The following is a 144,179-nucleotide window of genomic DNA, read 5'->3' on the forward strand; positions in this document are numbered from 1 at the left end:
TTTATTTAAGCCAAAAAGGAATGCCTGTTCAACTACTTGCACATGTATTGATAGATGTTATTTCTTTACAATAAAATGTCCAATAATTATTTGAAGTTTCCTTATTTATCTGTTCTCCCCAGGAATTTGAATAAATGCCTGCAGTACCTGTTTGTTAAATGAAACCACTGCTGCCTGTTAGCTTGGCCTGTAAGGAAGCTGGCCTCCTCAGTCTTAACAGGCAAATAAGACAACTTGTAAAATCCTCCAAGAGCTCCTTTGAGGGAAATCTAGCAAGTACTGTCAAGGATAACCATAAAACCTTTTACAGCTATGTATGTAACCTAAAGGGTAGGATCCAAGCATGTGCAGAACTGGTGGCTAACAGTATCACACGCACTGATCCCACAGAGACAGTGAACCTGCTAGTGGATAGGTTTGGTGAAAATTTCACTCCCTTAACCCCTCTTAACTTACAACAAACCCTCCCCCAAACTCTCCCCCACTTTATATATCTGAAGAGCAGGTCCTGAAAGAACATGGCCTCTGTGGGAACAGATGACATCCCAGGCTGTCTTCTAAGCAGGCTAAAACATGAACTAGCATCACCACTAAGTACCTTTTTCAATCACAGCCTAACCACAGGCTTTGTTCCTGCGGAATGAACAGCTATAGTTATTCCCCTCCACAAAGGTGGCCTAGCAATAGACCCGGAGAATTACAGACCCATAAGCCTGACCAGCCTCATCTGTAAGGCCATGTAATGTATCATTATGGACCTCATAAATAAAGACATAGGTGATCTTCAAACCATGGGTCCTACCCAATTTGGCTTCATGAAGGGCAGATCCTGCCTTTTAAATCTGGTGGATTTGTTTGAAAGTGTGACCAAGGCCACTGATGAGAGTAAATCTGTGCACACAGCATACCTCAACTTAGCAAAGGCTTTCAACACAGTCCCACATTCAGGTATTACTGATAAACTTAGAAACCTGAATGTAAACTCCTTCATTGTAAGATGGGTTGTCAACTGGCTCACAAACTAGACACACACAAACAGTGTGACTTCACATCAACCAGCAGACCTGTTACCAGTGAGGTGCCACAGGGGTCAGTGCTGGGCCCCCTACTGCTTGGTAAATACTTCTCAGAACTTCAGGTCAAAACTAAAGAGTTGTAGCTAACCAAGTTTGCAGACAACTGCAAACTAGGTGCAATCATTGAATCTCCAAGTGATGTCAGTATACTCCAGGATGGTGTCACACAGACCAACGACTGGTGTATTAGTCACAGTCTCAAACTGAATGCAAAGAAATGCATCATCATTCTCTTTGGCACAAACAATGTCCATTCACACTATCAAATCAATAACAATACCCTAAGTACCCATGAAGAGGTAAGGGACCTGGGATCACAGGTTGACCGTGACCTTAACTTCAACCACCATGTGTCTACCATTGTAAGGAAGATGTTCCATGTAGCTCACTTGATTAGCAATGACATCACCTTGAGAGCAAAAGAAGTTATAACCCTCCTATATTCGGCACTTCTCCAGCCCATAATTGAGTATAATGTCCCATTCGGTATGCACCATACTAAGCACCTACAGCAATTAGACAGACCTCAGAGGTTTCTAACAAAGAAGATCAAGGGACTCCAGCAATTGTCTTACACGGACTGACTAAAATCCCTGTCGCTATACTCCTTATTGTATAGACTTCTTAGGGGAGACTTATCCCTGGCCTACAGAGCAACCCAAGACCCAAACCTAATGAACTTACTGCATATCTGTAAATCAAATAGGTCTAGGGCTACCCATTCCAAGGACTTAAATATGGCCTGCAACTTAAATAGGACATGCTGGAGGGACAGATGTATCTCCCAGTGACTGCCACGTCTTTGGAACAGGCTACCAATTCATGTGAAACAGAGCACTTCTATGACATTGTTCAAGAGGAACCTAGATGAGTGGATGGGCCACTATAAATTCTTCCCTGGGATAGTACCCACAACCCTCCTGGACATGGGCAGTCATCACTAAATGCAATCTTGAGTATTGACTAGTACCTCTACAGTACTACATTGGGTTGAAATAGCTAGGCTTAAAATGACCTCTGGTTCGATAGCCTAATAATCTTCTATGATCCTATGACCCTATGTCTATGTTTTGGCATTCTGTGGGTTCCAATCCACATAGTAGAAACAAACATGTAATTGTTATCTTGGTTTATTTTACCCATAGTATTTCTTTGGAGAAGCATATACCAAAAATTGATATTAATGTTTATGCTTAACCGAGTTAGTCATCAAATTCCTATGAATATGCCCATAATGTGTAATGCTCTGCTAACATTAGTTGTTTTAACAGCAGATTTTGTAGAGCAGTACCTGTTTGTTTAATAAGAATGTGTGCTGGCGATTTTGGCAGCCACTTTAATTAGAGAGAGCAAGGCCTTACCATGTCTAGATAATTCTGATTTTGTATCATAGCTCAGAAAAATCATCTCCCATACCAATCTGCCCTCCCAGTATCTCTGACAGTGCATCCCACAAGGAATCCTTAAAGTAAACCAACTCACTGCACTCCCAGAAAATATGTCCCAATTACCTCTTTATTCCCCATCATACCTCCAACATTTGCTATCTGCCTGAGGAGAAATTCTCTGGAGTCTGTTTGGGCTAAAAAATATCTATGTAAACATTTCCAAGCAAAAATCCTAAATCTTCTAGATTTTGTGGCATATTTGGGAGACATACATATATCCTTCCATTATTTCGTTGTGAATTGCGTATCCAATCTCTCTTCCCAATCCTTTCTAACCTCCTTTGATTGATTGCCAAAAAAGCAATTTCTAGAAAATGGAAATCAAAATCTAAACCAACTATATTAGAAGTAGTGAGTATAGTAACAGAGATAAAACAACTGGAATTGAGATCTTTAGAAAAAACGTAAGAGCAAACTACATAGGAAAAAAAAAAGAATTGTGGGAACAATACATACGGGGGAGGAATGAGGTTTACAAGAAGACAGAACTTAAATGAGCTATGTAATGTATGATTGAAAATGATTGGGTAGATTATAAGTGATGTTTGCAACTAGGAGTGTATCAGTATGGTTTGTGATGCAAAATGCTTACAACTAGAATTATGTTAGTGTAGTTTGATTTCATTTATATAAATGTATGATTGCTTATATTGTAAGCGATGGTTATATTTTTCTTGTTTAAAAAAGGGGGCAGGAATTGAATAATTTATGTAATGTGCTTAGGCTATATGATATATAGCAATATATGTGAAGCAAAATTTTTGTTAATTTTAACTTGTTAATATAGTTTGATTACTTTTGCATAAATGTAAATGTGCCTATGTCACAAGTGATAATTCAATAAAGGTGTTAAAAAAAATGTGTGCCAGCTGTTAGCTTGTCTTGTAAAGAAACAGGGCAGCATGTTTATGTTTTGGCATGCTGTGGGTTCCAATCCACATAGGGGACATTTATCTGAAACTGTTATTTTGGTTTACTTCACACATAACATTTCTTTAGAGAAGCATATTCGACTCATTGATATTATCATACATTTTGAATATGGTTGTGAATAACTTGGTTATTTGTCAAATTTCTGTGAACATATCTGTAATCTGTAATGGTCTGTACACATCAGTTTTTTAACAGCTGGGTCAGTACAGCTTTCTATAGACTGTTATATGTCTGACCGATGCTTCTGTTAATATTGTATACTTTGTAAAAGTGGTATCACGTTCAGTTTTATCACTAAATATTGCATTCAATTTAAGAACACCATCGTTTGTTGGAGTGGGATGAGCAGACTAACATTTGAAATGCAGGGAAGTTGTATGTATTTGCTTAGTGAAATGCACTTTGCCAAGGAATATCATGGCTCATACCTTACTGTGTCCCTGATGTATGGTTATGTTCACAGAAACTCTATGATACATGACACTGCCCAATGTCTGAGAAAGTAATGATTTCCATTACTGATAATGTTTCTCAACACAGTGTTGACATAAGTTTTCAAATTCTTTACCTACACGATCAGTAGTTCATACTTTGAAAACCTAATACAGGATCCATGTTAGTAAGCTATCTCCCATCCAGGTGATGTCATAAACCAAGTCTTTTCAATGCAGGCAGAACATATGTTTTCATTAAAGATGGTATAGTTAGGCAGGTAGCTCTCAAGGTTAATGTTTGGAAATGCAGTGTGGTTGCAGGTCTGACTCATCTCCTCCAATCTGTGTTTAAAGATGTTAAAGTTTATATATAATGCTGAAGGATATGTATGGTGATTGTCTAACATTCTTCATAAGCAAATTGTCTAGAAACTGTTATGAGCAATATAGATCACTGTTATTTGAAGAATACATCATTTGCAATTTCTCTTTTCAGAAGATCAGTCCATGAATCGAGCAGATGCAGACTTGAACAACAGAGGAGGGAGAGAGTTATGTTCATTAATGTTTCTGTTTTATAAAAGGAAATGCATCTGATCCTGTTTACATGTCTGAAATTTTCACAATAACATGTATATTGATTAGAATACAGGCATACCCATCATGCATCAGTAAGGGTAAGTGAGATTATCACACCATAGCTGTGCTTAAAACTGATTTAAATCCAAAAAATGTTGAATCAACATGTAGGATTAAGTTATTGTTTCAGCACACAGTTTTTGAATTGTAACAGTTGGGTTGGTATCTGCCACGCATATTGTGAGGTTGTTAATTTTAATACAGGGCTTAGTGCTTCAATTATTGCTTGTAATGCATATTTTGGTATATTTGTATGCGTGGCTGTGTTTTCTAATGACTGATCTGTTAAATCCTATTCACAGACTGAATGGATGCCTGCTGTGTTACTGTTTGTAGACTGCATGGCATGCTTTTTCAGTTCAACATTGGTATTGCATATGCCTACAACACCCTGGGTTCCTCCAGTCCCCCGAGTTTGAAGTTACCAGCCTCCACTGTATACATGTGTGTATGGTATGTATATATAATATACAGAGAAATAGAGGGAAAGAGATATTTGTATATTTTTGTATGTGTGTGTGTGTGTGTGTGTGTGTGTGTGTGTGTGTGTGTGTGTGTGTGTGTGTGTGTGTGTGTGTGTGTGTGTGTGATAAAGGTTTTCATACAGTGTTTGTGCATGAACATCTATATTATATATAATATACACACACAGACTGTCCTTAACCTTACTGGACAGACTGTTTTATATATGTCTGTATAACTGTCAGGATGCTTGAAATGTGATCATCTTTCCTTAACTTTGTTAATGTAAAGTGTGCGTTGAAAATCATTTCTCATTAGTTATGGATTACTTGCGGAGTTGTTTAGTGCACCATTGCTACTGTGATACGTGTTTGTGTGTTGAGCTATTCTGAATTTCTTCTAGTACATTTACATATTACAACATTATCCGCAAGTTTAATACTGATAGTGGTGAAATACACCAGATTCCACATGCTTTAAGGAATCCAACCCCAAGTCTAAGCCAACTGTACTTGCAGTAGTGACTATTGTAACAACAGATAAAAGAACAGAAAGTGGGAGCTTTTGAAAAGTGCAGGAGTGAATTGCATAGGAAAAAATGGAAACTGTGGGAACAATACATGAAGAAAAATCTTTGGAGAAGGAATGGGGTTTAAGAAAAGACAGGAATTCAGTAATTTATGCAATGTCAGATTAATCATATTGTGTAGAGTAATACATGAAACATATAGTGTTTGTAAATGTGAACTTATTAATATAATGTGTTTACTTTTATATAAATGTAAGTTTGCTTGTGTCACAAGTGATAATTCAATAAAGGTGTTTTTTTTTCTTAAATGAGAAATTAGCTAGGCTTAAAATGGCCTGCAAGGACAGCTAGGCTAGTACTTTCTTATGAACTAACAGACCTATATATCTATATCTATCTATATATAATATATATATTATATGTATATTTTATATACATATAGGTATACAGATATACTTTGAAATGTAAAAAGCCCAGATAACTGAACTGCATTTTCGTGAGACGGAAATCGCGAAACATTACATATCCGAATGGCAAATTTCTCCCAGGGCAAGTAAACACTTGCCCAAACTGCAACGAAATACACAACAAAGTAAATAAAACCCACCTAGGTGGGGGGGTGGGGCTACACCACCCACCCACCCAACTATATTTATATAAGCTAACCCTAATTTAGTCAACTGTGATTAATACTGGCATTTGTTAGTCAACATAATTTGGTCTACTAAACAGGTAGTCAGCAGGTGTGTATGGATGGAACTAAATGGAATGGGAATGTTTGTATTTGAACAGAGTCAACCTCAGCTATGGTTACCATTTTACATATTTGGTCAGACTGTCAACAGTAGTCTTTCACACACACCAGAGCTTGTTTGAAAAAGTACATTTCAGAGATAAAGAGATTGTTGAGTAGATTTCAATCAACATTTCCATGCAAAAAAAGAAAAAAAACACATGGCTAGCCTTGATTGACCAAAACTACTTACTCCAAGTCCAGTACATGAGACATTATGACACACACATTTCTATTAAGTAAAATGCATTTTGCAGAATAACAAATGAAAATATCCCCTGAACCCCATTCATTTATTATTCTCAAACCAAAGTAATGCCAGCTCTGAAAAACAGTGATGAAGAATTCTGACAGAGCCAAAAATAATGGGGGTAGGGGGTGGGTTCAAAAATCAAAAATTGGGTACATTTTTTTACTATTACTCCAGTTCACTTAAAACATAAACAGAACAACAGGTTTTACATCAACATACATATTCAGAACAGTAAGAAATTGAGAGGTATACCCCTACTAAATGTTACATTAGAAAAAACCCAGTGAACAGTGCATCTACTTTTGTAGCAGCATCCATTTTCAGGATAATAAGAAATTAAGAAGTATGTCCATACCAGCTGATGGATTAAGAAAAAGTAAATGCAACAACAAGTTCTACAACAGGTTTTATGTCAACAACCATTTTCAGTACAATAAGCAGTTGAGATGTATGCCCGTACAGACTGTTAGTAAACAGTATAGCAGATTTTGAAGCAACAAACATTTTTAGAACAATAACGAGTTGAAGCGGTATGCTCCTACCAATTTTTACATTAAAAAAAGTAAATGCACCACCACATTTTTCAGCAACATGCATTTTCTGAATACGAATGCTGAAAATATAATATCTAGCATTTTGGACTTATAATCCTTAGTGATTTACCAGAAAATCAGAAATGTTATCAGGTACTGGGCAAAAATAAGAAGCAAAATCAGAATAATTTCCTTTATTTGTATAAAAGTTTAGAGTGCCTTTTTTCTGCCATAAATCTGCACTCTCGAATCCTGCTTTCCACTGCCCATGTACCTAGCATTATTACGTGCCACTGATTAAAAGGTCTGCCTTGCATTATATCCTAGAATGTTCTTGTTTGCCTTTACAAGAACTGCCTTGCACTATATCCTAGAATGTTCTTGTTTGCCTCTGATTACAAGAACTGCCTTACACTATATCCGAGAGTGTTCTTGAGTGCCTCTGATTAGAAGAACTGCTTTGCACTATATCCTAGAATGTTCTTGTTTGCCTCTAATTACAAGAACTTCCTTGCACTCTTTTTTTTGTCTCTTATTATAGGAACTGCCTTGTATTATATCCTAGAGTGTTCTTGTGTGCCTCTGTTTGCCCTTCTTCTATGCCCTGGACTGCTAGTTTCCTCTGAAGGGTACTTAGTGCTCTTGTAACCTGTGGGCACCAAGACTTTCCTTGATGTGTACCTGAAACTTCTGTTCTGATGCTCAGCTGCCTAGTACCCTTTGTGCGGGTGAACACAAATATGCAACCTGCAGTCATTGCTTTTTATTCCATCAGGCTCAGAGAACATGGCAAACCTGTGTTAAGCAAAAACAGAGCTGAACAATACAATGGTCAGCTGGTGTCCATAACTTCCACTGGAGTAATGGATGTGTCATTCTGCCTGTGAATCACTCATCTGTTCTCACTGACGTAACTCATAGGGCAAGTATATATCTGACTGCAAATATATGTAATTAACACGCTGTCTATGTATAGGCACCTTACTGGTACAGTGCATAACTAAGAGGCTATTACTAGAACAGGCAAATAATGTACAAGCCAGTCTATGCAAATATAGATGTAGTAAGAAAGGCCTTGTGACATGACATGTGATGCAATAAGAGAGGCCTTGTTCTATATGATGCAGTAAGGAAGGCCTTATGACATGGGATGTAAGACAGACCTTGTGACATATGATGTAGTAAGGAAGGCCTTGTGATGTGATGTAGTAAGGAAGGCCTTGTGACATATGATGTAGTAAGGAAGACCCTGTGACATATGATGTAGTAAGGAAGGCCTTGTGACATATGATGTCGTAAGAAAGACCGTGTGACATATGATGTAGTAAGGAAGGCCTTGTGACATATGATGTAGTAAGGAAGAATCTGTGACATATGATGTAGTAAGGAAGGCCTTGTGACATATGATGTAGTAAGGAAGACCCTGTGACATGTGATGTAGTAAGAAAGGCCTTGTAGCATATGTCAGCACTATTTTCTGGACAGTGTAACAAGAGAATAGATAGCTAACTTCAAGAGGAGGTAATATTTTAGATATCATTAATGTCTTTAGTTATTTATTTTAAAAAGTATTAGTAAAAAATGAAATATCTCATGTTTGAAAGCAACAACTGGTCCACATAATGAATGAGACACATTATATATTGAAAGACTACAGACAATATTTCTGAATAATGTATGAGGCCTGACAATGGACATTTGCAATGTGAGTCACAGAAAAATCAAGATGGACTTGATTCTGACATGTCAGATCTCTAAGGATGATTACTGTTTGACATTGTGGGGTTGGTTATTTTAGCAAATAACAGTGATCTTAACGGAATGTATAGTTGTCAAAAGACATCAAAACATAATATAAGCACACAAAAAGTAGTACATTGAAGAATGAAAGAACTGCTGAACAGTGAAAGAAAAATACCTGAAGGAAAAAAAAAAAAACCTTGCTGTACAGGTTTTAAAAACAGCTGTGTAAACAAAGAGGGAACCTAAAATATGTTGTTTGATGACTGACAGGTTTAAGAACAAGGAACCTTTCTGGTTTCTGTTTTTCATACTTGCAATGTCTGTACATGTGTGGGTATGTTTCTGTGTGTATATGAGTGATATTTGCATATATCTGTGTGCATATATGTGTTTGCATATGTGTGTGTGTGAGTGTGTGTGTGTGTGTGTGTGTGTGTGTGTGTGTGTGTGTGTGTGTGTGTGTGTGTGTGTGTGTGTGTGTGTGTGTGTGTGTGTGTGTGTGTGTGTGTGTGTGTATGTGTGTGTGAGTCTAGGACATATGCTCGACTAGCATATGTCCGAATCACAAAACATTGAACACACATACACGAAAGTGCTTAACATCGAAAAGTGCTTCCGTGTATGTGTAGTTCAAAAAAAAAAATCTACGTTCCCCCTGCACCCCCCTACTTTATTATTCTCACTCTGAGATCGCACTACAAAGGGGAAAAGGGAATTTTCCCTTACCTGCACTGTAGTCCGATCTGTGAAACAGGCACATGTACATGGAAGCGCTTGTCGATGTTAAGCACTTTTGTGTATGTTTGTTCGATGTTTTGTGATTCAGACATATGCTAGTCGAGCATGTGTCTGGATCCCATATATATATATATATATATATATATATATATATATATATATATATATATATCTTCTTCTGGCTTTTCCCGGTTAGGGGTTGCCACAGCGGATCACTTATCCGCTCATGATTGGCAGTGGAGTTTTACAGTGTCGAGTTGCCAGCCCGGCGCCCAACCTTCCACAGAAGGCACACACATGCTCACACTCACACCTAGGGCCAATTTAGAGTGTCCAATCCACCTACTGCATGTCTTTGGGATGTGGGAGGAAACCAGAGCACCCGGAGGAAACCCACGTGACCACAGGGAGGACATGTAGAATCCACACAGAAGGCACCCCAGTTGAGGATCGAACCGGAGAACCTCTTCCTGTGAGGCGACAATGCTAACCACTGCACCTCCATGGCCGCCATATATATATATATATATATATATATATAGATATATATATATATATATATATATATATATATATATATATATATATATATATAACACACACACACATTTCTGTTTTTCCTGCTTGCAATGTGTGTGTATGTTTCTGTGTGTATATGAGTGATATTTGTATATATCTGTGTGCGTATATGTATTTGCATATATGTGTGTTAAAATGCCAGGTTTTTGTGATATAAAAATAAGACCACAATAAATCATTTCAAAACTTTTCCCACCTTTAATGTGACCTATAACCTTTACAATTCAATTGAAAAACAAACAAATCTGATAGGGAAAAAAGTATAAAAAAAAAAAATACAATAAGCTGGTTGCATAGGTGTGTACACCCTTAAACTAATATTTTGTTGAAGCACCTTTTGATTTAATTACAGCATTCACTCTTCATGGGTATACACCTGCCATCAATTAAATAGACTCTGATTAACCCCAAATAAAGTTCAGCTCCCTAGTAGGATTTTCCTGACATTTACTCAATTGCCTGCTACAACAAAAGTCATGGTTCGGAGACAGCTTACAAAGCATCAAAGGGATCTAATTGTTGAAAGGTATCAGTCAGGAGAAGGGTACAAAAAAATTCCACAGCATTGGATATACCATGGAACACAGTGAAGACAGTCACCAAAAAGTAGAGAAAATATGAGACAACAGTGACGTCGCAAAGAACTGGATGTCCCTCCAAAATTGATGAAAAAACAAGACGAAAACTGGTCCGGGTGGCTGCCAAGAGACCTTCAGCAACATTGAAGGAGCTGCAGGAATTTCTGGTAAGTACTGGTTGTGTACTACATGTGACTACAATCTCCCGTATTCTCCATATGTCTGAACTGATGGATAGGTTTGCAAGATGGAAGCCTTTTCTTACACAGAAAAACATCCAGGCCCAGCTAAAATTTGTAAAACAATATATCGTCTCCCAACAGTATGTGGGAAAATGTGTTATGGTCTGATGAGACCAAGACTGAAGTTTTTGGCCACAATTCCAAAAGGTATGTTTGGTGCAAAAACAACACTTTGCATTGCATTACCTAAAGAACACCATCCCCATGGTGAAGCATGGTGGTGGCAGAATCATGCTTTGGGATTGCTTTTCTTCAGCTGGAACTGGGGCTTTAGTCAAGGTGGAGGGAATTATGAACAGTCCCAAATGCCAGTCACTTTTGGCCCAAAACCTTTAGGCATCTGTTAGAAAGATGAAGATGAAAAGGAATTTCATCTTTCAACATGACAATGACTCCATGCATACATCCAAAACAACAAAAGAATGGCTTCACCAGAAAAAAATCAAAGTTTTGGAATGGCCCAGCCAGAGTCCAGACCTAAATCCAATAGAAAATCTGTGGGGTGAACTGAAGAGGGCTGTGCACAAGAGATGCCCTCACAATCTGACAGATTTGGAGCACTTTTGCATGGAAGAGTGGGCAAATATTGCCAAGTCAAAATGTGCCATGTTGATAGACTCCTACCCAAGAAAACTGAATGCTGTAATTAAATCTAAAGGTGCTTCAACAAAGAATTAGTTTAAGGGTGTGCACACATATGCAACCAGCTGATTGTATGTTTTTTATTTTTTATATTTTCCCCTAACCAATTTGTTTTTCAATTGAATTGTACAGGTTCTAGATCACATTAAAGGTGGGAAAAGTTTTAAAATGATTTATTGTGGTCTCATTTTTTTTATATCACATAAACCTGATATTTTAACATGGGTGTGTACACTTTTTATATGCACTGTGTATATATAAATATATATATATATATATATATATATATATATATATATATATACACACACACACACACACACACACACACACACACACACAGAGCGGAATGATGCATCCCACTTATACATAAAGAGAAAATGAAATATTTATCCCAGATATTTTTATAAAAATACAAACATGCTAAAACTAAAGTTAAATAAAAATTCACAAGCCCAGCACTAATGAAATTAACATAAATGCGTTATTCTTTAGGAGAGCATGTCTCACAAAAATGTGTTAACTTTACTCCAAACATAATATGCCACTTATTCAGACTTTCAATTTTTAACTTTTCCTTAAATTGTTAAAATTTGGAAGCCTGAAGAAGTCACAATTGGTAAAACTCGAAATTCTGAAGTTCTGTTTTAATTTTTTGATGAAAACATTCAGATTTTATGATAAATTCTCTCCTAAAGAAAAAAAAATACATTTACATTCCAAACTATCAAGGAAGTTCATAAAAAAACTAGGACTCCTCTATAGGAACAGGCTGTTTCTCACTAGCCACACTAAAGCCACAATAGCCAAGACTCATCTGTTATCCACCCTTCTTTATGCATCCCCTGTACTAACCAACCTCTGCAAAACCGACCTAAACAAATTAGAAACTTGATATAACAAAATTGTCAAGTTTACTACTGTGACCCCACATAGGACCCATCATTATGTAGGTCTCAAATAATTAAACTGGTTAGAGCTACCTTAACTACTAAAATTAAATTAATTGACAATAGCACACAAACTATACTACTACCCAACCAAAACTCTGGCATCCCAAAACGTAAGTACACTTTATTCTTCTACTACAGGGGTCTGCAACCTCCACTATCAAAAGAGCCATTTTTGGCCCCTCTCCCACCAAATAAAATTCATCAAGAGCCACAAAACCTATATGATACCTAAAATGAAGATAACACAGTGTATAAAGTTTTATATATAGTTATTATTCTAAATATAAAAGAACTAAGTTTATAAGAGCAATATTTAAAGTCTGCCCCTATTTTTGTTCCTTTTTTCCCCTTTATTTGTGGCTCTGTCCAAATTTCTTGTGGTAAGACTTTGAGAGGTATGAGAGGTATGGAAACCTTTCAGGAGATGCTGCTGCTGCCAGGGGGTCGCTCAATCTCTCTGTGTGTATGAAATGCATGGCAATGGAAATTGTGTTATTCTAGCAAGTTTGTAAGTTTATAAGAGCAAATTTTTAAGTGTGTGTGTGTGTGTGTGTGTGTGTGTGTGTGTGTGTGTGTGTGTGTGTGTGTGTGTGTGTGTGTGTGTGTGTATTGTGTTGTGCGGTAGAGTCACCATTATTTTTCAAAGCTACAGGGAGCCACTGCACAGGGGTGGAAGAGACACATTTGGCTCCAGAGCCACAGGTTGCAGACCCCTTTTCTACTAGAACCTTAAGATCTAGTTCCCAGAACCACCTAGAAGTCACCAAACATAACAACATACAGTAAATCTCTCCTCAGTTACTCCATCTCAAAATCATTGAATACCCTACCTAGTCAATTAACTTCCAACCCCCCTACCACTCAGTTTAAAAAAAACTACTGAAGGAACACTACACGAATACCTGGCTATGCTCATGTGACTACCCAGGTTAAACTACCACACAGCGGCCTATTTACTATCTTAACTCATTATGTCTTACTACAGTGACGCATGTCACATTCAAGTGTAATTTTGATTGCCTCTTCAGCATGAACCAAAGGAATTCTTAACAGCTACGACCATATGTTATATGTAGTAGGTTCTAAACTGTCTTGTCAGTTATTGCTATGTACTGTCTGACATTTATCATGTTAAACTAGATAACCAATGTCACTACGTTCACTTAATGCAACCTGATTGTTCTTTGTACTTGATCTTCTTCTTCTTTCGGCTTTTCCCGGTTAGGGGAGTTTCTGCAGATCTGTGCAGTGGCACAGTAATTGGTTGTCAAGTTGTCAGCCAGTAGCCCACCCTTCCACGGCACAGCACACACACACACACACACACTCAGGCCAAGGGCAGTGTGTGAGTGTCCCAGTCTTGTCTTTGGGATGGGAGGAAAGGGAGGAACAGGAAGGAAACCCACAGGACCACAGGAGGACATGCAGACACAGCGCAGAAGGCACCCCAGCCAAGGAGCCGAGGGAGGACCTTGCTGTGAGGCGGCAATGCTAACCACTGCACCACCGTGGCCGCCCTGTTCTTTGTACTTGATACACATTTTTATTTACTTTATGGATTTTATGTAAATATATTTCTGTATAAATTTACACTTTCTAGCTGGAGCTTTTCTTCCTGCGCCTCCACTGAAAATAGACCGGTGTCTAATCGGACTTTCCTGGTCAAAAAATTTAAAATAAAATAAATAAAATAAATCCATTCCACTATTGCCAAGTCTGAGTTTTGAATTTGTGTGTATATCAGTGTGTTAGATAGCTAGATAGATAGATAGATAGATAGATGTATAATAAATAGATAGATAGATATATAATAGATAGATAAATAGATAGATAGATGGATAGATAGATATGTTTATACATGTATATACGTGTGTGTGTGTGTGTGTGTGTGTGTGTGTGTGTGTGTGTGTGTGTGTGTGTGTGTGTGTGTGTGTGTGTGTGTGTGTGTGTGTGTGTGTGTGTGTGTGTGTGTGTGTGTGTGTGTGTGTGTGTGTGCGTGTGCATGTGTGCATGTGTGTGTGTGTGTGTGTGTGTGCAAAGGAGGGAATACCTTTTCTACAAAGACATGTCACTTGAAAGCACTGGGCATTTTTTGTCTTTTTTTCTCTTTTCCATGTTCAAAATAAGATAACTTGTAACATTAGAAATCAGGAACATGCAAACAAACTGGCTGTCAAAGTAAACATCAATTTCATTTCAAAAGAAGCCAAAGAAATGTCAGATGAACAGTAAACCAGCTCCCTCTGTTTCCTTGGTGATTTCATATGTGCTATGTTGAGATAACAGTACCCACTTATTAACCAGGTAGTCCCTCTTGAAACCCAATCTCATTTCAGTGATGATAAAAAAGCAATATCTGCTCAAGGATACAGAGTAGGCAAATGAGGGCTGGGGGTATCAAGCCTTGTACCGCAGAAACTTGAGCAAAGAGCCTTAACCCCCTATATCAGCTGCAAACATAAAGTGTGAGCACCTATATGATGGAGCCATTTAGTTTTTTTTTTCCTCTCTCTTTGAATACATTATATGGTGATAGATAATACTTATGCTGAGATTTCTTCACTACATATGGTAATGATCTACGAATGGGGTAATTTAAAGAGATATATGGAGTTATATATTCATTGCCAGATTAAGGACTTCATGTCCCTGGAGCTATAACTTAAAACTGGGTTACAACAGGCATTGTATTTTACATATATATGATTATAGCAACTTTATCGAATGACTTCTGACCGAAGATCAAAGGTCACCGAAAATCAAATCAACAAACCTCCAAGGGGGCAAGTCCATGTTTCTTTGCAATTTTTATGTTTGGTAAGTTGTGAATGAGGTTTCATCCATGGGTCATAATCTGTTGTAGAATAAAGACTGCTGTTATTATGTTGACTGTGATATTTGTTCAAAACAAAACAAAAAATAAGATTCATTAACTGTTCTTGCATGGTGATAAAATAATACTTATTTCAGAGACTACAGTTAGTGGGTTATTTTACCTGCTACTTGATGATAGCCAATAGAATAACAAAACAGGAAAATAAGATAATTACAAGTTATACAAATAATTCCATGTTGTTAACTTAAGCAGGCCAGCCCATATCCCCAAAATCTGATACTGTCTACCCACAGATTGGAAAGAACTTAGCTGTCATTCACCTGTAAATAATTATCCAGTCACTTGTGTTTTAGCAGCACTCTCCCAGCCTGCCTTCATAGCTGTTTGTCTTCATAAAGATCAACAGATTTTCTTGTGTATGTGTGCACCCTTCTCTTAAATAACAAAACTGGTAATGCAATGCACTGGAGACTGGCTGAGAAAGAAGAGAAAACAGTAAAATACCCTACTGGGAGTGTACATAAAGTGTAAGCCACCCACCACCTAATGTGTAATGATCACTGTCAGTATGTATATTTAAATTATTTTGTAACAGCACTGAGTCAGAGCCAGATGAGTACATGTTAGTTGTGTACAAAATCAATCAGAAAGAAGTGAGTATATATAGGCACATCATCTCTTTCACTGTAAGATAAGGGTACTCCTCACAGACTGGGCCAAATGATGGTCCAATGTACTTCTTCAGTATTAAAAAACAAATTATTAAATCTTAAATAAAGAAAGAGACAGTGACCTGAGAGAAGCAACCTGTCAAGTTGTATGGTGAATTATGAGCTTCCAAAAGTGTGACTACAAGATGGGCCTTCTTCTAAGCACCACATGCACAAATGGCTAGAGGTGTAGTTCTCTGCATAGCCTTGTTAATCCAAAATGAACTGCATAGACTTTTCTTAATAACAAAAATAGTAAATGTATGTATGTGTATCTACCTATATATAAACACACACACACACACACACACACACACACATATATATATATATATATATATATATATATATATATATATATATATGGATTCACTTCATAACATTGAAATATCAAAATACTGAAACTCAAAACACTGAAACCAAAATACTGAAAGCTCAAAATACTGAATACTCAAAATACTGAAACTCAAAATACTGAAAACACATATTATGCGTAAACTCAGCTTAAACAACAGAAATCATAACAATTTCTACCAAATATATGCAGGGGGACAAGCCCCTATTCTATGTGGGGCTGCGCCACACCCCTGCTAATTAAATATATCAACTCCAAGATTGCACATAGTGTAGTTAAGTGCAATCTTGGAGTAGATATATATAATTAGCAGACACCAGCCAGTAGCTTATTGACCTAAGGCTGGCGGGCTTTATAGCAGGCACACACTGGCCAATAGGGGCACATATACCCCTCCCACCATTAGCAAGGGTCACTGGCATAGGTCAGAGTAGGCTGAGACCTCAACCTACTTATCACCAGTAACTGCCCATGCCCATTTTGGTGACATTAGTCAATGTGACCTAATCTCCTTGAGCCATATTTTACGCCGTCAAGTGGCTAGCTGTGCCACAGTGTGCAGTCTGTGATCTGTGTTCTCCTGTCTTGAGGATACTGCACACCACAGTAGATGCCCAAAGTGGTTGGTCTGTACAACCTTTCCCCCTATAGGGGAGGACTACAGCTCCATTCATTGGTGAGTTTGAGATAGAAACACTCAGCATGGTTTTCAGACGTGGGAGAAACCCCACAGAGAAACAGGGAAAATATGCAAACTCCAAACAGGCATTGGTTGGAAGTCAGGATTGAACCTTGTATCTTGTGCATGAGAGGTGAAGACCTTAACCATTATGCCAACTGGTCTCTAAATCTAATCCATGACAATGGGCCACTTAATTCTTTGCAACTCATTACTGTCACTGAAATTACTTGAGAGAGTGCTTGATAATGAGACCACCTCCTTATTCATTGTACAATTAGCAATAGTCATCTTCTTTAAAATGTATTTTTACAGGGGGCAAGTTCTTCTACCTCCTGCATGCAGGATACCATCCCCCACACACCATTTTATATATATATATATATATATATATATATATATATATATATACATGTGTGTGTGTGTGTATGTGTGTGAATATCTCTCTCTCTCTGTATGTATATATATATATATATATATATATATATATATAAATATATATAAATAAATATATATATATATATATATATATATATATATATATTTTTTTTTTTTTTTTTTTTTTTTTACTTTCATCAGCTCTTTATTTAGCAGCATTGAGTTCCTTAAATTTGAAATTTCAGCCTGTGGAGATAGTGTGTCTTTTCTAGACACTTCTATTACACTAGATAAAACCAACAACAGATTTGTCTCGAACATCCACCATAAAAACACTTACAGAACCAATTTCTTGGACTTCATGAGCCAACACTCCTTCTTTATGAAGATCAATGTTGTTAAAAGCCAGTTTATCCGTTTGTCCTGTTTAGTAAGCGATGATGTTGTTTTCTTCAAGAAGCTGCTTTCCTTAAGCAACTTTTCCTGCAAAGACATTAACCTGCTGACGTGATTGATCGTATTGCAACTAAAGTCACATTGGATAAGAATTCCAGATTCCAACCTATTTTACAGGTCGGTTTCCCTCCAAATCCACATATGAACACACTCTACAGACAGATGTGGCAGTTTCCCTATCCCCATCTGTAGAGACATAACGGGAATTAGGGATGTTTTGCAAAAGAATCGGAACATTATTTCCTCTAACAGAGACTTGCATGGTGTACTGGGCAATTGACCCGTGTTTTCCTAGAAAAGAACAAGGACATTACGAATGATGTTTGAAAACAGAGACCAACATTTTCTGTTATCCGATGTTTTTGCTGATGCACCTGCTGACATGTTTAAGTGCAATAACTGAGTAGTTTGTGAATACATCCTCACTGGTTCTTCTTAGTTATTTGCACACTGTAATTACACTATTACATTTTCCAATCACTATACATGCCACAGCACAGTAGTAGTATATGCAGATGTTTGTGTTTCCTGCTCCGCTTTCTATATAGGAAAAACTAGCCACAGATTATTAGGCAGAGTTAAAGAGCACTGTGTGGCTATTAGATTTCATGATGTTGGCAATGCTTTGGGCAAACACAGCGGGCTATCCCCTAATTTTGTAAAATTTCGTTTTTTTGTCCTTGAACAAGTGCAACCTTTCATAGGTGATTACACTACTTTACTCAAAGTAAAAGAGTTACATTGGCAGCTTCTGTTGGGGGCAGAGTCTCCACCTGGTATCAATGACAACCTTAATTTAAAATGTGCATTACGGTGGAATGTGTGACCACTTGTATTTTTTCTTAATGTTTTTTCCACATGCCTGTTGAGTTTCACTACTATTACATGTTTTATGACACTGAATACTGCTCGTTTTATTGGTTGACACAAGTTAATCAGTTCCTAGATGTGTTATTAAAACCTTTGTATTTCTTAACTTTTGATAGTATTCTGAAGAAGTTCTTTATGATGAAAGAACGAAAGCGCCAAATAAACTACGGGTTCTTGCAACTTTATTTCTTCTCCAAGCTGTTTTTATTTTATTTTGTTTTGAAGTGTTTTCTTTAATTTTTACTATTCTTCTCGGAGTTTAATGGTTATTTTAGCATATTTATATATCTATATATCTATCTATATACATATATATATATATATATATATATATATATATATATATATATATATGTGTGTGTGTGTGTGTGTGTGTGTGTGTGTGTGTGTAGGATCATAGGATCTTAAGAAGTTACCAGGCTAATGGCCCAATGGCCCTAGGGTCCTTACAAGCCCTATCCTTGCAGCCACCTACAACCTAGTCAAGTTCTACCCTTATTTCCACGATCAGCACCTAATGCCCCTGTCCAGAAGGGACACAGGTGGAACCCCCAGGGTGAATTTACAGTCACCCATCCAACTGTCCAGACTGTGTTTGAAGACGGCCAAAGAGGTACTCTGTTCGACATGAAGTGGGAGTCTGTTCCAAAGGTCTGGTAACCTCTGGGAGACAAAGCGCTCCCTCTAGCAAGTTTTATTAATGTCACATACCAGGTTAAGATCTTTAGAGTGAGTAACCCATGTACCATTTGACTTAAGGATATGCAGCACTTCCAGTAAAGCAGGGTTAGAGATTGCCTTGTATACAAGGCAGAGATCACCTCTGAGTAATCTGTATGAAACAGACTAAAGTGACAGTGATTTCAAATGTTTCCCATAGGACAGATGCTGAAGACCTTGAAGAAACTTCGTGGTATATATATATATATATGTGTGTGCGTGTGTATATGTATATATATATATATATATATATATATATATATATATATATATATATATATATATATATATATATATATAGACACACACATGCACACACACATATTTTGACTTTCAAAGTTAAGCTGATGTTATGTAAAACTTCCTGTGATTGTATGGAGCTTTTCTCCCAGGGCCTCCACTGAAAATGGGTCATTGGCCCAGTGGACTTTCCCGGTTAACAAATGTCAATAAATAAATAAATAAATTTTATATATATATATATATATATATATATATATATATATATATATATATATATGTGTATATATATATATATATATATATATATATATATATATATATATATATATATATATATATATATATATATATATATATGTATATATATATATATATGTGTGTGTGTATAGCGAGAGAGATTTTTTATATACATACACACACACACACACACACACACACATATATATATATATATATATATATATATATATATATATATATATATATATATATATCTCCATCCATCCATTCATCCCGAACCCCTTTTCCCATTTTGCATATGGGATTGGGGTGTCACTTCAGCAGTAATAATCATCTCGGCCAAGGTTTTACACCGCCGGGTGGCTCCAGAAAAATTACAAATTACAGATTTAACATAAGAGTAAGTTATTAGAGAAATGTAATGTGCACAAAGGAAGCAACATTAAACAAATAGAAAAACACATATTAGTAGAATGCACATATTAGTACAATGCAATAAGGGTAATATTTACAAACAATTAAAGTTTTTAACAGTTTAACATATTAGCACAATGCAATAACAGAAACAGTCTAAATTTTTTAACAGTTATGCTAATTCATGCAGTTAATTTCTAGGCTACTGAATTGCACCATTCTAGGAGCTATGCTAATTCCTAGAGTTTATTAGGGTACAAAACAATGGGAGGCTCTTGTTAATTATAGCTTCTAGAGAGTAGCTATAGTGTAGGGAGATTATGTGGGGTGGGAGCAGGAGCATTCCCATAGTGACGTTAGGTGTGTATGAAGTAAAGTTTTGAATGAAGAGAGGCTGCTGGTGGTGCAGATGAGAGGTGGGAGCGAATTCCAATGGTGTGCTAGAGAGAAGGACAGTAGATGTTTGCCTGGTGGACGAGCAGGTTTATGCAGTTCAGTTAGATTTTGGGAATTAGATCTCAAATGTCTATTTGGTTGGTGTATTTTAAAGGTGGTGGCAAAAAATGGACAGAGAGAGGGTGTGAAAATAACTTTGTGTGCTTGGACAAATTGAATATAGATGCGGTAATTGGAGAGGTCAAACCAATTCAGTTGGTGTAGGGCAGTGCAGTGATGGGAAGTGGATCTATGGCCGGTTGCAAATTTTGTTATTTTATTATAGCAGGAGGAGAGTTTAGTCTTGAGGGAGGATTGCAGGTTAGTAAGGATAGAGGCACCATATAGGAGAGATGGGATAAGGTAAGTGTTGGTGAGGATGAGCCTAGTGGAGGGAGAGATTTTATTTATTTATTTATTTATTTTACATTTGTTAACTGGGAGAGTCCAACTGGATAAAAGTCCATTTTCAGTGGAGGCCCGGGGAGAAAAGCTCCATGAACAACATTACAGTAAAAGATAAAACAATAAGAGTTGCATTAAAGACATACATGTAATTCATTTAGACATAGGTGACAATCCAGGCATTTGTTTTATATTCATAATACAGTTTTTATAGATAGTAAATAACTATAACCATACATTTAGTAACAAAATGTACAGTTATCCTGGGGTATTACAAGAGTATAGTCTGTTATTGGAGAAATATGTTTTGAGCAGTTTCTTAAATTGGGTTAGTAAGTTTGTAACTGTAATTTGGGCAGTGAGAGAGTTCCAGGATTTGGAGATGCAATGACTATAGATGGATTTTCCTGCCTCATTGTTAATCCTGGTTACCTTAAGGAGGTGTTCGGTACGTGACCATAAGGATCTGGTGGGGTTATAGGGCTGAATAAGTTGTTGAAGGGATGTTTTTTTTTCTGAGTGGTAGAGCAATTTATGGGTGAGTGTTAGCTGGTTGTACTGAAGTAGTAGTGGGAATTCTAGCCATTGTAGTTTAATAAGGCTGTCACAATGGTGTGTTCCTGGGGAGGATTCTGTGGCAAATCTAGCTATCTTGTTATAACAGTTGACAAGTTTGTTTAGGTCTGCTTTGCAGTGTTTGGTCAGCATGGGGGATGCATAAAGTAATGTGGATAATAGGTGTGTCCTGGCTATAGTGATTTTGGAGTGGTAGAGAGGAATTGTTTGTTCTGATAAAGTAGCCCTAATGTTTTATGTACTTTTTTTATGGTTTGGGAGATGTGTATGTCAAATCTTAGGTGACTGTCAATTTCCACACCTAATAGTTTGGCTTGATTGGTGGTGGAGATGATGGTGTTGTTTTTTGAAGATATTGTGAGGTTATATGAGGGCGGTGCGTTTCTGTGGGGGCTAAAGGTTAGAAGTTTGGTTTTAGCGGGATTGAGAATGAGGTTGTGGTTAGTGATCCAGACTTCAGCTAAAAAGAAACATTCTTGTGTTTGGGAGTGGAGAAGGATAAGGCTGTTGGCAGCACATATTATGGTGGTATCGTCTGCGTATTGGACTACTGATGCATTGGGAATATTGGCTGGGAGTTGGTTAGTAAATAGATTAAAGAGAAAAGGCCCAAGAATGGAGCCTTGAGGAACTCCTAAAGTTACAGTAGTAAGGGAGAGAGTTGGTTTTGCCATTTTACTGCTTGCTGTCTGCCATCTAGATAGCTCTTGAACCATGAGATAGCTGGGGGTTGAGGTCTAGGGTGGGCAGAGAGTTAATCAATTTTTGGTGATTAACCATGTCAAAGGCTTTAGAAAGCTCTAAGAGTGAAGCAGACATGAGTAATCCATTGTTTCTATGGTTATTAACGATGTTAGTGAATGATGTAAGGTGGTGGATGTGCTGTGGAAGGGTCTAAAACCATGCTGTGGGGCTAGAAGTTGGTTATCTAGGAGGTACTTCATTAATTGCATGTGGACATCTCTTTCTAGGATTTTTGCTATGGGTGGTAGTATGCCTATCGGTCGGTAGTTATTGAGTTTGAGAGAGCTGCCCCCTTTGTGTAATGGTGTTACATGTGATATTTTCCAAAGCTGGGGTACTTTGCTCTCAGAGATAGATCTGTTTATTAGGATGGACACTGGGTAGGCTATAGCTTCAGCAGCTACTTGAAGATATTCAGATGGTAAGTTGTCAGCTACTGTGGATGTTGGTTTCAGTTTCGAGAGTAGTTTTTCTATGACTTTGGTTGGGACTGGGTTAACGCTAAAGTTGTGGGTTTTGCTATTTATTTTAGTTGGAAAAGGTAATGTTGTTCGAGTGGGGATATTATGGTTTGGTTGGTTGCTAGCTAAGGTTTGTATAGTTTATGTGAAAAATTTGTTGAACAGTGTGGGTATATTGTCTTGGCTATTCCCTGTTTTGGGAGTGGTAGTGGTTGTCTTCCCTGGTTGTAAGACAGAGTTGATTGCAGCCCAGAATTTCTTTGGGTGGTTTATATGTTTATTCTGGATCTTTTGGTAGTAGGAGATTTTGTTAGTTTTAATATGCTGTTTGGCTTTGTTCTGTAGTTCTAGGTACTTTTGTTTATCTAAATGGCTTCTGGTTTTTGTGATAGTTTGTCCAAGCTTTGTTTCTATTTTTGAGTAGTGTTTTAGTTTCTATGGTTAGCCATGGGGCAGGTTTGGTCTTGATTATAGTGATTCTGGGGGGGGGGGCGTGTTGGTTTAGTATATTTATAAAGGTGGTATTAAAGTGATGGACTGCTTCATCAAGGGGTAATGTTTTTAGGGGGAACCAGTTGCATTTCTTATACCAGTGTTAAATTTAGTTGGGTTAAACTGTTTTTTGTTCCTAATGTCTTGGACAGTTACTTGGGACAGTTGGGAAGTTTTGCTTCTAAGTAGGAATGTTGCTTGGTAGTCACTGAGGTCATCTGGCAGACATCCTGATTGGGTTATTCAGGAGGGGTGAGATACAAGTATCCAGTCTAGTATGGATTGGTGTTTGGTTCTCTTGTCTGTTCTGGTGGGGGAAGAAATGAGTTGGGTTAGGCCATGAAGGTTGATGTGAGATAGAGGGTTTTGACTGGAGCAGTTGAGCCAGTCAGTATTCAGGTCTCCTAATATTATATTTTCTTGGGGGAGTAAACTAGATGTCCAGTCAAGTAGTTTTTCAGTGGTGGGGATATTGTTCCCTGGGGGGATATAGCATCATATGATGTTTAAATGTTTGTTTGGGCTAAGCTTTAGTTTGGTTGGGATGAATTCCATATTTCTTAGTTCAGGGGATGTGATGTCTAGCTTTTCTAAGACGAGGTGATTTTTATGTAGTATGGCAACACTCCCTCCCTTCTTTCCTATTATGTCATTGCGAATTATATTATAGCCAGGTGCAGTAATTTTGTTATCATGGATTTCTGGCTTTAGCCAGGTTTCAGTTAATATTACTATGTCTGGCTGATAAAAGCCTAGTAGGGCATGGAGGTCATGCACTTTGTTTAAGATACTTCTAATATTAAAGTTGATGATTAGAAGTGAGTTATTGGGTCTGTGGGGGAGGGTAAAAGTTGTATTGGAGGTTGGTGGGCTTGGGATTGATGGACCTGGGTTGGGGTGTATGTCCCCACAACATAAGAGTGTTGTTTGCAGTTGTAACTGAAGTTTAAGTAACTTGTGTATGATTCTTATATATCTTAAATTAGTGGGGGGTGTGTCTATAAGTTGGGAGCTCCTTGGGTAAGTGGTACATAGGGGTGGATTGGCAGTGGTATGGGTATAAGTGAGTATGTTGTTTGTGGTTGGGTGTGCGGAGGGATGTTCCTTTATTTGGGATAATTGTAATGAGTGATAGTAGTATTAGGGTAGGTATATAAATGGAGTATAGTAGGAGCTTTGTTTTAGAGGGTTTTGATAGTGTAGGCATGTTTGAGTTTTATTAGTTTGGTAGGAGGTATAATATTAAAAAGAGTGGAGTATATTGAAGAGTGTTAATAGCAGTTGTTGGTATGAATGATTGGTTAGATTAGGTGCTAGGTTGAGGTGGTGAGTTCAGGAGGGGTGTGGTTAATTGTTGGTGTGGTGTATAGGTATAAAGGTAATTGATATGGGGGTGGGTGGGAATGAGGGTAGGGTAGGGGAGTGGAGAGAGCCTGAATGTAGCGAGGGCGAACGGAGCAGGAACCACCTGAGCCGAACCACCTGAGCCTCCTGTGCTTGCCACAGTTGCTTGTAACGGTTGTGACGGTAAAGCATGCCTATATTTTGTGTCGTTTTTTTTTTTTTTGCTTAAATAATTTTATTAATTTCCAACAATATTTATATAGAACTTATAAATCCAATGAATAAATTTATAATAAGCTATTTACAGTATATAAATTGGCCTACAGTAAGGAAACCAACTGTTGTGAGAAATAGTTACACAATGTTAGAAAAAGCCTTGCATTTTCATCATTACACAGATAGAGATGCATTTGAATTAAGAGTCTCAATGAGAGAAAGTACTTTCACCCAAGGGTTATTAGACCAGTTCTTAGGATATATTCTTGACTCCTTAGTTTTTACTTCCAGCAGCACAGTTTCATTCAGAAGAGATAAAAAGTCTTCCATAGTTGGTATAGAGGAGGAGTTCCACTTCCTAGTGATGCATTTCCTGGCTACCGCTAGCATGGTCCAAAGAAGATAAAGATCTTTTTTATTCACTACAATATTTTCATTATGTAGTTTTTTGATATTTACTTGTAGATGATTATCAAACTTTAGCTGGTCATCGATCAGGACTCCTAGTTGTTTAGCATTAGAGATTATTTCAAGAGGAGTATTATTTTGACTGGTGACTGAGAATAAGGTTTTATCTAGGGTAGTGGTTTTGGAAGCTATAAATATCATGAGTTTAGTTTTAGTAGCATTGAGTGCTAGATGGTTGTTCATCATTCATTGCTCAGTGAAGGAGAAGGCATCTTGGGTTAATTTAACTAGGGTAAGTATAGAAGAGGCAGAGCAGATTATTGTTGAATCATTGGCATATTGGACAAGGTTGGCATTTGGGATGGCTTGGTAGAAATCGTTTATGAATATATTGAATAGAAGGGGGGCTAAAACTGAACCCTGGGGGACACCTGTGGGAGTATTGAGAAAAGGGGAGGTGGCTTTTTTCCATCTGACTGCTTGTTGCCTGTTTGAGAGGTAACTGGTAAACTAGTTAATAGAGGAGTGGGATAGATTTAGTTTGAAGGGTTTAGTGAAAAGAAGGTTATGAGAGATAGTGTTTAATGCCTTAGAGAGGTCAAGGAGAAGAATGGACACAATGTGGTCAGTGTCACAGGCCTTATTAACTGTTTCTAGGAAAGAAAGGAGAGCTGTGGTAGTGCTGTGGCCAGGTCTGAAACCATGTTGAGTAGGGGTTAGAAGTTGGTTCTTTATGAGGTAAGGTAGAAGTTGTAGATGGATGCATTTTTCGAGAAGTTTAGAAATGGGGGATAAGATAGCAATAGGTCAAAAGTTTGTGATATTATTGTTATTACCACCTTTATAGAGTGGAATAATAAAGGCCTTTTTCCAAAGCTGGGGAACTTGACATTCAGCAATAGATTGATTTATAAGAATGCAGATGGGAAGAGATATGCCTTCTGCGGCATTTTTTAAGAAATATAAGGGTATATCATCAGGGGCATTGGAACTGGGTTTCAATGTTAGTAGAAGTTGTTTTATGGTGGCTGTAGGGATGAGGTTGAAGGAGAAAGGAGGAGATTAGGAGCAGGAGATGCTAAGGGTGGGAGGGATAGGTGGAAATAAGGGTGGGGAAGCTGATTGGGAAGTGAAGGATGATGTAAGTTTACTTAATGAATCAATAAAGAAAGTGTTAAATTGTCCAAGTCAGAGGCATCTGGATCAGGGCAGGGGTTTTCTTTTTTGTCAGGGTTGAGAAAGGAGGAGATTCCATGCATGAATTTTTGGGGTTAGTGTTATGGTTGGTTTGGAGTGTAGAGAAGTAGGCTTTGCGGTCTGAGATAATAAGTTGTTTTACTTTGTTACGAAGTGTTTTAAATTCATTAAGGGTGGTGATAGTTTTATTTTTGGAGTAGCGTTTCCAGGCTTTATCCCAGAACTGCATGGTTAGAAAGGTATTGTTGGTTAGCCAAGGTATAGGATTGCTTCTTATGCATTTTGTTTTCAGAGGGGCAAAGGAGTCAAGCAAGTTGAGGAAAGTTGAGTTAAAGTAGGTAACAGCATTTTCTAAGAGAAGGGTTTTTAATGGGTTCCAGTTCATTTTTTAGTGCATTTGACAATGTGCTAGGATTAAAGTTTTTTAGACAGCGAGTGAAGGTGTAGATATGAGTTAGTTGTATGGAGGAGGGAAGATGGTGGGCAAAAGTGGGGAAGTGGTCACCTAATGAGTAGGGCAGAGTGCCACTATCAGGAATGCAATATGGATGAGAAACTAGAATCCAGTCCAGGGTGCTTCCAGTAAGGAAGTTCTTGGAAGGCATAACTGTTGAGTTAATAAGCTGGGTGAAGTTGAACAAGTTTATATTAAGTGAGTTTGTAGGAGATTGAATTGTTGGCCAGTTAATATTAACATCACCCAGGATTATAGTTTCATTAGTGATGTTGTTAAAGAACTAGGAGAGAATATCTTCAAGGGTTGAGATATTGTCTCCAGGAGGGATATAAAGGGAAACTATGCATATAAGTTTATGTTTGTTTATATGAAGCAGGGCTGGAATTAGTTCTGCCTTGCCAAATTTGGGAATAGACTTGGTATAGGGGGGTAACTAAGTGGGATGATGAGTAGAGGAGAGCAACTTCCCCTCCTTTTTTATATGTTCTATCTTTCCTAATTATGGAGTACTTGGGTGGTGTTAGTTCAGAGTCTTTTATATGGGGTTTGAGCCAGGTTTATGAGATGGCCAGAATATCGGGTTGGTTATGGAGAAGCCAGGCATGGAGGTTAGGAATTTCGTAGCATATGCTCTGAGCATATAGAGCAGAGAAATGGAGGGGATTACCAGTTGTGAGAGGAGAATGGGATTGGGAGGTTGAGATGTGTGGGGGAGAAGGGCCAGGGTTTGGGTGAATGTCACCAGAGAGAAGGATAGAGATGAGATAGCAGAAGAGGTATTTAAGTTGCTTGGTATATAATCTATGGGGTGGAAGTTTTATGGGGATGTGGCTAATATAGATGTGAGTAGAGTTTTTGGGGTTAGGGAAGAGTTTGTAGGTGAAGAGCATACTATTATTGAAGGGGTAGAGACTGGGTGATATGCAGGTTGAGGAATATGTGTGCATCATGGAAATTGGGTTATGAAATGAGGGTGGGTGATTTGCACTGAGAGGTTGGGAGAGATAGGTTAGGTAAGAAATGGTAATAAGTAGTAGTATTTGAGTTAGAAGTGAAAAAGGTTTGGTAGACATGATGACTATTCAGGATATAATGGGGAGTGAGCTTGGGATTAAGTAGATATTAGTAAAAATTTAAAGTGTGTATATATATATATATATATATATATAGATATATAGATATATATATATAGATAGATACAGATATATAGATTAGAAACATAGATGTAGATAGATATATGTAGGAGTGTATGACACCATCATATACTTATATATATATATATATATATATCCTGTAGCATAGTTTTCCAGGGTGGGTCATGATATAAGCCCTACCCCAAAAATAAGTCCCAGTTAAGATCGTCAACAACACACAACGGATGTGTTGAATTATAAAATAATATTATTGACACCCATTGAATGAGGTTATCATACTCTGCTCGCCATTTCTGAACCATTCGGACACCCAACTTCTTCTCTTTGCAGAAAATCGTAAGATTCTTTCCCTGGGAGTCCTCCACGATTCTTACTGTAACCCTAATCATCAAACACACTTGATGGTTGAGATTCTTGGCCCATAAATACTACCAAGTGTACTTTGATCGGTCAAAGTACATACAACACACGTAAAGCATCCACACTTGATAATGAATGGCTGTGGTTGTGTCATTTTAACCGTTGCCATTTTGTGTTGCCACTCTGTCTCGTAATTCTTCAATTAACCCCCCCCAGATAAGATGAGTGCAAAAAGAAAGAGCTATTCCGTCGAGTACAAGAAAGGAATCGTGGAGGACTCCTGGGAAAAGCATCTGATGGCTTTCTGCAAAGAGAAGAAGTTAGATCTCCGAATGGTCTGAAAATGGCATGCAGCATACGATAACCTCAGTCAACAGACTGACAAGGGAAATGCTAAGAAGTGCAAGTGTGGATCAGGTCGGCAGCCATTATTTCCTGAGCTGGAAGACATCATCTGTGAATGGATTGCTAACAGGAGAGCAAAGGCCAGGGCTGATATTCAAGCATTTGCCCTTGCAATGGCATCACAGTTAAAACTATCCCCAGAAGAATTTAAAGCATCACAACATTGGCTGGATGGCTTCCTTCAGTGATATGAACTGTCTCTAAGAAGATCAACAACACTGTTCAAGCTGGAAGATACTGAAGTTATTAAACATGCACTTGTGTTCAAGTCCTTTATTGATGGCACCGACTTTTTTAAATACCAACTCTCCAACATGATTGCTATGGATGAAACTGCAGTTTTTATTGGCCAAGGATCTCAAACAACAATTGATCACTGGGGTGCTTCGTCAATCTACATTCCCTCCACTGGTTACGACAGTGCACTTGTTACCTGTATTTTTGGCAATTCGTCTAGATGGAAAGAAAACTCCACCTCTAATCATTAGTAAGGGCAAGAAAAATAAGCTTGAATGTGTTTCAGACATTTATATTCTTGAAACCAAAAAAGCCTGGTGCACACAAGCAGTTATAAGGAAGTGGGTCGATGTAATGCTGCCACTTGTTTTGCGAGGTGGCAAAAGATATCTGCTAATCTGCGATTCAGCCAGCAGTCACCGCGCTAAAGAAATGAAGAAATTTCTTGCACGGAGAAGACTAGATCAAATAATGATTCCCGCAGGAATGAGTGCCTATCTCCAGACTCTTGATATTGCAATAAACAAGCCATTCAAGGACCATTTGTGCTTGGAACTCAATGACTACTTTGAAAATAGAATGGAGAGAAATCAGCGTGGAAACTTTGTGAAGCCTAGCCTGCAAGACGTCGTGACTTGGGTGAAAAATTCATGGGATAAAATCACTGACAGCTGTGTTGCCAATGCACTACGAGCAGGCTACTTGGACAAGCAGTGCTCATTTAAGGAGAGCTCTGTTGCTAAGCATGACAGATTGGGGCCAATGGTTCTACAGGAAATGCAGTCACAAGAAATTCAGGCCAGAATTTGGGAGTTGGCGACTTATGACAATGTTCCAGAAGAAGATGACATGACTGTATTTGAATAACTTTTCCATTATCGGGGCAACAGAATGGATTGCTTCTGCTTTCAGTTTTCTTTCCCTCCTCCAATACACATGTATTGAGATTTTTCTGCACTTTCTGTTAAGCATGAAATATTGCACTGTGAAAGCCAAGGTATAGATATTCCGAAGATGAAATGTTTTTTGCACTGTTTATGTAGAATTCTCACACAACTGTTAACGTGTTACTTAGAACTGTTGTCCAATAACAGAAAAGTACCAAATAAATGTCAGTTTGTGTACATGAATAAATGTCGATTTGTGTGCATGAATAAATGTCGATTTTTGTACATGAATAAATGAATAAATGTAGTATTTCGGTGGCGGAAAGAGTATAAGACCTGTCTTATATGTGTATATATATATATATATATATATATATATATATATATATATATATATTTATATATATATATATATATATATGTGTGTGTGTGTGTGTGTGTGTGTGTGTATATATATATATATATATATATATATATGTATATATATATATATATATATATATATATATATAAAATGCAGAAGATTGATTAAAACTGCTCAGTCTTCAAAACATGGAAAAATGAATAAAAAAGCATATTAACAGTAATTTTTATTTATTTATTTTATTTATTTTATTTTATTTTACATTTGTTGACCGGGCGAGCAAGGTCAAGAAGAGTAAGCTTCAGGTTAGATTTATATAGGATAGCTACTCCACCTCCTTTCTTGGAGGTGCAATCAAGTCTAACAATGTTATATCCAGGTGGGGTAATTTCAATATCTTTAATAGATGGTTTTAGCCAGGTTTCTGATAAGCATAGAATGTCAAAGTTGTGTACTTCTAGTAGGGTGTATTTGACTAACTTTATTACAGATACATTATATTTAGGTGGGCCAAGGATAGTATGTTTGTAGTTATAGTTGATGGAGGAAGGAGAGCTTTTATATGGTGACTGTGTGTTTCAGTAGTTGTAGGTTGAGGGCCTGGGGTGGGGTGTATGTGACCGGGGGGAAGTAGATGGAGTAGTAGACCATAGTTTTTGGATATGTGTTTTAGAGATGTGTCAAATACTTTCTTTGATTTAGTTTTTAGTAGTTTACAATGAAATAGTCTATGGTATTTGGGAAGTAGATATATGGTTTGTGATGAGGTAGGTAAATAGGATGAAGGTAGGTATGTTGTAGGTGTACTAGTATGTTTTGAGGGAAGTGAGAGAAATAGTTAAGGAGTGTTCATAGGAGGTTAAGAAGTAGGTAGTAATGAGAAGGAATAATAGTAAGAAGGTGATAGGTAGTTTAAGTTGTGAGTGGAGGATAGTTGTAGACATGATAAGGTAGTTGTATGTGAAGTAGGGTTTCCTGATATGTTGTAGAGGGGTGTGTGGTGGGAGTTGGGGGTAGAGTGGAAGGGGCTGTAATGGTATAGGACTTTAGTGAGATAGTGGTGGGTTGGTTAAAGTGGTATGTAGGTGTGACTAAGTGAAGGAAGTTACACAATCTGTGAGACTGTGAAAGACTTGTTTGTAGGTGGATCAGCCCTCCCCGCAACCCCCACTCACTGCTAGTTATATACTGTATACCAACTTCGAGATCCCACTAATGATAGGAAATGGCAAATTCCCCACTCCCTACTGTTCATGTTCTTGAATAGAGAAAAGCTGGCAATTCATGATAAGCTGATTTTCAGTCAGCTTTACCGACTTTTTGTGCACATTTAATGCACAGTGTGACCCCATCAGTGGTACTTATATACACTGATGGATTCATGACGCTTCACTGAAGGTAATTTCACTGAGTAAAAAAAAAACGAAAACCATTTGTCGAAACTACCTTTGAAGAACAACTCAATGCTTTTATTTTTGCAGGGGAGCAAGCCTTTCTGCACCCCCCCGGACTTATATTCCAGCCCCAAGGTTGGACAACAGTTGAGAAAAAAGCAAACTCCACTGTCAAAGTATGTTCAGTGAACAGCACTTGCTGCTTTTGCATTTACCGAAATTAAAGTCGATGAGGTGTCCTGCTCCCCATTGTGACATGTGCATGCACACAAACACACACACACACACACACACACACACACACACACACACACACACACACACACACACACACACACACACACACACACACATACATGTTCATATATACATAGATAAACTAACCCTGGGATTGCACTGTCAAAAAGAAACAGAGAAAAGGAAAGTGGCAAGTACTATATAAGTCACTGTTTCTCAGAGTGCTTTACTGGAAGATCATGATTTTGAACTGTGACTCTCATAAATTCAGAAAATTAAAGGCAATTTAAAGGGGAAAAAAACAGTGAAGTTTGAAACTTGCATTTACACATTATTTCTGCATCCCCAAATATAAATGAATTCAACATGCATGCATATATGTATATTTATGCTATCTCAGTGTACCTCGGAGGAGGGGTGTTTGCTGGTTTATAGCAGATTTACATTTAGTATATATTTCTTCATATACCTACATTTCAATTTTTGCTGTTCTAAGGTACACACTGACTCTTCTTGAAGTTACAGTGTGAACTTGTTTCCCAGAGACCATGACTTTACACTATTTCTGTACAGGAAGTTAGCTAAATAGAATGGTCAGGGAGAGTGCTTCAATGAAATGACTTTTGTTGTGCTGACCCTTAATTAAAGGATCTGCTCCTGTGTTCAAGCCTATAACAAACAAATTTACAGATTCATGAACAAAGTAGGAAACATTGTAAGCTTGCAATTCATCAGTGATGTCCATGTTCTGAGGTGTAGCAGACTCCCCCAGTGGTCTGTTCTGCATGATTTATGGAGTATATGAAATAAGAATCTACTCTGTTACAATTGTCCAGCTGGAGATCATTGAGGTCATGATAGCAGCCATGGGTATAATGCCAGTGGGCATTGTGTACAGTATTTGCCAGCATTCATGCTTGTGTACTGCTTTTACTTTACATATGTCTTACTGGTTTCATTGTCGATATCTACCTGTGTGGTGTTGTAAATTTGCATTGCAGTTGGCCTGGCGATGTATGAGAATATTTTTCCTACTAGTCAACTCGTCTTGTTTTATTACCACTGGTGTCTGAACTACTGAAGTCTGGGCAATGGTTTCTACCTGTTTAGTAGCTCCTGGTGTCTGTGCTGCAGCACAGCATTCAGTGATGGCGCTAATGCTTCGTATGCATATTTCTGAATGCATGGGTGTATCAGGCAGGCTCTATTGCATATGTACATAATGCATACACAACATTCGCTTGGTTGATGTGTGACAGAATATGTGCTCCACAACATGTTGTTTTGCTGTCTGTGAACTATATTTGGTATTTGGTATTCCTTATTTATGAACTGTAGCTCTTTGCACTGTTTACCACATTTATAAATTCTGCCTCTAATTCATTTCTCTTGTTTTAAATGTTTCTACTGTTTTGGCAGTTGGTATGATTTAGGTATTTCACCTGCATTTAAAAGAGTGTTAAATAGCAGTGGATCTGATAAGAGGATGCCTGTTCTCCATCACAGTAGGACCAAAGATGATGGCATTAAGAGCAATCAGAAGATAAAACTGTTATGTGCTACTGTGAATCCTCCCCTATCCCATAATGCCTGCAGTGACAAGTCACTCCATAACTTCTTTCTTAACCATTTTATATTGAACCAAGACAATAACAATATTGTTAACAGAAAGCCAAATATGTATAATGAAATAAACAGTGGTTCAAACTCTGAACAGAAGTTAAAAAATAGACCAGACCAGAGCACATGCAGAATTATATACAGAGTCCCTACACAAACATGTGAATGGCTGCATAGAGGCTGCTGTACCTACCAAAAAATAAACCTAAAATAAACACTAAAAGCAAACCACACTGGAGAAATCATTACCTAAACAGGGTATATAATAAACAAAGAAAATACATGATCAAAATCAGTTGATAAGCTCTCTGAGCTAGGCTTAAATCCCTAACATAACTTGTTAGATTGCTGGCTGGCTCACAGACAGGACCCAAGAAGTCAGGATTGGTGAGACTACTTCCACCAAAGACTGGTCACCGGTGGAGAACCCCAGTGCTCTATTCTCTCCCTCTCCTGTTTGGCATTTACTTTTTGGAAGTCAAAGCTAATGTTCAAGGTCTCTGGCTCACCAAGTTCACGGATGACTGTAAATTGGGAGGTATTATACATTCCCCCAAGACCCTAACATTTTGCAGTTGGGTTTAACACAGACAAATGACTGGTGCCAAAGCCATGGCCTAAAGCCTATTGCCAAAAAATGCATTATAGTGCCCTTTGGGAAGCTATCAACTCAAGTTAATTACTCTATCTATAAAATATGCGTAAGTGTCAACCCAGTAGTAAGGGATCTGGGAACATACGAAAACAGAGATCTGGCCTTTGACCAACATGTAGCTAAGATAGTTAGAAAATCATTCTATGTTGCCTATCTTGTAGATAAGGACTTGGCATCCAGGTCTAAGGAAGCTATAGTAGCACTCTATTTGGCCTTATCACACCTGTCATTAAGTACAATGCTCCCTTTGGCATGTACCTAAACAGATATTTGCAATACTTGGAATGCCTACAAAGATTTCTCACCAGGAGAATTCAGGACATAAATAGCCTGTCCTACACTGACTGCCTAAAGGCTCTGCCTCTGTTTTCAGTCTCCAGGCTTGATAAATCTGTCACCCCTATGCAGAAACAAACAGCATCATAAACACTAGATTCAAGGATCTGAACTTCACTTGTGACATAACCAGGACATGTTAGAGAGACAAATATGTGTGTCCTAAAGGATCCCTGTGCTGTAGAATAAGCTTCCTCTCCATGTAAATCAGAGTTAATCTCTGACCGTATTCAAATGAAACCTTAGCAATTTAATGGGAAATCGTAAATTCACCCCTCACTCTGGCCCCCGTGTCCCTTATGGAAAGGGGCTGTCGATAAGAAAACTACTCCCCCCTTCCCTTCTTAACATTCCCTCTACATATTCCCTTAGTTACCTCCCTACTGACATACCCCCCCAGTATAGACACCCATAATATTCAGGACCCAAATGTTTTGGGGTGTGTTACTCGGCTTGTAGGGGCCATAGTGGTTAGCCTAGTAACAACCTATGAACCTATGAGCTCCCCATGAAAATTACCCCTTTTAGCATTCAAAAAACATAATTTTTATTCTTTTGGGTAGCAATGCAAGTCCTTATTGATGTCTTCTGGCATTGTCCTCTAGTGTTAGTGATTGCTGCAGTCAAGTTCTACAGAAAAAAAAAAACACCTACTCTTTAAGGATGTAATGGCAAGCCTAGTGCTCAGGTACTTAGAATGTTCACATTTGGATAAGTTCTACCTGTTCCCCAGGACATTAAGATATTCTGACCATACCATCTTTTCCCAGTTCTGCCAACCATTTACTCCCTTTGAATTCCCATAGTGAGTCCCGTAAAAGTTTATTCCCAAAAACCCAGTGAGGAATTCCCCATAATAGAATGGAAGAACCACATACCTGAGAGTAGAAACCAATTAAGCCTTAAGAGATTTAATGGTGGCCCTTAAAGAATTTCACTTCTTTAGCTGACTTGTTTGTTTAGTGGTGTACCAACTGATAGTTTACAGTACATGTCCTCCCAAGGTCACCATTTCTAAAGCAGTCCGAACTGGAGGGGGTTTGTGAAAAATGTATTCACGGCTGCAGCTCATCACAGTTTTTGCAAATGTAACATTGTCTAGCTACAAATTCATGTAAAGACTTTCTGCATCACACGTTTTAAATAGGCATCCATCATCACCAAATAAGTAGGGTGCAGAGTGATAAGCAAATATTTGGTGTAGGGGTTCCCCACATATTAAATATGGAATCTGTCTCAGTGTATGCATGCTCTACTACATTAAAAGGAAGCAATGAAGATTTCCCAGGGTTATACTTCAAACTGGAATATTATTTAAATCTGTCAAGAAGTGCCACTGCTATCCTATGGAAGGACTTTGAGTCATGGTTAGACAATCATCTGCAAACATTAGTACCTGCTGTTTCTGGGTGGGGGGGGTGAGTTCAGTGTCCACACCCAGAAGATCTTCTCTGGTACCATCTGGGATGTCAGAGATGAGGACTCTGAATGGACTCTGTTCACATCATCAGTAGATGAGATGACAGTAAAAGTTATGGTGGAAGGTGGCTGGTACTTGTCATGACAGTAATCCTAGGGCCAGCTGTAGACACCAGTGGTGAAGAAAGCTGTCAAGTTAAAGAAAAAGGTATTTGATACACAATTAATTAGAGGGTGTTCTGTAAGACAGCTATTAACAAGGCAGGATGGCAGCAGCTGTGACACTCACTGAAGCAAAGGCCTTTGTACGGGAAGAATATTACAAGTCCATGGAGACTGACTTTGAGAATGTATAGTGAAAGATGTAGCATGCTATGCAATGTATCCTAATTTCTGGTTACTTAAGACTAAGTATGATGTGCACAACTTCTTAATTTCTGGTTGGTTAAGATTAAGTATGGTGTGTACAGCATCTTAATGTCTGGTTGGTTAAAACTAAGTATGCTGTTCACAGCATCCTGTTTCTGTTTGGCCATGTCTAACACTTTTTATGGCACTGTGTTTTCTCATTCTGTCACTGTGTGGTGTTTAGGTATCACTGCCACTGCCTACCTGGCCTGTACAAGATTTTAGTATCCACTACACCAGTGCAAAATGTACACCTGAAACACACAGTCCTACCACTCGCTAATCTACTCACTCACAAAGCCTTCTCTCTCACACTAACATTGCAACCACTGCAGTGCCTTGTCTGTGTCCCAAGGCCTCTCCTACAAACTGTATGTTTTAAAATGTACCCTTATAAAGTGTATTGTATTATCACTATTATAAAAAAGAAAGCGTACCATTAACAGCATTACCGCTACCATAGTAGAATAACACTATTCAGTACTGAGATACCATTATTATAGAATACAACCTATATTACACATTTCGATGAGTACTGTTAACATTTTTTGTAACAACAATAACTACATTCCTAGTGTGGCTTTTTGGTCTAAACTGAAACAAGCAGTCGAGACAGAATAGAAGATCCTGTCAAAAGCTGACCTCTAAGACCATGCATCATGGACTCTGGACTGAGTAACACCTGAGTTACTGTATTCTAACACATCAACTGAACTCTACACTTATGGAACATACTTTTATTCATAACATAATTATATTCATTTGTAATTCTGTTTAAGTGATTTATAATAAAACATAAATGAAAATGTTAACATTTACTTATATTAAGCTATCATACAGTAACTACTACCATTCCATTAATTACCACTTATATCTTACTAAACTATTATTTACCGCCGTTAAATACTCTAGCCACTAATGATTCATATTCACTTAAATTCCTATGGAAAATGCATTTCAGGATGTTCTGCTACACACCCACTGCCAATACTTTCAAGTACAAAATTTCTAATCCCCCACAAGTCGACATTAAATACTGGCAAATGCCATTCTTGTACTTCCTCTGCAAAAGATGCTATCTACCTGAAACTTACATCAGGATCATCTTTATGGGGCCTCTGTCAAGAATATCCAAATGCAATATCTGGTGACCACACCAAGGTATTATTTTTCATGCTTACAGAGTCTAAGCTAACAACCACAGAGGTGCCCACAAGCATTTACTGGTTCTCCCTGCCCTCAGAAAAATTAACTGCTTCTCTTCTGCTTAAACAACAGATTATCAGTGTAACAATTACCTTTCTTTCCTCAATTACATGTAGATAGTACCCCACAGAAGACATGTTTTCTGCTACTTTACACATAGCTTGATTTTTGTTTTCTGGCCACCAAGGCGTGACTTAGCCCTTCCAACATTCTCCTTTGCATTTTATCAGAAAGTTCTTATTTAAAGAGATGAGATACTGGGTCTTACCTAAAAACAGACAATAGGCCTACTGAGATAAACACAAATGCCAAAAGTAAACAAACAAAAAAAAAATAAGCAACAATAAATACAGTATATGTATAACTGGTATTCATACTAGATAAACTGCTGCAATTGTGTTTATTTAATTTATTGACATTTTATTACCAGGAAAGTCTGACTGTGTAGAATTCCAATTTCAGTAGAGGCCCAGGGAGAAAAGCTCCAAACTATTATAAAACATTTTAAGAACAATAATTATACAATCTTCAAAGATAAAACAAAAACACCTGCAGTTTAAATAATTATAACAAATTACACATAATATTAAAACATTGGTTAAGAATTGATACAAGGTATATAACAATAATTTAATATTTAAAGAAATTTTAGACAGTTTATAGAGAAATTAAAGGTAAATTAATCTAATACAAACAGGGATTACAATATGAAGTGAAAGGAAAACAGGCTTATGGCATATTTAGAGAGAAAGTCAGGGAAGAGAATTAGATAGCAGTAAGTAAGTAAATGAGAAAGGGAGGTATAAGGAATAAAAAGGTACTTGTTCACATTTAAGGATATAGTTTATTCTGGTTTTGAGCAAGCACAGAGCCAGATTTTAGCTAGGAAGTATTTCAAAGAGGTTTTGAAAGTTGGCAGGGAGGGTATAGACCTGTTGGATACAGATAAGGAGTTCTAGGCTTTAGCAACCTTGTAAAAGTACAGACAATGCCCAGCAGATTTGCTAGGTTTTAGACAGAGAGGAGTTTTTGGTCACTGGATCTCAATAACCGACTTGTTACATAGTTGTAGAGAATGTTTTTTAGTGTTGGACAGGCAGATGGATGCTGGATAATTGTATAGGTGATAAGAAGTTGTGTATATGTTAGTTGATGTGACAGTTCTAACCAGTTTAGGTATTTCAGTGCTATATAGTTGTGGGTTCTGAAAGGGCTATGTGCTGCAAATTTAACAACTTTGTTATAGCATCATTCAAGTTTTAATTTTTGTGAATCCTGGAGATTAGTATGGATGGGAGTACCGTAATGAAGTGTGGGGAGGAGATTAGTGGCAAGTGTAGTTTTAGTTGCATCAGTGAGAACGTTTTGGGCTCTGTAAAGCATCCCTTGAGTTTTCCTTAGGAAATGTTGTATATGCAGGTGAAATGTTAGATTATTATCCACTATCACCACTAATAGTTTGCTATAAGAAGTGACTTCAGTGGTTGTATTATCAAGAGAGAGGACTTTAAATTTTGTTATTCTGTGAGAGATGGATTTGGGTGAAAACTGCCAGTTTGGTCTTTTTTGGGATGAGCATGAGTTGTGAGTTACGAAGCTATGTTTCAGCATCTGTTAAAGTTTCCTGAGTAATTTTTTGGAGGTGTACCATGTTGTTAGATGTGCAAATGAGAGTAGAATCATCTAAGCATTGTATTAGGATGGCTTTTTGTGTGGAAGTATAGAGGGTGTTGTTGAAAATGTTAAAGAGGAAGAGACCAAGGATAGAGCCTTATGGTACACTGGTGGTGACTGGGAGCTAAGGAGAGAGTGTGGAGTGCCATTTTACTGACTGATACCTTCTGGACAGGTAGCTTTTGAACCACAGAAGGGTGGACTGAGAGAGACCTAGTGAGGACATTTGAAGTAGAAGTTTGCTTTGACAAACTGTGTTGAAAGCTTTAGACAAGTCTAGAAATAAGGAAGAGACTAGTTAGCCATTATCTCTAGCTTTATTGACAGTATCTATATAGGTCGAAAGGGCAGTGCTACTACTATGGGAAGGATGGAAGCCATGTTGTGTAGGGGATAGGAGTTCTTCCTGCAGGAAATAGTCTAGTAATTGTTTTTGAATACATTTTTTTCAAGTATTTTGGTGAGAGGAGATGAGATTGCTATAGGCCTAAAGTTAAGATAATGTGTGACTTTTTCCAGTGAGAGGGAATGTGGGATTCCTCGATAGACCTATTTATTTATAAGGATTGAGATGGGACAGGCAATGCTGTTTTCTACTATTTTTAGGTACTCACTTGGAAGGTCATTAGCTGAAGAAGAATGCGGCTTAAGTTTGTTTAAGAGTAGTTTTATATAGGATGTGGGCACATGTTTAAAGGTGAAAGCGGATGTGGTGATGTGTTTATATATGCAATTACTAAACTGCTATATAATAATATAGTATATTTGTAAGGTATTTTAGATTTTATGCATCTGTGCTTAACCTTCATTTCTGATGATTTAATTATCCCACCTGACTGTGACAACCTGCATTATAATGAACGCACCCTTGAATTACTATCTTGACACTCACTGTACTTTGGAGCTTTTTTCCTTAGTCCAATTGGACTGTTCTGGTTAAAAAATAAATACGTAAGTAAATAAATAAATACAAATGGTATCTACCTCTCTTAGAACTGCTCTACTATGTCTGTGTTGCCTTAAGAAAAGGCCTTCAAACCTGTAGAAAAAAATGACACATGAAGTCTTATCTCTGAGCAGGGCAGCAGAACTACAAAGTTGTAGGAAGGTTGGGGTGATAGAACTGTATGCCTGAGAGCCAGTATGGATATGGTGCTGGCAACAGGCATTTATGCCTTTTTAACATACTGACGCTAGTAGCAATGAATATATATCTTTGCTCAGATTATGTAATGGGCACTTAGAATATGCTCGTACTGAACCGGTCTGAACCATGAGAACTCCATGATTCCAAAACAGAACCAGACTTAAAATATACTTTTTGTTAACAAAATATTTCCATTTCCAGACTCCTACCTAATAACATTGAGTTAGGAATGTCTGACTGGTGTGATGTTGTTTACATCAACTACCTATGCCCTACACAAAAAGAATCAAGAAAGATCTGTGATCACCTCTTGTATAAAAAAACACGTGCATTGAGTGAGCAGTGTTTGGTATTACTAGAGACTGCAAACTGTCAGATAAATGATTAAAATAGAAGTGAAGTTCAAGGGAAACGGAATGCTAGCTTACCCACCACAGTATTATTCCATCACATTTTCAGTTCACCAGAAGCACTCCCGTATCACTCACATGATCTGTCTTATTTTTGTTGCTGAAACCTATATTTAGCACACCCACATCCCTCAGTTCTGTGTCCCAGGAAGGAGCTGCTGAGCCATTCTGCTGTCATGAATAATGGTTCCAAAGTACCCCCCCCAAAAAATAATAATAATCTAAATGAACACCTAGCAAGTCATAGTAACATACCTTTGATATGACCTTATGTAGCTTGATTTCATTCTAATGAATATGTAATAATATCGATGCTGCAAAACTGTTCCATGTGACAGGACAGTGTTATGGCGAGGACGTGCTGTAACTAGAAGAGGTGCAACATTCAGGAAGTAGGTGCACAGTTCAATGCTCCTGGGTATAATCCTAAATAAGTGTTGGAAAACAGTCCTCGTGAATGTAGTGGGTAGTTGCCACAAACATGAAACAATATAACAGTTTTCAGGTTGTTTAATCTCTACATTTGGTTGTACTGTTAAGGAGGAATAAAAAGATTTGGGTAAAATCCAGTTTAAATCTTTCAAACCTTCCTCCTGAGTTATGACAATGTACAATGATAACACATTAATGGAAACTAAAAGGAATAGAGTAGATCATCTTGTAATAAATGAAGTAAATATAAAACATCCCTTAAATGAATCACACTATCCATTTAGGAATACAAGCATCGAGAAAATGTCTCTGACAGATATCCATCTCTTGCAAAAAAACTAATCTCACAGGGGATTTAGCAAATCGTATGAATGTATAAACTCTAGGTCTCAGCAGATCAAATGGACTTTTCGAAAGTTCCCTAGTTCAGGAGCAATCCAAGAATTCAGTACCATCCTGTCTATGGCAGTATCTATCTCTTTCTTGAAATCATAGCTTCATAGTTTCATTTGTAAGAACTAGGCTAATTGCCCTTATGGGCCATTTTAGCCTAGCAAGTTTCTCCTTTTTGTGCTTAAAATAACCTACCCCATTTGGTTATAGACTGGCTGTACTGATCCCATGGCCAATAATTATTTACTACCCCTAATGAAAATAACTGGGATGATACCATAGATAATTTGAGAAGACCATGCATGGGATAACACATTTAGAAGCTGCTTCTGTCCATTAGCAGTACATGGTGCAGTCCTTGGGTAAATGTTCTGTTTCCCATTTACAGATCTAAGTTGCACTTAAATATGGATAATAAAAGCAATTTTGACCTAATACATATTCTAATCCATATCGGTCAGTAATATATCCTATATGAACTGGAGATCCACATTTATTATCATTCTGCAAAACGATGACTTTAGTCTTCCTTGAGTTCTTTACATATTCACTTTTCTTAACATTTAAAATATAAAATTGTGTTATATATTCTGTGAAAACATCTCCCTGACATCATTTTCATACACTGTTTCAAATACTTGTACAAACAAATTTTCTGGAGGGATGAAGGTAAAACATTTACATGGTCTGTAAAATAATTGCATAAATCATCAGAATTAAAAACAATTACAAACTCATTTTGCAAGTGAATCTGTAAGCAACTATCTTAATGTATTGACTCAAATGTCATTACTCTGGTATCTTGTTTTTTGAATATGAAAATGTGACTCATTTCAGAGAAGTTCTTTTGGCCTCATGAAATTTCAAAGGGCACAAGCTTACGGCAGCATCAATAAGACAGATCTTTATATATCTATCTATCTATATATATATATATATATATATATATATATATATATATATATATATATATATATATATATCTAGGTCTACATATAGATATATAGATAAATACATGATTCCCCTGCATTTTGTGGAACATCCATTTGCTTGACAAACGCAAGGAGAGTTTCTTATTTTCAGTGGTACAGCTGGCAGACTTGTGCAAATGTCAAAGTTATGTTTCGTTGTGATAGATGAGTTAAGTTGGAGGGGGTGAGAGTGTTGTTGCATGTGTTTGTGAGTTCAGGTTAGGGTCAGGGATAGATTAAGGATAGGTGTTATATGTTTGTGTGCAAATGTGTTTATTTTAGGGTTAATGTCAGAGTTGGGTAAGGTGGAAAGATAGTGTTGTTAGTGTGTGTTTGTGTATGTGAATTTGTCTTGTGTAGTGGCACTGTGTTACAGGAAGGTTTTTAGTACAGTAAGATGTAGAGTCAGGGTTGGGGGAAGGGGCATGGTTTGGGTTAAGGGTAACACCCATTACTAAGGAGGACAAGGGGCTTCTTCATCCAACCCTAACCCTACACCTTACCATAATAAAAACCTTCCTGTGACACTGATACTATTCCGATGAATCTGAAACTAGAGTTATGAGAGCTTTACTGTTAATATCAAGACAGGAAATCATTTTCCTTTTTCAATATTTTTAGTTCTGAATTTCTTGTGTTTGATATTCTTTGTGTTCAAACATTTTTTATTGGTGTTTTTAGTTTGACATTAAGAATGTTCAATCATGCAGTATAATTATTTATTTATTTATCAACATTTGATTACTGAGACAGTCTGATGGGATAGTAGCCCATTTTCAGTAGATGTCCGTGGAGGAATACTCCAAAGCTTCAAAGTATTACAAAACATTTGAACAACAATAATTGTATAGTCTTTAAAAATAATACAAAAAACAACTACAGATTAAATAATTATACCAAACTAGACTTAGGGCCAGTTCATTAACGCCTATACTAAGTGTACATGATATGTATTCAAGAATATCCCTACCATATTTTTGTACTATCTAGTCACTCAGAAAGGTTACACTAAGTGTAGACGTAGTCTACACTTTGTGGTAACCTTTATGAATCCCTGTTGATATTTAAAGTTGCAAGAAAATCAGTAGGAAAATTAAAATTAGGAGGAAGAAGGTGAGAGTTATGCCTGTGTTGTCTGTTTCACTCAGAATGGTGTACACATAGTGTACACTTAGTGTACATGTTATTAAATCCCAGGGTTAATATTAAAATATTGATTAATAAGAGATACAAGTTATATGGTAATTATTTAATAGAGAAATTTTAGCCAGTTTATTGAGAAATTAAAGGTAAACTAATATAATACAAACAGGAATTGCAATACTATGTGAGAGAAAAGCAGGCTTATGGCATATTTAGAGAGAAAGCCAGGGGAGAGGAATCGATAAAAGTAAGGAAGTGAGTGAAGAAGGGAGATTAAGGAGATGAAAGGTATGAATAGGCATTTATTCACATTTAAGGATAGAGTTTATCCTGATGTTGAGCAAGAACAGGGCCAGCATTTGACTAGGAAGTCTTTTAAAATGGTTTTGAATGATAGGGTAGGGGAGTATTGACCTGATGGATCGAGATAAGGAGTTCCGGGCCATAGCATCATGGTACAAGTACAGAAAACAGAATATTTGATAGTTTTCGGGACAGACACTGACCAACTGGGATCATAGTTGTGTACAATGTTATTTAGCACTGGACAAGCAGATACATTCTGGATAATTTTATAGGTGGTAAGAAGTTGTGTATATGTTAGTTGATGGGGTAGTTCTAACTAGTTTAGGTTTTTTACTGCTATACAGTGATGGGTTAAAGAGGTATTTGCTGCAAATTTAGCAATGTTGTTCTAACATTGTTCAAGCTTTGATTTTTGTGATGCCTGAAGGTCAGTATGGATAGGGGCACCATAAAGAAGTGTAGGGAGGAGATAAGTAGTGGCAAGTGTGGCTTTGGTAGTGTTTGAGAGAAAGGTTTTGGCTCTGTAAAGCATCCCTAATTTTTGATGAGTCTTCCTTATGCAATTTTATATATGGAGGTCGAATTTAAGATTATCATCCACTATCATCCCTAATAATTTGCTATGAGAAGTGACTTCAGTGGCTGTATTATCAATAGCAAGGACTTTAAGTTTTGTTTCTCCACAGGAGTGGGATGTGGAGAAAAAGTATTATTATTTTTTTATTTTTAAGGTTAAGCATGAGTTGTAAGTTACATAGTCATGTTTCAATTGCTGTTAACAATTTCTGAGTAATTTTTTGGAGGTGTGCCATGTTGTTAGATGTGAAAATGAGTGTGAAATCATCTGTGTACTGTATTATGGAGACCTGTTGTGTGGATGTGTGGAGGGTGCTGATGAGAATGTCAAAGAGGAGGGGATAAGGATAGAGCCTTGAACCACAGAAGGGAGGGCTGAGAGAGACGTGCTGAGGACATTGGAAGTAGGAGTTTGTTGTGACAAACTATGTTGAAAGCGTTAGTGAAGTCTAGAAATAATGAAGAGACTAGTTTGCCATTATCTCTAGGTTTATTGACAGGATCTATATAGGTTAGAAGTGCCATGTTAGTACTATGGGAAGGATGGAAGCCATGTTTCATGGGGAATAGGAGTTCTTCCTGCAGGAGATAGTTTAGCACTTGTTTTTGAATACATTTTTTTAATACATTTTTCAAGTATTTTGGTGAGGGAAAAATAAGATTGCTATAGGTCTGAAGTTAGTAATGTTTGTTGAATTCCCTCCTTTGTGCAGAGTGATAATGTGTGACTTTTTCCAGAGAGAGGAAACATGGGATTGCTGAATTGTCTTATTTATAAGGATCGAGACAGGGTAGGCAGTGCTATCGGCTGCTATTTTAAGGTATTCACTTGGGAGGTCATCAGCTGAAGTAGAGCACGGTTGGAGTTTGTTTAAGAGTAGGTTTGTATAGGATGTGGGCAGAGGTTTGAAGATGAAAGTGGATGTAGTAATATGTGATTGCTGGGTAGGGTTAGGAATAAATGTTGGGGGATCCTTGGTTAGAGATGTTATGCTATCTATGAAATAAGAGTTAAATTGTATTGCAGTTTTGAGTAATGAGTTATCAGGAGAGGGGTTACGGTTGACTTATGGCTGGGATGCAAGATTTCTTTAATGGCTGCCCGAATTTTTTAGGGTTGTGCTTACTATTATTCTGAATGCTATTATAGTGTACTTTTTGTCTTCATTATTTTGCTTTTAGCATGATTATGAAGCATTCTGAAGTTTTCAAAATATCGTGTTGTTTTATATTTTTGCCATTCTTTTAATGCTTTTTCTCTAGCCTGTATTGGCATTCTACTCTTTTTGGACAGCCAAATTGCATTCTTTGTTTTTTAGTCTCTTCCTTCTAGGAGGTGGAAGGCTTTTTAAGATAATTAGGAAAGTTCTATGGAATTCATTTATAGCATCATCTAACGGGAGGATTTTTAGGAAGCTCCAGTTAATAGATGATAAGGTATTAATGAACATTTCTGGGTTAAATTTGGAAAGGTTGCATGTTATTTTATAAACTTGCTGTTTAAGTGGATGTGTGAGATGTCTGGTTATATAGATTAGGAGAGGATCATTAAAAGTCAGACATTGTACCAGAGGTGGTTTACTTGCTGGGGTCTGATACTAGGATCCAGTTTAATAGTGAATTTGAAGTCTTACTGTAATGTGTGGAGCTATTAATTAGCTGTGTGAAACCGAATAAGTTCACAGACAGGACCCAGGAGGTTAGAATTGGGGAGTCCACCTCTACAAAGAGGCCAGTCACAAGTGGAGTCCCTCAGGGATCAATCCTTAGACTGCTCCTTTTTGGCATTTACTTCTCAGAAGTCAAGGCCAATGTCTGTGGTCTCTGGCTGACTAAATTTGTAGATGATTGCAAATAAGGAGCTGTCATTGAATCTCACATTGCCACAAGTGTTCTACAGGAGGGTCTGACACAGACAAACAACTGGTGTCAGAGCCATGGACTAAAACTAAATGCCAAGAAATGCATAATAGTATCCTTTGGGAAATCATCCAATCTCTGATAACTATCATATTGATAACACACCCTTTAGAGCTGACCCAGTAGTTAGGAACTTAGGGACACACATAGATAGTTATCTAACCTTTGATCATCCCATGTCTAGAGTGGGGAGGAAATCATTCTATGTTGTGCAACTTATAAACAAATGTATGCATCTAAGACCAATGAAGTAATTGTTCCACTGTATTCAGCATTCATCAGCCCTATCATTGAGTACGATGCCTTCTTTGGTATGTACCTAACCAGGCATATCCAACAATTGGAACATCCACAGAGGTTCCTCACTAAAAGAACACAGGGCATAAGTAATATGCCCTATGCAGACGGCCTTAAGGCCCTATCCCTGTATTCTGTCTACTACCAGCTTTTGAGAGGAGATCTATGTCTGGCATACAGGGCATTGTCAGACCCCACTCTGATGGACCTCCTGCATATCCACAAAGCAAACACACCAGAATTACCTGTTCTAAAGATTTAAACCTTGCCTGTGATATAAATAGGACCTGCTGGAGAGACAGATATGTATCCCAGAGACTACCCCGTCTATGGAACAGGCTCCCCATCCATGTGAAGCAGAGTTCCTCCCTAACTCAATTCAAGTGCAACTTGGACAATTGGATGAAATTCATCCCTGGTTTGACATCTATGTCTCTAATGGACACAGGTAACCTGCAAATGGTTCATCCCCCAGGCCCATGCTTACACTTATCAAGGGTAGCAGAACTTGTTAGAGATTTGGGATGCATGGCTAGGCTTAAAAAGGCCCTAGTAGTCATTAAACTAGTAAACACCTATGAACCTATAAACCTATGAACTAGATGTAGGGGAGTTAGAGTTGATGTCCAACCAACTGCCATTCACATCACCTAGTAGCATTTTTTTGTGGAATTGTTATGGATCTCCAGTATATGATATCTTCCAGTATAGCTGTATTGTTACCAGGAGGGATGTAAATAACAATAATACATATTTGTTTATAATTGTTTAATTTGAAGAAAGTAATAAGAAACTCTGCTGAATTGAATTTTAGTATTCGTTTGTTGCACTGGGAAAAGTGGTAATTGTTCGGGAAATATTAAACAATACCACCACCTTTCCTCTATATATGGTCATTATAGATGATATTATAGCTGGGAGGTGTAATTTCAGAGTTGTTCATATTGAGTTTAAGTCACGTTTCAGTTACAGCGAGAATATCAGACATATGTTTGGTAATTTAGGCATGTAGTTCAACAATTTGATTTCCTCTGCTTCTAAAATTTATGGCAGCAAAAGTTAGATTACTGTTGCTGGGGGCTGACTATTGTAGGGTAGAGTAGTGTCTGTAGTAGAATTGTCTTGATAAACATTGCTATAGGTGGGGCCAGGGTTAGGGCGAATGTGTCCTCCTAGAAGGATTTTAGTATACTGGGGAATTAGTGATACTTTTTTTTTTTTTTTTTTTTTTGAGAATATTTTTCCACTTAATTTTGTTTTGGTTGGAGTTGAAATTAAGTTGATTAGTCTATATTTTGGGTAAAGATGAGGGGCATCTCAGCAAAAATACTTAAAGCTACCATCAGCAAGAGCAAAGTTAAGTACAAACTGGAACTAACATCTGAAGTAAACGCAATTATAAATTCTTCTTCTTTAATCAAATCAAAAAATTAAGAAACAACATCTAGCAGTGTTTTGAACTAATCTAAAATTGTATTACCCATTCAGACCCACTGTAAATAGCAAATGTCCTAACTGATGGCTTTAGTACAAACTTTACCCTGGAAACAGTTCTTAATGTGCCTTCAGAAAATCAAACCTACCACTTAAATTGGTCCACACAGCCAACCTGGATGCCAAATAAAGATTTCTAAGCATTCCATCATGGAACACCTCTTAAAATTATGTAACTTAAACTTAATCACAGGGTAGGTCCCTGAAGCATGTTAAACTGCTCTCAGAGTGCCCCATCATAAATGGGGTCTATATTATAACATCAAAGTTCTCTAACATCGAATGTTATAATATCGATCTGTAATGTCGAAAGCTGAAAACAACGAAGGTGCAGGACATCGAATTCTTTTCCAGGGAAAGAATTTGGTGGGCCGTTGCTGTGGCTTCGTTGTTTTCAGCGTTCGATATGTTGGAGCGTTATGGGTTGGGTTCAGGTAAGTGTGTGATTGTGTGTAGGTTGGGGTTAGGGGGCAGGTTAGGTGAGTTAAGGTTAGGGCGTGGGTGAGGTGAGTGTGCGATAGTGATGGACCTTAGGGTTAGGGTTGGGTTAAGGTAAGCAACAATTATGCCTCAGTAGTTCTTCATAGACTATGATACTGCAACTTTGCAGAGCTGTGATATTAAAAGTATAATATTCCTTGACCATCAACAGTTTGGTTTCCTCAAAAGGAGATCTTTTCAATTTTAAAATTTCTTTGAGTGTGTCACAGAAGCTGTTGACAGTGGTTAGTCAGTTCAGACAGCCTGTCTGGATTTGGCAAAGACATTTCAAACCATCCCCAATTCCAGCATTGTAAATAAACTAAGACACCTTAATGTAGACCCTTTCTTGATGAGATGGATAGCGAACTGGCTAAAAGATAGATACCCACTTAGTTAAGGTAGCGGGTGTACCTCAGACAGCAGGAAAGTAACATGCAGTACAAAAACAAACATTTGCTGATGACTGGAAGTTGGGTGCGACTGTCTGGTCACCAGGTGACATGGTGTGACTACAGCAAGAACTAGTCCTTACTAACCAATGGTGTACTGCTAAAGGGCTAACATTAAATGCAAAAAGTGTAGCATTGTTCAATTTGGCAAAAAAAAAATCACATCTCCAGTGTTCTCCACTGCAGACTGACATAATAATCATGGATCTTGGCACCTGGGTTGACAATTCCATCTCTCTTGACCATTATGTAGGAATATCAATCAGGAACTCCTTCTGTTTAGCACAACTGGTATCTAAAGGCACCTCATCCAGGTAGATACTAATTATTGTCCTACTATACTCTGCTCTAGTTAGACCACTTTCAGAGTACAAGCCCCTCATTGGTATGTACCTTTCCAGGTACATCACACAGCTAGAAAGGCCTCCGTATTTCCTAATTAGAAAGATTACTGATATAAAAATCATGAGCTACCAAGACAAGCTTGAAGCTCTATCTCTATACTTAGTTTCTTATAGACTCTTTCATGAAGGTCTCTGTTTTGGAATCTGTTACATCTCTGATCTTTTACATCTCTGCAAGACAGATAGCTTCACTAATATTAGATCTAAGATTCTGAATCTGCACCAGAATATAAACAAAACATGCTGGTAGGATAGCTTTATTATCTGATATTTACTCTACCTTTGAAATAAGCTCTCCTTACATGTTAAACAGAGCAGCACCCTCATATGCTTCAAGACTAATCCCGATGAGTGGATGTGCATCTGCAAGCTCATTCTGGGCCTGATATGCTTTGTCCTTTTAGAGAAACAGAAGGTAAATCATGATGGTGAGTTTCAGCATAGTAAAAATAGTCTTATGACTTACTAGTCTTGAAATTCTTATAATCCTATGATCCTATAAACTGATTCATATCTGTAATCGGGGCAGCCGCACATTTTTCTGTAAAATCACCGCCACACAGCAGGTATGCCAAACTCTGAATCAGCAAAATACTGCTGCTTTGTCTGCCTGTCTTCAGTAATTCTTGTCATAGTGTCCAGCTTCGTAACTCTGTCCGTAGTTCCTGCATTTTATCAGCCTGCTGGACTGCAATGACCAGACTGAACAATTTGTGGAATCATAAAAGGTGTCATTTTGTTTTACTAACATGACTGCTTCGGTATCAGTATAAGGACAAAAGAGTTGCTCCATTTGTCACTTGTCTCATGCATTCAAATGAGACAATGAGTCTGGGTATGTGTTCAATTTGTTTATTGTACACAGACACATCAGAAGTTGTAAATGAAACATTTACTTAAGCTAACTGACTTATTACTTCAAACACTCTCACATTCATACATGCTTTCACTCTGGCTGACTACACAAAATGGCACTGCTCTTGCACGTGCCCATGAGCTACAGTGGCTGACTGGGATCAACATACACACTCTGATCTACATCTTCCCTCTTTAACTTGTTTGGCATGCAATTTAGAGGAATAGAGAAAAAAATTGCATAAGTCATGAAAACATATTGACAAATAACATTCAAGTCCAGTTCACTGTGTATTTTGAATTTGGTCTTGATATTTGACCTGACCTAGTGATATAAAACTTTGAACTGGATTTAGCAACCTCTGGGGAATCTTCTTCAATTGGATCTTCAGGGAATTTTACAGGATTGTTCAAAGGAAGTACACTGTTGTCTGGAACTGGAACATGTATTGGAATGTGATGAGAACTGGAGTCTTTATCACAAGCAAGTTGCTGCATCACTGGTTTGGAGACGGAAAGTGTTTCCAATTCCTTCTGAAATCCATTCCTTCCGATTGTACAATATAGGATCTCAGTTCGGTTCTTCACAAAGATATTTCACAAGTCCCACTCAGACAAATCCTTTAAATGTCTGCATTGTCACAATTTCTCCTTCTCTCAATGGGCTAAGAGGTTTACTGGTTTTATCGTAATAAAACTTTTGTGACAGACATTTTTTCAAAAGTTGAGCTTTGACCAGTTTGTTGTTTTTAGCATTTGGTGTTAACAACTGCTTACTGATTGGAAGAATTGTTCTACTTTGTCTGGACATTAATCTCTGAGCAGGTGAACCAAGAAAGTTATCTCAGGGAATGTTTCTGAGATCATGTAAGTTAAGAAAAACATCAGCATTATCTCTTTTGCATTTCTCCAACAAATGTTTCACACTTTAAACTGCACGTTCAGCCAAGCCACTGCACTGTGGATACTCAGGACTACTAGTAACATGAACAGTGTCCCATGTCTCAGTAAATCTTTTGAACTGCTGACTTGTAAACTGCGCACCATTGTCAGAGATGACTGTGCGGACTACCATGGACAAAAAATGTCTCTTCATTTTTGTAATGACAGTACTGGATATCAGTTTAGGAAGTAGGTCAATCTCAAACCAATTTGTATAAGAGTCTACTAACACCAAGTAATGTTGACCATTCCATTCGAAAATATCTGTAGCAGCTTTTGACCATGGTAATTCGGGAATCTGGTTTAGCTGAAGTGGTTATTTTTGTTGATGCAGTTTAGTACTATTACAGATTGAACAAGCTAGCATTTCTTCTCTATATCTTTTGACAGAGAAGGCCAAAATAATATGCCTCTTGCCCTTCTTTTGGTAGAATCAGCTCCTGGGTGACCAGAATGCAAGATTTTGATATTCTTGTTGTAAGGATTTTGGAAGTACTACTTTTGGACCTTTCTTGATGATTCCATCTTCCATCAGAAACTCGTCTCTTTTCTGTGCATATAGTGGTAAACACGTTTATCTTGCTGGCTATCCTTGACTAATAACAGTACTCAGCTTCTGGAGAATTGGGTCTGAAGCTGTGTGGTTTCTGAGTTCATGAAGATGTGACAATGAAACATTTCTGGCTTCTATGACTTCAAAGTCTGCTTTCTCATTTTCATGCTGTTCGGTTGTTTCTCTGGGTATTTGAGACAAAGCATCAGCAAGGTAAAGATATTTGCCTTTTGTGTCGATAATATTGAAATTGTACTTTTGCAAATTTAACATTATGCATTGCAATAATGCTGGGGCTGTGTGCATTGTTTTTTTTCAAAATAGTTACTAGAGGTTGGTGATCAGTCTCTATTTGGATAGGTCTTCCACAGATATAATCAATTAACTTCACACATGCGAACACAACTGTTGCTCGTCCAGTCAGGATAAAACAGACAAGCATTCAAGGGTTCTGTTCAAGCAGCTTTATTATGTACACACACATCAGGATTGAGGCTTAATAACTTTAACTTAGATAAACTTACAAACAAACTAGCTATTACACTCATACATGCTCACTCTCAAAAGGCACTCAAGCTAGCACGTGCTTGCAATTTATTTGCACGTGCTGTCCTTGAAAGACTTTTTAAAGGTACAACACACACACATAGACACACACACACACACACACACACACACACACACACACACACACACACACACACACACACACACACACACACACTATTCTACAACAACTGCCAAAAGCTCTTTTTCAATTTGTGCATACTGCATTTCAGTTTGGATTAAAGTTCTGGATGTATAGGCTACTGGTATACCTTCTTGAAGAACTGTTGCACTGAGACCATACTTTGAAGTGTCACAAGAAAGAGTTACAGGTTTGTGAACATTATAATATCTCAATGTGGGTGGACTGGCAAATTTCTGCTTCAAAATATCAAATGCCCTTTGGTGTTGGTCCAACTAGGACCAGTTTCCATTTTTGCGTGTCAGCTCATGTAACGTTGCAGAAAGCTCACTCAAAGGTTTGATAAACTTTCCTAAATAGTTGACCATACCACGAAAACGTTGTAAACATGTAACATTTTCTGGAACTGGCATCTCAAGAACTGCAGTTTGCCGAGACAGATCTGGTTGTAAGCCAGAACTGGTAAACAAATGATCCACATAAGTAACTTCTTTCAGCCTGAATTTACATTTCTGAAGATTCAGTTTAAGATTTACTTCACATGCGTGGTCTAGAACTTTCCTGAGGTTTCTATCATGTTCGGCTTCACCACTGCTCCCAACAACAATGTTATTTACTATAACAGCACATGGATAACCAAGTAATACATTTGTTCCGTTACATGTTGAAAGACTTCACTATTTGGATTCCAAATGGCATTCTCAAAAATCTGTATCTACCAAATGGTGTACTGAAAATGGTTAACAATAAAGATTCATAGTCCAGCAAAATTTGCCAAAAGGAGCTTTTTGCATCTAAGACAGAAAAAAATAGCGGCATTTGGCACAAGAGTGGCTACCTCTTCTATTGTACGCATTGGCTGATTAGGTTGCTTAAGTGTTTTAAGTCTTTTGGATCAATGCATAATCGAATATCATCTGAGCTTTTCTTATGAGCTACGACTATGGAGGATACCCATTCAGTTGTTTTTTTTTACTGGAGTAATTACAGCTAAATGCACCATTTTGTCTAGTTCTGTTTTACTTTGCTCTGCATTGCTACTGGAATCTTCCATGCTTGGCTGACAATTGGGCTTACTTTATGGTTTAACGTCATAAAATATATGACTGGGAGTTTACCAAGCTCATCTTTGAAAATATTAGCATATTCACTAAAAATATTTTGTGTAAAACTATCGTTGTTGTTCAGACTTGTATGGTGGACCTCCTTAAATTAAATTAGTCCCATTTTCAAACTGCCTTTGAGACCTAACAGTGACTGCATGTGTCTTTTGACTATTTAAAACTGCAAGTCTTGGGTGTTTCCAGCAGAATAGCATGAAAGAACTACTGAGCCTTCAGTTTGAATCTCTCCACCACAAGCAACTAATTTTGCACACTTTGCTGAATCAAGTTTCTCACCAGCTTTTACTCTAGCAAACATTTCTGCTAACATAATGTTGCACTTTGATTCGGTGTCTACTTTAAGCTCTACAGGTTTCCCATTAGTTAGTACAGTACAAAATATTTCACTCTTTACCAACAACTGATAGTCTACTGTATTAACTGCTTCATCAATCACAGAGACACCATCAACATAGAAAGTTGGTTCACAGGTCTGTATTTGAACTGCTTACTTCTTTGGATACTCTCTTTTAATAAAAGATTGTGCCACTTTAGACTTGCAAAGCCTTTTGAAATTATTCCACTTTTTACATTTGTGACATTGCTGACCAAAAGCTAAGCACTTTTCTCATTTAGGTTCATGACTGCCTCCACAATTACGACAGTTAACAATGAGGTTTGCTATCGGTTTTACTGTAGTACCCCTTGGTTTATATCTGTTTTTCATTTTAATCTCATATTGCATTCTATCAATGCTCACACTGCCAGACACTGCAAGCATGCTTTTCTCATTTGTAAGCATATTTGTATGCTTTTCTGTAAGGTCATGTATTTGACATATCTCTATGGCTTTGCTCAAAGTTAAATCACTATCTCAAAGGAAAATCTTTCTCACTGCATCTTTATTAACACCACACACAAGATGGTCTTTTATCATCTCATCTGTTAGGTCACCAAATCTGCACATGTTTTGCTTTATTACTCAAGTTAGTTATATATGCTGCATAAGTTTCACCAGGCTTTTGATTTCTTGAATAAAATTTGTGTCTTTCCATTGTAATATTCATTTGAGAGTTGCACATTTCTCTAAATTTACATTTTAAGCACTCATGGTCTTCCCGTGTTTCAGTCTATATCACAATATAGCGTTCTACCCCCCCCTCGCGCATACACGTCAGGTGCATGCACAAATGAACAATCTCGCTCAATGGCTGAGGATTATAAATGCTTTTCTACATGCATCTTTATCAGAAAATTCAGCCTGTTTGAAAATATCATATTCTTGCTCGCACACTCGCCAGTTCTCAGGAATATTATTATCAAACACCAACGGACCAGGTCTGCAAAATCCCTCTGCCATAACAACAAAATATGTTTAAACTTAAGCATAGACCAGGTACTTGTAATTATGTTCAGCTGTACAAGAATCTCCCTGAAATGACTGAATTTTAACACTGCAAACAATGCAAACACTCTGGCACTTTGGATCCTTCGAAAAGACTTAGTGAATATGAAAAAGTAGTACATTGTGATAAAATCTGGTCATTTTATCTTTTTCGCACATTTTAAACAGTTCGTAAATTGTTTCAAACACTTTTTTATCAATATGCCACAATTTTGGACATTTCATTTATCTTGGTAATTCATTTTGAATGCTTCGCCACACATTCGTCTACTGAAAAATCATTTAAATGAGTTCAGGTGCCTTTGAATAATTGCTGACCTGTTTGCAAGTTGTTTGACAGCTGTTTGTAAATACACTCTTGTGTATTTCTCCTCTTATAACCTTCCAGCTTGAGGGTTTAAATAGTCTCAACTTCGGATCCCATTCTGACACCATGTCGCTTGTCTCGTGGATTCAAATGAGACAATGAGGCTGGGTATGCATTCATGTCATTTACTGTACACAAACACATCAGCAGTTGTGACTGGAACATTTAGTTAAGCTAACTGACTTATTACATCAAACACTTTCACATGTGCATCTCCATTCATACATGCTTTCACTCTGGCTGACTACACAAAATAGCACTGGTCTTGCACGCGCTTAGTGCTTATATACACGTACCCATGAGCTACAGTGGCGGACTGAGATCAACATACACATTCTAATTTACACCACTTTTCCATGACTTCACTGAATCAGTCTGTCTCCATCTGGATCAGAAAAAAAAAATCATATACCTTGACCTTCAACAGAAATAGATACCCTGTTACTTTCTCCTAAATTAAAATTTGAAACGTCTTGAAATTATTGAGATTAACAAAATTAGTTCAAATCAACAACAGATTGTTTCCCTGTGTATAAAAATGTATCAGCATACATCTCACAACAGGAGCTCTGACTGTCTTAAATGTGTTGCAGGTGTGCAGGAATCCAAGTTAAACACAAATTATCAAAAGAAAACTTCTGTGGCTTTTTTTCACAGTTATGAGAGATATAATTTAGTGAACTAATTTTTACGAGGGACACTAATAACATTATTTTATTTTATGAATTTATATGGAGAAAACTGCTCTTAGATTTAGTGGGAGATCATCCAGCTGATGGACATTAAGAAGTGTTTAAGTCTAAACATGCTCCAGATCAGTTCATTTTTTAAAATATAATAATATAAAAGCTACTAATGACTAGAGCATTTTTGATTTTGTTGCTGTAAAGTGGCCTGCTCTAAGGTTTCTCCCTGTCAGCTCAGTGCACAGAGAAGTAAAGGACTGACAGAAGTGTTGCCACCTTTTCAATGCCCAAAGCGGACATTTTTTATGGAACTGTGAGAGTTTACAGGACAAGCCATACCTATAATAATTGCAAAATACCAGACTTCATGTTTTTGCCAAAATAAATGCTCACTCTTGTAGAATTTGACTTGTTTCCATTGTTTCATATAATATACAGGTGTTTCAGATGAAAAATGATTGCTTTATTCAACTTTTAGAAGGCACTTAGGAAACACTTTTGTCCTGCTATCTCAGGACATTTGCCAGTTTTCATGTTTAGTTGTAGGATACATCTCCCAAAATAGGGACTGTTGTGAAATAGGACAGGTGGTAATCCTACCTGACAGTGACTTAAACATCCTCAGGTCAATAAGCAAGCTGGGTGTTGGATAATCCAATGAGATATGATGAGTGTGAGCAGCCAACACCAGCCCACCCATCCTTTGAGAGGGAGCAGTCCAGCCTACTGCAATACTGACACCTACTGGAGGGAGAGGTGCATGACATGTAGTGACTTTGCCATGCTGTGTCCATGCAGTTCCCTCCATGGGACATTTGTGGAAAAGCACACACACTCAGATGGAAACCACAGCAGGCCCTCATGTTAGAAATAGTGTTGGATTAAGTCATCAAATCCAGCTTTCAAAAGCAGCCTGTCAACTTTTAGCATGGAGTACTAACAGAGCTGCCCCCCCCCCCCCACCAGTACCCATGTTCGCAATCACTTCTAGGTATTATGTATGTGAGTTTCATTGCATATACAATGGTTTGTGTTTCAATGAGATGCAGCTCAGGGTGCAGCTGCATCTTTACTGAATGAAATGGACCTAGAGTTACCACCTGTCCCACTTTGAGAGGGACAGTCCCTCTTTGGGCAGTTGTGTCCTGCAAAAAAATCATAAACATGGCAAATGTCCTGAGATTTTAGGGCAAACATTTTTCCTATATTTTATGTAATAGTTTCATAAAACAGTTATTCTGTATCTGAAACACCTAAATGTTGTAAAAAACATTTTTCCTATATTTTATGTAATAGTTTCATAAAACAGTTATTCTGTATCTGAAACACCTAAATGTTGTAAAAAACAGAATAAGCAACTAAAATGCTACAAGAATAAGCTTTTATTTAGGCAAAAAGTGAAGTTCTGTCCTTTGTACTGGCTGTGGGTATGTTTTGGCCTGCAAAATCTGTTGTTTGTACTACAATTGTCCCACTTTGGGCATTTGAAAAGCTGGCAACCCTAAATGGACCTGATTCTGCAAGCAGTTCTTTGCCTCCTCTTTAGCTCTGATTTTCAGAGACAGACACATCTGAAGTTTGGAGAGTATCCAATCTAGGAATATGAGGGTTGAATCATTGTCATTTGCAAATGCTCTTCTATTCTTGGTCTTACATAACTGTGATCTTTATTATCCACTGTACTGATTGACTGGTTAAGTGTGATGTGGGTAAAATTAAAAAAAAAACGAAAAACAAAACAAAAAAAAACAAACTTCCAAATCAGAGGTCAGTGTTCATCTCTGCAAGTCAGCAGGGATAAGTTACCTGAAGTGGAGTAGTGTAAGTAGCTTGAGATCTAGTTTAATGAGTGAGGATGGGGAGGATTGGACGACTGACCCAGGATGGGCAGGCGGTCAGTACAGTAAGGCTTGTGATGAGGCAAGCAATGAGTCCTAAAATGAACTTCTCAGTTTACTAGTAAATTTGTATCTCACTCTTACTTATAGCCATGAGTTTTGGGTACTAACTAAAAGGATGAGATTGTATATATGAGATGGTGAAATAATGTTCCTTCACAAGTTATTTGGGTACATTTTTAATGACAAATTGAGGAACCCAGCAATCTGAGTAAATCATGGATTGAAACAGGTACTCTAAGCTGATAGGAGGAGAAAGAGGCTGAGGTAACTTGGGCATCCCAATATAATGGCCTCTAGGCACTTCCTATGGGGGAAGTACCATACATGTTCCTGTGTTACAAAGCCTGGGATATACCCAGCACATACTGGAGAGACTGTATGCCTCAATTTACCCGGAAATCTGGCAATTAGTATAGACGATTAAGACAGCAAGCTGTTAAAAAGGCTGTTTCCTGGAGTTTGATTCCCTTCATTTCCTTACTGAGTGAGTCTGAGCAAGCTGTATAACCAGACAGTGCTCATGATTTACCCTTAGAAATGGACATCTGTGTCCAGCAGGCTTACATGGTTGAAACTAAATAAAATTAAAGCTCCCACAAGATGAGCTAGAGATTGTTGCTGATGATAAGGTCTTCCATGTTCATCTTACTTCCACCATGATCATCCACAGTAGAAGTGGATTAAAAAGTATTTGCCAGGAAGTATAATTTTGCAAAGCATCACATTTGCATGCTGAAATATTTGCACAGGGCTTGTGCTGAGGGGATAGTAGAAATTCTAGGTTGTGATGAATTCTTCACCATATGAGTTATCTCACTTACTGAACCCATTACATTTTCTTAAATGTAAAGGGATGTGCTTGTTCCAAAAATGTGTTCTCATTGTAGGGTAGGGGGCCATTTGAAACAAAACTGTAATATAATGCAGTGTTATTTGTGCAATCAGATTACATTTAATAGGAGAAATGTGGTACGTAAGTATGTGAATTATACAGTGCTAGGATGAGGCATTTGTATGAATTTTGTCATTTATCCAAGTTATTGAAAACCCAGATATTCTGGAACCACTGCTTAAATGACTTCACAAAAGCAGCTCAAATTCTGAAGGTTTAGCATTGTGGAGAAGATTAAAAGCTGCTGGAAGGGGTCTAAAATGGAATACATGAGAGAAAAAAGAAGATGAGACCGACAGTCTTCTTATCATTGCTAAGACAGAAGACGACCTCTACGGTATGTAAGAAAAAGAAAGGCCCAAAGTCAGTGTGAACTGTAGTCGTGGAGAAAATGTTGGAGTCTGAGAGGAAAATTTCTACAGATCACAGATTGCAAAGCTTAAGATGGAAAGGAGATAGGTTAGACCGTGATGATAAAAACATGGATTTGTCCGAGAATCTGAAGGGGGAAACAAGAGCCAGAAAAAATGAAGGCATAAGGAAAAGAATTATAAAAAGTAAGGCTGATTCCAGAAGAACACATTTTTGGAACAAGCATCTCCTTGATCATATAAGGTTTGTTTGGATTTTCTTCTGCAAGATACATGGTTGGGAAAATCTTGATTCCTGGCTTTTGAAACATAATGTGGATGGATTTATTTTGCATCTTTGAGGAGGGAATGTGGTCTAGTGTGTCAACAGGTGTAAAGAAAGGGGTAAGAATAGTATAACATGAGAATTTGTTAATGGATAATGATTAACTGTGGATACTTTTAATTAAGGGATTTTGTTGGAGGTTAATTAGGGTGTATGCATCATGCAATAAAGTGGAAAACAGACTTTTATTTTTAAAGGTGGAATATTCTGTAGGTGATGTAAATAGTGAGTAGAAAGGAAATTCTAGTGGAATTAAAATGGTGACTGATATGCATGGAATAGTGGACGTAAGGTACAGAGGACTAAATTGAAGTGTTAGACATAACAAGTAATGTAATAGCACAAATACTGATTTTGTTAGGCACTTAATTGGTGAAGATAAATAAGGTAGAAAGTACACAGAATGGTAATTTGCATTGTAACTTTAGTTTAGTTTCTAGGGTAACTTATGTATGCTAATATTGTAAAGGATTTTAGAAAGAACTGTAAGTGTGCTTAATGATATGAAGCTGGTAGATTAAAAATAAAGTCAGTACTTACTCTTTATTTTCACAAATGGGAATGGCAGAAAACACTGAAATAGCATATTGATGCGTTTTTGGGTGAGAGCAAAACTCCGAAAAAGAATTATGAGGGAAAGCAGTTAAAGGTTAAACAGTGCAGGTGTCAATGGATAAAAGTAAGACAAAACGTTGTAGGGATAAAATCAGATAATTTAATATGAATGTGTTTAGTACAGAAGGCAATAAACATATAGCATGCATTTTTTAGTCATGAAAAGATTTAATATTTTATGTGTGTTGTTAACCATATTAGTCATACTGGGTAGTACACATTTTAGAGGTATTCCAATAAGAAGAGTTTCTGTAATATACAAAAAAAAAAGAATGCAACAAAAATGCAGCACAAAAATTACAGTATTATGTGAAATAGCAGACAATTGTATAGTAATTACATTTGTTCCGTTTTGTAAGATAGCTTTTAGCATACAGCAGTTAATGAGAAGTATAACGTTAAGTCATTCAGACAGTACACTCTGTGCAAGTAATAGTGAAGGCTGCTTAGACAATCTGTGGCGGATGAATGTAGACATCTGAGTACATAACTGCCAATCAGATAAACAAAAATGATGTACTGATGCCTGGAGTGTTTCTCAGTGTCAGTGTTTGCATAGTTTAGACAAGAAATTAAAGATATAAAGCAAAAACAGAAGTGTTGTTTCTGATGGAGAGGTGTGATAGAGTAACAGAAACTGACAAATCATGTAATTTGATTATATATTCATGGCTGAGTGTGGGAAATTGTATCTGAATGATGGAAATGGGGTGGCTTGGAGCTTTCAAATACGAAGACATTTTATGAGGTACATGGAATAAAACAATGGAATTATGAAATTGATATGGAGGGTAGTATGTGTATGGATTGTCTTGATATTCCTTTGTAAATATACTATTACTGTCTAAATGTTTTTTCACCAATTATACCATTACGCCGTTCGTAATATGTGATATACATTGAAGTTTTTGAGATATGTAATAAATTTCTTTTACTTTGGGAGCTTTTCTCCCCGGGCCTCCGCTGAAAATGGACATGCATCCAGTCGGACTATCCCGGTTAACAAATGTAAAATAAAAAATAAATAAATAAATAAAATAGTATCATTAATAATACAACTCCACCTATGAAGTCACAGATGCTTTTCTGCTTTTATTGAAAATAAAGGCATGAAACAATCTTGAAAACAGAAAATTGGGAACAGGAATAGGTGATTTGTGGTTATACCATCTGGGAATGTGGACTTTATATAAATTTGTGGGTGTTTTACTGTTTTTCCATGGATATGTTTTATACGGGTATGTAACTTTGGTAGAGTTTATATTTATTGGATATGTATTATACAGGCATGTTTTGTGGAAATGTATAGTTTTTGTGTGTGTTTATTGTGTTTTTTTATTTTTATCCATAAATGATATTGATGTTATGCTGTTTTGATTCATCTCCCTTACTCTTGTGAAAAGAGGTGGAGTTTTGGTGCAATAGTGTTTAGGAAGAGGAGAGAGAGAGAGAGAGAGATGCAGAACTATATGATGTCATGTCCTCCATTTCAGGAAGTCTGAAAGAGGATGCTGCCATTCAGGAAAATGTGGACTTGCTATAATGGAGGTCGTACTGCAGGTCCTGGGTTGCTAAGTGTGTAATATTGCTAAAGGAGAAGATAGGGAAAAAAATCCTGTTTCTATAATTTTCTCTGCAATGGCTCAGAAGTTGATTTGGTTAATGAAAAAGAGGACAGTGTTACTGAATCAAAGATCTGGTCTTCTGAATGATCAGTGCTGAAAGCTGTATAGGCTGAAACACAGATGGTAGATGGGCTGAAGTATGTAGTAAAAATGAACAAAGAACATGGAACAGTATCAAATGATGTACAGGTCCCTCAGTAGGCTAGCTCCAAACAGAGGGAGTATAATGCACCTCAGCTGCATTATAGGCCTGCATGAGACCCTAGAGGAAAAAGCTCATCATAAGGGAAGGTTTTGGAGATTCTGATTTTTGAAACATGCTACATGCTTTCATTTACTTGCATTGTGAGCATGCATACAAGATTAGTTGTAACTTTTATAAAAGCTGTATATGTCTTTGCAATGGTATGAAGTTAAAACTAAAGAGCCAAATGCCTCTTGTTCTTACATTGCCAATGTTACAGCCTTTGCATAAGAAAATATTGATTCAGTCAGAAAGGAGGACATCAGTATCAGCAATGCTTGCTATGTATGGCGTAAGACATGATCTGTGCTATCAGAACCCAAACTTGTCTTTAATAAATTTGGCACTGATTTCTGAGATTAAATTTTGGTTACAATAAGTCTTCTTTTTTTTTAGCATGGTGAAAAGAGGGAGAGACATAGACCAGTGCAGTTAAACTTCTTTCAATTGTGGAGAATTTAGAAATTTAAATAGAGAATGTAACAGAATAATATGTATACTGCGGGCATGTGAGTCAAAATTCTAATGATACGAAGTATAACTTTTAGAGACACGAACATGACCTTTTCAAAATGTTGCATGACTTTTGCTTGAAGGAAAAAATTTGAAGAAAATAGTGAAAAACAGGGACAGTTTTTTTTAACTAGAAAAATGAAGTCTAAAATAAAAATGTTTCACTCTAGAGATAATGGCAGTGAAACATTAAATATGTCTGATGTTTTCATGAAAGGTGTAACGTTAAAGATGAAGTAAATATTGTGGGAAGAAATATCCAGGGAAGTGTTATGGCTAGGCTTGCATAGGCCCTAGGGCCGATAGCCTAGTACCAACCTATGAACCTATGAACCTATGATGGAACATTGGAAGGCGAACAGATATGGGAAGGGAACAAGAAAGTTAAAAGAGCAGATACTAGGAAATTTCATATCTTTAAATGCCGGGGGGTTTACAAGATGAAGTGAAATAATATCATGTTTCAGGATGCTGAAATGAAAAATGGAGGCATTATTTTCTTTCAAGAGAAACATGTCTGAAAAAAAGTAAGAAAACAGAAAGATCCCGAATGAAATAAAAAGATATGGAATGATAGATTTTATTTCTGGTCTATATGCTAGAAAGAAAAAAAAAGAAAAATAATTGTTGCTGTTTTGCTCAGTGGCAGTAAAATGCAGATAGAGAAAATGCTGGTACTATAAGAAGGCAGAAAGCAGTTATTAGCTAACCATTATGATACTTAGATGTTTGAAGTCCACTCTGTAAAAGGGTGGTTGCTTCTGAGGAACTTAAATTTAGTTATACCCTGCTTATTGGGGGACTTACATAGTGATATTGTTGAATCTAAGAATAAGCTGAGAGAGAGGTAGGCAGAGCTGGGGTAGTAAGGGATTTAATCACGCAAATTATAATGGTTAACTTAAGTCACAAAAAATGGAAATTTGCTTAGACTTTTGGAAATCGTATAAAAGAAGAGGACTATTTTTAGTTTCTAAGTAGTCCACTTTTTACCCAAAAACTTATCATGGCATGAATATTTGGACCATGCTGTATGACAATGCAAATGGAAGGAAAAGATGCAGAAGGAGAAAAATAAAGGTTTGCAAAGAATATTAAGTGAGATGTCCCTGGTTTTCATTTGGAGAAGTTTATAAAAGTAAAATGTATTGTAGTGGATTTTTATAATTACTTATTATGGTGAGCTGATGTAATGAAGAATACAGTTCAGCACACAGAGAAATATACGAGGAAATAAGCTTTCATAACACCGGTATCAAAAGAACAAACACATAGATTACAAAAGCTGAAAATTAAAGTGGTAGATGACTTTTGAGATTGAGCTCTTGCAGAATAGGATAAACAAATGAACTAAATAATGAATGAATACTGGAGATATGTGAATTTTGGTCTAAAATTAAGAAGTGCTAGAATGGAAAAGTCTTGCAAAAAGAATTAGCTTAAGCATACAGATTCAAAACTGCAAACTGTACGATGGATCAATTTTCTATAAATGTAAATGGTTTTAAACAAAATCCTGCTGAAAGATGATCCCCTTGAAATGTATTAAACACCTACTTCATAGTATGTACAGGCATAGGGATAAGCACTTTCATTCAGCCAGTGTAAAAAATATATATCTAGGTGCATGTAAAGAAAAAAGAAATTAACCAGTCAAATAATCCTAGATAATTTATAGAAAAAAAACAAACAAACCACAAACATATGGTTAGTACAAATGGTGGATCTGTGGCATAAAATAGTGTTCTTACTTTTTTGTGGTTGGTGGGAGGTATGTATTGATACATTTCTTTGAAAAAACAAGTGATTGCTGATTTGAGCTTGTGTAAATACAAGTAAAGTTAACAGTAACAGTACTACTAGAAGGGACTGGATTTCATCCGACGTGCATGAATACTGACTGATGAGTTATAAGGTATGTAATACAATTTCATTTTAAAAATTTGCTTATGTTGAGATATGGGATATGCAAATAGTGCTATTACTTTTTAACTGATTAAGGATCCATGTAATGGGGAATAACTATGCGATGTTGGAGGATGTGATAAAGTTCAGATAACTAATATGTTGTCATATTAAAATAAAGGTTATTTCACAGATTGTTTTATGATTGGTAAGGGAGCTGTGTAAGAGTTATGATGAAGGCTAGGTGGTAGGCTGTGTTACAGCCACTAATCAACAGAAAGCCTTTGATAAAGACTACCTTTGGGTAATATTTCAAACAGTGGAAAATTGTGCCTTTAAGAATTGCATGGGGAGAAATGAGGAAATCAGTAAGAATGGGAGGTTTACAAAAAGTCTGTTCTTTGAGTACCTTACAGTTTATATACTGATGTTGGATTGCATAATGCTGAGATTAATAATAAATCAGATATGTGATCATGGTTGGGGAGTAGAGCAAATGTCTGGTTATGCAGATATTTATGGTTTTGATAAAACAAGCAATCTTTTAGGGAAATGCGGGAGGAAAAACATAAGGAAGTTAAGGCTAAAGCAGAAGTGAATATGGACAAAAGTTATGTGCAGTATATGCATATACATCAGAGAGAGTGAGCACACTTCAGAAGTTCTGAGGAAGTAGATAACTGTGCAGAGGGTGGCATTTTTGAAGGGGGGCATGGATGTGTGGAGTTAGGGAACTGTTTCATAGAAGAATGACTAAGTACAATAGGATGAAAATGGTCATAAACGGGTAATTTGATTAAAGTAACAAAAAATAGTTTTGCCTTTGTTTTTATATGTCGGGTAATGTTTATTTATTTTCTGATTCTTTCTTTATTTATTTATTTCTGCCTAGAAATTTGGACGTTAGGCCTTCAAGATTGCTTTTTATGTTACTTTAGAAGTAAGGACAAAATGTTATTAGTAAGGTTATTGTTTCTCACATATGAAGCAAAAGGAGCTAGAGTATAGGCAGCAAGGTTGCTATGGTTGTATGCATTATTAGTACTATTATTATTATTATTATTATTATTATTATTATTATTATTATTATTATTATTATTATTGTTATATTTATGGACTGTATTATTTGGATTGGCATTAGGTTTAGTAGTACTGGAGGTATGTGGGAGATGGCTGGGGGTGATGGAATAAAGATGAGTCCCTGAAGTATACTATTAGGACTTTTTTACAATATGGCATAAAGCCGGAAAAGAAGAAGGGTGGAACTAAAGAAAAATGTATGTGATGGTAAATCAGAAACAAATGCTAGGGTTAAGAAAAATAGGTGAAAGCGAAAATTTCTGGACATGTTAAACAATAAACATGTTCCAAAAGAAACACAGTATTGTATGTGGCTGTCTGCTTATGAGAAATGTAGTGACCAAGATAATCGTATGCTTAAAGGTTTTGGATAAAAAACTTACCTTACCTTAGATGAAGTGTGACAATATACCTGAAACACAGAAAACTTTTTTAATGTAGGTTGGTTTGGAAAAAAAAATCTGGTTGGTTAGGGAAACTATGGAACAGTGAATGGGATAAGATTTTATATGATAAAGTCATCTAGGGAACTAAGAAAGCTAAAAACATGGAGGATTCGCAAGATGTATTAGATGATGCATATCTCAGAGCCATTGTTTAAGAAATTATTGATGACAATTTGGAATTAGCCAAGAGGCAGCTGGTACTATAGTGCATGGCTGCTGTCTTCTTCTGTGGCCATTACAGGACAGCCTGGCCGTAAAAGAAAGCTAATCATGGACGTACATAAAGTAGTCATAACCAAACAGCAACAACTAAGTGTACCATACAAAGTAATAAGGCAAGCAGTGAAAACAGAAATGGGATATTTCAAATTCACGCACATGGTACAAAAAAGATAAGATTACAAAAGGGTAGATATGAGGGGTTAGCTTGTGAAAAGAGTCTATTCAGCCTGGCACCGATGTGTGAACGATCAGGGGATTGGGAGCCCAATTTATTGAACAGCTGCAAGATAGCAGTTCCTTATTCTAGGAGTACATCTTCTGGTAGTTGGCCCACCTCACGATTTCTACACTTAGACAATAGTCATGACAATAATCATGTAGGATTGACAGTGGCAATGATTTTGCTGCTGAGGGGGACATAATTCCTTTTCATACTAAGCAGTATTTGTGTAGAAAAAATAGTTGCAAAGTATTTTCCTATAGCAGTGAAAACATCATTAAACGGAGCAGAGTGAGCAAGCATGTAATTTGTTAGGTGATCCCAGGTAAACAGTGTCTTTAAAGTGCAGAGTATTACTTGTAACTACTTAAAATACAGCAAGACACTGCAAGAAGTCAGCTAAACCTGCAGATATATTTCCACAACAAGATATAACTCACACCTGGTTTCTTAATTGACAGAAGTACTATGATACATAATCTGGAAAATTTCAGGGGGCACAGGACTAAACAACTGAAACACAGCAGACATACACAGTTTCACACCTGTTTCATTTTTAAACATTGTTTTAGGGTAAACCTAAAAATACTGCCTAGGTATCTATTGCTTTTGCCTTGACTTTGCAGCATTGCAGCCTGAAGAAAACTTTGCTATCCTTCCAAATGTATCAAGTAAGATAAAGAATAGCTATAAAGACTGAGAGTGCAGACAAGCATGCAAAAATGCAACACTGCAGTCTTAGGAGATGGATGGCATTAGAACATAAGTACTGATGGGGAATACAAGAACAATTATTATTCTAGACCGGATTATTAGTTCCCTCTGGTGAAATATTACTATATTATTATTATTACATTATGACAACTGTCCTATCTTTGTATAATTGTCATGCTGCATTGTTTGGTATTAGAAATAAATAATTTGGAGATGTGAAATATTGCATTCTAATTTTATGTTAAATGTTATTGTTGTCTTTTGGCTTTTCCTGGTTAGGGGTTGCCACAGCAGAAATCTGGTCCACTAATGAATGGCAGTAGATTTTCACAAACGCCGAGGTGCCAGCTCGACATTCAACCTTCAACAAAGGCACGCCAATTTACGCATGTCTTTCGAACGCCCACCCAACCACGGGGAGGATATGCAGACTCCACACAGAAGGCACTCCCCGAACTCCAGCCGAGAATCGAACGGGAGAACCTCTTGCTGTGACGCAACAATGCTACTGCTGCACCACTGCGGAATATAATTCTAATTTTATGTTAAATGCTGACATAAATTACTATGTTACCTTTTCTGGTAAATGTATATGCTAAAGACAATAAAACGAGTAAAGTAAAAAATTCAGCATGGAGAGAAAAAAATGTAGCACTGTAATTTGGTTTCATAAAAAGTCAGTCTCTGAAAAGATACTTTATCAGCAGCTAACCATGAAACAAGTTGCTACAATTCTCATAGATGACTGATAATTACAGAGGTTTCCCAGGTAAAGAGCATATAATGTCACATTGTCTGAAAAACACATGAGAGCAGGAAAGAAGAGGCCTGTAACGATTTAGCCTGTTTGCCTAAGGGATATGTAGAGAGACATTTCCAAGCAAGAAAGACTCTGGTATTGTATGCAGATAGACTTTTCCAAGCTGGAATTAAGAAGTATCCTACATTTGCCAAGCATGATGCCAAGGTACAAGGAAAGATGTCTGATTTCAGCAATTGTCTGAGTAACTGGTACCACTCAAGAGGGATGCAGTATGTGTCAGCATGGGATAAACTGCTGCACAGCCCTACCTGCTTTACCAAGGACAGCTTGTGTCACTCGTCCGGTCATTATAAAACAGACAAGCAGTTGTGGGATCAGTTCAAGCAGCTTTATTACACGCAACCACATCAGGAATGAGGCTTTGTAACTTAAACTTAAATAAACTTATAAATAGACTGACTACCATACTCATACATGTTAACACTCTGGCTGTTCTCTCAGAATGGCACTGCTGCCTGCATGTGCTCACTATTTATATGCATGTGCTTACATCTGGAAATGCTTCTTAAAGGTACAGAAACAAGTTCTGTTGTACAGCTTGCATCTATCATTCCAGAACTTCTGCATTCTCACTAAAACCTTTGTTGTCCCCATCTAATGGACTTTCCAAACTAAAAAACAAAAAAAAATAAATAAAACACCAGGCAATATCAGTGTGGTGCTGCTCTGTGCTAGGAACCTAACAAAGAAACTGCCTGACTTTAAAGCTTTCCTGCATTTGGAACACATTCATTTGTGTATTATTAATGAAACCTGCTTTACAAGTGCTGAACGTATCCCATCTATATCAGGGTTTAGTGCCTACAACACCCAATGATGATCTTGATAGAGGCCTGTTGTGTAGGCTGGAAGTTTTGTTTGTGTTTCTGGCAGCCATTTTCTGTTGATTGTCTTCATTATTATTGAAACTAACAAGGCTGAGTAGTAATCTGATCTTCCAACTCTTCCATTCTTACTGCTATATAAACCCTGTGTCTTATAAAGGTTCTGCTTGTATTGTCAGGCTCTGGATTGCATTGTATAAGTGGAAATTCCTTAAGATTCCAAGAGCAGGCTAAGTTATTTCTTACACTTATTTCACTGAATTGCACTTCTGAAACGCTTATAATTGTGCTATACAGTTGATCTACTATATTTTTGCACTGTCATAAAGCTATTTTTTATTGTTTCACTGCATTTATGTACTGTTTTAAACTGTTTTAACATTACTTAACTGTAAACTGCTTTTTCATACTGAGAGTTGTATTTTCCGTTTGTGAGTGCTCTATCCAAACTTTTCTGTGCATTTTTGTCTGTTAAAAGCATTCTCGAGTCTGCTCCTTGATCTGCTTAAAACTTTCATTTAGTGGCTACAGCTAGGAACTGTAATTTTTTCCTACCCACCGACCCTAGTGTTGTGTGTTCTTATACTTGGTGGCCTTGCAGTTGCCCGCCCATACTGTATATTTGATCTGCGACACTCCTCCCAGTCTAGTGTCATTAGTTCACTCAATCTAATAGAGAATATTTGTGAAGGCCAACCCACTCAGATTCTTAACACTGAATTAACTTCTGTTCCAGCTTTCTCCATTTCCACTTTACTGGAAAAAAAAATCTAAGCTTGCTTCCCCCCTTTCCTGTGGCAGGTCAGATACGGATTTGCTGTGTCCAGGACTGTTTGTGAGCTCCTAAGCCCCCACACTTAACTGGGGTTAAACTATTCCTGGCGCCATAAAGTCTGTTTTTCAGAATTTCCCTTGCAACTTGCCAGCTTTTTAGTTTTAGCACTCATCTGTTTCTTTGATCTCAGCACTTGTTCAGAACTCATTGTAAGCACTAAATAGGTTACAAATTACTACAACACTCAACTTTCCTCACTTGTCTAGAGGAAAACAGCTTTTAGTACTTAATAAATAAGCACCTATTCAGGCATGTCTAAAGGTCAGCTCCCGGTGTTTTCTCCTGTCTACCTAATGAATCTGGGCATCTTGGGACAATGCAGCAATTGCCTCATGTACACAGACAACCCTCTCCTCCTACCACCCAACACTACGACCTGTGAGAGATGCACTTATATAGCCAAACTGGAAGCAAAGCTCTCTTTACCAAAGACTGGCCTAGACAGTCAAGAGGAGAAGGTAAACACTTGCACCGCACCACACTCTTCACATAGTCCCTCAAAACCTACACCACCAAAACACACACACAGAACCACAAAACACACACCTACATTCGCGGAGGCTCTCAGTACTAATCTGCCCAAACAACAGAGACCTCCAAAGCAGAAATGCAAGCAACCTCCACCCCCCAACACAACCCAAATGACACATAGCCCACATACTCAGTGTGCCACTCAACCACAGCCCATAAGTCATAACGTACCCAACACTCTAGTCATAGGTGACTCTATAGTCAGGCACACTGATGTTCCACTCACCAGGCTAAACAAGGAGAAAGTTACTGTCAGCTGCCTGTCAGGTGCCAGGATCCTCCACATAATGCACGCACTCAGGTCACTCCACAACAAGTACAAATATGACTTTGTCATTGTCCATGTTTGTGTGAATGACCTGAGACGTACCTCCCTGGACTACATGAAAAGAGACATGGAGGAGGTCTCTGATCTTGTAGCCCATGCCGGTATGACCCTAGCCCTGAGTAGCATCCTGCCATCACCCAGAATGACACCACAGTACAAGGACAAAATGATTGACTTTAACAATTGGCTAAGCTTCTGGTGTCATTCTAAGGGAATCCAGTATCTGTCTGCCTGGGATGACATGTTCGACAGACCACGCTGCTTTGCCAGAGATGGCCTGCACCTGTCGCCCTTGGGATTCCAGATACTGGCAAAGGCTCTTGCCACCCCTGTAGTGCCTTTTTAGGCAAGGTTCAAATGACAAATTCACCACTGTAACAGGTACAAGCAAGCAAAATCTGAGGGTAATGCTACTCAATGCTAGAAGTCTAAACCTCAAAATGCACTCACTCGAGGCACTCCTTAAAATGGAGAACATTGACATCTGTGTAGTGACAGAGACCTGGTTCAAAGCTCCAGAGAGCACCCTACATTACCAGGCTATAATTCATACCACACCTTTCAGCCACCAAACCCGGACCGAAACACTAAAGGTGGAGGCGTGTCCATATTCATTAAGGATATCCACACCTCCAAGCTAGTTGCTCAGCATAATGCATCCGAGATTATCCAAGTTCAACTAACTCTGGGCAAAACCGCAATCCAGATTATAGCTTGCTACAGACCCCCCACCATGCCCCAGGATTCCCACTCCTCTTTTCTTGATACACTGGAAAATATTAAGGTAGAACCCAACACTCTAATAATGGGTGATTTCAACTACCCTACCATTAACTAGGAAAACTACTCATGTACCAACCCTTTTGATCAACGTTTTCTGGAAATCATCAATTCCAACGCTTTGGATCAACTTATCCACACCCCCAACCAGAGGCAGCAATATCCTAGACCTGGTCATCACCAACATGGGTGACCAGTGTTCCACAGAGCACACCAGAGGTCAGCTCCTCATTGGTCAGATCCGACCACAAGCTAATCACCCTAGACATCCACATCCCGCTCCCACCCCCCATTAGGAAAAAAACGTAAAAAATGTCTCCAAAGCCAACTTCACGCTTCTTAAGACAGAAGTGGCAAACTTCATGACACCCATGCAGATGGACAATAGAGGTACGACTGCTGCATCCTACACAAATGCACTTTATAAGCACTTACACGAGTGCATGGATCGTGCTATCCCTAACAGAACCAAGATGCTATCCTCCAAAAAAGGAAGCCAATCTGTTGGTCTTCTGCCATAAACAAACTCTACAACAGAAGAAAGAAACTGTTGCAAAAAAAGAGTAAAATCCCACGATTGGAGGAACTCCCTGGTCAGCCTCAGTAAGAAGCTGAGATCCCTCATAAAATCCTCCAAAGCTAGTTTTGAAAACAAAATTGCCACTGATTTTAAAGACAACCACAAAGCATTCTATAGCTATGTCAAAAATCTCAATGGCAACACTCAGATCTGCTCTGAGTTACAGCACAATAACACTAAATATACAGAACCAACTGATATTGCCAACATCCTGGCAGATAGGTTCAGTGCTAACTTTACCCCCCTCTCACTCCCTAAAGGGCCTATCTTTATACTGGAAGAATGCAAAGTTCCTGTAATCACGGCTGCACAGGTAAAAACGTCACTCTCCAAAGCCAAGAACATAGCATCCATGGGACCTGACAACATCCCAGGTCGCCTTCTACATGAACTACAGAATGAACTGGCACCCCACCTAAGTACCATGTTCAATCATAGCCTCACCTCAGGCTTTGTGCCCATTGAATGGCGCACCACAACAGTTATCCCACTCCACAAAGGGGGGGCCACAACAGACCCCGGGAACTACCGCCCCATTAGCCTGATGAGCCTCGTCTGCAAGGCCATGGAACGTTTCCTCATGGAACTCATAAACAAAGACATTGAAGATCTCCGAACCCTGGACCCCACACAGTTTGGGTTTGTAAAAGGCAGATCATGTCTCCTAAACCTGATAGACTTCTTTGAAGTAGTCACCAAAGCCACAGATGAGGGTAAGGTGGTTCACACAGCCTATTTAGATCTTGCCAAGGCGTTCAACACCATCCCCCACTCTGGAATTATAGATAAATTCACTAAACTAGGTATAAATCCCTATGTCACAAGATGGGTTGCCAACTGGCTTACTGAAAGAACCCACACTGTGAAAGTAGCAGACTCCAAATCAGACTTCAGACCAGTGACAAGTGGAGTACCACAGAGTTCAGTCCTGGGTCCTCTCCTGTTTGGTATCTACTTCTCTGAAGTACAAGCTAACACAGAAGGTCTTTGGCTAACTAAATTTGCAGATGTCTGCAAACTAGGAGCCATAACTGAAACTCCTAATGATGTGGACATCCTACAAAAGGGCCTCACTGAGACAGATGTCTGGTGTCAAAGACATGGTCTCAAGCTCAATGCCAAAAAGTGCATTGTCATCCCCTTTGGTAAAAATTCTGTACCCATGAACTACCACATAGGCGGTAGTCTACTTAACACTGAAAGTGTGATAAGAGACCTTGGGACACAGGTGGACAGTAGACTCTCCTTTGATAATCACATCGCCAAAGTGGTTAGGAAATCCTTCTACGTGGCACACCTCATCACAAAAGGTTTCTCATCCAGAAAAAAAGAGGTCATTGTTCCCCTCTACTCATCACTCATTAGACCCATTATAGAGTACAATGCCCCTTTTGGTATGTACCTCACAAGACATCTGCAACAACTGGAAAGGCCGCAAAAATACCTCACAAAGAGGATTACTGGCCTCAAACAGATGCCTTACACAGACCGTCTCAAAAAACTCCAGCTTTACTCCGTCGCATATCGCCTACTCAGAGGCACTCTCTGCCTAACATACAAAGCTATGTCAAACCCAGAGCTGTTGGACATGCTCCACTTAAAGAAATCCCAATCCCTACAAGCTACACGCTCTAGGGACCTAAACCTTGTCACCACAATAAACAGAACATGCTGGAGGGATAGATTCCTGTCCCAGAGACTTCCCATACTCTGGAACAGACTACCTATCTATGTCAAACAGAGCTCCTCATTAGCACTCTTTAAGAAAAATCTTGATGATTGGATGGGTAATAGGAAATTCACCCTGGGGATCACTTCTGTGGTTCTGCTTGACAGGGGCACAGGAAAATAATTTTCTTGGGTGGTGAAAGCCAGGGTACATTTTTGGCTATGCTTGTATAGGCCCTAGGGCCAATAGCCTAGTACCTACCTGTGAACATATGAACCTATGTGTCTAAGTTCAAGCATAGCTGTAGCCCCCATAATGGTGACTCAGCTAGTAGCTAAGCAAATAAATTGTATACTCACATTGAGAACTTTATTAACTGTCAGTTCTGACAAAGCTAAACAAAATGGGAAAGGCAAGAACAAACAAGTCTACTGGTCCACATACAGAAATAAACAATATAATAAATGGTTTAATCTCATTAGAATATATAGCAAAACTAATGACCCACTAATCAAAGTCAACATCGAACAGTTGTCCAAGATACTGAAAAAAATCATCAGGAAAAACAAGTGCTTCGCAAGACCTTAGGCTGGTTTTGATAGCTAAGGATAATCACACAACCTTCTTTCCTTACCTCAGGACCTTTACTTGCTACTTGTTTAGTAAAGAAATAACACCCAGCATCTGAACTTATTCATAACAGCAGTACCTATGCCAATCCAGTGGATATCACAAATATAGTCACAAACAAATTCGGTTCAAATTTCACTCCAAAGACATCTATACAAAACCCATATATACCTAAGGATCTTAAACCCCTTATCATCACAAAATAACACTTGTCAAAAGCCCTGTCAAAAAGAAAAAAAAACGCATCCTGTGTGGGACCTCATAACATAGCAGCCTATTTGCTGAACAGCACTAAATGTGCTGGTGCACCTGCTCCTCCAACTAATTAGCCTGCGATTATCCAGAAACTTTGCCCCCAAGGATTAATGCGCTACTGATGTCAGTTCACAGGGACAGCCCCAACTTGGGCTCTGAGAATTACAGACCTGTTAGTCTGACGAGCTTCACCTTTAAAGCCATGGAGTGGGTCATAACAGACCCAATAAACTATGCTATAAAAAATCTTATAAGACTTGACCACAGCAGATTGCCTTTGTTAAATGTACATCATATCTAATGAATCGCGTGATTTTTTTTTTTTATAATGCAAACCATGGACAATGGTCACACTGTGCATACAGCATACCTTGACCTTGCCAAAGCATTTGATAACCTACCACATGTCAATAATATCAAAAAGCTAAATGCACTCCAAATTGATCCATGTGTAGCAAGATGGATAGCTAATTGACTGAGGGAAAGAATGCACACTGTGAGGGTACAGGCGTGTTCCTCAGAGACCATGAAGGTAACCAGTAGGGTACTACAGGGATCTGTGCTTGGAACTGTGCTGTTCAACATATATTTCTCTGATCTGCAATTCAAAAATGGGGAACTTTGGTGAAGCAAGTTTGGAGAGGATTGTAAAGTGGGTGTTATGCTCAAATTCCTTTCTGATATTCATAAACTACAGAGTGAACTTATAGGTTCATAGGTTCATAGGTTCATACTAGGCTATCTGCCCTGGGGCAATTATAAGCCTAGCCCGATTCTGTATAGCTTACGCCACCCCTTGATTTGAGTATACTGTGCCCTTTTTAAGGTTTAGTTTACTGTGCCTCTGTCTAATAGTGACACGGGAGTAATCCCTGGGACAAACCTACGATCCCCCATCCACCTATCGAGATTCTTCTTGAAGAGATTCAGTGAGGTGCTCTGCCTCACATGAACTGGAATTCTATTCCAGAAGGAAGGGAGCCACTGGGTTATGAACCTGTCCCTCCAGCAAGTTCTATTTATTAACTTAAGCATATTAATCCCTGATGCTCTGAAAATAGGCTAAAACTAAATGTTAAAAATCGCAATATTGTTGCATTTGGTAAACAAACCCACCACTCACCTTATTGTGTAGAAAGCAGCCCACTGCAAAATGATGATATAATAAGATATTTTGGAACATGGGTAGATAACTCCCTTTCCTTTGATCCTCATGTTGCAACAGTGATCAGATAATCCTTCTGTTGGGTATAGCTGATCACAAAGAGTATTTCCACTTGATTCATAGTAGTCCTTACTGCTGTATATTCTGCTCTAATCAGGCCCATCATCAAATACAGTTCCCCATTGGGCTATATCATACTAAATATATCAAGCAGTTGAAGGGATCCCAAAGGTTCCTAAGAAAAAAAAAGATCATGGACCTAATGGATCTGAGTTACCAGGGGAGGCTGGAGGCCTTGCCCCTGCATTCAGTATGTTGTAGATTCCATAGAATTATCTGTGCTATGCTTTCTGGGCCAGTAAAGATCCAACAGTCCAAAGCCTCTTATTTCTACACAAATGAAACACCATAGCGAACTCTAGAACCACAGACATGAACCTGCTAATAAACAAATCATGGTGGAGAGACAGAATTGTCAAGCAATGACTATCCCTGTGTAGAACAAACTTCCTGTTCATATCAAGCAATGTGACACACTATTTTCTTAATTATACACACACACACACACACACACACACACACACACACACACACACACACACACACACACACACACACACACACACACACACACATACACACATATATATAAATATATGTCATCATATTCCTTTACATCACCAATGAACTTTTCATCAATATGAAAAATGTAATGAATCTTCATCAGTGATGTCTTTCATCAAAACACAAAAACAACTGAATAAGCTGATCACAAATGAAACAACTGCATTTCATTTCCAATCACCTAAAGAACCAGAAATATTGCTTTTATTCCATACACCCACCAATATGGGAGGTATTGCCCCACACCACTGGAAATTAAATATACTAACTCCACAGTCACACAAGCATGAAGAAAGAGGATGACTCCAGAAATTATATTACAGTCAAATGAATGCAGTTAGACCATAATATAAGTCGACCACTGCAGCCACTGACACAGTTTACCAGCAACTGCAGCACACGATGAATGTGTGCTGCGCAGATATATATATATATATATATATATATATATATATATATATATATATATATATATATATGTATGTGTGTGTGTGTGTGTGTGTGTGTGTGTATAGGTATGGAGTGGATAATGTGTTTAACAAAAAAAAAATAATAAAATATCTTAAATCACATGGTGTCAGAGTAGCTTTAGGATGAATTAAACATTCATCATATTCTTTAGCACCCAAAACTTTATTATATAAGCTAGGTAATAGAGCAAAGATGAGTTCTAAACTTAACCAAACTGAGAAGACAACAGACTAGTTTCTTATACAGAGGATATTATTCATGCCTTTAGGGCTTATTATGAAGATATTAATAAGAGTCAGACTTTCGGTATTAGATAAGGCTAAACTAGAGACATTTATAAACCATGATGTTAATAAACGCTCAAGAGAATATTGATCTTAATGATGAAACCAATGAATATTATTGAGATATCAAGTCAAATTAAAATGCCAAAAGAAAACAATGCTTCAAAGTCATAATATGTAATGATATCACATATACCCTTTATTATTTAGAAGATTTTCATTTTCTAATATTCATTTTTCTTTCTCTTTTATGAATTGAGCATTTTATGAACTATCTTTTTTTTACTTCCCTTTCTCTTCATTTTCCTGTTGAAACACATCAGAAGTGCTTACTAGGTCTATACCTACCTTATTCCCAATAATTTTCTTTCCAACAATATGAGTTTTTGCAAAGATTTTTGGAATATTCTTAGACTCGTGGTTTTTATTATCACCCATTTGATTCCAAAATGTGAGTTTCTGTGCACAACATTTATTGATCGTTCTGTGTCTACACCTCTAATGGGTAAGTTACTCAGAAGTGCCCTTTTTTCTCATCTTTATATATAGTGTTTCACACAGTTAGATTTTGAATGCCCTTCTTCACCATTATGTTGATCTGAGTGAAACATGGGCTTTCTTATAATTGATGCATGTGTAGTCCTACACTTTTGAGGCTGGATACATTTCTTTTCACATTTCTAGATGCAAACAAGGAGCAAGTTTTGAATCACAAAGAAAATTACTCAATGATATCTCTTCCTGGATTAATTGGGAAATTAAGGTAGAAGAGGACAAGAAAGAAATTAAGATAGAAGAAGACAAGAGATCAACAGCAAAAAAAAAAAACAAAAACAAAACAAAACAAACAGAGGCAAAAGAAGGAATACAAGGCTGAGATTATTATAAAGAAAATTGAAAGGTTAAAAAAAAACAATTGAAAGGCCCCAAGGACTTCTTGACAGACATATAATGTCCAAAATTTTACACTTAGATGGTAAAATAAAGGTGTACTTAAACTAAATGGAGAAATGCTGAGAAAAGCAACACAAAATTATTTACATTCAAATGGTTCATGAAATCTGTAGTACAATTAAATTTATAGACAGATGCAGGTTATGTAATACAGAAATAGAAACCATTCTTTAGAGTTGTGGGTTGTATACTGAAAGACATAGGGTAGGATTTACGAAACCTCCGTGTAAGAGTTAGCAAGTCTTACATGGAGGCTGCAGTTAAACGGTGTGATGTCAGCATGCCATGCATATTCATGAGGGCATGCTGAATCACACCCTAGGCTAACACGGTCCATGTAGGAAAGTAGGGGGCGTGTCCACATGGTGAGTCCTGCAAAGGGACATGCCCCCAGAAGAATCACAGTCCCGAAAGGAAACTCCCACAAGCGAGTCCGCGGAAATGTGAAGAAACACAACAGCACACATGCCCCCACAGACTATAAACCTAACTGTAATGTAAAATGTAAAAATCAACAGTTTAATATTTTTTTTTATAATTTCAAAAATGTTTGCCCGTAATTGCGCTCATTTGCGCGGGTGTGCCCTTCGCTCAGCCACAGTTAGCACTCATTGGAAAAGCATATAAAGATCTAAATATGTAAATTAAGCCAAGTAGCAATAGTGTAGCGGTAGAGACGTCGGCCAAAGAGGAGGTAGTCATGGTTCGAGCCCCAACAACATAATTTTCTATTTTTAGTGAAATAAGCATGAAACAATCCCCTGACATATATGTATGTATATATATATATATATATATATATATATATATATATATATAAAAACTATAATTTAAGTAAAATGTAATGAAATGGGCCATGTATTTTTGAAGAAATCTGACACAATAAAAAAAAAAATTTATAAGTGCCCATAGCTGAGTAGTGCTCTAACAAGCTGAGTATGACTGCCCGCAAATGAGCAGTGGTTTAACAGGTGTAATATGAGTGCCCGGAGTTGAGCAGTGCTTTAACACGCTGAAACTGTGTGCCTGTAGTTGAGCAACATTTCTCAGAGCGTAATATGCGTGCTCATAGCCAAATAACACGTTAACCAGCATAACCCATTTGCGCGGAGCTGCGCAGCGTGCCAACCGGCTTACCGGCGGGCAATGTTGAGCAACCTGTATCAAAGCCACCTTTACACAGACACACCTCCTAGCCTGTCTAGACAGTAGAAAAATAAAAAGCAATGCCCAGGCTCGAACCCAGGATACTGTGCATCATAGTCAAAGTACTGAACCACTAAGCCATGACAGCTGTACTGAAAAATGCAGTATTAGCATATATATAGGAATGAATGGAAATAGAAGCATGACAAAGCAGGTTTTTTTTAAGCTGATAAAATTCCAAAATGGCAAATCACAGATAAGTGTGGGAAAAATGGCATATATAAGCCCCATAGGTGGGAATACACAGCATAACTGATTGTGGAACCTATTTGCAGTCAGGATGGCAGGTGTAGGAGAGGGCAGTCGCTTCCGAGCACAGAGGTGGGGTGTTGAGGAGTCCAAGTATATGGTATGGTTCCTAGTCCACGATCATGAGGCTCAACTCATGCAGGGCCAGGTTCTGTGGGGAGCGTACAAGGCAGAGGTGTGGAACCGGTTGGCACATGATCTCACCAGTGCCACAGGCATACCAAGGACTGGTGCACAGGTCCATCACCACCATGCGGACCTGAAGAGATGAAAGCAGGACCAACTGAACCGTTGGATCCAGGAGGCCTGGCAAATGCCCATTGCCCCACTACTGAGTAAGTATCCATGTAATTATGTATGTAAGAAATTATCCTAGCTGATATTATGTAGATGTATGTTACAATATTACTTCATTTATATTACAGCTGCAGGTGTGCGTTCCGTGAATCGGCAAGCCTATGGTGATAGGCTGGAGCGGTTGCGCCACCAGGCAAGTTAGTAATTATTTTTCTGTAATTGTTATACAATATAAGTGAGACAGCTTGTAAAAGAGTTCAGTGTAGTTACATATTAATAAAGTTCAAATAACACTAGAATAAAGATTCTGCTAGTACTGTATGATTAGATAAGTGATGCAGCCTGTAATCCAGAAATAAAAATTAAACAAGTCTGAAATAGAGATTTTCTACCTGTATTGTAATATCAGATAACCTGCTGCAGCCTGAAAATTAGTGGTAAACAAGCTAAAGACAATAGACATGTGTCAAATACATCCCCTTTTAAAATCTGCCCTATGAAACAAGTGAGTCTGTTGGAAAGGATTGTTGTAACCAAGTAAGACATGTTAATAACGCCTAGAATTAAGTACCATCTTGAATTGTAAAAATAAAACTAGTGAGAGTGTGAGAAAGAGGTATGAATCGACCAAGAAAGCTGTAATAACTCTTGAATAAAGTATACTGCAGTCAGTACATAATGAAATGAATGAGACAGCCACAACCAAACAGTGAAATGTTTGTAATAAAGTACTGAAGCTGGAATGTGTCTGTCCCACAATTTGGATATGTTGCTGTACCCTTGCAATATGGAGATAGTATGATTGTATGAAATAATGAACATCCACAGTTGTCTAGAGCCATATAAATCAAATGTAGCAGGATGATGTACCTGAACACAGCCAGATATGAACGTGTATGAATAAAAATGCAATGTATATTAATGTAGCAGTAACAGTCCCATCACCAACATTCCTAAGGTTACATATAGGAAACTGTACTAAGATCTGTAGGGTATATATATCTGCAGCTACTAGAGATGTACAGCATATGTATAGGTAGTTGAAGTTGTTAATGAAATATTTCTTCACCCTATCCTATATTCACAAATAATGCCATTCCACAACAAACTGGGTATGTGTATTCACAATTAATTCCTATGGACATTTGTCCTGTTGGTTCAAACATATTTGCACGTACGTTGATGCATGTGCCCTGTCCACATGTCCAAACCTGATGGCCTGTTGCCATCAATCAACCCTGCATGCTGTTGGATTGTGTACTGTTGTTCAAAATATGCATGTGTTATGCTTGCTGTTCAATGTTTGGAATTCATGGGTGTTTGGTTAATGGGAATACTGATGCATGCTGTTACAACTAATTTTGAATGGTATTGTTTGTTACTAACCCAAAATGTAATAAAATATTGCTAAACATAGGATAACAGGGAAGGCGAGTTCCAGCGGACCCACCTCTCCCACCTCAGCTGGCGAGTGCACCTGGCACTAGTGCCCAGGCCGGAACCTCCTCCGGTGGACCTGTGCTAACTTCGAGTGGAAGCGCTGCAGGGGATGGGGCTCGTCCCCCTTCTGCAAGCGTGGACGGAGGAGACCGTCCACTCACCCTTCAAAGTGTCCTGTCTGTGGTGCGTAGCGAAATCAGGCATTCTGTGCTTGAACCCCTATGCCAGCTTGAGGCACGGGTGGCGCAACTCACGGGTGTGCCTGCTGCCCGTCCTACACAGCCCCCAGCACAGCCCCGTCCTGGGCAGTGAAGGCGCAGTGGCAACTGCCCATGGGTGGGGATCTCAGTTCCACTGTTGCCATCTGTGGGCTCATGGGCTCACAATATCCAAACATCCGTCCCCGTCAATTGTGTTTCCCCCCACATGTGTCATACTCCGCCCCTGTATGCGTCTTGTTTGTCTTGTCTGTTAACCTCACCTACCTACCTCCCCAAATATACCTACTTCCTGTACCTCACATTCCACTCTCACCTGAAAAAAAATAAAAAAGGGCACTCTGTTCCCACAAAAAAATTACGCCCCATACATAGCTGCCCATTTTGCAGACATGTCTGCTGGACATGTGAACTGGTAATTACAATTGGCTGTACAACATATTTTGTTGTCCTCACCCCTCTCTCAGGGGTGGAAGGTTTCAAATTTCACACCAAATTACACACATATGCACAGCTGTTGCTGATAAAGAAATGGGCAGCTATGGGCCTTTCCTACATCCTTCCTGCAAATCCCGAGCTTGTTTTCCTACTGTCCTACCCTCTTTGTGCTCCCTTTTTCACCACTTTCCTATCTCCCCATTTTCTTTTCTTTCAAAGAAATTAGCACGGGTGTGCACGAGAGTAAGCACTTTTAAGCAGTTGTAAGCAGGTGTGCGCTTGTGTGCGCTTAGCTAAGCGAGTGTGCGCAAAGCTGAGGGACAGTGCGCATGTGTGAGCACCACGCAAACCAGCGCTAACCCGCTTACAACTGCTTAAAAGTGCCTTAGTCACTCTGAATGACAAGGCCTGTAGTCTGCTCAGCAGCAAAATAAAATTCTTTTGTCAGTCTCGAACCCAGAACCTTGGAAACACTAGTCTGCATGACTTACCACTAAGCCATGACTGATATACAAGAACTTTGTGCTGAAAGCAATATATCATAAAATAGTAGGCCTGAATGTAAAGGGAATATAGGAAGGCTATTACACAAAGATTTTATTGTATCTTTACTGGCAATTCTTGTGGATTTGCATTACATTAGTGTGAGAAGACAAACAGCCATGCTAGTAGGTAGCTAGTAGGTAATAATGTGACAGTAGCACCTTGCAAACCACACACACTATCAGAGCAGGATAAACACTGCCATATTTGAATAGGTAAGAGGCCAGACCTCGCAACTGTGACTGATTTACAGGGATGTTCCTGATTTGAAAACAAATGTTAACTGTGCCCCAGTGACTCCCTGTGAAATGTACTAACAGTAGGCAGAAAGGTGTGGAATCCCATGTAATGGTAACTGTCAATTACTTAAAGTATGCACTACTTGCATGTCAGAAATGGTGTAGTAATACATATGCTCAAAATACCCCACAGTCACAACTGCAGAATATCTGAAATATATCACGGGTGTATCCCACTGATATGTACCATTCCCTGAGGCTGATAAAAGATACACCTGAGAGTATCTGAGGCCTGCAAGTGTCACAAACTCACAGGCATATCATTCTGTCTGCTGTCACACACTCTGTGAATAACTGTAGAATTGCTTCCACAAGCACACCCTCATGTAGGAGTACAACCCAGAAATATCAAAGGATGTAGCCAACTAATAAAATAAGGACAGTATAGCAGTTTACAAGCGCTGCATGTGCCTGCTATCCATAACTGTTAGTACAAAGTACAAGGCCCCACTACTGCTCAGCAGCAAAATAAAATACCCTTGTAGGTGTCAAGCCCCACACCTTGGCCAGACCAGACTGCATGCAGTACCACCAAACCACACCAAACATATAAGGAATAGCTGCTGAAAGTAATATAGCAAGCATTACAAGGAGTAAATGTAAATGGAAAATAGGAAAGCCATAGCAACACATTCCAGTAAAGACACCTAGCAGTCCTTCAAGGAGTGAATGTAAAGGTTAAATAGTGAAGCCATAGCAACAAATTGCAAGAGCCACTGCTGTATATCAGTTAATCCACAAGTCCCACAGGAAAGCACATACTCCCATTTTAAACAGTATTAGTATTATTAGGTGTCAGTTAACATACACACTGAGAAGAATGAACTGGAGGAAGCAATAGTCAGGTTTCAGTACAACATGCATTTCAGTGCCTACAACACAGCCTTAAATATGAGAGACATACCAACCTTTACACTCACAGAACAGTGTCCACAGCATACCAGCATGGTCCCCACCTTGAAAATCTGAAAGGGCTACGCCTACCTAACCTAACATTTTATAGCACTGTCCTGAAATCACAGTGAGAACTGCAATTACCACACAGCAGGCTGCATGTAATTAGTAAATGCTGGCTAACAATTGGTGCAGAGGCCATCACATGCACATGTGCAGATACCTACAAAAGCAGCCTGTACTCCCAGTCCATACATGCAATAGTTTCATTGCAACAACCGGAGGGAGAGACAGAGAGAGAGAGAGAGAGAGAGAGAGAGAGAGAGAGAGAGACAGAGACCGAGACACAGAGAGAGACACCAAAAAAAAAATTAAAAACCATCAAGCTAACCATCAGCAGGCCACCAAGCAGCAAGCCATCACAAACAGCAGTGAGAAACAAAGGTAATGTAAACTACGTAATCTAATAATCTGCACACTGTGAACCCTCCATATGTGTTAGCAGTTTGCATATATATATATATATATATATATATATATATATGAAGATGTGCATAGGGCAGGGGACATACTGCAACTGTTAGTGAAGGCTGGACATACATATGTATTTGAAGGTTGCTATGTGCACATATCAATGTAGATTGTGGTGCAACGTACAATGTAGGTTGTACAGTAATGGATGTTTAGCAGTATGTTAGTGCGTGTATTCGTATGTGTAAATAAAAAAAAAAAAATATATATATATATATATATGTATATGTATATTTATATATGTATATATATATATATATAAAATATGCATATATGTGTACATAGATAGAGAGGGATGTATAAATAGATAGACATATATAGATAGATAGATAAAATATGTATGTACATATATATGTAATAGACACATGCATATATAGATATATATAGATACATACACATATACAGACAGATATGAATGTCTAGAGATATGTATATATATGAATATCTCTCTCTCTCTCTCTCTATATATATATATATATATATATATATATATATATATATATATATATTATATATATATATATACTGAGAGAGGCACATGTGTGCAGATGTATTGCAACAGGTGCCTTGTGACAAAGGCATGGACTGAACACCAGTGTGGATACTGGAGTACCATACCCCATTCCAAAACACTTTCACCACTAACCACCACATAGGTGGTTGCCTGCCTACTACTGGATGTGTCAGAAGGGAACATGGGAAACAAGTGTACAATAGCCTCCCCTTTGATATTCACAGTGGCACACTAGTCTTGTAATCCCTGTACATGGTATGTGTCAGCACAAATGGTGTGTCAGCTAGGGAAATGTAGGTCACTGTACCCCTCTACACCTCACAATGTCCTACACGGTATGTACCTCCCATGACAACTACAGAAAGGGAGAAGGACACAGTCATACCTAGCAAACAGTGATACTGCCCTCAAACACATTACCTATGCAGAGTGACTGACAAAACCACAGATGGAGTGCCTTTCATACTACCTACACAGACGGTACCACTGCTGGATATACATAGTTAAGTCACACCCATAACAGTTGTCCAACAACCATGGTAACACCTCACAATATCCCCAGCCTAAATGACCTATGTCTGTCATCCTTGGCACTGCAGTAAAGAGCACATGGTGGAGGTACAGGTTCCTACCCACAAATAAGCCATACCCTGGAGTAAACCACCCAGCATTAAGAAGCAAGGCTCCTAATTAGTAGATGTCAGACATACCCCTGTTGAATGTTATGCAGATAGGTAATATGCCATATGAGTCACCCTGTGTAACTGTTTGACAGGAGCAAGTACAATCACATTACATGTGTCCCAAGGGGCAGGGTAGCATAACAGTATGCTGCTGTAGGCCCAGGGCCAATAGCATACTACCTACCTATGACACAATGCACACACACATGTACTCATTGCAATACCAACTATGTGAGGTGGAATGAGTGTGCCACTGACTGTGTGCAAGGTCTGTAATGGTGTGATTGCTCAGCATGACTTTGTGTCTGTCATGGTAGTGTGTGTCCTTGGTGTAAGGCCAGAGAAAGATGTGTCAGGTATTGGGATACAAACATACTACATTGCCATATGTTGTGCTGTGGTTCACTGTATGTGACTGTGGTGTAGGTAGGGGTATGGCCACAAAGACTAGGGTGCATTACCATTGAAATTTTAACTATGCATTGCATGCATTACATGGGTTGACAATGTTCCCCATCCATTACCTTGATACAAACCCCCAGTGTGAGGTTGTGCATTGGACCTCAAACAGTGTGCCGACTGCAGGTGTATACTAGTTTGTTGTTTGGAGTGTGTCAGGCACTGTCACACAGTTGTTGGCTGAGCACTGATATGTGGTCATTTACATGTGTATCCCCCAATAGACAGACAGATGCTATATATGGCAGTTCAGTGATATCACTACAGTAGAGTATTATGTGTGCGACATTACTTGCTCACATATTTTTCTTTTCCTTCCAGGGTGATGGTGCACCAGCTCAACCCCTCATACTCGGCTGCAGAGGAAGAGGAGATACACCAGAGCCTGGTGCGGGATTTTGCCACACTCTTTTTCCGCACCAGCCAGAACCAGCAGGAGAGGGCTGCACTGTGGCAAGACCTTGTCCGTCGGGTAAATGACATAGGCATGCATAACCGGACATATGAGCAGGTACGCCATCACTGCAGTGATTTAATTAGAAATGTCCATCAGCGTGCGTCTGATATCCACAGGCAACAGCTTGCCACAGGTGATGGGGCAGCTATACACCCCCCCTCACCAGACTGGAGGGTCTCCTCCTAAGTGTTGTGGCTCCAGCCCAACAACAACAACATCTGCAGACATGTGTAATGATGGAGGCTGGAGCCACCCAGCATGTGGACATGGAGCGTGCAGGTAACATGCCATATCTATAGTTGACTGTTTTCTACACTGGTAGTTTATGCATGTGTGAGATATGTACTGTGTTTGTAGCTGTTATCCTGGAAATTATTGTGCAAGATTGATATTCTCAATATCAGCAGTAGACCTGTGAAAGCCAACTGTTGTACTACTGAACTGTATCATACTCACAGTATCAATGGCACAGTTGTGCTCACTGACAATAAATGTCTTATTTGTGCAGGTCCCTCTGGTGTAACAGCAAGGCAGCCAATCCATGCTGGTGAATGTATAATAACAATACTTTTAATACTAATGATAATAATAGTAATAATACCCTCAAACAGTATTGCTATGTGTTGGATTGCAGGTGTGTTTGTGTCTGTGTGTTTGTATCTCATGTACTATGGAGTGTGCATGTGCCCATGTGTGCATGTGCCCATGTGTGCATGTGTGCATGTGTGCATGTGTGCATGTGCGCATGTGTGCATGTGTGCATTTGCGCATGTGTACATGTACCCATGTGTGCATGTGCCCATGTGTGCATGTGTGCATGTGTGCATGTGCGCATGTGTGCATGTGTGCATGTGTACATGTACCCATGTGTGCATGTGCCCATGTGTGCATGTGTGCATGTGTGCATGTGTGCATGTGCCCATGTGCCCATGTGTGCATGTGCCCATGTGTGCATGTGCACATGTGTGCATGTGCCCATGTGTGCATGTGTGCATGTGTCCATGTGTGCATGTGTGCATGTACGCATGTGTGCATGTGCCCGTGTGCATCTTTGGTAACATTGTGTACACATTGTAAACTGTGTTTCCTGTCTTCCTCTCACAGGTTCTGGTGTTGCTCTGGTGGTGTGTAGCAGGGAACCTGAATCCACTGCTGGGGATAGTGATAATGATGATACATGTGTAATGGCACAGGGAGGTGTGACAGGGTCTGTTGTTGGTCAGCCAATCGACAGTACACAGCAGTCAACTCCATCAATGCGCACAGTCATCCTGCCAATACATCCATTGTCATCAATGTCCTTAGGTGAGGGACAGCATACAGTGGGCATTGACCAGGGTAATGTGGTATCAGTGGCACATGCATCCCCTCACAGCAGCCACGGCCAGAGTCCTGACATGGTACAACACAGGCAGATGTCCAGGGGTTCTCGTGGGAGCATCCATGGTCGTACTGCCCCTGTCAGATGTGCCCACAGAGGTTTTTCAACCTCAGCTATGTTCCGGGCTGTAATGCAGGCACAGGCACGTATGGAACAGTACACCAGACAGAGTCTGAGGGAGCTTAGAGCACATTGCACTGCTATGAATGACACTATGCGTGACGTTACGGCTGCCATCCGTAATTTCACCGAGGTCATTGACAGACATTGGGGGGACACATTAGATCTGTTCCACAACTACATGTCCATGAGCCAGGGCAATGCAGGATGGTTGAGGCATCGATGTCAACATATGCCAGCAACATCAGCAGCTGGCAGTCGTCGTGGACGACAACAAACCCGCAGCCGCTCCCATAGTGCCAGTACCAGCCCCAGCAATGCTGGGTCTGTGCTGTCATCAGACCGCCCTAGGAGACCACATGCACATGGCTCTGGACAGTCCCAGCAGGGACATGTGTCCAGTCATCAACCAACTGCTTCTGATGACAGTACCCAGTCTGGCTTAGTACCTGATACTGTCCGTAGCACCCCTGCCAGGCACAGGTACCATGTCCGTGGCCAGAGACAGTGATCTGTATGACCTGGCAGGTACAGTCTGTGGCTGTCCACAAACACCTGTATATGGCAGCCACGAGGAGAAACTGTGTGCATGCATACACACATGCATAATGCTAACACCTAGGGCTAACACATACACACACACACCGCATCAACATTGCCCCATCTTGTACTGTTTTCCCTCACTAACACACACACACATACATGTCGATTGGTTGTATCAGTGGCAGACTCAGGCATACCAAGTACACACCCTGTGCATATGATGAAACTGTGCCACCTCCTGCAATCTGTAACATCGATGCAGGAACAGGTTAACATGGTGCTGATGCACAGGGTGACTACATAGAAGTGTAGTAATATTATCATGTTGTCAACAGTACAGTGTAGTGATATCATTGTGGGTATATCCCAGCATGCCTGATGCATTAACAGTATGATTGTCATTGTATTGTTTTGTACACCACTATTAATTACCATAGTGTAATGTCTGCACATCTTTGCATTCTGGTGGTAAGGCTGAAAATAGAAGGCCACCTAGATAGGTAGCACAGGGGATAAGAAAATGGAAGTAATGATACTCAGTGACGGACATGTAAACCGCAAGATGCATGCAGTCCAAACTCTACTCTGCATGGAGAATGTTGATATCTGTGCAGTAATAGACAACAGGTTCAAGACTCCCAAGAGCACCCTAGCACTACCAGGTTACACCTCATACCATGCTTGACAGCCCCAAAACACGGAACTAACTATGACAGGAGGGTGAGTCTCATTAAATGTCAAGGATACTGTGGTGGCAGGACAGGTAGCTTACATCCTTCTAAGTTGGGAACTGCTGATTGAGGGCTCAGTGTCTCTTATTCTAAAAGTGTATTAGTTCTGGTTTAAGCACTTAGGCTTCAGGCCAGTTATTTTACATTAAGAAGGTTCATGGTCTGCACTCTTGTGGGAGGAGAGGCTGGACTCTGCCTGTCTGAGCTGGAAATTTCTGGTTAAAGGCTTATAGTGCCTGCATATTTGAACTGTTTCTTACTGAAATTGGTACACCTTGTTTGCTGTAGCATAGACTAGATCCAGGCCTGCTGAATGTAGCTTTGTTTGTATGCTTGTTTGCTTGTTATTTCCCTAAAACGCTAATTCCACCTAAAACGCGGCTTTTCAGCGCTTCTGTGGATCCCTAGTGACATCTGCATTGCTTACTGTACTTATTTCATTGTTTCACTTGAAAGAAAGTTACTGTTTGTCATTTTTGCATTTAAGTTACCTGTAACACATTGCATTTAAGTTACTTGGCACTTGCTCACTAAAGCAATTATATACGTCAGCACTAACAAATTAAAAGCACTACACCCTCACAAACTCCCCTTGAGTACCTTGTTCCCCATTGGCCCTTTTTGTTGTCAATTATAAAGGAATTCCCAATACTATTCTAGCATGTCCAAAGGTCAGTTGTCAATCTCCTCTCCGGTCCAGCTGGTGAATCTGGGAATCATGAGGCAATGTTACAACTGCCTCATGTACACAGGCAACCCTCTCCTCCTCCCAACAAATTCCAACACATGTGAGAGATGCAACCATATAGCCAAACTGGAGGCTAAGCTCTCTCAACTCAGTACTGGCGAAACCTGTCAGGAGGAGAAGGAAACCACACTCACTACAATTCCAGTCTCACATACACCTACCACGACAGCAAACCAAACACATAAACACACAAAAACATACTCGGAGGCTCTAAATAAAAATCTGCCTAAGCAGCAGAGACCTCCAAAGCAGACAGCCAAGCAACTGCTACCCCAAAACAAAACACGTGCAACACATAGCTCACAAAGCCAGTGTGCCCAACAGTCACAGCCTTTAAGTCTAAACAACACACCTGATACACTTGTAATAGGTGACTCTATCGTCAGGCACACTGACGTCCCGCTCACCAGGCTGAACAAGGAGAAGATCATGATGAGCTGCCTGTCGGGTGCTAGGATCCGCCACATAACACAAGCACTCAGGTCACTCCAAGGCAAGTACAAATATGACTCAGTCATTGTCCATGCTGGTGTGAATGACCTGAGACGTACCTCCCTGGACTACATGAAAAGAGACATAGAGGAGCTCTCTGAGCATGTGGCCCAGGCCAGTATGACCCTGACCTTGAGTAGCATCTTACCCTCACCAAGAATGATGCCACAATATGAAGACAAGATGATCAATTTCAACAATTGGCTTAAGTATCGGTGTCATTCAAAGGGGATCCAATGCCTGTCTGCCTGGGATGACATGCTCGACAAGCCACGATGCTTTGCTAGGGATGGCTTGCACCTGTCACCCCTGGGCTTTCGGATATTGGAAAATGCTGTTGCTACCCCCATAGTGCCGTTTTTAGGCAAGGCTCAAAAGACAAACCCACCTCCATAGGTATCACAAGGGATAAGAAACTAATAGTAATGCTACTCAACGCCAGCAGTGTAAACCTCAAGATGCATGCACTGGAAACTGTCCTTAGCATGGAGAACATCAATATCTGTGCAGTAACAGAATCCTGGTTCAAGGCTCCCGAGAGCACCCCAGCACTGCCAGGTTATACCTCATACCATGCTTGTAGGCCCCAAAACTTGCACCGAACCAGAACAGGAGGGGGAGTATCAATATTCGTCAAAGATACACACACCTCCAGGTTGGTGGCACAGCATGAAGCATCAGAGACTATCCATGTGCCACTAACAGTGGGTAAAACTGCCTTCCAGTTTATAGCCTGCTACAGACCACCCTCCCAAACCCAGGAACCCCACTTGGCCTTCCTGAGAACACTGGAAAATATGAAGGTCTCTCCAAACACCATTATATTGGTGGACTTCAACTACCCAAACATAGACTGGGAGCATTACTCTAGCTCCAACACCCTAGTTCAAAGGTTCCTAGCATTTATAAACTCAAATGCTATGGAACAACTTGTTTCCACTCCCACAAGAGGGGAAAACATGCTGCACCTGCTCATCACCAACATGTGGACTATATGCTCCAGACCGGAAGTGTATCCCTCACTGGTAAGATGACACCATAGACTACTCTCACTGTATATTCACATACCAACCGCAGCCCCTGCACAGAAAACCACAGTCAAAAAGTTGTGTAATGCAAATTCCATGCATTCACATGAGGCAGGCTTCACACATGGGAACTATTTAAGGTCACAGGTACATATGTCTATGTGGCACACACATACCTCATGTGTGCATTGACATTACTGATATAATATATGTCATACAATATTAAGAGCAACACCCAACACACATGGACAAACTGTGTGACAAAAACACACATGGTATTTGTAGGATTCAAACCCCTACCTAACTATGTTATGACACTTGAGAGACATGCATTAGCGGAGCACGCTATTCACATTACTGGGAGGTTTCCCTTCTCCTGCTATACTTATAGGGTGCTGACATCATCAGTGTTTAGAAAGAAGAATGTACATCATGTAGTGTGTTCTTCTAGTTGCCAAAAGGGACATTTCTTTCAAACAGAATTACACACACACTAACCCCCCACCAAACACACACTGAGCATTTGCAGGATTCAAACCCCTACTTAACTATGTTATGACACTTGAGAGAGACGCATTAGCAGAGCGCACTATTTGCATTACTGGGAGGTTTCTCTTCTCCTGCTATACTTATAGGGTGCTGACATCATCAGTGTTTAGAAAGAGGAATGTACATCATGTAGTGTGTTCTTCTAGCTGCCAAAAGGGACATTTCTTTCAAACAGAATTGCACACACACACAACCCCCCCCCTCCCCAATCACACACAGTGCATTTGCAGGATTCAGACCCCTACCTAACTATATTATGACACTTGAGAGAGATGCATTAGCTGAGCACGCTATTCAAATGACTGGGTATCTTTTCTTCTCCTGCAGTATTTATAGGGTGCTGACATCATTATTTATAAAGAGGTATGTACATCTATTACTATCTGTCAGTAAGGGGGATAGCATATATATGCATTAACAGACGCCTACTTCAGGGTCACATATGCACATCAGCACTGCCAGGTTATGTTTTATACCATGCTTTGTGACCACAGGACCTGTAACACACAACACAACCAGTTCAGACCACCCCTCCCATATCCAGGAACCACACTTTGCTTCCCTGGGAACAGTGTAGGATATGAAGGTGTTCACATACACCATTACAGTGGTTAACTTCAGGTACAGGTATATTGAGTGGGGGAACTACTCAGGCCTCAACAACATCACCCTACAGCCACTACAATTTGTGAATCCATGTGCTATGGCAGGACCAATCACCACAGCCACAAGGGGAATACATATTGGACCTGACCATCTGCAACATGGGGACTCTATGTTCCACACCAGAGGTAGACCACCATTGTTAATATCTGACCATAACCAACTTTCCCTGGACATCCATATCCCATCCCCACCCCTAGGCAAGGAAGTCACTGCAAACAAAGTATTTATCAAAAGCAGACTTTGCACTTGTGAAGACTGGGGTGGAAGACTTCAAAGGACCCATGCTGGGGGATTATACAGGACACTCTGCATAATCCTTGACAATTGCATTCTATGAGCATCCGGAAGGTTTGCATTGATCATGCTATCCCAAATAAACCCAAGACTCCTCCACAACAGGAGACCTGTCTGGTGTACACCAGCCATATATAAGCAGTACAACAGAAGGAGGGAGCTAATACATTACAGAGCAATATCCCACAGAGGGAGGACGTCTCCAAACAGTATTGGCAAGACACTTCAATCCCTCAAAATCATCACTTCAAAGTGTTGATAGTGAAATTGTCCAGACACTGCAGATAAGGCTCCCCTCAGTCTGTAATTGACGCCCAATTACTGTTATAAGTCCTCGCCAACCCTCTTCCAGCAAACACCAGCCACATGGATGTGACATTGCATATTCAACCCCTGGGATCTCCACTGTGTCCCTGCTTGATGGAGGCACAGCACACTAGCCTTAAACGGTGCCTTCTGTGACCTACTTTACAGAGGCACAGTAGCCTACTGTACTGGGGAGGCAGACGCCAAACACACTCTGGCAAAGCTTATGTATTCCCTAGGGCAAACAGCCTAGTATTGACCTCTACACCCATATGTTTAATTTTCAGATGCACAATATTTGTTGCTGATAAACTGTTTGCAGGTCTTTATTGCCATAGCTTTCCCTGTTTCTATGAACAACTTGGGTATCTGTGGAAGATGTTTGAATATGAGAGGGATCCACTATTTTACTTATGTCTCTGTTGTCATTTAACTGTGTGCACTGGGCAGATTGCTGTATTGTGGGAGGTTCCTGGCTTAACACATACAAATGCCAGATATGTGTGGCCAACTGCTAAACTGAGACATGGCCTAAGTGTGTGAGCATGCCCAGTTCAGGCTTTCCATGGCTTGTTGCCTGACATATGTCTCATTTATCAAAGTGTGCGAGCATGCCCAGTGTGAGCTTTCCATATGTTGAAATCTGAGGTCCACCACATTTGTGGTTGTGTGTGAACTTCAACAATATTTCACATTTATAGTTGTGTGTTGGAAGTCAGGTTGTGTACTTACTGCCCAACTGCTTTGTGCCTGAACCCAACATGGATTATACTGTGCCTGCAGGGTTTCCATGGGATAGTTTGTATACAGTTGTCAACATCCTTTCATACTGACCAAACACTGTAATATCGTATAGTGTACTGGTTCAGTACTTTCACTGTGGTGGACAGTATCCTGGGTTTCAGTCCTATCACTGCTTTAAATATTCATAGTGAGCACACCAGACTGGTTAAGGGCCAGTTGTGAAAATATGACCATGTTGCATTTTGTTCAGATATGGACTACTTAAACCAGGCTTGTCCAACATTGGTAGTGTATTCTGCAACTTGGGTGGACATTGACAAACAGTAGCTATGTGCCCTAGGCCATTTCTAATGCTAGTCAGAGAGTGTGTTTGTCCTTCAACACACATTATAACTGGAGTTTGCCATGACATATTTCAAGGTTAGTATACTGTGCCTCTGTCTACCCATGACATAACAGTGATACCCAGGGTAAACCTACCATCTCCCATCCACTCATCAAGATTCCTCTTGAGGAGAGTCAATGAGGGACTCTCTGGCTAACCTGTACTGGGAGTTTACTCAAGAGTGGAGGGAGCTTCTGGGTTATGGATCAATCACTACAGCATGTCCTATTTATGTCAGTGCTGGGGTTCAGGTCTCTCATGTGCATAGCTCACTGGCATTTAGATTTTACAAGGTGCAGCATGTTCATTGATTCCAGCTTGGACATGGCTTTATACATCAGGCACAGATTGCCTCTGGGCAGGCAGTATGGCACTGTGTGGAGCTGCAGTTTGTTTAATCAGGCAACACATGGCATCTGTTAGAGCTCTTTGATCCTCCTGGTGAGGTACTTTTAGGGTCTTTCCAGTTGCTGGAGGTGTCTGCTGAGGTACATCCCACAGGGGCCATTGCACTCAATTGTGAGGCTGATGAAGGATGACTGAAGAGGCACGATGACCTCCCCTGATCTAGATGTGAATACCTTCATGATTAGGTGGGTATATGGTATGTTTCTGTAACCACTACAGCCACATGGTTGTCAAATGCAAGATATCTATCAACTTGTGTCCCCAGGTCTCTTATTACTTCTAAAGTACTTAATGGGTTAACACCTATGTGGTAAATGGTGGGCACTTACTGTTTTTCCACAGGGGATGACTATACACTTTTCTGCATTTAGCTTGATGACATGGCCCTGGCACCAGTTGTCTGTTTCTATGTGGCCCTTTTGTAGGATGCTTGTGTCAGCTGGAGGGTCAGATATGGTGCCTAGTTTGTAGTCATCTGCAAACTTGTTCAGACACAGTCCTTCCATGTTGGCCTGTACCTATGGGAAATATATACCAAACAAGGGAGGTCCCAGGACCGAGCCTTGTGGGATGCCAGTTGTAGCTGGTTTGTAGTCTGACATGGCTGCAGCATTTCTGACCATATCAGTTCTGTCCTTGAGCTGGTTTGCAACCCATCTACTGACATAGGGGTTTATATTTAAGCTGGTGAGCTTATCTATAATGAACACGTGGGGTATTGTATGGAAGGCTTTTGCAAGGTCCAGATAGGCTGTGTGGACCACATTTCCCTCATCAATGGCCTTGATGACTGTTTCAAATGAGTCAAACATGTTTAAGGGGCAGGATCTGCCCTTAAGAAAGCCACACTGGGTAGGGTCCAGTGTCTGTAGGTCCCCAATATCTTTATTTCTGAGGTCCATGATGATCCTTTCCATAGATTTGCAGACCAAGCTTGTCAGGATTCTGGGGTGATAGTTTGCAGTATCCATTCATGCACCACCTTTGTGGAGAGGGACCACTGTTGCTGTACACTGCTCTTTGGGTACATATCCTGTGGTAAGGCTGAGATTGAGCAGTAGTGTTATTTGGTGTTCCATTCTTCTTGGAGTTCATGTTGACGAGCCCAGGACACCATCTCGTACCATTGATGCTGTGTGTTTTGCTTTGAAAATGCTGGCTGTTACCTCAGCATCTGCAATGTCAGGGGGCCAGCACTCTGCTGGGATAGATATTTGGCATTTTGGTGGGGGGGGGGGGTTTGCACTGAACCTGTCAGGTTGGATGTTGGCAATGTGTGTGGGTTTGGTGTATTGTTTGTAATATTTGAGTAATTCAGAGCATATCTGTGAGTTCCCACCAAGGTTCCTACCATCAGTTAAGAAAGCCTTGTGATTATCCTTAGTGTCCTGTACAATTTGTATCTTCATAGGTTCATAGGTTCATACTAGGCTATCTGCCCTAGGGCATTTATAAGCCTACAAAAACCACAGTTGAGCAAAAAACCTTTATACAAAAACAAAGCTTTCAGGTTAAACACCCTTTCTCAATGTTACATATAGGTCCATTTTAAAACAATTTATATAGGAGCCCAATACAATCACATGACCAGCAGCCCAAAGTCATATGATCAAACATTTTAAACTCACACATATATAAATAATATTATTACAAATTACAAAAAACCTTTGCATGCAAATAACAAATAATTAGAAATCACTTTAATTTTGTACGCTGTATTTTAGTTAATATAGGTTTTAAAGAAACAGCACTATTAAGACCTGGTGGAACATCTGCTGTTAGTCTAATAATCCATTCAAACTCCCTTATTTCCAAGGTATTGCCAATATCTCCACCCCTATCCGATATCTGAATATTATCAATAACCCTAAATTTAAAATTATGATTCGACCCATAAACACTTATATGTTTATACAGGGCATTGTTCTCATTAGCCCTTCTTATTTCCGATTTGTGTTCTATTATATGTTCCTTTAACCTTCTAGTTGTTTTTCCAACATAGAAGGAGGAACAAGCAGTGCAGGTAGCAAGATAAACAACATTATTAGTCAAACAAGTGGCTGATACATGAAAATTAAAAATCTTATCTATCACTGGATGTTTAAAAACATTATTTCCTTGCATATTGTTAGTATTGGTATTATTGGACATAATATCCCCACAACAACTATAGTTATAACAGGGAAACGTGCCTTTTCTTACTATATTATACAGGTTTTGTGTACTTACATTAAAATCCTTATAGCATAGTGTACTTTTTAGTGTCTTCATATTTCTATATGCAAAACGTGGCTTATTCCCTAGAATTGCTCTAACATCTTCTGATGCCATTAATACCATCCAATATTTATTAATGATACCCTTAACTAAAGGTGTCATGATATTATAAGAGGTAACATATCTCAATCCACCTTCCCCCATTGATGCATCATCGGTACACATTTCACCCGATGAAAAAATAGATTTATATATGGCGTGTCTATTACTCTTTACTTCTGCCATAACTTTAGTTAGAACATCAATTTCATATCCACTGTTTATAAACTCTTCATATACATCATCCATCTGCTTTAAACATATTAAATCATCAGTATTTAACCTACTCGTTCTGGCAAATTGTGCCTTAACTATACCCCTAAACACATGCGGAGCATGCATACTAGAGCCATGCAGGTATCTACCTGCATCGACTTCTTTTCTATATACACTTGTACTAATATGATCAGCCTGAATTCCTATATTAACATCCAAAAAACTAATTTTGCTATTAGAAAATTCCATATTAAATTTTAAAAAAGAAGTAGTGTTATTAAGAAATATAACAAATTCAGAAAGTTCAAATAAAGTTCCCTTCCAAATAAAAAAACAGTCATCTACAAATCTTTGATAAAAACATATATTATGATTTAAAAATGTAATGCCATTATATATGTAAGTCCTTTCCCATTGATATAAAACCAAATTTGCGTAAATATTTGCAACTGGTGTGCCCATTGCAACACCAGTTAATTGCAAATAATATTGTTTATTAAACACAAATACATTATTAGATAATACCAGATCTAATAAAGAACAAATAATTTCAATATGTCGATGTGAAAAAGTTGAACGTTGAGCCAAAAACTCTCATATAGAACTGATACCATGATCATTAGGAATGACTGTAAAAAGTGAAGAAATATCCATGGTCACTAATAATAAACTATTTCCAGCTAAATCAATTCTATCAAAATTATCATACCATTGTTTTAACTTCAATATAAAATCTGTAGTATCCTTTAAGACAGTTTCACACTGAATTAATAATGGTTGCAGCTGCTTCTGTAAATATACTGAGATGGGCTCAGTTATCCAGCCCTTACCCAAAACAATGGGTCTCATTGGTGGCTCAGTTTGTGATTTGTGTATTTTTGGTATCCCATATAGCTGAGGTACAACGGGGCAAGGAACAGTGAAAAAATTAAACAAGTCCAAGTCTATGTCACCAGTTAATTGTAAATCATAAATACACATATTTATGTATCCAATACATTTCTTTATTTCAACCGATGTTATTAACTTAAATGCCATAGTGTCCATTAGTAATTTTAATACAGATAGCATATACTTGGACTCGCTCTTTCACCACTGTAACACCCCCCTTATCAGCTTGTTTGATTACTATACTGGGATTTGATTTTAAATCCTTCAGGGCCAAATATTCAGAGTATGTAAGATTATAGGTTTTCCTAATCCTTTTATTATAATACACATTCCTCAGATCATTTTCACATAAATTATAAAATGCTGTCAAAAACGGTGTGTTTACTGGTATAAAAGTGCTACGTCTCTTGCACTCAGAAAGTGCTCCATTATCACCCTTAAATATCAGTTTTAAACTTACATTCCTTACTAAGTGCTTAAGATCTATTAAAGCACTTACAATATCATTACAAGCTGTAGGAATAAATCCAAGACCCTTTTGTAACAACGTATAATGCGCTGTCTGCAAATGAAAGTCAGATAAATTTAGAGTACTTGCCACTATCTTCGGACTACTTTCAGTTGTTTTAAAGGACTGTTGTTTTTCCTTTTATTTGAAACTGGCGTTTCCTTTACTGAAGTTCTCCCTCTCGACGTCGAGCGTTCTTTAACTCTTTCATCTTGTTGCAGCTGGAATGGCTTTTGAAAAAAGTCTATCGTTGACTGATGCAATCTTTTTGTTTCCTCTTCATTTTTATTCTCAGAAGCATGTATATTTCCAAGCAATGAAGTACGCGTAGCCACATCTATCCCTTCAGTCCGAGAAAAAACTACAACAGGAGAAAGCGTGGTTACAATGATGTCATCATTCGGTGTCGTAACTGGCAATGTACGTGTAATCATTGATGAATTTGTAGGCAGTAACTCAGGAAACTCATCTAGACTGTCCAAGGGTGTTACGCTATTTGTAGATTTACTTTTACTATTAGTACTCTGCATTTTGGAAATTATTGTATCATTTTTCAGCCAGGAGAAGATGTTACCTCTCTGAAAATCTCCCATGTCCCTCAGTAATTTCCATTTCTTGATAACCTCCAGTCGGTCATCAAGAGTATGTAACCTGTCCATCATTTGTTGATACACCGTTGTCATATTCTTAAAACATGGCATTAGAAATAGTTCATCTTCCATGGAAATTATTTCAGTTTTCAAGTCATTCTCTATTGTAGAAAAAAAGTAATTCATTAAGTTCATATAGTCTAAACTCAATTTCAAGTTCAAGCATTGCCAGCGTTTTAATAATTCAGGATATGCATTTCCATACGAGGGCATCTTTAAAACTCTAAGACCACGAGGAACTATGCCCTTATCTAAATAGGCTGTAAAGCTAAAACGCTGCCATTGCAAGCGTTTATATGCACCCACCTTCCTTTCTAGCAGTTGCACTCTCCTTTCAAATTCTATAGTACTTTCTTGAGGGACCAAAGGTGCTGCCTCAAACTCAACGTCTTGTGCTGTTACAAGTTGTAACAAAGGATTTACTTCCTTCTCAAACAGAGATTTTAAACGAGTAATACTTTCCATCTGGGCTGCTGTAACAAACTCTTTCACTAGTCCCAACACTTCAGCACAGTTCCAAATATCAAACCAATGGTAGCTGAATAATTATCCAACAAAAACCACAGTTGAGCAAAAAACCTTTATACAAAAACAAAGCTTTCAGGTTAAACACCCTTTCTCAATGTTACATATAGGTCCATTTTAAAACAATTTATATAGGAGCCCAATACAATCACATGACCAGCACAGTCATATGATCAAACATTTTAAACTCACACATATATAAATAATATTATTACAAATTACAAAAAACCTTTGCATGCAAATAACAAATAATTAGAAATTACTTTAATTTTGTACGCTGTATTTTAGTTAATATAGGTTTTAAAGAAACAGCACTATTAAGACCTGGTGGAACATCTGCTGTTAGTCTAATAATCCATTCAAACTCCCTTATTTCCAAGGTATTGCCAATATCTCCACCCCTATCCGATATCTGAATATTATCAATAACCCTAAATTTAAAATTATGATTTGACCCATAAACACTTATATGTTTATACAGGGCATTGTTCTTATTAGCCCTTCTTATTTCCGATTTGTGTTCTATTATACGTTCCTTTAGCAATACCAATACTAACAATATGCAAGGAAATAATGTTTTTAAACATCCAATGATAGATAAGATTTTTAATTTTCATGTATCAGCCACTTGTTTGACTAATAATGTTGTTTATCTTGCTACCTGCACTGCTTGTTCCTCCTTCTATGTTGGAAAAACAACTAGAAGGTTAAAGGAACGCATAATAGAACACAAATCGGAAATAAGAAGGGCTAATGAGAACAATGCCCTGTATAAACATATAAGTGTTTATGGGTCGAATCATAATTTTAAATTTAGGGTTATTGATAATATTCAGATATCAGATAGGGGTGGAGATATTGGCAATACCTTGGAAATAAGGGAGTTTGAATGGATTATTAGACTAACAGCAGATGTTCCACCATGTCTTAATAGTGCTGTTTCTTTAAAACCTATATTAACTAAAATACAGCGTACAAAATTAAAGTAATTTCTAATTATTTGTTATTTGCATGCAAAGGTTTTTTGTAATTTGCAATAATATTATTTATATATGTGTGAGTTTAAAATGTTTGATCATATGACTTTGGGCTGCTGGTCATGTGATTGTATTGGGCTCCTATATAAATTGTTTTAAAATGGACCTATATGTAACATTGAGAAAGGGTGTTTAACCTGAAAGCTTTGTTTTTGTATAAAGGTTTTTTGCTCAACTGTGGTTTTTGTTGGATAATTATTCAGCTATCGTTGGTTTGACATTTATAAGCCTAGCCAGAGTGTGTGTGGCTTTCGCCATCCCTTGCAATGTGAATATTATGCCCATTTAGGGTTTACTTTACTGTGCCTCTGTCTAGACGTGACACAGTGATGACCCCCAGTGTAACTCTACGATCTCCCATCCACTCGTCAAGATTCCTCTTGAAGAGAGTCAGTGAGGGGCTCTGCCTAACATGGACTGGGATTCTGTTCCAGAGTGTAGGGAGCCTCTGGGTTATGAATCTGTCCCTCCAGCACATCCTATTTATTTATGTGTTGAGGTTGAAATCTCTCGCTCTCGCGGCACTGATGGATTTGGATTTTCTGAGGTGGAGCATGTCCATTAATTCTGGATTGGACATGGCCTTGTACATCGGGCATACATCGCCTCTGAGTAGGCAGTATGTGACTGAATACAGCTGGGGTTTCTTCAGCCGGGCAGCATATGACAAATGTTTGAGACCCTTTATCCTCTTGGTGAGGTACTTTTGGGGTCTTTCTAACTGCTGCAGGTGTCGGGTAAGGTACATCCCAAATGGGGCATTGTACTCAATTATGGGCCTGATAAGAGAAGAGCATAGGGGCACAATGACCTCTCTTGATGTAGATGTGAATCCTTTCATGATAAGGTGGCCAATATAGAAGGTCTTCCTAGCCACCTTGGCAATGTGAGTGTCACATGAGAGGTTACTGTCCACTTGTGTCCCTAGGTCCCTGATTACTTCTTCCATACGTAATGGATTACCACCTATGTGGTAATTTGTGAGTACCTTGTTTGGTATTTGGAGAGACATTCATACTCTCCAGTGTCTTCAGGAAGACTGAGTGGGGTTCCTAGGTTTGAGAGGGTGGTCTGTAGCATGCTACAAACTGTACAGCAGTTGTGCCTACGGTTAGTTGCACATGGATGGTCTCCGATGCTTCGTGCGTTGTCAGTAACCTGGAGGCGTGGGTATCTTTGATGAAAAAGGATACTCCCCCTCCTTTTGTGGTTTGGTCCAGGTGTTGGGGCCATAAAGCATGATATGAGGTATAACCTGGTAGTGCTGGGGTGCTCTCAGGAGCCTTGAAGCAGGTTTCCGTCACTGCACAGACATCGATGTTCTCCATACTGGGGAGGGCCTCGAGAGCGTGCATCTTGAGGTTTAGACTTCTGGCGTTGAGCAGCATTACCCTTATTTTTTTTCCACTTATGTTTTCTAGGGAGGTGGGTTTGTCTTTTGAACCTTGCCTAACAAAGGCACTATGGAGGTGGCAAGAGCCTTAGCCAATATCCAGAAGCCCAGGGGTGACAGGTGCAAGCCATCCATGGCAAAGCAGCGTGGCTTGTCAAGCATGTCATCCCAAGCAGACAGACATTGGATCCCCTTGGAATGACACCAGTAATTGAGCCAATTGTTAAAGCTGATCATTCTGTGTTTGTACTGTGGCATCATTCTTGGTGTGGGTAAGATGCTGCTCAGGTTCAGGGTCATACCGGCCTGGGCTACATAATCAGAGAGCGCCTCTATGTCTCTTTTCATGTAGTCCAGGGAGGTACGTCTCAGGTCATTCACACCAGCATGGACAATGACCGAGTCATATTTGTACTTGCTTTTGGAGTGACCTGCGTGCTTGTGTTACGTGGCGGATTGTAGCGGCCAACAGGCAGCTTACTGTAACCTTTTCCTTGTTCAGTCTGATGAGTGGGACATCAGTGTGTCTGACTATGGAGTCACCTATTACAAGTGTATCAGGCATGTTGTTTGTCCTTAAGGGCTGTGACTGTTTGGCACACTGACTTTGTGAACTATGTGTTGCATGTGCTATGTTTTGAGGTAGTGGTTGCTTGGGTGTCTGCTTTGGAGACCTCTGTTGATTTGGTGGATTTTTAATTAGAGCCTCCAGGAATGTTTTTGTGTGTTTATGTCTTTGGTTTGCAGTTGTGATAGGTCTATGTGAGACTGGGTTTGTGGTGTGTGTGGTTACCTTCTCCTCCTGACTGGTTTTGCCAGTACTGAGTTGAGAGAGCTCGGCCTCCAGTTTGGATAAATAGTTGCATCTCTCACATATATTTGTATTTCTTGGGGGGAGGAGGGGGTTGTCTGTGTACATGGGGCAGGTGTAACATTGCCTCAAGATTCCCAGATTCAACATGTTGTAGCTGGCCTTAGTGGATTTTATGTGTGGCCATAGTTTTTTGCCATAATACTGATCAGAGATTACTTCCCTTTTTGGGTTTTTCTCTATCATGTAGTAGCTTCCTCCTTCTCTTGCATGGTTTGGTAATGGCTGGGGTCCACCAGGCCAGATGCCTGTGTGTATGGAATTGGGTCTTGGTTTTATTTAGGATTGCATAATCCATGCATTCCTGAAAGTGTTCATAGAATGCATTTATAAAGGGTTCTGAGGTGTGGCCCATATTTTCCACAGGCACAAGGCCTTTAATGGATTCCACATCAGTTTGGAGGAGTGCAACATTTGCTTTACACATGTTTTTCACTGTGGTTTTCTGCCCAGGGACTGGGGTCAGGATGTGAATATCCAGTGTGATTACTCTATGGTCTGATCTTACCAGTGAGGGATACACTTCTCATCTGGGCATAGAGTACCCGTGTTGTTGATTATCACATCCAGTATGCTTACCCCTCTTGTGGGAAAGTGGTAAGTTGTTCCTGAGCATTTTGGTTTATGAATTCTAGGAACCTTTGGCCTAGGGTGTTGGAGCTAGAATAATGCTCCCAGTCTATGTTTGAGTATTTTCAGTCACCCAATATAATGTTGTTTGGAGAGACCTTGATATTTTCATGTGTTCCGAAGTAGGCCAAGTGCGGTTCCTGGCATTAGGAGGGTGGTCTGTAGCAGGCTACAAACTGGGAGGCAGTTTTAGCCACTGTTACTTGCCCGTGGATAGTCCATGCTGCTTCTTGTTGTGGTACCAACCTGGGGGTGTGGTTATCCTTGACAATTATTGATAGTCACCCTCCTTTTGTAGTTTGTTCCATGTTTTGGGGCTGTAAAGCATGGTATGAGGTGTAACCTGGTAGTGTTAGGGTGCTCTTGTGAGCCTTGACCCAGGATTCTGTTACAGAACAGATATCAACATTCTCCATGCTAAGGAGAGTTTGGACTGCATGCATCTTGCAGTTTAGACTTCTGGCATTGGGAAGCATTACGTCTAGGTTCTTATCCCTTGTGATACCTATGGAGGTGGGTTTGTGTTTTGAGCTTTACCTATTCAAGGCACGGTGGGGGTGACAACAGCCTTTGCCAGTATCCAAAAGGCCAGGAGTAATTGGTGCACACCATCCCTAGCAGGTGGAGCATCGTGTCTTGCTCAGCATGTCATCATAGGCTGACACACATTGGATCCCCTTTGACTAACAGCACTACTTAAGACAATTATTGTAATTGATCATCTTGTCTTCATATTGTGGCATCATGCTTGGTGAGGGTAGGATGTTAGTCAGGGTCATCAAGTTTGCATATACTACATGGTGTTACATTGCTTAACACATGGCAATCATGCCTCAGGTGGTGCTGCAGGGCTGTCTATGTTGGATGCACATACTACACTCCCTGTACATGTTTGAAAGCAGGTTGTGTCAACTTAGGCATCCCTTTTAGTATATGTGCGAGTCAGAGAGAGGTATAATTTCCAGGGTTCCTACTGAGCCAGTGTATGTGCTATGCGTTGCCTCTTTGCCAAGGCCAAGGCATACTGGGCACGCCTCCTTCTGCCTACTGGGGCAGGCTCAGGTTGTTCCTCCTCCGAGTCACGCTCTGCTTGTGATTGGCTTGGCAATGGTGGGGGGCTGTTTGGCCCAGCCCTATGCTGGTCCTGCTGCAGCTGTTTTCGCAGAATCATATTATGTAGCATAGCACATACCATGACAATTTGGGTACATGTAGTTGGTGAGTACTGCAAGGCTCCGCCAGATGTCTCCAGGCACCGGAACTGTGACTTGAGCAGCCCAAACACACGCTCGATTACATTTCGTGTTTGTGCGTGTGCCTCATTATGGCGTTCTTGTTCAGGTGTGTGTGCATTTCTGATGGGTGTCATCAGCCACAGCTCCAGTGCATAGCCAGCATCCCCCACTAAGTGACTATGTGGGATGTCCCCATTGCAAATGTCTGGTACAGCTGCGTCAAATGCCAGATATGGGAATCATGGTAGCTTCCAGGGCAGCCGGCACACGCATTCATTATTATGCCCTGGGAATCACACATGACCTGGCAGTTGATGGAGGGGAAGCCCTTGCGGTTAATGTAGGCCCTACCCCGCTCACAAGCTGGTGCTTTGATGCGTATATGCGTGCAGTCTATTGCACCCACTACCTCAGGGTATTCCGCTATTTTCTGGAAGAGACGCATATTGCTGGCCAATATCTCACTGGAATTGGGGAAATATACATGATCACTGACGTGCTGACATGGCATCCAGGAACTGGTGCAGTACCCTGGATGCTGATGCCTGTGATATCCCCATCATATCACCAGTTGGTCTCTGGAAGGTACCTGTTGCTAGTATTCTTAGGCCAACACATACCTTGGTTTCCACTGGGATGGGTTCCCCTCTGTTGGTTCTGTGTGTGAGGTGTGGCCTGCACAGCTCAACAATTTGCTGTAGGAGGTCTCTGTCCACTCTATAGCGCTCCACTACCTCCAGCTCATGTAACCCCTGGTAGGTGACCCTGGGCCTGTACACTCTTCTCCGTCTCCTCACTGTGGGTTGTCCGGCAGCATTTGCATAGTCACCACCCTCAGCAAGTTGCATATGTCTCCTTATAACAGCTATGGCAGCCCCTAGCATTTTTGGTCTGAGTGAAGCTTTTTCAGTTTTCACTTCTAATAGCTTACTCCTCTGTTGCAGTGTCTCTTGAGGGAAACATTCTGCACTGTTGTTTGCAGAGTTTTAAGTGCTGGGCTGGGCTACTGTTCTGCCTGAGTAATTGCCTGCTTCTGATTGTTTTCACCTGCTAGCTCTGCCAGTAATCCCTGCTAGCTTCCTACTATTTCTCATGCTTCCTTTTTCCCTTCTGTTTCCTCAGGGGGGAGCGGCACGTATACCAGTGAAAACATGCTCACAGCGGCTAACACACGCGCACACATGCTTAGACGGACTAGAATCTGCTTATTCGGGTTAAAACGCGTGCACACCAGCGCAAACAAGCTTACAGGTGTTTAAACAGGCTCCTACATGCTAATTCTGCCTTAAACGTGCGCACTCACGCTTACACACGCGCACTCTATCTTACTCGTGCCTACTAGCGTGCACACGCACGCATGCATGCCCAGCAAGAAACTTTGGTGTTATCCATAGTGTACACCTTCCATTTCTTGGCTTTCCCATGCCTACTTGTTGATACTCCTCTTTCCATGATGTGTGACTGACATCTTTCACATGCCACTGTGCTCCAATGAGCTGCATTTCTTTCATACATTCCCCCCTGTGATGTCACCTATCTCCTACTCTGTTACTCCCCCTTATCCTACTCCTACACTGCATGGAATGTGCTCATTTGCTATGCTACAGTGCGATTCACTGTCCTACCACTCATTTACATGTGATTGCCTACTAATGCTTAGTTACATGTCTTACACTCAGCTTCCCCCCTTAGCAACCCCTACTCGGTGGCTATGTTGTTTTCAGCCTGCTATTCCCTTACATTGTAAATTCATGCTTTGCATAAAACCCACGTTTGTGGGTTTAAAATTTTAATTTTTCTGTTTTTTTATAGCGCAGCCCATTTGCGCGGAGCTGCACTAAAAATTTATTTTATTTTTGCATCGGGGTACGTTGCCAGTGGCCACATATTTGGCCATTGGCATGCTGCCTGGGATATTTGCAACCTTTATTTGGAGCTGATAAGGCTCCATTGTCTTATTTGCAGAACGGTACTCAGTTATCAACTGAGTACATTTCTGCAGATAACATGGCTCTTACACGGGCAGGTTTCTGCTTCCTGGATCACGAAATTACCTAATTTGCATGCCTTTCGGCTGCAAGTGAGGTAATTAGCATATCCACGCCCTGTCCGTGTAAGAGCCGTTTTAGGTGCTCTCTTACACGCACGTGCAGGCTGTTCCTGGATAGCGATGGCTGCATGGAGTCTTACACTACTCTTAGACTCCGTGCAAGCCATCGTGAATCCTGCCCATAATAACATGGCAAAGTGGATATGTTATAAATGGTGCTAACATCACAATATACAAGTAACTGAAAATACACTGGAAATAAGAACCACAAGGAATTATCAAAAAGCAGGAGATATTATCATGTGAGATCATCCAGTTACACCATGTGACACCATGTTATACTCTAGCCAGACAGTTAAGAAAATCTGGACAGTTAAGAAAGCAGGTCCCATCTCCCTGATGCAGAGGGATAACCTGTGTTCATATAGCAGTATGGACATTGGAGGGATCAGATGGGGAGGGTAGGTGTGAGTGGGCAATGCCAGTTCACTCATCCTGGAGGGAGAAGTGAGGCAGCTTGGCTTGGGGCAATAGCAACATGAAAGGCCTGGCAAGCTCCACACTATACCACTAGGTTGGAAGGATACACATGTGAGGAAACATACGTACATCTCCTGAAGGTAGTCATAGTGGGGCTTATAAGACTTCTGCAGGGTTGGGGATTAGGGCATGCTTCCCAGCAGCATTATAATTCTGTGACAGTATCCTTGACTTCCTCACTGGCCTCAGCAGTGGGTCAACTAGAGCCCAGAGTAAGCTAAGATGGGGTCAGGTGAAAGAGGACAGGAACCTGTGACAGCTGATGGTCAGCTGCCGGGAGCTGAAGAAAAAAATCCTAAATAGTAGTAAGTAGTGAAATCGCTACACCTAGTCATTATAGTGTTTTGTGTACCAAATGGCAAACAGAAATCATAGCAAAGTTGAATAAAAACTCAATAGTGCCAATAGTACTCAGATTAACAGAGAGATCAAAACCGGAATTTCCACTTATGTTTAAATATACTTCTTATACAGGTAACCGTACATGTATTATAGAAGATCACTGCAGAAAACACATCAAAAATTGAAGCAGTATTGATTTCCTGATCTTTAAATATGTATTAACTTAAGAATGGGGTTCATTTCTGCCATGGATTTAACAACCCTGAACACTTGCAAAAAAAAAAAAAAAACTCCACCAAAACAAGATCATTGCCAGAAGCCACAGTGGTGCAGCGGTAGCGTTGTCTCCTCACAGCAAGAGGTTCTCCTGTTTGATTCGTGGCTGGAGCGCCTTCTGTGTGGAGTCTGCATGTCCTCCCTGTGGTCGAGCGGCATTCGAAAGACATGTGTAAATGGGAGTGCCTTTGTTGAAGATTGGGTGTCGAGCTGGCACCTCGGCACCATAAAAATCTACTGCCAATCATTAGCAGACCGGAGTTCCGCTGTGGCAACCCCTAATCAGGAAAAGCCAAAAGAAGAACAACAACTGTCCTTAGATCATTCAGTATGTTAAATAGATATATGTTATATTTGACTTTAGAGGCCTTTTGCAGTGAGCTGCATTTGGGAGACATCCTAGACAATAAGATTTAAACCTTCCTAGGGAGTTGGAAACAAGGGAGGGCCAAAAGACAAGAGTCTAGATGATCAAATCCTAAAACAGCAGTGTGATGAGATCCCGAATCCAAATAAAAATGATTGTCTGAAGGTGTGAAACAAGATGAAAGCATAAATTCAGTGAGACCAGAGATGCTGTTTCAAGATAACAAGGTGACTGTAATTTTCTTTTTTTTTTTACCAAGGTAGGGCACTGATCCACATGGAGCTTTTTTCAGACTCAGCCCAGGAGCACTGTCTCAGAAAGTGACTTGCTTAGAGTCATAGAGATAGGCAAAGGAGGCTGAGGGAATCAAACCCTGGACTACAGAAACCAGCTAATTAATAGCTCCATAATTCACTGCACCAACTACTAGACAAAGAGATGTGAAAGATAAGTTCTAGTAAGAAAATATTAACAAATAAATAAACACAGTATGGATGAACTAAAGGGAAACTTTACTGAGTAAAGTGAAAGATTTGTGTTTCATGTACTAAACTATTTTTAAGCTCTGTAGACTTCTTCAGATAAATTTATATGAAGTAGTTTACAGCTCTTGAAAACAAGTTAGTAGACAAGAGCACATCACAGTTTTCTAGCAAAATCCCTTGGCAAATAATGAATAATTGTTCTGATGGCCACACATTTTAACCATGTTGTATGTTTTCTGAAGTCCCTGACAACTGTTACACATTTTTTCTTCTTTGTTCCTCAGTGTGAGATGCCCAGTTCCAGTTGTGAGCAAAAGAAAGTTTGCAGCTTTGTTTGAGTTGCCTGCAGCAAATTGTCATAGTTATTGGACTGATGGTCCTATAGAGATCGCGATGCTGATGTGTTGCACTTTATGTTTAAAATAAAACTTAAAGATGCTGGGACTAGGTCCTCTTCTAGTTAATAGGTTCATTCATTATACAATCCTAAAATTCTCCTCCTTTTTAAATGATTTTTTTATTTATTAACAGAGTTACATTTATTTTCTTCTGCTCTACTGACCTTCATTTACCAGATTTAATGTATTTTACTGTATATTTTCACTTTTCCTTATTTCTTCACTATATTCTGTTACAAATCTTATCTTTAAAACTAAAAGTACTCAGCAAGGAATCTGTATACATTTTAATAATGTTTCATGCATGGGCATACCTCTCATGCGTACCACATTAAGTGGAACGTACCTTATTTGGGGTCTTAAAAAGTTCATGCTCCTCAAAGTTCCACATTGAAAGGGTCTGTCACACATTCAGTGTTAAGAATTTTTTAATTGATATCCATAGTAAATAGAAGTGAACCATATTAATTCATTTAAATGTCTTTTTTATAAGTAAAACCAGTATATTTTGATCATCCTATAGCCTTCCTAATCAAAGTTGCTAGTAAGCTGTTAGTATGTGTTCCACATTTTTCCCATTTGTTTCACTTTATGAGGGCTAGTGTTCCTCATTTTGGAGATGGAAGGTTGAGACCTATGTGCATGGGGATGCAACGGGGCTTTCTCCCCTGCAAAAATGCTTGCTTTTGTTAAATCCTGGGAGCATGCACAGTAGCTGTCAATGTTCCGTTATTGACATTTTTACATCAACGTCATGGATGTCGAGTATAGAGTACTACACCACATTATATATTTCGAGTATAGCGTACTACACCATATTATATATTTAGAGTATAGAGTACTACACCATATTATATATTTCAAGTACAGAGTACTACACCATATTATAGATTTAGAGTATAGAGTACTACACCATATTATATATTTACAAGTGTAGAGTACTACACCATATTATATATTTAGAGTATAGTGTACTACATCATATTATATATTTCAAGTACAGAGTACTACACCATATTATATATTTCGAGTATAGAGTACTACAAATGATATATAAATATGTGTGTGTGTGTGCGTGCACGTGTGTGTGTGTGTGTGTGTGTGTGTGTGTGTGTGTGTGTGTGTCTGTGTGTGTGTGCGTGTCTGAGAGTGTGTGCGTGTGTACGCACAGACATGCAGACACATTCATTTACAGCAATATTTAGTGTTAACAACTCTGTGTCAAAGCGTTTCAGCTGCAGAACCCTAGGAAATATACTGTGGTGGGATAATTGCTCAGCTATAGTCATGGAGGCAGGTGCAGTTGTACAGGCTTGTTTGAGGTAAGCTAACATTTTTACCTGAAAATTGAGTAATCAGGTTGTTCCTGATTTACCTCAAGTGGTTGTTCCAGTTAACAGGCAGTAACCTATAGAAACCTACAGAACCATTTTTGAATGATAGCCTGAGCAAACCATTGTCTTTGTAATGTGAGTGCACTTTTAGTGCCATTCCTGAGGTAGAAGAGGGAATATTTGAAGAAGAGTTTTCAAGAAAGAGAAGGTTAGAGAAGACTGTACAGAAGAACTTCGAAGGTGAATGATGAAACCAGAGGAGAAGATGTTGCAGTGATTGGGAGCCATTTTGTATTTTTAATGGTGGTTCAGTGGTGTTAATACCTTGATGAGAGATAAATTAACCTTCCCATCTTGTTTTTGATAACATGCACTTACTGTGTTACTTCTGGCCATTAGTGTAGATATTTATAGGGTATATTCTAATCTGTGAAAAAGGATGTTAATTATTAAAAGCATTTTTTTAAATCCCATTGAGGTTGTTTTATTATAATAGACTTCAATAGTTTAAAAGCTGTCTCTAGCCTCATAGAAGGAAACACAGGACAGACCGATAAAGAATTTAAGTCTGCCCATTCACTTATCAGGGTTTACCTTGAAGGTAGAAAGGTTGTTAATGTGCTTGACATGTAGTAGATGATTGTTACAGAGGTTGGGAATATTTTGGGATTAGAATCTATCATGCCAACATGCCATATTTGTCTGTTGGTGAACATTTAGCTTCTTTAACCACATATTTGCAAAACTATTTATATTGCAAATGAATAAGAGCTCAAGGGGGGGGGGTCAGATTTTTATAGCTTGAAAAGCTAGACACATAGCACAGAAGACTATATGAGACCATGTACCGAGAGATGGCTGCCAGCTTGTCTGGGAACTGAAGATCACGAGGCCATTAATCTTTATAGTTGGAATTCTGTGAGGTCTCTCAAGCTGAGTGGTATATTTAGACAGATACATTGTAAAAGGGGCATTGTTTTCAATAATGGGTGGGTTGAGGTGTAAGTAAAGGAGTATTAAGACTTCTTTGGATCTAGAGATGATTATGTCTTTGGAAAGTACCTGAGATGGAGAGAAGGATTTCAGAAGTACTAAGGAAGGATGGATATATAATTCCTTTAAGTAGTATTTGAGGAACCATTTTGCCTTGTGTAGGAACGGGAAGTATACATCTCAACTGTCCCATTTTGGTCAGAATATACTGATTTTCATCTTAAAATAACAAGATGTCATGAAATTCTGAGTGACCCCTTTAAATCATGATTTGTATGCACTTCTTCCTCTCACTGACCATTGCATTATCAGCCCATGTCTGATGACATCACTAGAGGAGCAACTGCAGCTGATTGTACATAATTGTGAGGACGAGTCTATAACAGTTTAGTCAATGCCTGCTCCAAAAACAGATCTGGTAGACAGTGGGTATTATGTGGTTTTCATACTCTGATTTCTGAGGACACAGATGGTGAAAATTGATTTATTATATAACTTTCTCAAATATGTCACTACACTGTGGATACTCATTAGATGCTTTGTCTGTTTCTTCTGATTTATGCATCTGTGGTCTGACACATGGAAATCCTGCCTCCTGGTCCTTTTCCACTTCCTGTTGTTGGTAATCTGTGCATACTAGATTTGAAATAGGCAGAAAAATCTTTAATGAAGGCAGGAAAAAGAATGCAGCTAATAAACTGTTGTTTAAAGCAGTAATGGAAAGGCAGGAGTGTCCAATTCTCTTCTGACTGTTATGGATACAAAATGTTGCTTTCTATTGGAAACCTTAGAATTAGGTTTAGTTTCATCTTATCAGAATGTCAGGTATATTTCAGTAGGATTTCTTGAAAGATTATGTAGCTGTGCCACAAGCTAGGCCTAGTCTTGCAGTTTAATTTTTAACATAGATTATTAGGACCGATAACCAGCTTAGCCTTGTTGTCCTGGGTTTGATTCCTTGTGTTGCCTGCTGTTTAACGGATATAGTCACTTAGATGGTGCTCTCAGATTGCACCTCCTGAAAACAAGAACGTCTACCTAGGTGAGTTTACTTAGTGGGAAATAAATATTATTCATTATTTCTTCAGAACTGCCTGGGAAACAATGAAAAAAATATATATATTATTTATTTGGCACGTCCCTGTGGATCACCTCATAAATTTGATTTCAGAAGTTACTGCCTTCCTGTAAGTTTATAAACAGAATAAACAGACAACACAACTTTGCTCTTAGTATCTCACATCTAGCACCATAAGATGAAGAGTAATCATTTGTAGATATAATGCATCTGCTTTTTGTTGCATGCAGTATTTGTAGTGGGGTGTCTGAAAAGCCTTGCAGTGCCACTGTTCAGAAATAAGTGTAGCAATGCTGATCCTGTCTGAAATACAGAATTATGATGTTAGCCAGTTGCATTTTCAACTTACATTTTATTGTGGTGATGAGAAGGAAAAGTTGAAACCCTGTTATCTGTTAGTCGTAACACCACAAGGTAGTTCTTGTTTTCTTCTTCACTGTCACAGTACATAATTGAAATAAATGATGCACTCCAGATTATGAGTTTTTTAACAAGTATATGATCAGACAGAAAGTTGCATGAAATACTTGACGAGAAGACACAATTCCACTCTCTAGTTTAATATATTATATACTTTTACTTTTGTCTTCTCCTATCAAGAAAATGTAATGTGGAAACATAAGAGATGTGCTTTTTTGACCTCTCTGGCATTTAATGCTATGAGCCAAATCATAATTTTCAACTGTCTGTTGTTTGGTGGAAAATACTGATTTTCATCTGAGTGATGGTATCCCACAGTACTGCTAGAAGAGGGAGGAGTTATACTAGTGTGCATGTATCTAAATTGTTATACCTGCTTTTCAAGAGTCTTTGTCCAGATTTTCATTGTCTGCAAGTTGAGAGATATGATAGAAAGTCAAGGGGCATAATTTTTTTCATGGCACAAAAGGCAAGGCAAGTTACTACAGAGGAGTTTATAAGAAATTGAGTACAGGGAGCAGGCCTCTTGTCTGTGTAGATAACTGAGGGTTTTGAGATCATTGGTTATTTTAGTTAGGAATCTTTGAGATCTCGCAAGCTGAGTGATATTTTTTTTGACAAAAACATTCCAAAAGGGGTGTTAGAATTAATAATGTGTCTAGAAAGAGATGGGTAAAGGGGAATTAAGACTTCTATTGATCTACAGGAGATAGCTTATGCCTTTGAAAATGAATTGACATAGACAGAAGAATTTCCAAACTTCTACAGAGACTGTATAGTCAAAAATAAAGAATTATCAGCAAAACTGCTTAGATTATTTACAGTATATAACCAAAGTGTTATATCACTGATATAATAGAATGTGAAAATGGTTTGTTTACCAAAATTAACTTTTCACTTTTAGTTTGAGGCCATTGTCCTTAGACTAGTTGTTAACATAGTCTTACTTATGCTGGACCACTTGTGAGTGAGTGATAGTAGGAGCAAACAACAACAACTTCCAAATTACAGTCCTCTGCAAACTTAATAACCTAACCTAAATCATAAAAAATATGCAGATCATCTGAAAGTTGTGTCTGTCTTCTTGGTAGCATTCTGGCTGTTAAAATGTGACATCTGCCTCACATATACTGTCTCAATATACTCCTATCCTCTTAGAGCTATTACACATTCATATGTCCAATGGTACAGAGAACACCCACACAAGGGATCTCAAGTCTGTTTTGCAACATAAATAGAACATGTTGCACGGTAGGTATGCATCATGGAGAATGATGCTTCCATGGAACCTTCTTCCACTCCATATAAAGCAAAGTACTTCTCTTACTCCATTCAGATATTGTTTGGATGAATGGATGGGAAAATGCAAGTTCACCCACAGTTTAGTACCCATCTCTTTCTTGAATACAGGCAACAAATAAATATCCAAACATATCTTTGTTCTATCCCACTCTGAGTTATTCATACTGAAACTATAAGGGCTAAAAATTACCATAGAAGTGTAAGGCTAGGCTGCTTAAGATCCTTCCAGATCAATAGCCTAGTGAGTACTTATAAACCTATGATACTTGGTTGGAGACTTTATCTATTATATAGTTTGTGAATGGAACAAAAATTAGAGCTGAGTCCAATAACAGCTGTAGATACATATACGATTGTACGTGATTTATTTTGTTATGCTTAGGTTATTGACTTTAAGCTTCTGATTTGTGACAAAAAGCTTACTGTAATTTTTTTGATATGTTTAGCAGTAGCTTGTTTTCTGTTAATTAGCTAAACATAACTTTGAAAGCTGTTTGTAGCTGGTTAGTGGAGTCTATGACCAAATTAATGCCATGGTCTATAATGCAATTCTGTTGTAAGAGGGAAGGCTGCATCTGTGAAGCAGGCAATCTGCATATAAGGTAATGGTAGTGGGTAGGATGATTGAAGTTATGTTATTTGTGAATAGAGAAAAGAGCAGGTTACCCAGCAGTGAAACAAGAGAGGCACTTGGACTACAGGTTCCATGTACAGAGATATTCATTGGGATGCGTGGAAGCTAAAACTCTATGCAGGAACAGTTTAGGAGCTCCTGCACAAAGTTTGGACACCGAGTGATTCAGCAAACAGCTGATTCGACATGCATGAGCCTGTCTACACTGTTCCTGCACGGAAGTCCGTGTGGCATGCTAATCACCACATTTGCTGGTGAAAACCATGCAAATGAGGTGAATTAGTGATTCAGGAAGCTGCCAGGTCTCCATGCAGGAAAAATATCAGTGCAAAAATATGTTCAGTTACAAAATGAACACATTTCTGCAAAAAAGAAAATGGAGCCATGACAGGACAAATAAAAGCATCTATTCACATCTGTAGGCATGACAATGGCCAAATATATGGCCATTGGCATAAATAAATGTATAATTTTAATATAAAATAACTTTTTTTGTGGCTGATCTTGGCCATTTAAGCATAGCGCAGCAATGCACAAACATGAAAGTACTGAAAATTAAAAAAATGTGAAAACCCAAGTTTAAAGAAAATCTGCATTTTGCCATTATAGTCTATGGCATACAGAATCAAAACAATACCAGGAGACAGTGGTTGGCAGTGCTCCTTGTCAGTGCAGTATATATGGGCTAAGGCAGTGGGGTATGCAAATGAGGGGAAATTTACTGAATCACAAAATATTCTAAGTCCAAAACCTGCACCTAACCGTGTAGGTGCTAGAACAGGATCGTGTATGCAGGAGGAGCAACTAACATGAAAAGGGTATGTGTTATACTTACTGTAAGCACATTGAAGCTCTGTTGGCCGGGTTTGCACTTAGCTAAGCACAACTAAGCAAGGGGGTGTGTCTGAGGCTGTAATGTCTTCCACCATGAAATGAAGAGCGTGTTCACATCCAGGGAGGGACATTTCTGATAAAACGTGTTTAACATAGCTAAACGGGTTTGTGCGGCACGCACTGGGACTTAAACAAACAAAAAAAACCCCACAGGAAATGATGGGACTGTGTATATGTAAGCAAGGGGGTGTGTCCGAGGCTGTATAGCTTTGTTTACCTTACCTAAATGGGTTTGTGCAGTGTCACTGGGATTTAAACCACAAAAATAAAAAAAAATACAGCAAATGGCAAGTGGAACAAGAAAAAAAAAGGGAAATAGCAGAATAGAGGTAGTCAAATACAAGTAATAGAGCTGGCAGGTGGACTGTATCATACTCAGCCAATCACACAGACAGCATCTGCAGCATACCACTATAAACTATGCAAACACCTTTCAGTCTATTTTTTCCCACAAACGATATACTACCGGTGTACACAGATGAGCTAATTTTTAACTGACAAAACTAATAAAATGTTAGGGGCTGCTGTCACCCTCATACATCAGTATGTGCAAGAGGCTGAGGGTGATGAAGAGGACAATGCTGACAACTGTCCCAGATTTATGAAGAGGAGGAGAAGAGAGTTCAGGCCCAGGGTAACCTACCAGTGGCTACATGATCTGGAGATAGTAGAGTGCTACAGGGTGGACAAGGACATACTGCAGCAAATTGTGGAGCTGTGCCGTCCTCGCCTCACATCCAGAACAAACAGAGGGAAACCCATCCCAGTGGATACCAAAGTATGTGTAGCTCTAAGAATACCAGCTACAGGTACTTTTCCAAGACCAACTGGGGATATCATGGGGGTCTCACAGGCATCTGCTTCCAGGATACTCCACCAGTTCCTGAATGCCATGCAACCACATGCCGAGGAGCACATTAATTTCCCCACCACCTGTGAGGAGAGGACCCACAAAATGTGTCTCCTCCACCCTGTAGCAGACTACCCAGTGGTACTGGGTGTCATAGACTGCATGCACATCCACATCAAAGCACCACCTGTTGACCGGGGTAGGGTCTACATAAACTGCAAGGGGTTCCACTCCATCATCTGCCAGCCAGCTCATGTGTGATGCTCAGGGCATTATCATGAATGTGTGTGCCGGCTGCCCTGGAAGCTATCACGACTCCCACATCTGGCATTCCCCACAGCTGTATCAGTGGTTTTCCAGGGGGGATATCCTGTATGGCCATTTAGTAGGGTATGCTGGCTGGGCACTGGAGCTGTGGATGATGACACCCATCAGAAATGCACACACACCCACACAAGAATGCCATAATGAGGCACACGCACAAACCAGGATCATTATAGAGCATGTGCTTGAGATGCTCAAGTCACAGTTCCGCTGCCTTGACATATCCGGTGGAGCCTTGCAGTACTCTCCAGCCACATGTGCACATATGGTCATAGTATGTGCCATGCTACACAATATGATCCTGCAGAAACAGCTGCAGCAAGAACAATATGGGGAAGGGCCACACATCCCCCCCACCATTGCCAAGGCCTCCACAGGCACAGTGGGACTCAGATGAGGAACATCCTGAGCCTGCCCCTGTAGGCAGATGGAAGCATGCCCAGTATGCCTTGGCCTTGGCAAAGAGGCAAAGCATAGCACATACACTGACACTGTAGGGCCCCAGGGACTGATCTGTCTCTCTCTCTCTCTGTCTGAGTCGCACACACAGTAAAATGGATGCCAAACATCACACCACCTATACCTGACCATGTATAGGCAGTGTACTGTGTGCATCTGACATAGTTAGCTCTCAAGCACCACCCTTACAACAGTTGCAGGCACAAGGTAAGCCAGTCTCTGTAAAAAATTAAAATAAAAATAATGGGGTGGAATTTTCTGATATCATATATATGGTATTGATCAAGCATATAAGGGAATGGGGTTCTATGGGACAGCAGGATGTGTATCTCCAGTACTGCCCTACCCACACCATGCAGTACCACCCTAGTTAACAAATACCACTGCAGTATATATGGTGAGCCAAATAACTGGGGGGGGTGTCATAGGTCACATGCATGGATGTCAAGGTGGGGGTCCCAAACCCACCACCAACCCCACAGATCAGCTGTAGGCAACCATATGGAAATGCCTGGCAAAGGCCCCCAAATGGTGACATCCAAGAAATCCCCACCCACAGACTTCTACACCACAATATCACAGCAGGTCTGGCAGTGGCAGTATGGCTTTGAATGGTAAGAAGTCTGAAACTACAAATGTCTATGCCAGAACAATCTGACCTGTGGTTGATGCTGTTATGCTTGTAGTCTGAAAGATAGGGTGCACCACTCTGTTACATGGGATCAAAATGTTAAGCAAATATCAGCACAGTCTGTGCAGATGTGTATCATGTACAGTCATGTCACCTCCCCATAGTCCCATAGAAATGCAGTAACATGTTCCTAGACTTAAGCAGCATCCAGCTGTCACCCAGAGTGATGGCACAATAGTAACAGAAAACAGTTGTCAGTTACACACACAGTCACCTTACTGGTGCCATCCCAGGGGTGTCTCTTTTCGGCTGCCTGGGAACATACGATCATCAGAATGCACTTCCCTGTTACAGATGGCCTGCATCTGTCACACCTGGGCTACAGACCTCTGGCAAATGCCTATGCCTCACCCACAGTGCCCCTTAGGGAGTGTCATACGGTCCATAACACCAACATAACACAGTCCACAAAATGCAAAGAAAGGCCATGCTGAAAACTGCTAGGAGCAAACCTGCCAGCCTCAGGGAGCCAGAAATTGTGACAAAGCCATAAATAATGGGGCGATGAAGGTCCAAAGAGAAGGACACCTGTGAAATACTGCTCTAATAATTTTATAAAGTTGATGGAATGATTTGTAGTAGCATGGAATGTCTGATGGGTATGAAGTCTGAAACTGCAGTGTTAGCTGTCAGTAATATCTGACTTCTACCCTGAGTGACTTGCAGAACACTTTTGCTAGAAAAACTCACTTGTTTGGGTAACCAACAAGATATATGAGTCATGGATGTGGACATTCTGTGATTCTCTGTACAGTCAATAGGCAGGGCTAGGAGTTTAAACATGGGAATGCACTCACTGAAGGCAGGCCTAACCCTGGAAGATGCTGACATGTCTGCACCCACAGACCCTGGGTCACAGCCATGGGGAGTAACACACCCCTCCCTGATCACTCATCCTATGCAACATCCTGACCCCATGTGGCCATCCAAGCAAAATGAGGTGGGCCATACATATATGTGTAACAAACACACACCTCCAGGCTGGTCAAACAGTCTGACACACACAAGACCCTCCAAGTGCAGTCAACCATTGAGGAGAGCACAATGCAAAGTACTGTTAGCTATAGGCAAACATATCTGCCCAGGACACCCCCCTCACATATTCTCTCTCTCTTACAAATCTATTTGTCTGGATTCTGCCTGTCACCCTGATCCTGTTTGACTTATATTACCCAACTGTGGACTGGAAATCAGACCAGACCAGAACATAATGCACAGAGATTCCGCCATTGTAATATATCACCAAGGTGCTGGACCATTTCCTCAGCACCAGCAGTCAATTGCTTATAGACATACCCCTCAACAGGCTGGATAGTGCAAAAATGAATTGCATTTGGCCCATAACCTTCTGTGTGCATCGTCCATCCTGTATTTCTCTGATAAATCACCGTGATCATCTGAGGAGGTATGTCACCAAGTACTGACACAGTATATGACAGTGTCAAATGGCATATATGACAGATGTCTGTAAAACCAGCCCTGTAACCCTAGCAACCCATGCATTACTGAGAGAGATTGTCAAAATCATTGTATGGTCCATTGTCCCCACATTTTGATAGGCTATCTCCAGATATCCTGCATCAACATGTTGAGAGGTGTGGCTATAGCACAAAACAAACTGGACTGGGGTACAACAATCCCTGGAATGGAGTCCCACATATACTACAGAAGGACGCACTGGGCATGCTCATACACTTAGAGAAATGTCAGTGGGCTCTAGGAATGAACAGGTCTTCCCCACCCAGTGCACTTGCCATTTCCCCACCATAGCAGTACTGAAGATTTCTGTCACCATATAAATCACTTTTGTCAGGCCCACCCCATAAGCTCTGCGGCGCATGTGATAACTGCATAACACTATAGTATAAATAAAATGTTAGGTAGGAGTTCTAATCTCAGTTCTAACAAATGTAAAAGTGTTTGTGCATTCACAACTAAAGTCTTTCAGGTCCATTCAAACCCAGTATACCTCCCCTTTCCCCATTTTAGCAGTCCTGCCGATATCAGTCATCTTAGAAGTGCCTTCCATCAAGCCTCAGCCCCATAAGCTTTGTGGTGCATGCATAACATGATAATACAAATAACTAATTAGGTAAGAATTCTAATCTCAGTCCTGGCAAATGTAGAAGTGTGTGTGTGTGTGTGTGTGTGTGTGTGTGTGTGTGTGTGTGTGTGTGTGCAAGACTAAGGGAGTTGTGTGTTTGTTTACAGGTGAAACAGTTTTATGCCATTCCCACCCACAACACTTCACAGTGCCCAACCTTATCAGTCCAGATGATATTAGTCCCTTATCAGCAACCTTGGCCAGCTGTCAGCCCTGTAAGCCCAGTAGTGCATGTGACAAATGCTTAACACTGTAGTGCAAATGACTAGTTTGGCAGGCCTTCTATTCTTGTATCTAGCAAATGTGTGTGCGGGTATGTATGTTTGTAAGTTGAAGTATTTTGATATGTTTCCCATCTGCTGCCCTTCTTTATCAGTCCTGCTGATGTCATTCCCCATATCAGCACCTTTGACCAACTCTCAGCTCAGTAAGCTCTGTAGCGTGTGCAGTAACTGTGTAACGCTATGGTATAAATCACTAGTTAGATAGGGGTTCTACTCACACATCTGACAAGTATGTGTGTCTGTTTGTAGGACAAAGTATTTTGATAAGTTAAACACCCACTGCACTACTTTATTAGTCCTGCTGATGTCATTCCATTTATAGGTTCACAAGTTTGTAGTAAGTAATGGCCAAGGAGCCCTAACAAGCCTAGCACATAGAAGGGCCCTCCCATTGTGCCACCCGATGTTACGTCACGGTGCCTGTATCAAATATAGCCACTGCAGTGATCATTGGGTTGAACTGTATATTACCCATCTGCTCAACAAGATTTCTCTGGAACAGGGTCAGCTATGTGCTCTGCATGACATGTATAGGAAATGTATTCCAGGGCATGTGCAGTCTCTTGCTGAGGGACCTGTGCTACCAGCATGTTGTGGTGATTGTGGCACTGAGGTAGAGGTCTCTACAGTGTGTGGTGTGGATGGAATTATATGTAGCATTTCTAAACCAGCTGAGTCAGACATGGCTTTGTAAGTCAAGCACAGATAGCTGCTAATTAGGTGATATGATGCAGAGAATATCTTGGGTCTTCTGAGTCTGTCTGTCTGTGTAGGATGTGTGTTTAATGCTTAGGAACCCTTTTGTGAGGTGCTTCTGTGGCTTCACCAGCTGTAGCAGGTGTCTAGTGAGGTACATGACAAATGGGCCATAATACTTGGGGAGTGGTCTAATGAGGGAATAGTAGACAGAGATCATTACCTCTGTCTTCCTGGATGCAAACCCCTTGGTAATGCAATGTGCCATATAGAAGGACTTCCTGACCACAGTGGCAGTGTGGTGCTTGAAGGAGAAGTTGCTGTAAACCTCTGTCCCCAGATCTCTTATAATGCCTACAGTGGTCAATTGGTTCCCATTGATGCGGAACTTACTGGAAACTGAGTGTTTTACCAAAGGGGATGATGATGCATTTTGTGGTGTTAAGCTTCTGGCCATGGTTTCCACACCACTCATTGGTCTTAGTGAGGCCTTTCTGTAGAACGTCTGCATCACTTGAGGAGTTCATGATGGCCCCCACTTGCAGTCCTCTGTGAACTTGGTCAGCCAGAGTTTCTCTGTGTTGGGCTGGACTCCTGAGAAGTAAATGCTGGACAGGACACTATCCAGTACTGATCCCTGTGAGACCTCACTCGTGACTGCTTGCCAGTCTGACTTGGAGTTTGCCACTGTCACACTGTGAGTTCTGTGAACCAATTTGCAAGCCACCCACTGATATTGGGGTTGATGCCTAGATTGTTGGGTTTACCAGTAATCCCTGACTGAGGAATGGTATCAGAAGCCTTGGCCAGATTGATGTAGGCTGTATGCAGTGCCTTACTGTCAAACACAGCCCTGGTGACTCACTCAAAGATGTCAACCAGGTTGAGCAGGCATGATCTGCCATTCACAAAGCCAAACTGTGTGGGGTCCAGAGTTAGGAGATCACCCATATCTTGGTCAATCAGGTCCCTGATGAGGTGCCCATACCCGTACATAGTAGACTTGTCAGGCTAAGGGTGGGAGGTTGGCATAATGGTTAAGATGTTTACCTTACAGACATACGGTGCAGGGTTTGATTCTCATGCAGGGTAATGGCCTAAGCTTAAAATGGCACACAAAGGCAGTTAGCCTAGTACTAATCTATGAACCTATGAACCTATGAACTCAGTTATCCCCAGGGTCTGTAGATGCAACCCCTTTATGGAGAGGGATGACTGTAGCAGTGTGCCATTTTGGAAGGACAAATCCTGTGGTGAGGCTGTGACTGACCAGGGCACACAGATGTGGTGCCAGGTCTCCTTGTATGTCATGTAGAACACAGCCACTGATATGTTGGGGTCCCATGGAAGCTGTATCCTTGCCTGTGGACAATACAGGTCTAACCTGGCCTGCAGTAATGCTGGGTGCCTGACATTCATCTGTCATTGTGATTGCCCCCTTGGGGGGAGAGGGGTAAAGCTGGCATTGAATGTGTTGGCAAAATTGTGGCCAATATCTGTTGTGTCAGGATAGGAATCAACATTGTGTAGTAACTGACAGCACTTGTGGTTATTGCTGTGGAGGTTGTTGATATAACTGCCAAAGGCTTTTGTGATTTTCGTCAGTGTCTGCTGCAATTCTGCCTTCATAGTTGCCTGTAGGTGATTCCATGAGGGATCCCAAGTTGTGTTTGAGGCTAATAAGGGGGTTCACTAGTCTTGGGACACCACCATTTTCTGCAACATTGTCCTCCTTCTGTTGTACACTTTAGTATTGGAAAGGGCCCATCACAATGGCTTCCAGTGTTTGGAGGGAAGTGTCTGTGTTCCGGTGGCTATGCCTAGTACCATGCATACATGTACATGTTTGTGCAGTGCATATGTGTATGATGCGACAGTCATGCAGCTATTTCCCATTGGCATGGGTGCAGTAAAGTCATCCACTCCTGTTTTTATGACTGCAATGTCAGCAATGGAGAGGTTTTTCAAGGTGGTTACCTTTGTGGGGTGTGGGTGAGATGTTGAGCTCCATGTTGATTACATCATGTTTGGATCTGACCAGGTAGGGATTAACAACTGTGGTCGAGCAGCAGTCCCATATGCAAGTAATCAATACAGGTCAAGGTTGTTGCATCCTCTACTGGTCATCAGTATGAGCCACTCCAGACCATTGGAACTGATAAATTCCATGAGACATGGGGCCAGTGTACTGGTGCTTGCTACTTTCCCCAGGTGCTGGAGGGTAGTTGAAGTCTCCTACTATGTCAGTCTTGGGTTGGACCTTCATAAATGCCAGGGTGTTGAGGAATGTGCATTGACAGTCTAGGGACATAGTTGGGGACCGATAGCAGGCTACGGTGTAGATTGCACTATTTCCCAAAGTCAGTTGTACAGGAAGTGCTTCCGATGCATTATGCTGGATTACTAGTCTGGAGCTGTGCATATCCATTATGGATATGGAGACAACACCACCTGTGGAGGTATGGTTCATGTTTTGGTACTGACAGCGGTGGAATGCGTCATAGCCTGTTAGTACAGGGCTGCTGTCTGCTGCTGTGAACCACCTCTCTGTTACAGCATAAATGTCAATGTTCTCCACTCTGAGGAGTGCTTTGAGTGACTGCATCTTGACAGTTAGATGTCTACTGTTGAGCAGCATGACCCTGAGATTACATACATGTCTACTGTTTAGCAGCATGACCCCGAGATTACATACATGTCTAGCTGTTACAGTGGTAATTTGATTTGGAACACTGCCTAATAAGGCACTATAGGGGTGGCAAGACACTTACCTTGTACCTGGATACCCAGGGATGACAGATTTTTGGCATCTCTGACAAGGCATTGAGGTCTGCCAATCATGTTATCCAAGCAGAGAGATACTGGATCCCCTGAGAATGACACACAGCATGTAAGTCAATGTTGCAGTCAATTATCCACTGATAGTACTGCAGCATCATTCTGGGTGACAGCAGTATACTGCTCAAGGCTACTGTCACACCTGCCTGGACCACATAATCTGAGTGTTCAACCATGTCTCTTGTCATTTGGCCCAGGGGGTGTGTCTCAGGTCATTCACACCCACATGAATGATGACAGAGTGATACTTGTAGCTGTTGTGGAGTGGCCTGACTGGGTGTGTCATGTGTTGGATGCTGGCACGTAATAGACAGCTGGCTGTTACCTCCTCCATAATCAACATAGTTAGTTGGACATCTGTGTGCCGCAGTACTGAGTCACCCATGATCACTGTGTTGTGCTAGGTGGTCAGCCTTAAGAGCTCAGGTTGAGGGTCACACAGTGTAGGTGACATATGTGTCCTTTTGTGATGTCTGAGTGGGTGACTGTCTTGCTGGTCTGTGCTATTTGTGTAATTGTCCATTGAGTGCCTCTGTGAAGGTGGGTGTTGGCTTTTCAGTGTATGTCAGGGCTGTCTTAGTGGGCGTTGTGGCCAGCTATGTGGTCCACATGGTGTGGTGCAGGTGTTGATCTCCTTCTCTTGACTAGCTAGTCTGTTCTTGCTGGAGAGTGCATATTTCCACATTTGGTGATATAGGGGTAACTCTCACTGGTCTGAGTGTTTGGAGTTTAGAGGAGAGGGTTATCTGTGTACATGAGGCAGTTGCAACAGTGCCTCAGAATGGACAAGTTTACCAGGTTAATGGGTGAAAGCACAGAAAACCGCACTTCAATCATACCATGAGGGGTGGTCATAAGTAGTAAGTACTGGGCTAATTCCATGATGAACAAGTACTGCTGATGGCTCCCAGGTGTGCTACACTTATTGATACAATGACCTGTTGAAGTGCAAAGCTATAATGCTATTTGAAGTGCAAAACAGAAATAACTAGCAAGATGTACGGTAGAAACTGAAGGCAGACTTCCTGCCACCTTACCTCAGCTGTGCAGTTATCAGCATCTTTGGCCAGTTGTAAGTCCAGTAAGTTCTGTAGCACATGCAGTAACTGCATAACCCTCTAGTAGACATAACTAGATAGGCAAGAGTTCTCATCCCAATACTGGCAACTGTGTGCGTGTGTGTGTGAGAGAAAGAGAATCATGTACTGTGTGGGTTATACCATTTTTGACTTGTGTGCCACCCTTTACACTTCCCCTGACTCCAATTTAGATGTCCTGTTGATGTTATTCACCTTAGAAGTACCTTTGGACTATGTAAACTTGTATAAGCTCTGTGGCACGTCTAATAACTGCATAATACTATAATAGAAATAACTAGATAGGCAGGAGTTCTGATCCCAATACTGGCAACTCTGTGTGTGTGTGTGTGTGTGTGTGTGTGTGTGTGTGTGTGTGTGTGTGTGTGTGTGTGTGTGTGTGTGTGTGTGTGTGTGTGTGTGTGTGTGTGTGTGTGTGTGTATGTGTGTGTGAGTGTGTATCGGATGCTGTATGTCTCATACCATTTTGATTTTTGTTCCACCCATTACACTTCCCCCACCCTTCTTTACTAGTGCTGTTGTTGTCATTCACCTTAGAAGTACCTTTGGACAAGATGAGATTGTGTAAGCTGCATGACGCATCTGCTAACCGCGTAATATCATAATACAGATAACTAGATAGGCAGGAATTCTAATCTCAATACTGGCAACTGTGTGTGTTGTGTGTGAGAATCATGTACTGTGAAGGTTATACCATTTTGAGTTTTGTAGCACCATACTCATTCTAATTTAGTAGTCCTGTTGATGTCATTCATCTTACAAGTACTTTTGGACAAGGTAAAATTGGGTAAGCTCCGTGGCGTGTCTGAGAACTGCGTAACACTGTAATAGACATAACTAGATATGTAGGAGTTCTAATATAAATAATGGTGTGTGTGTGTGTGTGTCATATCTTGTGTGGCTGAAACAATTTTGATGTATGTACCACACATGGCAGGTGACTGCCTCCTGATTCCATTACTTTATATAGTGTGATAATGGCTTCTGCCTCACATGCAGCATGTGAAACCATTGCACAGGCTGTACAAGTCCTCTGTACAGATGTGTCTGAAACATCCAGATGTTTGGAACCTATTAGTGCTCTGTCTGCCTTAACAATGCCCATGTATGTGATATAGTTGCCAAATAGGCCACAGTGAGTGTACTGACACATATGTCAGCATCAGGTATCATACCTGACTGAAACAACATACTGATACAATGTCTTCTGATACATTGCACTCCTGGTCCTGATGAGTTATATTGCCCACAGTTGGGGCAAGGTGTTTGCATAATCTATCATTCCTCATTCATGTCTGTGTAAATGGATGACATTAGCCATCTTCCAAGTGGATGGTGTGTGGATGGTGCTGCGGCTTAGTGTAGCTTCAGTGTGTAATGCAGATGGGAGCACATGCCTGAGTTCATGTAGGATGCAGACAGGGATGATCTGACATCCCATGGATACTTACATTTGTTGCCTTTCAGTAAGCAACATGTACCTGCTCACTGGTGATGAGGGGAGGGGTGTGGGTGCAGTACATATCCACCTATAGTGACGCTGAGCAAGGGGGAATGTTTGCCCTAACCCTATCTGCATCAGGTTGTCTGTAGCTATGTTGTGTGCCTATGTGATCTAATTGGCCACCATTACAGGTTGGGTTGGTATGTTGCCTCTGAGATTACAGACATATGGGATGATGGCCTTGTGATTGTCCCTGGTGGATGTCTCCAATTTGTACTCATAGGTAGTCTTATAGTATTCCACCTGTGACCTTATATGCTTGTTCAGACAATGGCTGACTTGATGCCAGGTTTGTTTCTGCCCCTACTTTGCCCTGTACAGCCACTATAGGAACCCAGTCTGTGGTTTGTGTAATGCTGCTGTCCAGCAAAGGGGATTACTCTATGTTGGTGGAGGCAGATATGACAAGTAAGGTATTGCTGAGTCAATACAGCCATATATATGTTCAATCAGCTGTTTGCAATGGGCATGGCCATAAAGTCATAACACAGTTGGACACCTCTCCAATTTAGTCATGATAATCATGCTTACTGTACTAACCATGGCTGTGTCAGGGCAATGCAGTAACCAGTAGCTGTAGAAATGTCACTCTTTTGGGTGCACAGTAAGTAAGATTACACACATGTACAACATGTACAGCTGTTTTAGCTGACATTTTTCATCCCATGTCTGTTTTCATGAGGTGGACACATACACCTACTCATACTGATATGTGCATAGCTAATAACTCAAATACATGTCTGTTCTATGTCAGTATGGCACACTAAATTCACACTCTTGCTGCACAGTCATCCCTCTCAACCTGTTACAGCAGGACATCTGTAGGATGCCATGCATACATGGGTGCAATGGGACAAAATCAGTGACAGTGTCTCAGTACTGCAGTAACATACTTGGGTCATTCAATAGCACAGTAGCCTTTGCACTGACAGGAAACCCCTGGAAGATGTCCAACAGTCATATGGCAGGAAGATAGGGGAAAGGCTAAGAGGATGGTATTGAGGGTAAGAATTGATGTTAAGTTGTCCAATTTCCCCTTTGTTCTTGCTGGATGGGTTTGGAGCTGATCCTTGGCTCTGACTCAGCCACTTACTATAGCTCAAGAGCTCTTTACTGACTCAGGGCTACCCCTTATCTCAGAATGCCCAGCATCAGTTACCAAGATCTTGTTTGCCGCTTTAGCTGTGAGGTTGCGTTAATACTGGCTCAGGCTTAGTATAAGTTTTTTCTCTATTAAATTCAAATCATTTGCTTAAAAATTTGATATATATTTTCTCTCTTATAATAGTTTGTAAGTTTCTTTTATTGTAAACCCTTTATCTCATCCTTGTGGTGTTTTTTGTGCTGTGTTGGCCATTGTCCCTTACTCGCTAGGCTTTCTGGTATTCCCTGAACTCTTTTAACTTAGAGAGCCCCCCTCCCCTCTTAAGGACAGCTGTTTAAGTTAGAGGCTCTCCTTTAAGGTCATTATTAATATGACTTTTAGTTTACTATTGTAATGTGTCTTTTTGGTAAAATGTCTAAGGAAGTTAAAAACTCAGGTTTTAAAAAGTGTGACTCATGCTGTCAGAAGATGTCTCTGATAGATGGGCACACTAGTTGTGTTTACTGCTTTGGGGCTCTGCACTTGCAGGACTCTTGTTCTATTTGTCATGCCTTTAGTCCAAGGGTCCTGCAGGAGCTGAAGAACAAACTTATCCTCCGTGGATTGTTAAAACAGGATTCTCCGACTAAAGCATCTCAGCCAGTGAAACCTTTGAAACCAGTCAAGCCATCAGCTCCATATTCGGAACTGACCTGTGAGCTTGACAAACCAAGTGTGTCAGTGCCCTCTGGCACCAAAAAGACTACTCCTCCATCAGCTCCAACTGTTACTTTGGAGCCGTCTCGGAGCCACAAACGAGCTAGGTCTCCTTCCCTCGAGCCAATTCGCTTGGTGCCATAATCACCTTTACTTCAGAGCAAGACCAGTCATTGCTCATCTTCTCACTCCTCTCGATCCTCAAGGTTATTGGATCAGGATGTGGAGACTGTGGTCAATAGGTTGCTGAAGTCACAGGCCCTTGCTAAAATGCTTTCGAGCCTGCCTCAACAGGCTTTGGCTCCATCCACTTCAATTTCGATTCCTCCACCAACTATGCTTAGTTCAGAGCCGGAGTCCATGGATGTGCTGATAGTGGTTCCTTCTGCTCTGATGACATCCTCTTTGGCTCTGACATTGGCTTCGATTACCTTGGTTCGTCCTCCCATCGAGGTATCTGGGCACCGAAGCTCTCTCGACGGCTCCCAGGGGGGGAAGTGGCATCGGACCCTTGTCCGACCCCTGTCTCCCTCTCCGTGCATTGGCTCAGTTGAGCTCGGCTCCCACATTGGCCATGGAGCCATCGCCCTTGGCGCAGAGTGGGATTCCTGCCTCTTCAGAGCTGGAGCCCTCTTTGTATTAAGACCGTGACACCTTCAAGGTCATGCGGAGAGTGCTGTCCCCACAGATGGCCCCACTATCGGTTCCATCGGCTCCATCCCCCTTGGTGCCTGTGAAAACCTCTGCTCCTCCTCCAGCCCCAAAGCATAGGGAACCTATGCCCCAGGACACCACATTGGGTGAACCCTCTTCTTCTGAAACCTCCCCAGAACATTCTGAGCAGGCTTTCCGGAAGAAAAAGTGCAAGAGGAAGCACCAAGACTCCCATGAGTCTATCATCTCAGATACAGACCTGGATGAATTGGAGGGGTCCCCAAGGTCCCCCTTTGAAGATGTTTCCTTTTTGGACATCCTCGTGATTCTCAGGCAGAGGCATAGCTGGACTTCCCTAGCCCCCTCCGAGGATGAGTCTGTATACCTGGATGCATTTGGTTCCCAACCTTCCACCTCCTGGGTGTTTCCACCTTTTGATCCACTCATGTCTGTAGTGTCTCAAAAGGCTTGGTCTGCTCCAGATTCCATGGAACCTGTCCCGAGGAGACCCAATAAATTTATCACAGCTCCCCAAAACAAACAATTCTTGACTAAAGGTGTCCCAGTTGATGCCATGGTGGTAGCAGCAGCCACAAAGAGAGAGTTAGCTGAAACCTCATCATCTGTCCATCCACCAAATAAAGATTCTCGTACAATGGACAGATATGGGAAGTGAATGTTTTCATCAGCGACCTTCTCACTTAGGTCCCTGAACTATCTTTCCCATTTTACTAGGCTTCAGAGGGATCTCCTAAAAGAGCTTGGAGATACCCTACAAGATCCCACAGCTGAGGGAGCTTCAGCCAAGGTAGCTACCCAGCTGGCAACTCTTAATTCAGTAGTCAACTCCTCCATGAGGCTTATTTCATATGCAGACAATGGAGCGAATAGAGCTGCAGGAACAGGAGTGGCTCTTAGGAGACATTCTTGGCTGCAGCTGTGTCAGTTTGCGGAACCTTTCAGAGCGTCCTTCACCAATACCCCCTTTGATGGCTCCTCTCTCTTTGGGCCTCAGGTGAAAGACACATTTACCAGGTGCCAGCAGGAAGGCAAGACGCTCTCTGACGTTGAAGTCCATTTTTCCACTCCTACCAGACCATACCCAAAGGGTCAGATGTGGTTTTGAAAATCCCAGGGACCCTTCCCTGATGCACATGGTGAATATTCCCCCAGGGGCAGAGGGGGAAATAATAACAATTGCAAATGCCACCCTCATGGCAGAGAGGGTTTGCAAACTTAGGGTGACAGAGATACATTCTCTTCCAAACCCTATCAACATCCCTGAAGGGATGCCCGACTGCTCAACTCTGGAGGCAGTTGGGGGAAGGCTTTCATTGTGCCCAATCACCTGGCAAAATATTACAAAGGACAAATGGATACTATACATTATATCCGGAGGTTACAAGATTCCCTTCCATCAACCCCCTTTTGTTTCAAAAAAATCCATCCAAGATGTTCCATCCAATCTAAGGGATCAGGCAGTCACAGACGTTTTAAGACTGCTAGAAAATAAGAGCCATCCAGGAAGTCCTCGGAGACCAAGTAGGATCTGGAACTTTCTCAAGATTCTTTTGAGTGCCCAAAAAGACAGGGGACTGGAGACCAATTCTGGATCTCAGCAGGTTAAACAAATCTGTACAAAAAGAAAAGTTCTGCATGGTAACACTGCAGTCCATTCTCCCTTTCTGGGTCAGGACAATTGGATGTGCTGCATAGATCTTCAGGACATGTACTATCATATAAAAAAGGACAGACAGTCCAGGAGATTTCTCTGCTTCTGGCTAGGGGCCAGTCATTACCAATTCAGTGCTCTGCCCTTTGGTCTCATCACAGCCCCCAGGGTGTTCACCAAATGCATGGCAGTAGTCACGGCTCACCTCAGACATCTAGGATTCCAGGTGTTTCCTCATTTGGATGACTAGCTCCTCACTGCTACCACCAGGCAACAAGTTATAGAGGCACAAGATTACACCATCACATCCTGTGCTTAACTAGGCATCTCAATAAACTTCGAAAAATCTGCCTTGTTGCCCTGTCAATCTATTACATACATAGGAGCAGAACTAAACACAAGGAAAATGATTGTAAAATTGCCTCAGGAAAGAGTTTCCATTATTCAAAAACAGGTGTCACTTCTCCTGAGGAGCAAAATAATTCAAGTCAAATATGTTCTTCAAGCTCTAGGGTCCATGGCAGCAGCCATTCTTCTAGTTCCCCTAGCACGCTTTCACATGAGAATCCTTCAGTGGCTTCTTTTCACACATTGGTCCTTCCAGGAATTACCCATGTCTCACATGATGCTAATTACGGAATCTTGCAAAAGACACCTTTCCTGGGGGATGGTCTCCCCACTAGTTACTCAGGGCAGACCTTTCATGGAATCCCATCCGGTTGCCACAGAGAACACGGATGCATTATCTAGAGAAGACAGTCCAAGGCACTTGGCAACCTCACAAGTACCACTTGCATATCAACGTTCTGGAGATGCAAGCAGTGCTCCTAGCATTGCAAGCTCTTCAAGACTCTCTTCCTGCCAGGACTATTGCAATGCAGATGTATGATATGTCAGTGGTTTGGTACATCAACAAACAGGGTGGAACCAGGTCTTACCCCTTGTGCTGAGAGGCTCTTAGACTGTGGCAATGGGTGATTTCCTCCCAACATTTTCTGACAGCAACACATATCCCTGGGACATCCAACGTAATAGTGAACAGGCTCAGCAGGGCTATCCTCATGCCTCACAAGTGGTCTCTGAAACAGGAAATTGTGGATCTTATTTTCCGCAAATGGGGCCAGCCTTGCTGCGATCTCTTTGCCACTACATACAGATTACACCAATTGGATGTGCATAGGCAACTGTGATTCTACCTACATAGAACTAAAGAGATGAGAAAATCGGATCAGTTGTTCCTTTCATTTGCTAACAACAAACAAGGCCTTCCAGTTTCTAAAGCAAAATTATCAAAATGGTTATCAGACAGCATAGCTCATACCTACCATTTGTGACAAAATATCTTCCAGCAAAACCCAAAGGTCATTCAACCAGGTCAGTAGCTACTTCGGTAGTGTTTCAATCTAGATTGCCCATAGATTCAATTTGTGCAGCAGCTACTTGGGCAGATCCTCATACATTCATTTCTCATTACAAAGTAGATGTGGTCTCCTGGCTCAGGGCTTCCTTTGGTTCCATGGTTCTGAAGAGTATGTTCCAATGAGCCACCCAGGACTGAGTTGCTAGGGACGCTGTCCAATCCAGCAAGAATGAAGGTGAGATTGGACAACTTAACATAAAGAAGTTATGTACCTACCATAACGTTCCATGTTAGTTGTCCTTCATCTCGCCTTCCTTCTTACGTCCCTCCCTCCTTCCCCCTTCCTCGAGGATTGAGAGGAGTTTCTCAGTGGTTTCACTGGCTAATTTGTTTTGTTATTAGTTGCTTCCCAAGCAAACCATGTCAATTAACTGTATATCCAGGTTTATTAATGGATTATCTTCTATAATTATGTCTAGTGTGAGCTATCTCAAAACAAGATCTGGGCAGCTGACGCTGGGCATTCTGGAATAAGGGGTAGCCTTGAGTCAGTAAAGAGCTCTTGAGCTACAGTAAGTGGACGAGTCAGAGCCAAGGACCGGCTCCGAACCCATCCAGCAAGAAGGAAGGCGAGATGAAGGACAACTAACATGGAACGTTATGGTAGGTACATAACTTCTTTTTAATGTTGGCAGTATGAGTGGTATAGGGACCAGGCTAGCTGATATGATGGCCAGAGGATGGTTGACATATTGTGTGTGTGCAAGAATCCACATGGAAGGGGATAATGGCTGGGTGTATGGTAGGCAGGTCACAATTGTGCTATCAAGATGTGGACTGGAGGTGAAGGGGGTAGGGCTTCTGCTAAAGGAACAGTATGCCAAGAGTTGTTTTGGAGGATGACATAAGTGTCTGATAGAGTGATGTTTCTGAAACTGTAAGCTGATGGTGTAATGATGACTGTTGTTAGTGCATATGCTATACAAGTTGGTTGTGCAATGAATGAGAAAGAGAAATGTGACATCTGTTGGATGATGTGGTGATGACTGTACCCAAGGGTGACAGACTGGTCATTGCAGCAGATGTCAATGGGCATGTTGGTGATGAGAACAGAGGGAATGGTGAATTGATGGGCATGTATGGTGTTAAAAGGTGTGGAGACAGTGTGATAGCAGTAGATTTTGCAAAACGGATGGACATGGCTGTGGTGAATACACACTAGAACATGAGGGAGGAGCATATGGTGACATACAAGAGTGGAGTAAGATGCACACAGGTGGAATATATCCAGTGTAGGAGGGCCAGTTTGAAGAAGAAGATTGGAGACTATAAAGTGGTGACAGGGGAAAGTGTATTTAGGCAGCAGAGAATGTTGGTATGTAAGATGATGTTGGTGATCAAGAAGAGGAGGAGTGTGAGGGCAGCACCAAAGATCAAATGGTGTGAATTTGAAAAGGGTGATTGTGAGGTGGAGTTCAGGGAAGAGTTGTGACAGACACTGGGTGGCAGTGACAATCAAACAAATGTCTGGATAAGTACAGCAAAGCTGGTAAGGGAGACAGCTGGACGGGTGCTTGGGGTGACATGTGGATGGAAGAAGCAGTACAAGGACACCTGTTGGTGGACTGTGGAAGTACTAGACAGTATACAGAAATAAAAATAATAATAAACTAATGTCCAGGCCACCAGTAAAAGCAAAAAACTTTTATACAAATTCACAAATCCACAGATGAGCACTTTCGTCTCTCAACAAGACTTCTTTATCTGAAAAAGTCTTGTTGAGAGACGAAAGCGCTCATCTGTGGATTTGTGAATTTGTATAAAAGTTTTTTGCTTTTACTGGTGGCCTGGACATTAGTTTATTATTATTTTTATTTTTGTTTTGGTAAACTTCTACATTTGTGCAAGTATTAGACAGTATACAGAGACAGAGGTTGGGGAAGAAGGAGTGTGATTGTCAGAGAGATGAGGAAAGTAGGCAGGAGTAAGAGGAGATGATGTGCATGGCAAAGAGAGAGGTGGCAAAGGCTGAGGATGGGCATATGAAGAGTTCAATAACAGTTTGGACACTAAGGAGGGATGACAGAAATTGTACCAATTGGCTGGACAGATGCACTGAGCTAGGAAAGATGTGCAGCAGATAAGGGTGATAAAGGATGATGAGGTATATATACTCACAAGTGAGGAGAGTGTGTTGAGCACATGGACAGTATACTTTGAGATGCTGATGAATGAAGAGAATGAGACAGAGATGGTTGGATGATGTGGGTATGGTGAATCAGGAAGTGCAATGGCTTAACAAGGAGGATGTAAGGATAGCTATGGAGAGGATGAATACACGTCTGCATGTATATACATACATATATAAATATATATATGTATGTATAAATATATGTATGTATGTATAAATACATATATAAATATATATATATATATATATATATATATATATATATATATATATATGTGTGTGTGTGTGTGTGTGTGTGTGTGTGTGTTTATATATATATATATATATATATATATATATATATATATATATATATATATATATATATATATATATATATATATATATATATATATATATATATATATATATATATACACACACACACACACACACACACACACACACACACACACCCACACACAGTATTTCTTGGTAATATATCTATATATTGTTAGACATATATATGCATCTCCATACATATCTAGCTATCCCTCTATATATGTAAATATTTTTTTCATGCATGTATTTGTAGATAATCATTCCTCATTACACCGTGTGTCTTTCCTATTGTAAACTGACTGTACTGCATAATATGTTGTAAAAAACATCCTAACATCTCACGGCTACAATGGCCTAGTGGTAAATTTCTGTGACTATGATGTTTAGCATCCTGGGCTCAAGACTGAGTACAGCTGATTATTTTGTTGCTGGCCAGAAGAAGGGCTACTGGATATAGAGTGATTAAGGCACTTTTAAGCAGTTGTAAGTAGATTTGCATGGCTTTGCGTGGCGCTAAATGATGCCAAAACTGTGTAGGCTTCACTTGCCGATGCTTACCAGTGTGCAAATATGCTTAGCATTGCTAATTACTGGTTATCCTTCATATTTAAGCAATGTATAATCTTACTAAGCGAACTCAGCCCTGGTAACCATTGCTTACATTCCAGTCTCATAAAATAGCAGAGTAATGACATAATGTAATAAGTTTGTTTACTGTCCTGTACATAACATGCTTTTATGTGCTCTCATTACAGTAGCAAGGGGTGTGACTATACTGTACAGGACACTTGGGTATACATGGGTAGTATTACATTTTTTTTATTTATTATTTTTTATACATGGGTAATATCACGTTATATGCACTGACACTTGCACATTACACCAGCTACTGTACACTGGTTGACGAATATGATTCCACACATATTGTATTATAAAATTAGTACTGTTGTCACTGTTTTTCCATGCAAAATTAGATTGCCTATTGTAGTACTCCAACCATACACCTCTGAATGCAGAGCTGGGACTCTGAGTACTATGCTGTCTTGATCTTGGTGCTTCAGCTGTATGTTTTTATGTATCTCCTATTGGATATTAATATGATATTATATTAACTGTAGAGTACTATGTTTATTACCCATATCATTGAGGACTGCTGTCATGTAGTAATGGCATACATTTCAGTTTCAGACTTCTATCCTTAAGGACATTCATCCTAATGCATAACATGTTTGCTGTCCACGTCCTGTCTGTCGTCTGTGCAGGTATTACTAAGGCCATACAACTATGTAAGTGCCCACATAGTTTTCTGCTTTGGGCCTGGACACTGCTGCTAGCACCAACAAATGGGACGTCCTTCATGTGGGCCTTGGCCCTATTACTTGCCTGTGTGAGGGACATTACAGAGGTGGTGGGCAACAGATTCACAGACAGTAGGTGGGAATACTTCACAGGACAGGACAACAACATGGGAGACATATCTCCAGAACTGTGAACAGATTCTATGTCATCAGTGCTGTTATACACAGGGTGGGTTGATAGGTTGACAGGGTTTGTCTGGGCATGCATTTAGTGAGTAACTTTACGTCTGACAGTGATATGTCTCTGACATACCTCTGCACTGGCATGCTGTCCACAAACTGGCCACATGTTTGCCTGTTATGTTTTGTCTGTTCCCCAGACAGTGGTTGTCCTTGGAAAAATCAGTCAGGGACTCTGGGGAATGCAGTCAGTAAATACTAAACTGCATTGGTATTACTGCCTTCATATTCCTAATAATGGTTATGTTACAACAAAGCAGGAATGATGCAGAGTCAAAAATACAATATATAAAGGTTTATTTGTAAACCCAAATAACCACAGACCGGTTTCGGCAGAATATGCCTTCCTCAGTGTGTTACAGATGAATTTATTCTGTAGGATGTCAACATCACTTAGGAAGCTAATAGCTCCCAACTTGCAGTCATCTGCAAACATTGTCAGCCAGAGTCCCTTTATGTTGGCATGGACTTTAGAGAAGTTGATACCAAACAGGAGAGGTCCCAGGACTGAACCCTGTGGTACTCCACACATGACTGGTTGGTAGTCTGACTTGGGCTCAGCTACTTTCACATTGTGGGTTCTATCTGTGAGACAGTTTGCAACCCACCTACTGTTATAGGAGTTGATGTGTAGCTTAGTGAGTTTGTCCATGAACCCTGAGTGGGAAATGTTATCAAAGGGCTTGGCCAGATTGAAGTAGGCTGTATGAACCACCTTGCCTTCATCCATACCTCTGGTGACTGACTCAGAGAAGAGAAACAAGGTTAATTGAACAGGCATGATCTACCCTTCACAAAATTAGACTGCGTGGGATCCTGTGTCTGGAGATTCCCATATCCCTGTTTCTTAGATCCATGACAATGCATTCCATAGCTTTTATGATACCCTTGTCAGGCTAATGGGGCAATACTTCCCAGGGTCTGCAGCCACTCAACCTGTATGTAGAGGGATAACTGTAGCAGTATGCCAGTCAGTAGGGACAAAGCCTAAGATGAGGCTGTGATTGAACAGGGCACACATGTGAGGTGCCAGTTCACTCTGTAATTCATGGAAAAGACAGCCAGGAATATTGCCAGGTCCAATAGAAGCTATATTCTTGGCCTTGGACAGTGGTGTGTTAACCAAAGCAGCAGTACTGCTGGGTGCCTGGCAGTGTACTGGTATAGTGATTGGTCCTTTGGCAGTGGGGAGGGGTAAAGCTGCCACTGAATCTGTGTGCCAGTATATTGGCATTATCTGTTGCCTCAGTATAGGAGTTAACATTGTGCAGTAGTTCAGAACACATATTGGTATTGCCATGGAGATTCTTTACATAACTATAGGAGGCCTTGTGGATGTCTTTACTGTGTGCTGCAATTCTGTTTTCACAGCTAGCTTTAGAGTATTTCATGAGGAATCTCATCTTTTTGTTGAGGGTGATAAGGGTTTTTTTCCAATCTTGGGACTTCACCTTATTCCATATCAGTTTCCTCCTTCTGTCGTAGAGTTGTTTGGGCAGGGGACCACCAGATTGGCTTCCCTTTTCTGTAGGGAAGCGTCTTGTTTCTATTGGGTATGGTGGAATCCATGCATTTAATGTCATTACTCTGCTATTTTATGAGACTGGAATGTGAGCATGTTCATACTGCATTGGTTTGTGTTTTGAGGTCATGCAACTAGTCTCCATTTGTATGGGTCCTGTGAAGTTAGCCATTTCTGGTCTTTGGAGGCCAAAATTGGCTTTGCAAAAGTTTTTCATGGTGGTTACCTTTGCAGGGGGGGGGGTGGTGAGAGGGATGTGGATGTCTAAGGTGATGACATTGCGGTCAGATCTAACCATGGCGGAGTTGACTATTGGTGTACAGTAACGGTCGCTCATGTTAGTACTGACTAAGTCAATGATGTTGCTACCTGTAATGAGTGTAGAAATGAGCTAGTCCAGGCAATTGGAATGGATACATTCCAGGAAACATTGGGCAAGTGCATTGATACATGAGTAGCTTTCACAGTTAATGGAGGGATAGTTGAGGTCAACCAGTATGATAGTGTTAGGTTGGACAGTAATATTCTCCAGGGCACTTAGTAACATGGGGTTTGACTCTTGGAACATGGTTGGGGACCTATAGCAGGGTACAACTTGAATTGCTGTCTTACCCTGTGTTAGCTACACCTGCAGTATCTGTGATGCATTATGTTGGGCTGCCAGTGTGGACTTGTGCGCATCCTTTGTGAATAAGGAGTGCTTCGAGTGAGTGCCTTTTGAGATTTAGACTTCTAGTGTTGAGCAGCATGACCCTCAGATTGTAATTGTTTGTAGCTGTTATATATTTAGGTATATTTATGTATATGTATATATACATATATGTATATATATATATATATATATATATATATATATATATATATATATATATATATATATATATATATATAAATATATATATATACACATATATGTGTGTGTGTGTATGTATTTATATACTTTTCTATAGATATGTTTATGTATATATCTTACATGTATATCTCTATATATATTTTGTGTCTATAATTGTCCACATATATGCATCACCAGACATAAATATATGTATATATAGAAAACCTGACTAATTCTACAGAATCTTTCCCTACTTTTGAATGACTCTACTGACCGATATGTTTGGGAAAGCATCAGTGTTTTGCAGAGCTGACATGTTGTAGTGGTACATTACTCTGACTATGGTGTACAGGGCCCTATGTTCAGGCCTTGACAGGACTGTTACTTTTGTTGCAAGGAAGAACAGTTGCTGCTGGAGACAGAGAGATAAAGGCAATATTTCAAAGATGTCCCTATTTTGGGCCCCTTGACCCCCATTTTGACATCCTTTGAATAGATTTGTTACAGTAAGAATTTTGGGGTATGGATCTGATATGCGACTCCAATATATATATATATATATATATATATATATATATATATATATATATATATATTATACACACACATATATATATATATATATGCAAACATAAATATATATATATATATATATATATATATATACATACGTATATGCGGGTCTATATTATAAGATTGATGGTTAAAAACATCGAACAACATATGATCGACACTATATGGTTGATGTCTTCAAATGTCGACCTTATAAAAAGACAAAAAAAAAAAAAAAAAAAGAAAAAAGTAAGCCCCCCTGCACCCCCCCATGTGGGGGGCTGCACCCCACACACCTCCCGCTACTTAAATATACCAACTCCAAGACCGCGCTACATTGCAGTAAACAGAAATCTCCCCATATGGAGATTTCTGTTTACATGTCAGATTCATCATTGTCGGCTTTCAAGAATATGATATTGATCCATATATGCATGGATATGTCTATATATATATATATATATATATATATATATATATATATATATATATATATATATATTTTTTTTATGTACATGGATATATCTGCATGTATTGATTTACTTTTCTATCTATACATGTATTTTTATATGTATATACTTCATATGTATATGTCTGCATATATTATTTGTCCATATGTATATGCATCTCCATACACATATACATTTGTATATATATATATATATATATATATATATATATATATATATATACATACATATATATATATATATATATATATATATATATATATATATATATATATATATATATATATATATATATATATATATATATATATATATATATATATATATATATATATATATATATATATACACAAAACTTGACTAATTCTACAGAATCTTTTCCCTACTGTTGAATGACTGTACTGAATGATATGTTTGAAAAACATCACACATATTTACAGCTCAGATGACTTAGTGGTCGATTGCTGTGGCTATGGGGTGCAGGGTCCTGGGTTCAACTCATGCAAGGGCTGATTATTTTGTTACTGGGCAGAACAAGAGCTGTTGGATACAGAGTGATTAAGGCACTTTTAAGCAATTGTAAGCGGGTTTGCATGAGTTTGCATGGAGCTAAGCGAAGCTAAGTGATGCTTATGTCTGCTTACATCAGTTTAGCTCGTCACAAACACTTATTTAAAAAAAACTGAAAAATATTTTTACATTTCCATATGGCATTTTCCCAGACTTAAACTACCAAACGTGAGACATTTGACTTGCAAATATCATTCCAATTCATAAAATTCATAAAAATTAATTTACAGCTGCTTTCACACATAAAATATATTAGTCAGAGTTGGGATTCGAACCGTGCATGGTATAGAAGTTAAATCGGTGCTCTAACCACTACTGTACATCAGCAATAAGGATTTCTCCTTCAGAATTCTATTTGACTCTCAAACAGTATTTAAGCTGAGCTTAGGAGAGTGTTGCAGTGCACAAACCCGCTGCGCTGCACTTAAACATTTTTTTTATTGTAAAAAAAAAATAAAAAGGAATATTAAATTATTACATATATTTATCAGCAGGTTGCAGGCATGTGGGGCAGGGATCTGGCCACTCCAGGGACAGTCATGTACTGTGTGGGCTACTTAGGGATTGTGTGATTTTTTTTTCTTATTTCGGTGTCCACGGACACTGACATGCTAGTTTTACATTTCGGTGTCTGCAGACACTGCATTAATGCTTAATAGAGCCAGGCTCTAATATTATGCTACTTCCTTGTTAGAAAGTGCCGTACGACACTTTCTGAGTGCAGGCAGCATGTTTAGGTGTCCGTGCAGGACTTGTACACGCCCCCTGCACTCATACACAGATTGTGTTGGTGTAAGAATACAGCAGCACTCCCTCATTAATATGCAGGGCGCGCTGCTGCTGAAATCCTTCATGGAACAATCCATGCAAGAATAGACTATTCATGCATGGATTGTTCATGAATCCCGGGGATTGTCTTTATAAATTAAATATTCTTTTATTTAGGTAGTTTCCTAACCAAGCTAAGATGTTTGGGTTGAATTCAAAGAAACTGAACTTCAGTATGAGCTTTTTATGATAGACACTCTCAAATAACTCATAGATCAATTACATTTCCTTCTGTAAGATGACCTTTTTCCATGCAAGGATAGATTCTGTCAGTAATGGATTAAATTATTCTGAGGGTGTCATGTCCCATTCGATCCATTTTTGTGGTCAGTTAATAGGTCATATTTTTTAATGTTCTGAGCAGTTTGGTTATGCAAGATTGTTTTCTGAATATGTTGTTACTGACAAAGGATAAAAATAGGTTTGTAATCCTGTGGTCTGGCATGGGTGCCAGTTTTTGGTATAAGAATGATTAATGTATGTTAGAGCTGTTGCAGTAAATTTCTAGTAGCTAAGAATGGTTTATTTGTTAAAGGTTCCTGTCATCTCAGGAAAAGGATACAAATGTCAGGGTTGTGTTTTCTTTCAAGTTTCTCATGTAACTCTCTAACTTACTTAGACATGATTGAATGAAAGTAAATATTAGGACTTAAGACAGTTTTCAGCAGGTTTATTGATATCTGGGATACCTGATATAATTGCAGTGTGAAAAGGGTGTATAAAGACTGCAGTTCTATACTTTTTCAAATTTTCTAGCAAGGAAGTGTCCATAGATGTAGCAATTTTCTTGCCAGTCCAAGTATGCATCTGCTAAATCCCTGATAATTTGTCAAAAGTAGTTGGCGGTAACTTTATTTGTCCACCTTTTTTCCCAGTCTGTAGGTTTGAGGTAGAGACTTACAAGTCTGAAAGTCAGTACTGAGGTTAAATGTTTTCCAGTTATAGGTTCATAGGTGTTTACTAGGCTAATGGCCCTGGGGTCTTTACAAGCCTAGCCCATAGAAGTGCCCTGGCATCATGCTGACTGATTTTAGTTCCCTGTGCCTCTATCAAGTAGACCCGCTGCAGTGATCCCTGGGTTGAACTTTCTATTTCCCATCCTCTCATCAAGATTTCCCTTGAAGAAGGCCAGTGTGATGCTTTGTTTGACATGTATAGGAAGTCTGTTCCAGAGCATGGGCAATCTCTGGGCTATGAACCTGTCCCTCTAGCATGTTCTGTTGATTGTGGTAATAAGGATGTGGTCTCTGGACTGTGTGGTGTGGAGGGCTTTGGATTTGTTTAGATGTAGCACTTCTAACAGAGCTGGGTTAGACATGGCTTTGTAAGTCAAGCAGAAGATCACCTCTTAGTAGACGATATGAGACAGAGAATAGCTGGAGTTTTTTGAGTCTGTCCATGTAGGACATGTGTTTAAGGCCCAGGATCTTCTTCGTGAGGTACTTTTGTGGCTTTTCCAGCTGTTGCATGCGTCTAGTGAGATACATGCCAAATGGGGCATTATACTCGATGACTGGCCTAATGAGGGAAGAGTAGAGAGAGATGATGACCTCTTTCTTCCTGGATGCAAAACCCTTGGTAATGAGATGTGCCACATATACTTTCTGACCACAGTGGCAGTGTGGTGTTCAAAGGAGAGGTTGCATTCAGCCTGTGTCCCCAGATCTCTTATAACAAATTCAGTGTTCAGTGGGCTCCCACTGATGTGGTAATTAGTGGGAACTGAGTTTTCCCAAAGAGGATGATGACGCATGTTTTGGCATTAAGTTTATGGCCATGGTTTCGACACCAGTCATTGGTCTCAGTAAGGCCTTTTTGTAGGATGTCTACATCACTTGGGGTGTTAATAATGGCTCCCAGGTTGCAATCATCTGCGAACCTGGTCAGACAGAATACCTTCGTGTTGGCCTGTTCTTCTAAGAAGTAGATGCCAAACAGGAGAGGAACTAGCACTGATCCCTGTGGGACTTCACTTGTGACTGGTCGGCAGTCTGACTTGGAGTCTGCTACTTTCACACTCTGGGTTGTATCTGTGAGCCAATTTGCAACCCATCTGTTGATATAGGGGTTGATGCCTAGTTTTGTGAGTTTATCAGTAATTCCTGAGTGGGGAATGGTATCAAAGGCCTTGGCTAGATCGAGGTAGGCTGTGTGAACTGCCTTGCTCTCATCCACAGCTCTGGTGACTGACTCAAAGAAGTCAACTAGGTTAAGCAGGCATGATCTACCTTTCACAAAACCAAATTGTGTGGGATCTAGAGTTTGGAGATTCCCTATATCCTTGTTAATTAAGTCCATGATGATGCATGCCATAGCCTTACATATCAGATTCATCAGGCTAATGGGGCGATAATTCCCAGGGTCTGTAGTCACTCCCCCTTTATGGAGAAGGATGACTGTAGCAATGCGCCATTTGGTAGGGACAAAGACTGTGGTGACACTGTGATTGAACAGGGCACACAGATGTAGTGCCAGTTCACTTTGTAGTTCATGTAAAACACATCCAGGGATATTGTTAGGTCCCATGGAAGCTGTATTCTTGGCCTTGGACAATGCAGTTTTAGCCTGTGCTGCAATAATGCTGGGTGCCTGGCAT

This window comes from Protopterus annectens, chromosome 1.part2 (genome assembly GCF_019279795.1).
Source record: "Protopterus annectens isolate FY-2018-M chromosome 1.part2, PAN1.0, whole genome shotgun sequence".
Taxonomy (NCBI): Eukaryota; Metazoa; Chordata; order Ceratodontiformes; family Protopteridae; genus Protopterus; species Protopterus annectens.